The sequence below is a fragment of the Carcharodon carcharias genome, chromosome 18 (assembly GCF_017639515.1).
Source record: "Carcharodon carcharias isolate sCarCar2 chromosome 18, sCarCar2.pri, whole genome shotgun sequence".
Taxonomy (NCBI): domain Eukaryota; kingdom Metazoa; phylum Chordata; class Chondrichthyes; order Lamniformes; family Lamnidae; genus Carcharodon; species Carcharodon carcharias.
Window position 1 is genome coordinate 30722500 of NC_054484.1, and position 115947 is coordinate 30838446.

General features: G+C 42.6%; 1 protein-coding gene across 1 annotated transcript; it reads left to right on the forward strand.

The window, feature by feature from the left end:
* The first annotated feature begins 3525 nt into the window (after positions 1-3525).
* Positions 3526-72048, forward strand: hunk (hormonally up-regulated Neu-associated kinase). The gene is made up of 10 exons (XM_041210694.1): positions 3526-3971; positions 18590-18882; positions 25641-25696; positions 26734-26869; positions 27835-27962; positions 41654-41789; positions 50022-50190; positions 55484-55564; positions 65235-65373; positions 70521-72048. Exons 1-10 carry the CDS (start codon positions 3747-3749, stop codon positions 71186-71188), a joined length of 2031 nt encoding a protein of 676 aa, XP_041066628.1. The 5' UTR covers positions 3526-3746; the 3' UTR covers positions 71189-72048.
* Positions 72049-115947: the final 43899 nt, after the last annotated feature.

Sequence of the window (115947 nt, forward strand, 5' to 3'; positions counted from 1 at the left end):
ATCTCTCCGGATCATTCGTCTGGGCCTCCGTAGTACTAGTCCTGTTACATAACCAGTAACATGTTGTACCCCCAGAAAGAGACAGAAACTTTTCAAAGTGCTTCACATACAATTATTATCAATTATATGTTACTATGGAAAACGCATCTATTTTGCACACAAAATAATCTCACAGACAACAATAAAATGAATGAACAGTTCATCAGTTTTTAATACTTTCAGCTGAGGAAGGAATGTTCACCAGGACACTGGGGGAATTCCTTGTTGTTCCTCAAATTAGACCAGGAAACCTTAAACATTCACATGAAGAGCAAGGATGACACCTTCAACAATACAAGAGTCCCTTCATGATGGCACTAGAGAGCACTGAATGTGCAAAATGCTGACTCAGATGTGTTAGCAGCTGAGTCAAGTTGACTTTTCACAAACATTGTTTTTTATAAAGGAAGGTCAGGCTGATTGTTGCTTTGAATTAAAATCTTCCCATCACTTCACCATTTATCTTTGATGATTTCAGGCCATTTCGTATAATACATTCTACACCCTTTAAATGTGCCCAGAACAGCATATTTGTTTTAATTCATTCATGGCATGTTGGCTAAGCCAGAATTTATTGCACATCCTTAGTTCAGAGTGCATTTTTTTTAAGAGTCAGCCACATTGGTGTGGGTCTAGAGCCAGATCAGGTAAGGGCTGGTGGGCTTTTACAACAATCAGTATTAGACTTTTAATTCCAGATTTTTATTGAAATCAAATTTCACCATCTGCTGTGGTGGGGTTTGAACCCAGGTCCCCAAAACATTACCCTGGGTCTCTCGAATACTAGTCCAGTGACAATGCCACTATAGCATCACCTCCACATATATCATTCTGGAATCAGTAAAATACTAACAAAAAGTTACAAAGAATCACACTAAAAGGGGAAAATGTGGCCCTAGATGGTCAGAAGTTTTGAAAAGGATCCAGCAGTGCTAGAATTTTCTCAACTAATCAGGTGTTTCAGAAAAATCTCCCATTATGGTGAAATCTATTGCACTATTTTCCCCAATATTACATGATGTGGAGAAACTTCCACCCTGTCATAATAAAAACATAACTTTTCTGTGTGTCCACAAATAATAACATTACACGCCTTTAGAAAATATGAAAGAATAATTAGATGGCACCACTTACACAGATATTGACCAATTAAGTACACTTGATGTGTTACAGTCCAGTCAGGGAATCCAAGGTGGAATCTTCCTGGTGATGAGCTTGGAAGTGGGAAGGGCATTTAATTAGGCGGGATTGTGGTATACCAGAACCCCGCTACCTTCTCGTCTCCGCCAGGAATAAGCTCTGAGCGGGAAGGCCCATGGTCGACTTTCTTGCCCTGCCACCTATTGAGGCCTTTAAGTGACCAATTAATGACCTCCTCCCACCGTCGTTGGTATTAACCCAGTGGAGGGTGGGCCTGTCACCATGCTGCATGGATGTCAGCCAAAACCGCGCAGCTAGCTTGTCCCGTCCAGAGGGGGCAGTCCCTCAATCAAAGGCACTCAGTGCCTAATCAAGGGACTGAACATCGGGAAGGAGGGGGCCTGCTGAGACCCACCACCCTGCCTTTGCTGTCGACCCCCCCTTAGTCCCTCTCCCTCTGACCCCCACCCCATGAAACCCCGTTTAACTTACTTGTGGCCTGGGTCGTGCGATCCTAGGACTCCAGTGCCTGTCCTTCCAGCAGCAGCTTCAGTCTCCCCAGTGGCGTTGCAGAGCACAACAGCTGCCTGCCTCTGATTGGCCAGCAACTCTCGGTAGTGAGACTTCTGCCCCTGTGGTCTTGATTCCAGGGGAAGGTCCACCATTGGCCTTGCCCACTGCCTGATTGGCTTGTGGTCCAGTGGGCCATCTCAAAAAGATGCCGCACGGATCTCTCGCCGGCTCACCAGCCAGCAGGTGAGACTCCCAACAAAATTCTGCCTCAAGTTGCTGTGGCATAATGCACTTTTACATGCATGTAAAAGCTATGGATAGTGATGGTAGAGGCTCCAACATTCTGCCATGTGGCTGACTAGAAATCTCTCCTATTCTTACCTCCTGCGTTGGCGTGTGTCGGAAGGATTTGCAGGTTGATACTCGCTGTGCCACTGTACCTGGGGGCCAATTGTTTAATCAAACTGGAGGTAGAAATATCTCTTGATTAGCGTGACCTACTCATAGTGAGCATTGCAAAAGGTAAAACAGCCAGGAGCAAGTGTCAGCGGTAGGCAGAAAATAACATAATAGAAAGCGGCCAGCGTGAGATTTAGGAAAATTGTGGAGATTGAAGAAATAAAGTGGACGAAGGAAAATAGAGAGAGTGAGTGAGGGTAAGCAGCTTAAAATAAAAAAAGTAACAAATGGAGGGGGGGGGCAGGGAAAAGAAAAAGAGAAATTAAGAGTCAACAGAGTGAAAGCAATGGGGATAAAAAGAGGAACCCTACAAGGCCGAAAATCAGAGAAAGTGGAGACACAGAGACGGTAAACCAGTAGAGAGAACATGAGGGCGACAAACAGCAAAACATCAGCAGAAAGAGAAAACTTGGAGACACAAACTAAGCGTAAAAGATGGTGTTAGGGATGAAACGCGGGAAGAAAGGGAAAACTTGTTCACGATTCCCAGCAATTCAACCCCTCCACCCCCCAACCAAAAATAAAATTGGAGATAGAGCAGCCGAAAGGGAGAAACTAAAGGGGGCAAGGGGTTGGGTGCAATGAAAACACAAGGAAAGCAATTTACTGGATAACAAATAAAAAAAGCAGACGGATTTTCAAAGGAAGTAGATTAAAGGCTCTAGAAAGATGCAATTTATAAAAGGTAGAGGAAAGAACAAGCCGCAATCAAATTTGAGAGGAAACAGAAAGGGACGGTGGAGGGTGAAGTTAAATAAAAAAGAACATAACTCCAGAGGGACGAATCATTCCTCTCCTCGTTTACAAAAGGAAGAGGCCAGGGTCGCTCCCGCCTTCTAGAAATCTGAGAAGTTTGAAAGATTAAATCAGCAGTCGGTTTTCTTCCTGCAGCTCAGTGTGTGTGAGTGAGTGAGTGCAGAGAGAGAGAGAGAGCGAGAGCTCCAGTGACTGAAACTACCCAGAGATTTCTAAAGATGTTCCACCATGCAACGTCGCATGTGTTCCTGAAGGATCAGATGCTTTCACGGGGACTGGAGCTGAAAAAAAGGAAGTAACCGGGCCAGTAAATGAAATGAAAGGAGGGGCAAGCCCAGCTGGGGCAGATCTGGAGGGAAAGATGCAAGAGCTGCAGTCGTCGGAAAGTTCGCCGAGCTCACTCCTGAAGCCCCTGTGGGCACGGCAGTGTTGTCGGAATGAAGAGCCGCGTTTGACATGAGCTGTGAACCAGCCGCCTCAGATGTAAACATTGGAGCAACGTGGGGGCAGGCAGGCAGGCAGGCAGGGAGGGAGTGGGGGGGGGGGGGGGGGCAAAAAAAAAAGAGGCAACTTTTGTTTGGCGAAATAAAGCGTTTTATTTTTTTTTGGTCACTTCACTGAGGTGGAAAGTCACTGGAAACTTCCCAGGGGCGAGCGATTGCCTTTAGATCGCTTTTGTTGGCTGGCTCGTCCCGTCGAATGCTGCATCGCTGTTATTGTTACAGATACTGTGGGGAATCGGCGGGGATTTATTGATTTGTTCTGTCACTGCCGACTCCGCTTACCCCGCCCGCCGCCCGCTGGAAGAGGCAACGTCGAGAGATATCCCCAGCCCCAGGATGCCGGCGGCTGCCGGGGAAAGCTCGGACCATCCCGCCCTGGGAGACCTCCGCATTTCCAACTCCGGGATTTACCTCCCACTCTCCGTTTCCCACGTTTCTCGGGAATCGGTCCGGAACTTCCACCACAGCAAGCGGGTCGGCGGCTACCTGATCGGGAGGAAGTTGGGAGAGGGATCTTTCGCCAAAGTTAGAGAAGGATTACACGTCCTGACTGGTGAAAAGGTAACTCCGTCCCTCGCTTCTGTTTTTGAGTTTTGACGTTCACGTGGATCCTTGTTTGTCAATTGGCTCAAACGCCGGGAAAGCGTTTGGAAAAAAAGAAGTCTTTCACAGGTACAAGGAAACCCATTGCAAACGCCAGTGTTTTCCAAATTAGGGTCTACTGACCCGAAAGTTATAGCTCGTGAAATAATTTCCCCCTTTTCATATTTCCATCAAAATTCTGGGGATACACGGTAGACCAGCCAGCATCTGAATGAAGACAAGTTAACGTTTGGGCTGGATGCCACTGGTCAGAGGTCTGTTAATCCGTAATGGACACCCTTGACCAAAGTTATGTTAACTTGTGATGGATACTGGTGAGAGGTGTGTCCCCATGTGATGAACACCCATTCTTAGTTTGTCAACCTGTGATGAACAACCATTCTCAGTGTATCACCCTATGAGCAACACTTTTGGTCAGCAATGAATTAACCTGTGATGGAGACCCTTGGTCAGAGATATGTTAACTTGTGATGACTGCCCTTGGTGAGAGGTCTCTTGATCTATGAGGAATGTCACTGGGCAGGGGTCTGTTAACCTTTGAACAACCTCTTGGTCAGAGCTGTGTTAACTTATCCCTTTTGCTTTTAAGATAATGTTGGACCTGCTTTGTAGTTCCAGTGTTTTCATATTTTCAGCAGTAGTTTTTCTTTTTATCTCAACTCCTGATTCCCTGCTGTCCTCACAAATGTCTGGATCATGGATTTTGTCATATTTTCTGTAATTTCCAGTGCAAAGTTCTGAGATAATATACTTGACCATGTTATTTTAGCCTGAGAAAAGCTATTTCCTGACTCCCAAGTCTTCCGCCCACCATCACGGCTCAAAGCCATCAAGCCCTGTCCATCAGGATATCAATGTAATACTGAGTCTTCGCTCTAAGAAAGTTCTAGCTTTTGGCCTGCTTCCTGGTAGAGGGAAAATATTACTTGTGGGACTGTACTTTGGAATGCCCCATCTTAAGGGAAAAAGCAGACAAAAAAGAAAGGAAAGCACTGATGGAGAAACTAAAACAGAAAATGCTGGAATTACTCAGCAGGCAGCTAGCATCTGTGGAGAGAGAAACTGAGTTAATGTTTCAGGTCTTTGATCAGAGAAAGTTGACTCTGAACAAGTATTGATGCCAGTGTTGAAAGTCAGCATTAATTTTATCAGCCGTGCTCACCTCATTGCCATTATCCTATCTTTAGCACCAAGAGATCATTGAAATGCTCATAGATTGGATGAAAATAATTCAACTGAAAGGGTAGCTGACACTGTGTCAAGAAGTTTTAGATAGTCTTTTGCTGATGATCTGCTCTGAATAAAAGTCAAATGTGCTTTTTGGTAAATTTGTACTCCAGTGCATCCTTGCCACAATGGAGTACTCATTTTCCTTCATAATTTTGTTTTTGTTGTTAAACTAAAGAACACCAACTATCTTTTTTTCTTACAACTCCAGTTAATTCATTGCCATTTGATGTTGTTCCTTATTTGGGTATATATAGTCCTGTATATTTTTAGTCCAAGTCTAGACAGGCTTGAGTTGTAATAACAGTGTTCAGTTCAGAATATGCATTTTTTGCAAAATCCAAATACTTCTTCAACAACCAAACTAACAACTTCAACTCTGCTAACCAATTCTAAGAGATAAAAACAAAAAAACTGCGGATGCTGGCAATCCAAAACAAAAACAGAATTACCTGGAAAAACTCAGCAGGTCTGGCAGCATCGGCGGAGAAGAAAAGAGTTGACGTTTCGAGTCCTCATGACCCTTCGACAGAACTTGAGTTCGAGTCCAAGAAAGAGTTGAAATATAAGCTGGTTTAAGGTGTGTGGGGGGGGGCGGAGAGAGAGAGAGAGAGAGAGAAGTGGAGGGGGGGTGTAGTTGTAGGGACAAACAAGCAGTGATAGAAGCAGATCATCAAAAGATGTCAACAACAAAAGAACACATAGGTGTTAAAGTTGGTGATATTATCTAAACGAATACTCAGTCCTTGGCTTGCTGCATTGTTCCAGTGAAGCCCAACGCAAACTGGAGGAACACCTCATCTTCCGACTAGGCACTTTACAGCCTTCCGGACTGAATATTGAATTCAACAACTTTAGGTCATGAGCTCCCTCCCCCATCCCCACCCCCTTTCTGTTTCCCCCTTCCTTTTTTTTCCAATAAATTATATAGATTTTTCTTTTCCCACCTATTTCCATTATTTTTAAATATCTTAAAATCTTTTATGCTCTCCCCACCCCCACTAGAGCTATACCTTGAGTGCCCTACCATCCATTCTTAATTAGCACATTCGTTTAGATAATATCACCAACTTTAACACCTATGTGTTCTTTTGTTCTATTGTTGTTGACATCTTTTGATGATCTGCTTCTATCACTGCTTGTTTGTCCCTACAACCACACCACCACCCCCCCTCCACTTCTCTCTCTCTCCGCCCCCCCCACACACCTTAAACCAGCTTATATTTCAACTCTTTCTTGGACTCGAACTCAAGTTCTGTCGAAGGGCCATGAGGACTCGAAACGTCAACTCTTTTCTTCTCCGCCGATGCTGCCAGACCTGTTGAGTTTTTCCAGGTAATTCTGTTTTTGTTCTGCTAACCAATTCTCCTGATGAGCTTCACCAATTTTTTCAGTCACCTTGGTGGTGAAAGGGGAGAGGCAAACCAATTTGGGAAGGGTTCCTACAACATAAATACATGCCTCTGAAATAACAGCCCAGCGGAAGCATTCTTCTTAGTGCAAGATCACAAGGCTGCAAAATGATTTCATCTCACCCTTCTAATGGGGGAGGATAGCACAGGTTATAGTTGATCATGGTGGGGAACAGATATGGACATTTTTTCCATTGAAATAGAAAACATATGGCAGCCTTTGTCACAGTCTAAAGAGGACACAAGACATGTCAGGCTGGATCTTACCAGGGGCTTTGGGACCAATTGGGCTGCACAGCAGTGCAATAATGAACAAAACCTAGGCTGGCAGGTGTATAGGGATGGAGGAGAATCCTTCCCCTGGATCAGTTTTCGCTGCAGTTGTGACCTTTCATGCTAACCGTCCTACCACTGGGGCATGGAAAACCCGGTTCTGATGACCCACTGATCCCCATTAAGCTGGCGGCCTCCACATGTGGCAATGGGCAACTCCACCCATGGCAAAATCAGAATAGAGGTTTTAACAAACGTGATTAACTGCGTGGAGTGGCAGAAATACTTCAGGGAACTGTCCCCACATAGCTAACCTCATTTTTCTGGTTCCCTTGTCTCAAATCTTGCCATCGTGAGACTGGAAGAATTCAGTGCTCAGTATTTACTTAAAAAAATACCAGTTCCCAAGCAGTGACAATAACAACAGCTTGAATTATGCAGTTAAATGTCCCAAGGGGCTTCACAGGAGTGGTATCAAACAATACTTGATATTGAGCCATATATGAGGATGACCAAAAATGTAATCAACGTGATACTTTTTAAGGAGTATCTTGAAGGAGGAGAGAGACATAGAGAGGTGGAGTGGTTTAGGGAGGGAACTCTAGAGCTCAGGGCTAAGACAAATGAAGGCATGATGGATTGAGTAGAATCGGGGATGTCCAAGAAGTCAGAATTGGAGGAGCACAGAGATCTGGCAGGATTGTGGAGCTGGAGGAGATTTTAGAGCTACGAAGAGGTGTGCTCGTGGAGGAATTGGAAAATGAGTATGAGGATTTTAAAACCAGTGTGCTGCAGACTAGGAGTTAATAAAGTCCATGTGCACAGAGGTGATGAGTGAATGGGAATTGATGCGAGTTAGGATACAGGTAGCAGAGATTTGGATGAGCTCAAGTTTACAGAAGGTGCTAGGTGGGGCGCTGGTTAGGAGAGCATTGGGATAGTCATGGTGGAATATGGGATTGAAAGTTTCTGCCCATGGTTTCCCAAGTACAGAGTACTAACCTCAACCAAGCTACTATGTAATGGGGTTGCAAGGAAATCAGGCAGTTCAGTAGAGGAGTGAGGAATGAAGATTCTTGAAGACTTATCCACTGTATATTTCAGAGTAGCATTAACAGAAGCCTGGAACAGCATGCGCTGTCTTTGGACACAAATGATATACATAAATGTAGTTTGTAAAATTTCAAGTTTTGAAGGTTGAAAGATGATCTAATTGATATGGTTAAAAGATTAAAGAGATTCAATTGTATAGACATAGAGAAACCAGTTCCTCTCATGGAGAACCCTGAACAAGGGAGAAATAATCTTAAAATTAGGGCTAGGCCAATTAAGAGTGAAAATAGCCAGCATTTTTCACACAAAGAGCAGTGGAAATCTGGAGCTCTCTTACCCCAAAAAAGCTGTAGATGTTGGGACAATTGAGATTTACAGTGGTTTGTTACATAAGAGTAGGAAGGAATAGTCTAAAGAAGGTAGTTTTGCCATTCGCAGGCCAAACTGCAAAAGGACACATGTGCTGTCAAATCTACTTCTGTATTGTGTATGAGATTAAATATTAGTTTGGATGGTCTCATTCCAGTAGATGTGGCATACATCAAAAATAGATTGCACAACATGACACTAAAGTAGCGATCTCAATGGCCCTGCAGGATCTATGAATGTAGCACCAATGTAGCAGGAATTACTTTTCTAAGACTGTAATGTTTCACGTAGTAATGTTTTTGTAACTGTACACCTTCAACAGGCCATTGAGATACTTGAGGGAATTTTTACTTGCTGAGAGGAGAGGGTTTGAAAGTGTATGGGGGGGTGCGGGGGTATGGTGTTAAAAGCACTGAAACTGACAACATACACCGAAGCAGGCTCCAACCCCACCAACCTCAGCATTCAACTCTAGTACATTCATGAGGAGCGTTCTTGGAGAAGTGGGTTGTCAATTTCAGTGCGTTAATAGCTCATAAAGAGTGATATTAACATAGATTTTGGGATTTAATGGTGGCTGAACCAGTTTTCCAGGCTTCCTGGAACTTGTCAGTGAAAGCAAGGAGAGAACTTAGCAGCAATTGAGGGGGCTGAAGAAATAACAGGCAAAATATTCCAATAAATATTGAAGCCACACAGCTGCTTTGTTGTTTAATTGTGTGAAAGACTTTTGCTTGCAGTGGTTGTGCTGAGAGGTTAATTTCATTACTTTACAGGTGACTTTCACTACTTCCGAGGTTTGTATGCCTGATCTCCAGTTTGCTGCTGTGATCTGTCAGATCAGCATAGGTGCTGATTATTTCTGTTTTATTTTGGACCTCAGATGAGAATCACAATGACCAGTAGCATCAACAGCACTAGCAGTAAGCCAGGTGAGCACCAGCAGCAGGAGCACTGCCAGTAGCAACAGCAGGAGCAGCAAAAACCTGCTCCTCACAGAGCTGCCTCTCCACTGGGAAGAGGGGATGAGTAAAGAGATGTACCCTGCAGGAGGCCATCCCAGTTACACAGGGTCTACAGACCAGAGAATAAATTTCCTCAACATGTCCAAGACTGGTGTCTCAGGAGGTTCAGGGTCTTGTGTCAATGGTGGCAGACATTTGCAGCTTGCTGGAACAAGACCTGCTGCAGGTGGGTGGACCTGTTGGCTATGCTTTCCCAGTAACTGTCAAAATCACCACCATCGTCAACCTCTTTGCCTCCCACTCTTTCCAGGGCTTTGCTGGAGATGCTTGCAGGATCTTGCAGTTGATGGACCACAAATGCAGAAGACAGGAAACTGATGCCATGTTTACCAGGCAATTATGTACACTTTGCCGCCAATGATGCCAATTGGAACGAACAGGCACTCAGGCTTGCGGCTCTGATTGACTTTCTGTGGGTGTAGGGCATCATTGATGCACCCATGTGGCAATTAAGGCACCTCCAGATCATCCTGAAGTAACCATCAGCCACAAGGGGTGTGTAGCTGGGGCACAACAACAAAAAGATTGTTTATGAAATTAAAACAGAAAATGCTGGAAATGCTAAGCAGGTCTGGCAGCATCTGTGGAGGGAGGAACAGAATTAATATTTCGTGCAACCTTTCATCATCTGAATACTTCAGCACCTGCAGAATTTTGCTTTTATATGATGTTTTCGCAGGTGTATGCAAGACTCCCAGGCAGCTGCCATGATACTTTTGTCCTGGGTTAGTTCAACCTCCCTGACCTCTTTGCACCTCGGCTTGCCAACTGGCCACTTGGAGACCCATGTAATTGTGTCTGATGAACCATGAGCAACCCAACTAATGAGGCCCAGGAGTGAAAGGATGGAAGCCGTATGACAATCAGATGTTTCATTTTGCAATTCATCGACATGCTAAAGATGCACTTGAAGCACCTCAACAGATCTGGTGGTGCCCTTTAATATACAGTAGTCAAAGTCTCCAGAATAATTGTGACGTTGTGTGCTCTGTGCAACATTACACAACAGAAAGGCTTGCGTCTTCCCCCAACACAAAGCGGTCCTGCGAACAAACAGGCGTTGCTTTCACAGCCCCCTATTGTTCAATGTTGATACTTGTTTTAGCATAGTTCACTAGCGAAAAGACCACTTGCCAGACAGCAACCAAAATGGGCAACACAGGTAAACATATAATATTTATGTGGCTTTAAAATCAAACAGAAACATAATAATGTTCTTACAATGTGTAACATACCAATGTGCATATGCTTGTGGAGATACAAATCTTTGGTCTTCCTCTTCCTAGCACTTCATTATGAGGCAACCCCTCATAATGGTTTCTGCAGAGCTAGGGGCAGGCTGCTCAGATCTCGACACTGACCACAGATCCCCATTCTGACCCCTCAGACACTCTTGACCAAGATCCTATGGGTTTTGAAGTCCATGAAGACCCTTTCAAAGATTGCTCCGTTTGCATTTGTATAGAAGCAGACTGTGCCATCGGAACACATGGCAGCCTGGGACTACTGACTGAGAGGTGGGGTGGGTGGTGGGGGCAACAGGACAGAAGTGGAAGTGCTTTGAGTTGAGTCCACACTTCCATGTTCCCTTTCACCATCATTCTTCTTATGATCCACTTGCATTCATTGCTAGAAATAAGCTGGAGAATGCTTTGCTTCAAATCAGTGAAGGAATGAACTGCCAAGGCTAGGGTTTCATGAATACTATTTAAAGTGACTTTTTTTGAGTGAGCATGCTATTGGTGAATGCCGGCATACACTCATTTGATCGCCATGTTTGATCCTTCATGAAAGTGGTGACTCTTTCCATGGATGAAGACATCATTGCAAATGCCTGCATCATGTCACTCATGCTTGAGGTGGACTCTTCCAGTCTCTCTGAAAGCATGCACAGTAGGACTGGAAAGCCTGCCAGTACATTGCACATTCATTGCTGCTGCTCCAGAAGCTGCTCATTGTCAACGACCCTTGAGGTTCACAATCTACATCCAGCCGAGCAGAGGTCAGAACTGCCTACGGTCTCTGATGGAGACTCTCCACAGCTGACCCTGACTCCACCATCTACTCTTGTGCACTTGCGATGTGTGAATCACCTGGTGAGAACCCAACTATTTGTCTTACTGAATTTGTTTGCACTGAAGCGTGAATATTTGAGCTGTTGCATGGTCTGAATGAGTGCTGTGACAGTGCACCCTCAAAATATCTGAGGAGTAGATGTTTTCCTCCAGCACCACCTCCTGTCAGATACTTGAAGAGCCTATGAGAGATTAAAGACATGAATTAGATCTGTCAGGGTAAGAACGAAGGTGTTTAGTGATCATATTCCACTGCCTTCTGACATCAAGTCAACATTTAAAAAAATTCTTTCATGGGACATGGGTGTCACTGACCAGGCCAGCATTTTTATCATCCATCCCTAATTGTTCTTGAGAAGGTGGTGGTAAGCTGCATTTTTGAACCGTTGCAGTCCAGGTGGTGTAGGTACACCCACAGTGCTGTTAGGGAGGGAGTCCTGCGATTTTAACCAAGCAACAGTGAACGAATAGCAAAGCATTTCCAAGTCAGGATGGTTTGTGGCTTGGAGGAGAACTTGCAAGTGGTGATATTCCCATGTGTCTGCAGCCTTTGTCCTTCTAGGTGGTAGAGGTTGTGGGTTTGGAAGGTGCTGTCGAATGAGCCTTGGTGAGTTAGTGCTGTATGCCATGTGGCTGTGAGATATTTAATTCTGTCACCAGGTAGCTGAGAAACTCCATCTCCAATGGCCAAGGACACTGAGACTCCACTGATGTCCAGTGCCTCCTCTGAAGTTATCTGTTGTGTGATTGATATAGGACCACCTCTGGATCTCTGCCTCATCTGTGTGTTCTGTGCTCTATTCTCCAGCAAGGATGGAAAGAAGAGATGGAAAGAAGGCTCTGTCATTGGGAAAATGCTGAAATCCATTATTAAGGAAGTAGCAGCTGGACATTTAGAAAATCCTAATGAAATCAAACAGAGTCAACATAGTTTTATGAAAGGGAAATAGTGTTTAACAATTTTTTTTGAGTGCGTAACCATCAGGGTGTATAAAGGGTAACCAGTAGATGTGGTGTTTTTGGATTGCCAAAAGGCAATGGGAATCAGGTGGAAAACTCTCCGTTGGTTCGAGTCATATCTAGCACAAAGGAAGATGTTTGTGCTTGTTGGAGGTCAGTCATCTCAGTTCCAGGACATCACTGCAGGAGTTCCCCTCTAAGTCACTTACCATTCTGACTTGGAAATATATCACCGTTCCTTCACTATCGCTGGGTCAATATCCTGGAACTTCCTCCCTAACTGCACTGTGGGTGTACCTACACCACAAGGACCGCAGCGGTTCAACAAGGCAGCTCATCACCGCCTTCTCAAGGGCAATTGATGTTGGGCAATAAAGGCTGGCCTAGCCAGCAATGCCCACATCCCGGAGATGAATTTTTAAAAATTGATAAGGTGCGACAGAAAAGGTTACTGCACAAGATAAGAGCACTTGCTGTAAGGATTAGTATATTAGCAAGGATAGAGGATTGGCTAATTAACAGGAGTCAAAAAGTCAGGATAAATGTGCACCAAGAGGAATGGTTGTATCTGCAATGTAAGCAGGTGCAAGGAGTGATGTGCTGGAGTAGGCATGAGCAGGCAAAGTGATGGGGTCAGCACGATACACATATCAAGATTTAGTTGAATGTGCCAGTGTACTTGCCTTTTCTGCCCTGATTAATCATTAAACTGCTTTTGGCACTGAATCCTGTAGTGTGACAACATACTCCTGCTGCTGACCTAACGAGCTGCCTCCAGCCCACTTCTTGGTTTTGCTCACGAGTTTCAGTTACTCATCAATCACAAGCATTTCCCTAAGAGCACCAGCTTGTTTGATCAAAGAAGTCTGTTCAAACATGCAATTTACATTTTAAAATTATTCAAACTACTGCATTTCTAAAATTACTTGACTTACTGCACCTTTAAGATTTGCTCAGATTACAGCATTGTCAAAGCCAGAATACTTTTCTTAGAACAGTCCAACTGCAAATGAATCAGTAAAACAATTATTAGTAAATTAATTCTGATCACCTCTTGTCTATAGGAAATAGTATCTCCCTGTGGGTACTTTCAGCGAGGTGTAGAGTTGGAATGTTGGGACTTCATTCTGACAGTTCCTTCTTTTGTTCTCCCACCTTCAGAATCCATCAAGTGTCAACTTTGTAGTGTTCCTTTAAATTGGAGTTAAAATCGACTCATGTCGATGTCAAGAAGGCGAATGGAACGCTATCCTTTATTACCAGAGGGATTGAATATAAAAGTAAGGATGTTATACTTCAGTTACACAGGGTATTGGTGAGACCACACCTCGATTACTGTGTGCAGTTTTGGTCTCCTTGTTTAAGGAAGGGTGTAAATGCATTGGAGGCGGTTCAGAGGTGATTTACTAGATTGATACCTGGAATGAGCGGGTTGTCTTATGAGGAAAGATTGGACAGACTGGGCTTGTTTCCACTGGAGTTTAGAAGAGTGAGGGGTGATTTGATTGAAGTATACAAGATCCTGAATGGCCTTGACAAGGTGGATGTCAAAAGGATATTTCGTCTTGTGCGTGAATCCAGAACAAGAGGGCACTGTTTTAAAATTAGTGGTCACCCTTTTAGGACAGAGATGAGGAGAATTTTTTTTTCTCTCTCAGAGGGTTGTGCGACTTTGGAATTCTCTGCCTCAGAAGGTGGTGGAGGCAGGGTCATTGAATATTTTTAAGGCAGAGGTGGGTAGATTCTCTCAGTTCCTTCGCCTCAATTGCATCTGTTCTGATGATGCAACTTTCAAAAACAGTTCCTCTGACATGTCTTCCTTCTTCCTTAACCGAGGTTTTCCACCCATGGTGGTTGACAGGGCCCTCAACTGTGTCCGGCCCATCTCCCACGCATCCGCCCTCACGCCTTCTCCTCCCTCCCAGAAACATGATAGGATCCCCCTTGTCCTCACTTATCACCTCACCAGCCTCCGTATTCAAAGGATCATCCTCCACCACTTCTGCCAACTCCAGCATGATACCACCACCAAACACATCTTCCTTTCACCCCCCCGCTGGCATTCCGCAGGGATCGTTCCCTCTGGGACACCCTGGTCCACTCCTCCATCACCCCCTACACCTCAACCCCCTCCCACGGCACCTTCCCATGTAACCGCAGAAGGTGCAACACCTGCCCCTTTACTTTCCCTCTCCTCACCACCCAAGGGCCCAAACACTCCTTTCAAGTGAAGCTGCATTTCACTTGCACTTCCCTCAATTTAATCTACTGCATTCGTTGCACCCAATGCGGTTTCCTCTACATTGGAGAAACCAAACGCAGACTGGGCGACCGCTTTGCAGAACACCTTTGGTCTGTCCGCAAGCATGACCCAGACCTCCCTGTCGCTTTCCATTTCAACACTCCACCCTGCTCTCATGCCCACATGTCTGTCTTGGCCTGCTGCATTGTTCCAGTGAAGCTCAACACAAACTGGAGGAACAGCACCTCATCTTCCGACTAGGCACTTTACAGCCTTCCGGACTGGATATTGAGTTCAACAATTTTAGATCATGAGCTCTCTCCTCCATCCCCACCCCCTTTCCAATTCCCCCCTTTTTTTCCCAATAATTTATATCGATTTTTCTTTTCCCACCTATTTCCATTATTTTTAAATGTATTTCCATCCATTGTTTTATCTCTACCTTTTAGCCCATTTCGATTCTTTCACCCCACCCCCACTAGGGCTATCTGTACCTTACTTGTCCCGCTTTCTACCCTTAATTAGCACATTCCTTAGATAATATCACCACCTCAACACCTCTTTGTCCTTTTGTCTATGACATCTTTTGGCGCCCCCCCCCACCAACCTTCTCCAGCTCTACCCTCCTCCACCCCCCACCCCAAACCAGCTTATATTTCACCTCTTTTCTATCTTTACTTAGTTCTGTTGAAGAGTCATACGGACTTGAAACGTTAACTGTGTTCCTCTCCGCAGATGCTGCCAGATCTGCTGAGCTTTTCCAGGTATTTTTTGTTTTTGTGTAGGTAGATTCTTGTTGGGCAAGGCAATCAAAGGTTATCGGTGTTAGATGGGAATGTGGAAATCGAAACACAGGAAGTTCAGCCATGATCTTATTGAATGGCGGAACAGGCTCGAGGGCCAAATGGTCTACTCCAGTTCCTATTTGTTATGTTATGTGGATCATCATCACATCCGCTCAACATAAAATTGGTTGGGGAAGCAACAAAGACCGATGAAAATGCAATGGTTGGACTAAAATACCGCTGACAGACATGTAGCACTTATTTCCAAGTTTCCGACATGCTACCAGCAACTGCCCCACCCTTGCTTCAAGCATATTGGCGAGTCAAAACTCCCCCCACCCCCTTTATCCACTGGTAACACTTTGCATAGTTGACCATCAATACGTGTTAAATGTGCCTTCTTGCAATTAAATTTCAACTTATTTTCAAATTAAGACATGATTAGATAAATCAAAGTCAATTGATGGCAGCATCAAACACATTTAATTTCTTGGTGAGCTCAGAATTATACAAATACATGGACTTCCAGAAGGCATTTGATAACATCCCTCATAAGAGACAGATAGCTAAAGTTGAAATTCATGGAAATGAAGGCAAATTGGCTGAGTGGCAGGAGACAAAGATTAGGGATGATAGGAGGTACTCTAATTGGCAGGATGTGACTAGTGGTGTCCTGCACGGATCTGTGTTGGAGCCTCAACTACTCACTGTATTCATTAATGACTTAGATGAAGGATAGAATGTCATATAAACAAGTTTAACATAGATGGCATTGTAAGCAGTGTGGGTGGAAGCATAAAATTACAAAAAGGTATTAATAAATTAAAATGGGCAAAGCTATGGCAAATGGATACAGGCAAATGTGAGACCATCCACTTTGGACATAAAAAGGATAGAACAGGGTACTTTATAAATGGTAAAAAGCTAGAAACAGTGGAGGTTTAAAGATCTTTGAAGACCCTGTTACATAGGTCATTAAAATGTTATGAACAGGTACAGAAAATCATGCAAGCTAATGGAATCTCTAGTCTTTATATCTAGAGTGCTAGAATACAAGGGGATAGAAGTCATACTTCATCTATGCAAAGCCCTAGTTAGAGCACACCTGGAGCACTGTGAGCAGTCTGGGCACCACACCTTAGGGAGAATATATTGGTTTTGGAGTGCAGCATAGATTTACCAATATGATACCCTTAATTCCAATACTTAAATTTCAAGAAGAGATTACACAAACTAGGGTTGTATTTTCTGGAATTTAGTAGGTTAAGGGGTGATTTGATTGAAGATTTCAAGGTGAGAACAAGGTGAGTTTGGATCAAATGCAAAATGACCACCATTGACTTGATATAACTAGTTGGGATCACAGTCAAAAGTATTGCTGAAAAGAAGTGACATGCTGTTGCAGCTTTTCGTCTTACACTCAACAGGACAGACACAAAAGTACAAAACTTCAAAGGGAACAACAATTTATACTGCATGAGAAAAGGCATTCTGATTGGTTGGCAGTTTGTAAAAAAGGTGCAATATCTGGACATCTTCCTTTAGCCTGCTGAGGATAGGTCCTTACAAATGAATATATGTAGAATCTAGCACGTGTAAGTGAGCTATAATGTGAGCCCAGCTAAATTGTTAGTGTAATTTGTGGCAAACTAGGGATTGTTCAGCAAGTGTTGCTCAATTGTGGAATCACAGCTAATGTTAGACATTATGTTCTGAGTTTTGCAAGCACTGGTTGGCTGAGTAAGATCAGCACTCTGCCTATTGTAAACAGCTGAAGGGACATGCCGTTTGGTATGATCCATCAGTCATTGGGACACATGGCCTATGTACCTGACATCACAGCGGCACTGAAATTCATTAACCATGTTTCACATTTGTGTGGTAGGCAGTAAGTATAGCTTGCTGTATATCGCGCACATGAATGGGCCTAAGGCTGCTATTTTTGGACCTGAAAAGTTGCCAGTCTACCTCAAATTACCCTGGAAGGGTAAAATATCTCAAAGGTTTGAGCAACAGATGAAGCTAGCTGTTTCACACTGCTACTATGCAGTGGCAATACGAGTGGTGGTTTCACTAACAGGATGCTGCCATCAAGCCACACAAATGAGTGATGTGGTATATCAGTTTCAATGCCTGTGTGATGCCACGTACATAGGCCATACCTCCCAATGACTGGCAGATTGTATCAAACGGCTTGACCCTTCAGCTGTTTCCAACTGGCCGAGTGCTGACTATATTCAACCAAGCTTGCGAAACTCAGCATATAATGTCTAATTTTAGATGTGTTTCCGTGATTGGACAGCACTTGCTGATCAATCCTAAGTATGCTAAAAATTATACTAAGAACCAATTTAAGGTTATCAGTTGGGGTCACGATGTGGCTTACTTAGCTTGTTAGAAGCCACATATTTTCATATGCAGGTACCTGTCCTCCGCAGGCAAAAGAAATATGTCCAGGCATTGCACCTGTTTCTGAATAAACAAAAGGGGGAACAATAGCTCCCTGGTGCATTCACCATAGCAATGCCTTGCCTAATCAGAGCTGACTCGCCAACCTATCAGCGCTGTTTTTCTCACGCAGTTTAAATGGTTTTCCCTTTGAAAATTGGCATTCTTGCATGTGTCCTGTGGAGTGCTAGATGAAAAGCTTCAATAGCATGCCTTTTTTTTAGCAAACTCAATTACAATCACAAGTATCAGAATCTGTAAAACATGTTTTGAGAAATGGATGCATTCATTGTTGTTGCCAGAACTATTCAACATGATGGGTCTGAATTATTAAAGAAAATAATTACTGTAAGTCAATAATGCTTTAATGTTGTACATTGTACACCTTGTGTAATGCTCTTAATTCATTATGAAATTGTTACTGTCTCTCACAGATCCGTAATCATGAATACTTTACTTAGTGCTACAATATATAATTCTAAATGCACTCTCCAGACTGTATAATTGTACTGTTGGGTTTTTCCACAGTTCAAGTGGACATAGTCTGAACATTTCATATACTTATGAAATCTAAGTGACAGCATGGCATCCTTTTTTTATTATAAATTATTATCTTTCCAAATGGAATTAACTAGTCAGTTAGCTAAATACAGAGGCTGGAGTGGTCTCTATATTGAACATTAATCATAACTTCTGTAAATTGTTAGGTGGCTGTGAAAGTTATTGATAAGAAGAAAGCCAAGAAAGACTCCTATGTAACAAAGAACCTACGAAGAGAAGGGCAAATTCATCAAATGATCAGGCATCCGAATATTACACAGCTTTTGGACATATTAGAAACAGAGAATAGCTACTACTTGGTAATGGAGTTATGCATAGGAGGCAACTTGATGCACAAAATATATGACAGAAAAATACTGGAAGAAGCAGAGGCACGCCGATACATCAGGCAGCTCACTCTAGCAGTGGAGCATCTACACCGAGCTGGAGTGGTCCACAGGTATGTGTGTGTGTGTGTGCGTGTGTGCGTGTAACAGCTCTATGTTCTAATTGTGACCTTATAAAACAATCCAATAAGATGTTATCATCATCGAGCATTGCAACCATCACAATGCCTACCCTGAATGCACATTTGCTGAGGGGTTCTGTACTTAACATCAAAAAGACATGCCAATACTTGAAGGTATATCAGCAGAAATACCTTGAAACTGCAGGTGGGATGATGGAAGGGCTTTTAAGTCTATTTTCTGTCAATCCTATTAAAACTGTTCAAAGAAAGTGGAATATAAATGGAGACGTGATAAAGTAAATGTTGAATGCATAGCATAACAAACATCTTTATTCAAACAGTGATCATATTTGGAACAAGCTGCCAAATAAGATAATGGAAGTAAAAACATTTGGGCGTGTTAGATTCATGTTGATAGTGTGATGCTGGTATTGTGATGGGAAAATTTATGAGAGAGATGAGCTTCAATGGACTGATTAGCTTTGTCTTATGACATATTTTCTTCAATGATTTGGAAAATAATTGTGCAAAATGTACATACGAACACACAACTTAGGAGCAGGAGTAGGCCACTCAGCCCTTCAAGCCTGCTCTGCCATTCAATGAGATCATGGCTGATCTGATTGTAACCTCAACTCCACATTCTTCCGATAACTTTTCACCTCCTTGTTTATCAACAATCTATTTAGCTCTGCCTTAAAAATATTCAAAGACTCTGCTTCCACTGCCTTTTCAGGAAGAGAGTTCCAAAGACTCACAACACTCAGAGAAAAAAATGTCTCCTCATCTCTGTCCTAAATGGGCAACCACTTATTTTTAAATAGTGGCACTTCGTACTAGATTGTCCCACAAGAGGAAACATCCTCTGCACATTGATCTTGTCAAGATCCTTCAGGATCTTATATGTTTCAATCAAGTTGCTTCTTACTCTTTAAAACTCCAGCAGATACAAATCCAATCTGTCCAGCCTTTCCTCATAAGACAACCTGCCCAATCCAAGTATTAGTTTAGTAAATATTCTCTGAACTGCTTCGAGCGCACTTACATCCTTCCTTAAATTTGGAGACCAATACTGTACACAGTACTCCAGATGTGGTCTCACCAATATCCTGTATAACTGAAGGATAACCTCCCTATTTTTATATTCAATTACACTTGCAATAAATGATAGCATTCTATTAGCATTCATAGTTACTTGCTGTGCCTGCATACTAGCCTTTTGCAATTCATGCACTCGGACCCCTAGATCCCTCAGCATTTCGGGCCTGTGCAATCTCTCACCATTTAGATAATACATTTCTTTTTTATTTTTCCTGCCAAAATGGAGAATTTCACATTTTCCCAGATCATACTCCATTTTCCAGGTCTTTGCCCACTCATTTAACCTATGTATATCCCTTTATAGCCTTCTTATGTCCTCTTCGCCTCTTACTATCATACCTATATTTGTGTCATCAGCAAATTTAGCAACGATACCTTCAATCTCTTCATCCAAGTCATTCATATAAATTCCAAAAAGCTGAGGCCCCAGCATTGATCCCTAAGGCACACCATTCATTACATCTTGCCAACCAGAAAAAGACCCATTTATGTCTATGTTGCAAAAATAACTTGTCAGATGTTGAAACATGTATCTTTACTTTGTGCATATTTAAACAATTTTGTGTTTTGAGTTAATGATTTCCATTTCACAATTCACAACTTAAAACAGGTTGTAATTTCAGCTCTTTTCATGATTTTCACATTCTAGTGATTATTCAATGTGTCTGCCCTTTCTAAGGGATGTGCTGAAATTGTTTGATTTTTTTAGATGCATAGGGCCACATTTTTGCTAATGAGGTGGAAGCTTGAGTCAGAAAATCTCCCAACTCAACAGATCTATCTTTATATAAATGGCCCTGCCTGTACTATTTTCACTCCAGGGAGGTGGGGTGAGAGCAACAGAAACAGATAGCCAGATATCTGTTTTTCCAGATGGTCTCATTATGAATGCTTGGCTGATTTCCAAGATTCACTAATGGGGTCAGCTCAGCAAGAGTGTGTTTGCACAGGTTGAAGTGGAGTGTTAGCTTTGATTGATTGACATCTTTATGAGGTTGTAATAAGCTATTATTTCTTTAAACTTTTTTTTTCAATGTCCATGCGTTGATTTGGGCAAGATTAACAGGTACTAAGCGGTGTAAAGCTTCTGTTATTGAACCTATAAATGGCAGTGTCTGACTGACACTTTTACAAGGTTATAGAAGCAACAGATCTTTTAAAGCATATTTCCAAATGTTTTTTTTATGAGTATTTCAGGACTTACCATTGTTATTATATGGGTGCATTGGTTCCATACATAATGCATACTGGGTGAGTGGGCATGGAGGATGCAGGGGGCATGGAAGGTGCATAGAAGCATTGAAGGGGCATGGAGGGGGCATGGGGAATATGAAGTTGCATGGGTAAGAGCTTTCAAACTCACCTTTCAAAAGATTCCTGAATTCAGACAATTGTTCATGAATCCTCTGAGGAGCCAGGAACCACGAATACTCGACAAGCTGGTGGACTCCATGAAAATTGCGGGGTTGGGTGCAGGGGAGGGGGCGGTATGAGATGCCTACCCCCACAATGGAGCCAGCAAGATCAGGAGAGCAGGTTGCGAGCCACTACCTGCACCCTAATTCTGTGCTAGTGAAAATTGCTGGCTCCAGGAATGAGGGCGGGAATCCTGGAATTGGGTCCCACCATTTTTAAGGGCCTCTGTAGTCGGCCTAGCTCTGTGAAAATCTGTGCTATAGGGTTAATTGCCTGTTAAATATTTCAAGAAGGATTTGCCACTAAACTAAGCCTTTATGCTACAAAGATATAAATTATCTTTAATTACATTCTCTGAAACTTCATATGGCATTTATTTTAGAAATGTGTTCATAGCCTAGAAAAATGTTATATTTATTGCTTTTAAATCAAAGAAACACACAGAATGTATAAGACCAGGAAATAACACTTTAGTTTCCTTAATTATGGATTGCCTTAGAGGAGGTGTAACGAAGGTTCACTAGATTGATTCCTGGGATGAGGGGATTGTTTTGTGAGGAGGAATTGGACCCATATTCTCTAGAATTTAGAAGAATAAGAGAGGATTGTATTGAAACACATAAATTTCTTAAGGGGCTTGACAAGGTAGATGCTAGGAGGGTATTTCTCTGGCACAGGAATCTAGAACTAGAGGTAACAATTTCAGAATAAGGAGTCATCCATTTAGGACTGAAATGAGAACTTTCTTCATTCAAAGGGTTGTAAATCTTTAGAATTCTCAATTCCACAGGGCTGCAGATGCTTAGCCATTGGCCTGAATTTTTTGGATGGCAAGGTCTTGTTTCCCGCCATCCAAAGAGTCAGCGAGGTCCCCGCTAACTCTAAATGCCCCACAGCAAATTTATGTTTCAACGAGCATTAATTGACTGCTCCTCACTCGGGGGGAAGTCCTGCTTTAGATGGCCAACAGCGCTGCAGTGGACAGAAAAGGAAGTTCACAAAGACGTTGAAGACTAAATCCAGGAACCTGAGGCCCAGGTAAATTCAGGGTGTCCCAGGGTGGGGAGAGTAGGGAATGCCTGGTGGGGCAGGGACGGGGTGTGGGTGTGTGAGGAGGGCAATTGGGATCTCGGGGGATCGGCCTAGGTGAAGAAGGAGGAGGTCCAGAGGCTGTCGGACCTTAAGTTGGTGGGGGTACGTGTGGAGTGCGTGTCTGACTTCAATAGGGGCTTCTGTTGGAGATGCCCCCACCTCCCCCACACCGCACCTTCCCACCCTGGATGTATTTTTGGTGTATTCCGGGCTTCCCCCACGGGGGTTCAATTCTTCCGCCAGCCTGAAGATTCATGCTGGGCAGGAAGCGGCCGTTAAGTGGCCGTTAATTTGCTATTTGAGGGCCTTAATTGGGGCATGGGCGGGCTTCCCGTTTGAGGCCTTGCCCGCCCCAGCATAAAATCGTTGTGTGGGGTGGGAACCTGGAGGGAATCCTGTACCTTCAATTTCATGCTCTGCCCATGGTGGGGGAGCGTAAAATTCAAACCATTGAGTATAATCAGGGCTGAGATTGATAGATTTTTGAACACTAAGGGAATCAAGGGTTTTTTTAATTCATTCATGGGATGTGGACTTCGCTGGCTGGGCCAGCATTTATTTCCCATCCTTAGTTGCCCTTGAGAAGGTGGTGGTGTGCTGCCTTCTTGAACTGCTGCAGCCCATATAAGGACAACACAGAGAGGTGGAGTTAAAGTAGATGATCAGCCAGGACCTTACTGAATGGGAAAGCAGGTTCAAAGTGCCAAATGGCTGCTCCTGCTCCAATTTGTTATGTTCTGATGTTCTAGTATTTTGGTCGGTCTTGTCAATGTATAAATAATCACAGTGCGTGGCCATCACCTTGTTAAAGGCAATTGCTAGTTAAACAAGTGATGGGCATTGATTATCCCATCTGAACTGAATAAAAAGATACAGCTGGAACACTTTGTGTGGAAGCAACTTGGAAGTCAGTAGCACTGAGGAGTCGTCTTGAAAATAAACCAGCTTGAACAAAAGACCAGCCTGGATTAATTATTTCACTGCAACCTCTTATTGTGAATAACACATATGACTGGTTCCATAACTGAGGGATGAATTTTCTGGAGATGGCAGAAGTCTTGCCACAGGCGCCAAGAGCAGGAGGTGATCCTTATTTGGGACATGGGGAGGCATATTGCCAAATGAGAGTCTGTTGCCAAGATCATTGACCAATTAAGGATGGTGGCCCACCCCCACCAAAAATAGCTGGCCCAATCAGAAATTTGGACAATTGAAGCTCATTCTCCACAATGAATGTGCAAAAAAATTACATATAGTTTTGAACAAACCATCATCCTAATGAGCACCATACTGAAGGTTAAATTGAACCTACCAAATGACTATTATTATTGCACTTTCTTGCACAGATGATTCATCTCATTTTGGTCAATGAGAATCCATAACACTATACATACTTTTCTATGTAACTGATAACCTCATATACGGGACAAAAGAATGTCAAATTATTTCCAAGAATCTGATTCATGTTAGGACTTGAAATTACTATATTTAAATTTATTCTGGGATTCCAATCAGAACTTGGAAGTGACACTGGAAGAACCATTTATCACAGTCACAAACCGTACATACCTGCGTTGGTCTAAGGCTGAGGCGCTGCCACACCAGAAAGTTTGCTCTGTGCACTGATTAATTAACGTATTTGCATCAATTCTCTGTTTTCCCTTTTTTAACTAATTGATTAACTTCTTAGTTAAATAGCACACACAGAAATTTGAAGCATACAAATTTAACAGTATATTAAAACCAGCATTTTATTGGAATTTTAACCTAGATCTGCTGCAAACTCTCTGGACTTTCATGTGGTGCACTTAGCCATTAAAAGTACATCAATGATGATTTATTAATTGTTGCCATAAAATAATACGTCAGGGGAAGAGAAAGAAGCTATTTTTCATTTATTTTCAACCAGCAATGCCTAACTTACCAAAAACAAGTCTGACAGCTCCCCAGAGCAACACTCATGTTTAACAGACAATAAACACTTCACCCTGTATTCAACAGCTTCATTCACATTTTGTGAAAGTACTGACCTTGAGTAATTACATATTTTTAGAATAACTTCATTACTTTGACGACAACTCTCTTTAGGTTCCTGAAGTATGGTAATTTTTTTTCCAATAATTTTAGTTCAAAGTTCACAAAATTGTTACAATGCAGAAGGAAGCCATTCGCCCACTGTGTCTGCACCAGTTCTCCGAATGAACAGTTCACCTAGTGCCATTCTCCTGCCTTCTCCCTACAACCCTGTAAATTCTTCCTTTTCAGATAACACTAACTCCCTTTTAAATACTTCAATTAAACCTGCCTCCACCATTCTCTTACTATTCACTGAAAAAGTTTTTCTCCTATCGCTTTTGCTTCTTTTGCCAATTATTATAAACCTGTGCCCTCTTGTTCTTGATCCTTTCAGCAGTGGGAACAGTTTCTCCCTGTCTGCCCTGTCCAGACCCCTCATGATTTTGAATACCTCTATCAGATCTCCTCTCAGCCTTCTTGTCTCCAAGGAAAAGGGTCCCAACTTCTCCAATCTGCCTTCATAACTGAAGTTCCTCATCCCTGGAAACATTCTTGTGAGTCTTTTCTGCATTCTCTCCAAAGCCTTCATGTCCTTCCTTAAGTGTGATGCCCGGAATTGGATGCAATACTCCAGGTGAGGCTGAACTTGTGTACTATACAAGCTCAACATAACCTTCTTGCTCTTGTGCTCTATGCAGCTGTTAATAAAGCCTAGGATACTGTATGCTTTATTAACTGCCCTCTCAACTTGTCCTGCCACCTTCAATGAGTTATGCACATACACACCTAGGTCGCTTTGCTCCTGCATCCCCTTTAGAGTTGTACCCTTTATTTTATATTGTCTCTCCGTGTTCTTCCTACAGAAATGAATCACATCACATTTCTCCACATTGAACTTCATTGATCACCTGTTCCACCAGCTTGTCTATGTCTTTTGAAGTTCTAAATTATCCTCCTCAAAGTTCACAATACTTCCAAGTTTCGTATCACACACAAGCTTTGAATTTGTGCCCTGTACACCAAGGTGTAGGTCATTAATATTAGTATAAGATAATATAGCTATTTCCATGTTCCGCTGTAACAGGCTTTCTGAATGAGTTCTTGAGTTTCGTTTTGTTTTGCAGGGATCTGAAGATTGAAAACCTTTTACTGGATGAAAAGAACAATATAAAATTAATAGGTACACTGTCAACAAATGTTCCGAGCTGGGAGGGGATAGATCCTTTTTCAATTTGACGGGGTAGCTGTTTCACTTCAAAGGAAAGTTGGAAGGGAATACTGTCCTGTGAAGTTAGAAAGATTGAGAGGAGTTAAACAAAAATTAGAACATTGTTCTAGGAGAGGTTCAGTGGCGCAAGTTGAAATTGGAAAGCAACAATTGGGAAGAGTTGAGAGGGAAAACCTTAAATACTAGAAATATGAAATGAGATCAGAATACTAAAAACCTTGGCAGGTCAGTTAGTATTTGACAAAGAAGAGGTACATTAATGTTTTGGGTGGGACTGTTGTCTTGAAGAGAGGTTCACACCCAAAATGTTAACCTGAATTTTCTCTTTGAGATTTTGATCAACCTGCTGTGTATTTCAGCATTTTTGTTTTTCTAAATTTACATTGTGAAATTTGTTCAGGGAAAAAGACCAGAATTCTTGAGATTAATGAATGGTGAATTGGATACTAGCAATGAGAGGTGAACTATTGGTTCTGGATGCAATTTGTAACGACATAACAACATTAACAGTACTTCAAACGCCATTCATTCTGGGAAGCGTTTGAGAAGTTTTGACCTTAAGAAGTTATATAAGCGCATGTTTTACAATTAATTCTGAAAGAGAAATTTTACGAAAGAGTAATGTTAAATTTTAGCAATATGGTCTACTGCTGCTAATTCAAAGTACTTTGGAATTAATGCAATTGTTTTTTTCAAACTTATGAATTTTTTTCAAATTCAAAGTCATATTTCTGCAGGGGAACAACATCTTTAAATAAATACAAATAGATTATAGGATGAAACAGAAATCTTGTTGAACATAGAATTTGACTACTTAATTTTAGTAGGAAGTTTATAATGACTGATTCTTAATATAAGAGGCTATAAACTGGCAAGACTGAGAAAATGAAATTTTTTGCATTTGATCTGTGTATACTAAATCATAGTATTGTGAGACTGATTATACAAGCCCACCTTCATCTTGATCTCCCTTCCCTTCAATTCACCAGATTTCGGATTGAGTAACTGTGCTGGTATTTTGGGTTATTCTGATCCTTTCAGTACTCAGTGCGGGAGTCCGGCCTACGCAGCTCCAGAGCTTTTAGCGTGCAAGAAATATGGTCCCAAAGTGGATATTTGGTCAATGTAAGTGCTTTACTAATTTTGCAACTAGGTTTAAATAATATTCATTCAGTGAAAACAAACATCTGCAGCTTTATTGTCTTATCTTGCTCTTTAGAAATATTGTATCTCTATGCTGATTAAGGGTTTGAACGCTTATTTTGCATTCACAGTTTCACTGCATTAGTAGCAGGATCAGGAACATAAGAACATAGGACCAGGAGTAGGCCATGATATTTTTTCCAGACAGATACATTTGCTGTTATTTTTTGAAGCGCAATGTTTCCCATATCATGTTTTGCAGAGGGGATACAGTTAAAACTGTCCCAGCTCAATTTACATGGCATTCCTAATGATCAACTTCAGTTCCCAAAGATGGGGGATTTTTTTATTTCAAGGAACGGCGGAATTACACACAAGATCACTGGAGATAGGAGCAGGAGTAGACCATATGGCCCATTGAGCCTGCTCCTCCATTTATTACAATCATGGCAAATTTTAGGCTTCAACTTCACTTTCCTGCCCACTTCCCATACCCCTTAATTCCCTGAAAGACCAAAGATCTGTCTATCCAAGCCTTAAATATAGCCAACAACCCTCTGGGTAGAGAATCCCAATGATAACCCTAAGAGTGAAGAATTTTCTCCTCTTCTCAGTCCTAAATGATCAACCCCTTATCCTGAGACTGTGGCCCCGTGTTCAAGATTCCCGAGCATGTGGAATCAACCTCTCAGGATCTTGTATGTTTCAATGAGAGCACCTCTCATTCTTCTAAACTCCAGAGAATTAATAACGCCTGGGCTATGTTCATGTGCCTGGTTGTTGTAGTTCATCTGCAGATTTGCAACTAATGTGAGCTCTCAGTGCAGCATAGATCAGGGAAGGTGGTGGGACATGGGGTGGGGGCAGGGTAGGGCAGAGGGAAGGGAGTAAAAGATCTATCAGCTTGATAATGGCACATGTGCTAAAACTTTAATTTTGCTTTTTAGTGGTGTGAATACATATGCGATGCTGACTGGCACTTTACCATTCACGGTGGAGCCATTCAGCCTCAGAGCTTTGCATCAGAAAATGGTGGATAAAGACCTTAATCCCCTACCTGTCCATCTCTCATCAGGTAATAACAGATCAAGGATTTTATTACATAATAGCAGATTATGCAGCTCTTCGATATGCGTTACTAAGGGATTAGTCGCCTTAACATTTTTAAAGGGAAATCTCAGCTAGGAAGTCCAGTTGCCAATTTTAGTTTCATTTGTGTTCAATCTATATAAGTTTAATGTACATACCTGATCTCAGTGTATACGCAATATATTTGAAAAGTTTCTGTATTTGTCAGTATATGCTTTATCAGCATTTGTGTATGTATTTTTTGGACTTCAATTATAATTCTTCCAAGTGCCATTTTAATGCAAGTGCTTCTGGGAATGATTTATCCAGTTAGCAGTGGATAAATCCTGCTATCCAGGATTTATAAGGGGGTGAGCAGTCAGCTTGAAGCCAGGACTCCAGCAATGGGACTCTGGACTAATATGGAGAGGAGAGCGGAGGCTCGGCTGGAATGGCTTAAGGCAAATCTTGCAAAAAAATAAAAGGATCATCCAGAATAATGACAACATGTTCTTCATTTAAGTATTAGATGAAAAAATGCAACAATTTTCTCCTATCCTCTCCCCTCCTGTGTTGACGACATTGCCTTCTTGCTGGGATAAGATATGCAAACACCAGTATCTGCTTTCAGTGGTCATTAAGCCTTGAATTTGTGTTGACAATCAACTTAACTAGGGGTGAATTTCAACCAAGCTCAGTTTTGTCCTTACCTGGCGTTCACACACACATACTTTCAGAATGGGTCACTGGATAGTGACCATAAGCAGATACACTGACTAATTTACTTCTCCCTCATGCAAGGGGACTGAGGCCAATTGTAGAACTCCCACCTATTGCATGGCATAAGGTCAGGCAACTATTCACAGACTGGAGATGAACTAGTCACCTACCAAGCTTGAGTGGCTCAACTACTCACCAGATATACCCGTCGAACCATTAGGGGAGCAAATGTAGTATTTTTAATAGGAAATAGCCTAACTCACTGAGTCATGATTAAACTGCATTTCTTATATTTGTTCATGGGATATGCATATCACTGGCAAGGCCAGCATTTATTGCCAATCCTTAATTGCCCTTGAGAAAATGGTCACAGCATTTGAGATCAATCATGGACTAACCATCATAGTAGTTATGGTGTCAATTATGCAGCAGGCTAATGTGAATCAATTGAACAATTTGTGAAGAATAGGTAAGCTGACACTCTTTCATTGCTTGCTTGGAACATATTTTCTGAGGAATATAAATGTAGTGGATCAGAAGTTGAAACTCAGTTACATAAATTCAGTGATTTTCAGCACGTGGAACTCTCATATCAAGCATCTCACAATTTAAAATAATTTAATAACGTCTTAGGGCAATGTAAGAGCACCATTTCCAAGACAGATTGAATCCAGACACACGTAAACACCAGAAAAGAAACAGAACCCGGACAAATCCCAGGACCACTTTTTTTGCATGTTGCAGGGGATCTTGTTCTCCATCACTGTTCATTTTGACTTTGAACATGTTTTAGTCAAGGGTGGTCATTAGGCCATAAGATGTGAGAGCAGAAGTAGGCACTAACCTTTCAATGAGGCCCACAATCTGAGCAGTAACTTGCTTGAGAGCCATTTTCACAGATCGATTATAAACCACCTCTGCAGACCTATATTACTACAGTTTGATTTTTAAACACAATTTAGCCGATTTTAACTCTGTTTGAGTTGATAGGTTTATGTGGATGCGTTTTGAATGGATTAAAATCAGGCCAATTTCCAATATGCCAATGGCAGGCAGTGAAGAGCGGGAGAGATTCCTGGTCAGCCATGGGACAGAAAGAACCTTTTGCGTCACTATCCATAGTTCCAGGCTGCAACATGCATGTAAAAATAAAGTGCATATTGCCACAACAACTTGGACTCCCAGTATAAACTAATGCATCACCACCAACACGGATATAAGATCAGCCCTACTAACACATGAAGCAGCAGGCCTGCAGAAAGTCACAGATGAAGATATAGAATCATAGAGTAGTTATAGCACAGAAGGAGCCCATTCGGCCTGTCGTGTCCATGCTGTCTCTCTGTAAGAGCAACTTACTTAGTCTCACTCTCCTGCCTTTTCCCCATGGCCCTGCAATATTTTTCTTTTCAGATAATTACCCAATGCTCTTTTGAAGCCCTTAATTGAATCTGCTTTCACCAGACTCTCAGGCAGTGCATTCCAGATCCTAATGACTCGCTGCATTAAAAGGTTTTTCCTCATGTTTAGTTGCTTCTTTTGCCAAGCACCTTAAATCAGTATCCTCTAGTTCTCAATCCTTCTGTCAATGCAAACAGTTTCCACCCCTCTTCTTTCTATACCCTACATGATTGTGAATACGTCTATTAAGCCTCCTCTCAATCTTCTCTTCTCCAAAGAGAACAGTCTCAGCTTCTCCAATCTATCCACGTAAGTGAAGTTCCTCATCCTTGGAATCATTCTCATAAATCTTTTCTAGATCTCTTCTAATGCCTTCACATCTTTCCTAAAACGTAGTGCCTAGAGCTTGGTGCAATAGTCCAGTTGAGGCTGACCCAGTGGTTTATATGGGTTTATCATATCTCCCTTCCTTTTGTACTCTGTGCCTCCATTTATAAAGGCTAGGATCCCGTATGCTTTATTAACAACTCTCTCAACCTGCCCTTCCTCCTTCAATGATGTGTGCACATATACACCCAGCTCTCTTTGCTCCTACACCCTTTAGAATTGTACCTGGTAATCTGATGTGTCATATACCTTTAAGAAGAATGTTACAATGGAAGATCACATGACCTTAGTATCCAAGAGCAGAGTCGTGCAGTCTACCTCAGTTTGTAGTTGGAGTCTGTAATGTAGAGACAGGGTTTGAGTTATAAGCACACAAGTGTAGCTGTTGGGTTCCTTTGTAAATAAATAGAATGTGTTCTACCTAAGAACTGTCTGCTGATCTACTCTGTCTACGGTACCAACTTGGCCATCCCAAAACAAGCGTGCAACATGGGTCCATAAGTCCAACCAGACAAGTGACTAGGATTCAACATTAACCTTTATTTTATATTGTTCCTCTTTGTTGTCAATCCACTGCTTCAACACCTGGGGCAGAAATTTTTGCTTGGTGGGCGGGTGGGCGTGCGCCCAACCTGCTCGAGTGTGAAATGACGCGCGTTGACGTCGGCCGAGCACGCCAAAGCCAACGTGCAGTCACATGATAGTTTGGCCAGCGGGTGCGCACTGGAGCCAGCAGTGCACCCGCCGACAATTGAAAGGACTGTTAAGGCTGTTACGTAAACAATTAACCTAATGGTTGGCGGGCAGACGAAAAGACCAAGTGGCCTTTGCATTTTTTTTTGGAAACCTCATCACGGACAGAGTCACATAAGGGGACATGTTTTATTATATTTTTAGCTTTTTATATCTCGTCATCCCCCTGAGACATCTCTGTGCCTCACGGAGATTATGCAACGCTCACTCGCTCGCCAAGGGCAAAATTCTGCCCCTGTTATAGTAATGCAAAGTAATATTTTTCAATGATGGCTATTTTTCTTTCTATTCTTGCCAATAGAAAAATGAAGTGAAGTGAAAGTCACCTTAGTCCCAGAGGACCATAGGCTGCTTTCTCACTAGAGAGAGATGACTGGTGGTGAGTTTAACCTGAGGGCCACCACACCTCAAACGATCGGTGAGGTTGGGAAGGCGGGGCCTTCATGGATGACCTCAGCCGGTACAGAAATTGAACCCACACTGTTGGCATCACTCACTAGCCATCCAGCCAACTTAGCTAACTGACCCCCAACCTGATTTAATATTTCCCCACCTTTTCATTATCCATTTAAAAACATCTTTTGTCCCAGGGGTTGTGCAGCTCACTTTAATAACTCTGGTTTGGCCTCACCTGAGTATTGTGTCCAGCTCACGATAGTCCAGTGCTGCTGTTGTGTTGGCTATAAAAAAGCGCATGGCTATGAGGAGAGCTTTTCCTTATCTTAACATTAAAATACAGCCCAGAAGGAGGTCGTACATGTGTAGGATTGCCACCAGCTCTTTTGATTGGCTTGAGTGAAATTGTGTGGTCGCCATCGGGGGAGATTTCACCAATGAGCAAAGATTTCCCATATTTGTTCTTGCCACCAAAAATTGTAAAGACGTTTTTCTTATTACAATTTTGCTGGTCATGGTGAGCAAAGGATGTCTTTTCACTGTGTTTACAATTCACCAACACATAGTGATCAGAGAAAATGTGTGCGAAACCTTGGCTGCCAACCAAGGTTCTACCACTCTGACATAAATCATTAAAACCCATGTGCCCCACATCCATCGTTACCAGAACAATTCCAAAATTGAATGTTGAAATAGCGCAACAAAATTTCATCCAATGCTATGAAATTCATTCCAATTAGTTGGCCTCATTTTATGGTCGGTGAGATATGTCAGATGCTATCACTTTCAACAACTGATACACCGTGGAACCTACTGGAGCACTGTCGTAATGAGTCATGTCAAGCCTGACTATAAATAATATGATCCCACTATGTCTGGGGACTGTTTTAAATTTATGTCACTTTAGTTTCTCATTTTGTTAAACAAAGCAAAGTGGATCCAGACATAGAGTAATAGTCCTTGTCAAACTGTTATTTTTTTTAAAAGAGGCCATAATGTATGACATATGTTACAGATTTTTCCATTTTATCTTGTAGGGATTTTGCTATGTTTTAGAAATGTAACTGCGAACAAGGAACAAAGTACAAGTTGTCATAACAAATTTTGAAAGCTGATGTTTTTAATGTTTTACTTCAGCTGTGGCTGTAATTTTTTTAAGATGGCAGTCTGTTAGTACAACTAGTTTTTTTATTCTCTGCACTAGTAGACTCCCATGATACCCCAACTGAATTCAGCTATTTCCCAATACGTGTGTGGAATTTAAAGGCCCCCCCCCAAACCCAACTCAAGGCGGGTTTGGAGGTGGGGGAAGGGCATTTAATCGGGTGGGAGGGGACTGAGTGGGGACCCCGTCACCTTTCTGCCTCTGCTCCAATTGAATCCAGGCAGCAAAGCATGTGGACGGCCTTCCTACCTCGCCGCTAATTGAGGCCCTGAAGTGGGTAATTAATGGGTATTCAACCAGCAACAGGCAGGGCAGTCAGCATGCAGGAAGCCTGCTGCAGGCTCGCAGGATGGGACCCTTGTTGTCAGGCACTCAGTGCCTGATTGAAGGACCTAGCACTGGGAAGGGGTGGCTAGCTGAGAGCCATCACCATGACTTTGCTGCTACCCCAACTCCCCCATACCTTCCCAGCTCCTGTCACCCCCACCCCATGACCCCCATCCATCCCTCATTCACCTGTGACCTGGGTCCCTTACTGATCCTGGGACTCTGTTGCATTATTGGCAGCAACCAGTGGCGCTGCCTGCAATGAAGAGCTGCTGGTCTCTGATTGGCTGACATCCCTCAGGGGGCTGGATTTACACCCTGGATCCCGGGCACAATTAATGTGGCGGGTCTTCCCCAGAGGAGGCAATGTGAGGCTCTCACTGAGTCACCAGCCAGCAGCCGAGACCCCCATCACCTGGATTAAATTTCTGTCCATGAATTTTACGTATTCGAGGAGTCAGATACATATAGGACACTGCATAAGCCTCTCCTCTTCAACATCTCAGTGAAGAAAATGCCTTTCTGTTTTCGTAACCCAGGTTTCTCTTTGCCATCCCTAATCACCAAGTAAAAGGAAAATGGAGTGGAGGCAGAGAGAGAAACATGTGAAAGTATTTTCCCGTACAGTGAACTCCCCCTTTAACAAAGTGGTACTCTTAAGAGATTTTTTTTTTAATGCTACCAACAAAAAGATACTAAAATATTCTTCTTATAAATATGCTAAGGAAGCTGTGGCAGAGCAGAGCGCCTGGCATTCTGACAATGCCACTCTACCCATGCTATTAATTTCGTTATGGTTGAAGGCACTGTGGTGGCCCAGTGCGTTGGAGTACAGTGTGGCTTTGGCATCAGCAGAGTGGTGAGGTGCATATTTCCATCCCTGCCACATCAATTTCCTGAAGTTACTATGGGGGAGCTGGGTCTTACTGAGCAGGAGTTCATGTCATGCCCAGTGAAGGCATGTCCTACTCATAAGTTTAAATATGGACTCTGTGTTTGTACAGAAGTTTCTGAAACTGTCTTTTATTTAAAATGGATACTGATAAACTGTTAAGATGGCTGCCAAGAGTGAGGTGACCTTTGCAACTTCAACACAAAATATCTCAAGCTTCCGGAAAGTTCTGAATTGAATAACTGTGGGTGGGCGCCTCCCACTGGAATGGACGTATCTAGATATCAGCCCCCTGTGGAATCCATGCCTGCCATTGTTCAAAGCTTACTCAAAACACAATCAATGTACTCCAAGGCCTGAATTTTCACTTCTGAGTTGGGAGCACAGAGTCTGGACGATTTCCAACTACGCAAACCCAAACTGGGAATGAGTACCCCAGAGGTTCAGATTTTCGGTCTGTGGTCAGGGAGAGTGTGCTGGGGGGGAGGTGAAAATGGGAGACATGGCAATCCCAGAAAGAGTTCAGAGGCTGCTGGGTGCAGAGACTGGCGAAATGCTTTGTTGGAGGTATGAAGAAATGAATAAAACAAAAAAAAGCCCTCCAGCCCTCACCCGTCACACCCCTCACCTCCCCCACACCCTCCATGCCAACCCATGCCACCTCTTGGCCCTCACCCACCACCCATGGCCCCTCATACCCTCTGATGGTTTGATACAAAATATGCTCCCCCAATCACCCCAAAAGCCATTTATAGCCCCTATGCCAAATTATGCCCCTCTACCCCCCACCTCTGGCCCTTTATGTCTCCGATACCAATTTAGTGCCAACACATACCAACCCATGTTCCCCACCCACCGCCCTTTGCCCTTATACCTACCATGTTAATTCACCAAGTATCCACTGTGGGCAAACTTCAGGAGCCAGGCTGAGATTAAATGAAGTTCTTAAGTGGCGGAATTCTCCCATCTCACCCGCGGCGGGCTTCATGGTGGACGGGAGCGGAGAATTTAGCGAGAAGCCAAAAACTGGAAACCCACTAGCGTAAAACTAGTTTTCAGTTTTCCCAATGGCAGGTCAACGTCGGGTCGGGTATCCTGCTGAGCAGTGGCGTGAACGCCATTTGCATTCATTACGATCACATGAACGTTCATTAAGTTAGCTATTCGCCGGAATTACGTGCCACCTTTCAATCATGCCAGTCTGAATCCTGTTTGAAAAAGGTGGCATGCAGCAGTCAGACCTCACTTTGCTCACTTTGAGGTGAGTCCACCTTCCATTGCGCCCCGCCGGTCTTGTTGTGATGCCAGTGGAACACCACACTGCTGAGCTGCAGGGCGGGTCTGCTCCTGGTGGTTGCCTCTGTAGTCTCAACGACAGCACTGTGCAGCAGCACTCAGGCAGGTCTCAGCTTTCAGACAATGACCAGCACTGCGACCTGGGGTGGTGGTGGGTGTGTAAGGGTAGTCTGCTCAGACTACTCCTACGCACCCACCACCCCCACCCCAGCAGACCTGACCACTCTGCTGATGCCAAACACATGCTGCTACACCATTGCACTGGTCATGGAATAAAAGAGGCAGTAGCAATGTGGATACAAAATTGGCTCAAGGATAAGAAACAAAGAGTAATGGTTAATGGGTATTTTTCAGGCTGGAGGAAGTTTTGTAGTGGAGTTCCCCAGGGGTTAGTATTGGGACCCTTGCTTTTCCTGATATATATATAAATGATTAGACCTTGGTGTGCAGGGGACAATTTCAAAGTTTGTGGATGACACAAAATTTGGGAAAATTGTAATCTTTGAGGAGGACAGTGTAGAACTTCAAAAGGACATTGAGACATTGGTGGAGTGGACAAATAGGTGGCAGATGAAGTTCACTGCGGAGAAGTGAGATAATATACTTTGGAACAAAGAACATGGAGAGACAGCATAAAATAAAGAATACAATTCTAAAGGAGCAGAGAGACCTGGGTGTGTATGTACATACATTATTAAAGGTGGCAGGACAGGTAGAGAGAGCTGTTTCTAAAGCATACAGTATTCTAGGCTTCATTAATAGGGCCATAGGGTACCAAGAGCAGGGGGGTTATGATGAACTTATTTAAGACACTGGTTAGACCTTGGATGGCATATTAAGCACATTTCTGTGAACGCATTGTAGAGAGTGCAGAGGTTTACAAGAATGGTTCCAGAGATGAGACACTTCAGTTATGAGGAAAGGCTGGAGAAGATGGGACTTTTCCTTGGAGAGGAGAAGGCTAAGAGGAGACTTGATTGAAGTTTTCAAAATCATGAGGGGCCTGGACAGAGTAAATAGGAAGAAACTGTTCCTGTTCGTAAACAGATCAAGAACCAGAGAGCACAGTTTTAAAGTGTTTTGCAGAAGAAGCAAATGCAAGGTGAGAAAAAACTTTTTCACACAGTGAGTAGTTAGGATTTGGAATGCAATGCCTGGTAGTGTGGTGGAGGCAGATTCAACTGAGGCATTCAAGAGGACCTTGGATGATTTTTTAAAAAGAAACAATATGCAGGGTTATGGGGAAAAGGCAGCAAAATGGCACTAAGTTAAAATGTTCAGAGAGCCGGTGCAGACACGATGGGCCGAATAGTCTCCTTCTGCACTGTAACAATTCTGTGATTCTGTGAGTAGAGCAGACCATTGGGATTCTGAAGATGTGCTTGAGCTGTTTGGACCGCTCAGGTGGCACGCTACAATAGTCCTGATCGGGTTTCACGCATCATTGCAGTGGGTTGCGCCCTTCACAACCTCACACTGCAAAGAGGTGATCCCTAGCCAGAGGGTGAAATGGAGGGGGATGAGAGCTCTTCGAAGGATGAAGAGTATGAGGCCCAGGAGCCTCAAGAGAATGATGAGGGTCAGTTTGAAGGCAGTGATGCCATTGAGGAATCAAGGCGTGCCCATGACACTTTAATCACTGCCAGATTGCAGGAGGAGTAAAGTGAAGGCAGGGGGAGATGGTTATGGTTATATTCATTGATAGACAAATGTTGGCCAAGATATTTGAGAGAAACCACTATTTTTCTTCAAAATAGTGCCATGGGATCTTTTACAACCACCTGAGACAGTAGATAAGGCAGCAGTTCAACATCTCATCCAAAAGACAGCACCTCTGACAGTGCAGCATTCCTACAGTACTGCAATGCCAGCCTAGATTTTCTGCTCATGTCCCTGGAGTGGGCTTGAATTCACAACCTACTGATTCAGAGACATGAATGCTGAGCCACAACTGACACCTAAGGGAATGCCATCTGGCTGAATCCATAAGAAGAGAGTTCAGTAGGTACACCTAGTCCATGGCCTGTGTTATCCAACACATTGAAGGTGAATAAGTCATTGATTTGTGGAAAAGGGGAGCAGCACAGGTAAGTCAAATCTTGCCCATACCCAATGTCCACACAAGCATTTTTCCACAAAGGTCACTAGATGGAACTCTGATGGACTTTCCCCCATCTCTAGCAAATGACACCATGACCAATAGTCCCATTCATATTGTAACCCTAATCCGTTAACTCAGCACAAGCCCTAGATTGAATCAGCATCCCTTCAGGCCTATACTGGTTACCACCACAGCCATTATGGGAATTCATTAGGAATGTCAGCTTAAAAAGTACAACCTTAAAAGCTTATGACTTTTGCTATATGGTTGTTGGCATGCTTCCATCTGCTAAGATGATGGACATGCAGTAAATCAAATCCACAGGGGATGGGATAGGTTCATATGGTGCATTTTTTCTGATGACTGAAAAGGCCAATCTGTGAGAGGCACTTTTTGCCACATATGCTGCCTATGAAGTGGTTATCAGGTGTCGTTGTGAGTTGTTTATTTGGTGATAGTTGCCAAGCCACTGTAGCCACTGATGGTCATGGTAGCGCATGCTGGTCCAGAGGTGATGTCACCATTTTCCTCTGTTGTCTGTTATTTCTCCCAGACACGAGAATCGATGTGTAGGACCTTCATGTCACACTTGCAAGTATCTTTGAAGTGGAGCTTTGGATGTCCTACAGGTTGTCTGGCTCTAGCTACCTAGCCATAAAAAAAATCCTTAGGATTTTCTGTACAGTAGGATTCCAGTGAAGAGCATCTTGTAATATTTATAAAGACCGGAGAACATTTCCTGTGCACTCTATATAGCAAAAGTAAAAATACATTTATAAAGAATGTATTTACTGTTTCGGTATAGTTAGCATAGAGGAAATCCAGTCACAATTAGCAAACAGCTTGTGAGATCAAGCATAATTGTTAGGATATAAGGCTATTGCATAGAATAAATAAGTAAAGAAGGCACTCAATAGGGCACTTACCTCCACCATGCTGTGTTAACGCAATGTTATTACAGCCCCACAGCACTTCCTTGAGGCTTTTTCCTGCCACGTTGATACTCTAACTGCAGAAAGCTGAAAAAAGAAATATTTTTAATTAGAGCTTCCATCTCACTGAGGAGGCTTCAGGCCAATCCACATCTAACAACCTGCTCTGAGAACTCTGCTCATTTTTTGACAGCTGCGACAAATTCCAAAACAGCAGCTGAGACAATCCACCGCATTCTAAAACAATCAGCAACATTCTAAATAAAACAATCCACAACATTCTAAAAAAAAGTCAATTCACCCTATTTCGCAATGTAAATGGATCCTTTAAAAAAATTCCAGGATCTGATCCAGATTCGCACCTTCACCAAAAATTAATCAGATCTTCCTTGGGCCATACCCTTTCTATGTATCAAATTTCATTAAAATCAATTCATTAGTTTTTGAAATATATTGTTTACAGCCAAATGAGCTAAAACATTACCTTCAGAGGTGGAGCTAAATAAGCTTAGATATGCCTCCTTAATACACAGACTCCAAATTAATTTAGAATTTTTACTTCACTTCTTAATACTTTTAATTATTTGAATGCTTGATCAGAATGTGCTGCTACGTAACATGAGAAAGCCATAAAGATTGTGCCCTGGGATAAGGTTTAGAAAAATGTATGAATTGGTTTGCGTGAAAAGACAAATCCTTCATATTTAGTGCTGCAGAAACAAAAGTCACCAGCAATTGAAATGAGCCACAGCCATACATTTTAAAATAACATGGGATGGCTAGGATAGCACCAGTGTTTTATTTGGCAGACATGGCTGCACTGGCACTAACGTGTTGAAAATCAAGTTATATTTAACAACCGAAAAATGTAAGAAAGGATAGAGTCATTGAAGACTATTTGCTTATTTTAGCATTTAGGGCTCATTCAGCACTCCTGCTTATATTGCTTTAATTTCCTTTCTGTCCGAAGGCCAAAATCCCTTTATTTCCCATTGACTTCAGAATCACTTCAATTCTTTTCATTAAATGAGGAATATGCTTCTGTGCCACCTTTCCTTAATTTTTCAGGGGGGAGAATTTTCTCCCCATCGGACAGGCGGTTTGGGAGCAGACGCGGGCGGGCGCATGCAAAATTTGACCTGGTAAACTTGAAAAAAAGAATTAAAAAAATTATTCGGACATAACAGCTGGGACATGTCAATGAATTTTACTAAAAGATTTTATTACAGTTATAAACGCTTCATGAAACCTTATCCCACCTGTGGATGAGGTTCCATGAAAAATGCAAAGGCCGCCAGGGCTCTTCGCCTGCCCGCCAACCTTGGGTGTGCAGCCCTGTTAGTTATTTCAACTGGTTTTTAAATGGCCTTAATAGGTCTTTGGCAGTTTGGCAGGTGCAAAGCTGACTCCGGTGCGTGCCCGCCGAACTGAAGATTGGGATGACACGTGGCGATGTCTGGACGCACGCCCGATGTCACGGCACGTCAGTTTACGCGTCGGCGAGCAGAGCCTGCCCCCGCACTCCGACCAGAAGACTCAGGCCATAAGCTAGGTTTGACCATATAACCTGGGCTATGGGAGATTACCTGGGGGCTATTTGTTTCTTGCAGGGAAACAAGAGTGATCCAAAGGCATACACTTCCCAATATCTGACTCAGGACAGCGTTGATGGAGGCATGGGAATAGAATTCACCTGTCATAAATTACAGCAGCGTTTATTCAATGGCAGGGAAGGCAGGTGTAAAAAATAGGGGAGGAAATTTTACTCTTAAATAAAATTGTTTTGCTGCAAAACCCAGCTTTAATTCAAAATCTACTGAAAACAATTTTTGACAATGTTGTAATCTGGAAAAGGAAAGTAAGTATTTTTAAACTCCGGGTTAATAAAGTTCAAATCTGACAAATGAACTCTTGGATGATTCCTTTGTAAACTTAATACTGATAATATTTTTTGCTTGTTGTGTACATTCAGATGAAAATTGATAACTTATGTCAAGAAACTATAATATTTTTCCAAATGTTATTGTGGGATATTTTATTGCAGGCTTGTGTGTGCACGCATGTATGTGTGGTTCTGTGTGTGTGGCTAGAGACAGTTTGACTGCAGGGTTAACATTATTGAAGAAGTGAGATATAAAACAGACATTTGAAATGGAGGTGAGTAGAGCTAGGATGAGGTCAGCAGGTACAGTATGAATGAAATTTGCATTTTTAGATAAGTGGGAAAGGTGTTTGATTTTCAAAGGGACATGATAAAATTTTTACAACTGGCAAGAGAAATAAGGCAAGGTTATTACTTTGATTTTTCCCAAAAATACTGGCCATAATAACATGTAAGATTTTATATTCTGGGAAAAGTAATTTCTAAAGACAAGTGGAAACAATGGGATTTATAGATAAAAATGGGAGAAATGTATTTAAAGAAGGATGGAAGGCTATGCGAGGTGTGGCTGTATGAGATCTTGAAAGGTAACTGTGTGAAACAGACTTGGGGATAAAGCCTCTAGCCACGTTGCAGAAGTTTGCTGTTCTAGTAACCAAAGTTAAAAGCCTTTGGAGGTCCATTGTCCAGTGGGTGCTTGTGGTAAAATTGCTTTATAAATTTGGAATCTATTTGGAATGTTGCCTTAAAGGAGGTATGTAGTTGGGAGTCTGGTTAAGTAAAAATTTTGGGAACTGTTATAACTGTGTGACTGCAATCTTGTGTGTCTTTAAGTTTTTTTTCTTGTTAATAAGTGTTTTAATTTAATCTTTAAAATCTCTAATGGTGGTAGTAGATTCATTACTCCTGACTTCAGTGCACAAGCCTTCTCGTAATAAATACAAATTGCAAAATTGTTGTGATAGCGTGGCCAAGTTTTCCTTGTGAATTTGGTCAGCCTGGCAAATACCACCTTCCATATCATAACATTTATGTATTTAATATATTGTAAAAGTAGAAGCGTAATCAACTGATGTAATTTTATAGTCTTAAATGAAGTTTAATTTATATATTTTAGGCTGCAACACTGTTTAATCATAGACAGGGCTTGAAACAAGATAACATTCTGGTAACATTATATTAACATAGATTAGGTGGCCAAATTAAAATTCCCTGAAAACAAAAGGAGACATGAAGTCAAGTTTGCAATGGCCTAGCCAGCGACACCCACATCAATAAAAAAATGAAGCCTGTCACAAATTGAAAGAATTAGTTTAAAGATGTCAAATGTAGATTTTGATGTGATCTTTTTTTGTGTAAACCATATAATATCTAACCTTCCAGCATTTTTATCTGCATAAAGAGATCAATAATTACTGTCCAATAATTTGCATTATTTTTTTCTAGCTGCCGTTAACTTTCTGCGATCTTTGCTTGAACCTGACCCAATTAAACGGCCCAATGTCCAACAGGTACTGGCTGATCTCTGGCTGAACGACAACCACCCAGGGACACCTCCAGGCATCATTGTTTACCCAGATCGGTAAGGTGCATTGAGCCGCTGTTGCGTGGCTCTGTATGTTTCAATTGGCAGGTTTAGGCCTCCTGAACCACAGCAGTAGGCATTCTGTGATTATGAGGGTGATCCTGAAGAATCCCAGTGCACTCTTGGCTAGAGGGAAAAATGCAGATGGGACAAAAGAGAGAGACAGAGGAAAATGCCAGATCTGGATTCCTCTACTGATCTCCAGCTGAGACAGCAGACAGGCTATCTGCTGTCAATGATTTGCAGTTGTCACCCTTGAACCAGTCACTAGTCAATGCACAAGAGAAATCTGTGCTGTTTCACCTTATAATTTTCCTGCGGGGGACTGCAAAGCTACTGTTTGCTACTTCTGAAAGAGCGATGAAGGGGGATGGAGCTGATGGCAAGTGTCTGAGGCTGAGCCAGTCAGCTCACATCATTGGTGACATATTTGACCCTAAGATGAGCTGCTGAACACATCTGCCCAATCACGAAGGCCTCTTATTTCCACTTAGGTAAAATTGTTTGACTCTGCCCTGCTTCAGCTTACCTGTTGCTGAAACCCGCATCCGTGCCTTTCTTATCTCCAGACTTGACTATTCTAAAACACTCTTGGTAAGCCTTGCACAGTCATAAACTTGAGACCATACAAATTTCTGCTGCCCATGTCCTAGCTCGCACACAGTTCTGTTCATCCATCACCTTTTGCTTGTTGAAGTGGATTAGATCTGGCAAGCAACGCCTTAATTTTAAAATTTTCACCCTTGTTTTCAAATCCCTCCATAGCCTCGACCCACTCGATCTCTATGACCTCCTCCAGTCCCACACATCTTCGAGATATCTGCCCTTCCTTAATTCTGGCCTCTTTAGCATCCCCAATTTTAATTGCTTCACCAGTGGTGGTGGCGCCAGCTGCCTGGGCCCTAAGCTCTGGAATTCCTTCCCTACATCTCTCCATCTCTCGATCCTGCTTTCTTCCTTTACAACACTCCTTAAAACTTAGCTGTTTGACCAAGCTTTTAGTCATCTGACCTAATATTTTTTCCTTGTGCGTCTGTGTGTCTTTTTTGCTTCATAATGCTCCTGTGAAGCACCTAGGGACATTTTGCTACATTGAAAGTGTTAAATAAATACACGATGTTGCTGCTGACAAACATGCATGCCACTGGAGGGAACTCCCCTTCTCTGCAAAATAAAGTCCTGGAGTCTTTTATGTCAACTTCAAAGGGCAAACAGGGCCTCATTTTAACATCACCTCCAGTACTGCACTGGAGTGTCAGCCTAGATTTTGCACTCAAGTCTCAGGAGTGGGATTTAGACCCACAACCTGCTAACATTAGAGATGACAGCGTGACAACTGACCCACGGCTGGCACCCACTTGAGAGGACAGGCAGGAACACTACTCAGTTATTTCTATGTCAGGTACTCATCCATAGTTTGGTGTTCATTGTCCTTCTCCATTGTCAGCAGAAGGTCTGTAAGATCAATATTAAAAGATCCAACAGAAAAAACAGACCATCTGGAGGCATTGGTAGTGCCTCATTTATATTGAAGCACCACTGTCAGAGGCCATAATCCAAATGGAGCATCTGTTTGCGCTTAACATGTTTTAATTAAAAACAAATAGAAGAATTCAGGACAGACACCTATATGTAATTGAATTACAACCCCAACTCTGGTTCTCTTAAGAAATACAGCACAGAAGGTATGTGGGTGTTAGATCAGAGAATTCAAATCAAGCCACTCTGGAGGTGGGAGTATTCACTTTAAATTAAGATCAGAGAGGATTAACAGGAGACTGCCTGATGGAACAGTGTGCTAGACATCCAATACACTGTGGCAGGATACAGAGCCACAGGGAAAATTGGATTCTGAGTCATATTTGCACATGCCCCTGATGATTAACTCAAGAATGGATTTTGGCAGAGGTCAGGGAGCAGGTCATTGTTATCTCACTGTCCCCTCAGTCAAGGAATGCTGCACGGTGCAAAAAAAAAGTCCTAGAAGGGGAGGGGAAGCATAAAATTTGTAAAAATGGAAAAAAATATATAGACAATTTTCAGCCAAATGTTTAGAACCAACTCAAGTTTACCCCTATCAGATTATGTTGATGACAGAGAGTGACATCAGTCTGCCATCACCAATGGAAACATTGTGAACTCGGTCAGCGAGGCGCAAGAAACTACTGATATATAAAAACAACCTTTTACAAAATGCTTTGTATAGTAGAGACACAGCTAGATTATTTTCTATTTATAGAAGTGGACAGCAGTGAAATGTATTAGCCACATTTAAAGACATCAATCAGCTGTTTCAGGCAAAGGTTCCAACAGAGAATGTTGTAGGATATTTATCAAACAAAAAACTTTTCACGATAAAAATCTGGTATAATCAGTTCCTTTCAAAAATTCAGTATTATCTATTATTTCATATCCCTACAGTGTTGTATAACAACATAGTCTGTACCAGTCAAAGATCAAACAGTACAAATTGCTGTTGGCACTGCTTGTAGATGAATATTTAATGTGTTCTTTTGATGGTGGCCATATTAATCAATTTAGAACAACTGTATTAATGCTTCTGTTGCAATGTAGAGCCAACAATAAATTCTGACCTAATGAAACAAAGCATGATTGACGCACATTTTAACTTAGATCTCCAGTTTGCTGCTAATTAGTAGGGCAAGGCATTTCTAGTGACAAGTAATTTGCTATTGCTCAGATCTGGTTAGAATTTTTGCTGCCTCTGGAGCTTTTGATGCAAAATTTTAGTACCCAGGCAGCAACTATGTTACTGTTAAGTGCTTGCGAGATGTCATGCATGCTTTAATAATGAGCAATGTCTGCTGACAATCCCAATAATTGATCTGCTCACTGAAAGTTTGGGTCTAGAATACTTTGATGGCCGAATCCACTTGTGGCGTGGAATGGTTTTCATGCTTGCCATTGTTTACATGGTCAGTTTCAGGTTTCCACTGACATTTCTGGGACAGTTAACAAAGAGAGCAGATAGGAGATGGATCAAACCTCCCCGCTCTCATACATCACCCAGCACCCACCTCATGAGCACAAAGGGCAGGAATCTAAAGACACTCACCCACTCTCTCAGCTGGGGATTCATGGGAGAGAGTAACATCAAAAAGATTAGGGTATCAGTGAGAATGCTTTTTAAAAAGATGTGAAACATGCTAAAGACTTTCTCAAATGAAAATGATTCAGTTTGTTAATGGCTCCTCCATTTCAGTATTATTTGATTCTGGATGTTACACATCGATGTTTTTGAACGGAGATTCATTCTACCTGTCTGTGCGTACTTTCTGTTTCCAGAATCTTCAAAAGGCCATCATGTTTCTGCTGCACTTTTGTGTGAACTTTTCCATTATCCCATATCCATATTTATAATGAAAACTGCCAGCATAAGCTTGTGATGTGATAATTACTGTTAGGGAAATGGATGTTTTTACTTACACGTTTATATGTTATTCCATAATGTAATGAGGATCAAAGGCATTTAACGGATTTCATGGAAATTATGCATTCAAAGATAACTATTATCACTGACAATTGTGCAGAGACAATGATAATAATGATTACACATGTACTCAGGATCACAAGAAGATACCTGTGATACAGTTTGAACTCGAGGTTCAAACCTTTTGGAATTCTGAAATATCTATTCTAACGCCCCTTTTTTTTAGACCCATCATTCACCTCAGCTAAGTGAGAATTCACATGTTTGAAAGTCTTACCTCATTCAAGCTGCTGCCATAGCTCCAGTTTTTACAGAGATCAGTGCCATCACTCCATCTAGGTGTCCTTGGAGGAGTTAATCCCCAGGAGGGCAGCTGAAATATATCTCTATGAGACTGGGACAAAGAGAGCTTGTAGCTGAATTCTCAGTCTGGCAGCACTTACTTCCCGCTGAAGATTTCACTGGAAATGAAAATGATATTGATCGTTATCTAACAGATTTTAAAAGCAAAAGTTAACATAAAGAATTTAACCTTTGCTTTACAATCGCATTTTCTCAGCAGTGATAATGGTGCAGAGCTGAATTTTAAGTGGAGGAGGGGAGGCGGGATACTCGGCCCCTGACATAAAAGTCAGTGGCAAGTCCACCTGCACTTGGCTGGCTTGCATCGTAGCCATTTTACAACTGCTTGGGCATTAATTACTTCCTGCCCCCATCTGAGAGGGAGTCTGCCTCCCAGAGCTGCTGGCCAGTCAAATGGCCAGCAGCTCTCTTGCCCCAGCAATGCCACTGGATGTGATGGCCACTGCTAAGACTGTAGGCAGTGCCCGAAGCGGACACACTATGAACCTGGACTTACAGTTAAGTCCAGGGTCTCACCAGGGCCAGGCCGACAGGTACCAGAAAGTGGGGTTGGTGGCCAGGGATGACGGGCGGGGGCAGGGGAGGGGAAATTCAGGGAGGAGAAAGCTGTTGGAGAGGGGCCCCTGATGGGCACAGGTGCCATACCAGCAGGCACACTACTATCCCACTCTGGCCTCTCTCACCAAGGGAAAATCCCAACAGTGGCATGAGGAGACCCTTCATTGGATGGGCCAGCTGCGCTTCTCCCACCAAGGGTAAAATACCTATGGAGGCAATCGAGGAGGACATATGTCACTGCAGTCTTACACCCCCAGTTCTGTCTGCCACCCCAGCCTGAGGGGGCCATAAACATCAACGTAATGTGCTTCAGACTTGCATCTTTCAGCTACACGACAGTCCTGCAGAATAACCCCTCAGGCCAGATTTTCATGGAGGAGGTGGGGAGATTGAGTTGCAAAACTTCCCAACCTGGCAGACCCATCTCCTTTAAAAGGGTCCCGCCCTCCGTATTTTCACTTGAAGGAGATGGGGGCGGGTTGGAGTTAGGGCCCAAGACTATGGATGCAGGCCCCGGGTTGCAATGGAGTTGGGCGGACGGTGAGACCGGTGGGTTAGGATGCCCCCACCCCCCCCCCAACCATGTTTATCCCCTTGCCCTCTCCATGCTTACCCTGTATCTTCCAATTGCCAATCACTCAGTAGCCACTATGGGCAGACCTAGGAGCTATGTCTTTGAAATGGAGATAAAAAAAAACTTCTAACAGCCCAATCGAGCTCTCAGTCAAACATTCTTCATACAGAAAAAAACTCTCATTCATTAAACCCATTTAAAAAAAAATCCTTCAAGTGGTCCATCTGTTGTAAAAACAAATAAACATTTATTTCACTAACTGCATCAAACATTATCAAACAATAACTTCTTAAAATTAAGTTAAAATGTGATCACAACTCACTGCTCAGGTAAGTGTTTCATCCTGGAGTTTTTGAAACTCAGCCAGACATTCATAATGGGGCCAACTATAATAACAAAGCATTGTAGCTCTTGCAGATCACAAACAATGAAGCCTATTGAAATTGTAAAAACAAAATTCTCTAAACTATGCCAAATACCCTGTCAATCAATGCACTCCAGCAGTAAGTGTCTTGTTTTTTTTACTCTGGTGAAAGCTGCAGTCTTTTTTAAATGATTAAGGTCTGAAGTTTTAAATTACTCCAGATCATAACAGAAAGAGTTCCCAAGCCACATTTTCTTCAGTTTTGAATGTATAATATCACTTCCCTGATGGGAAAAAAAACTCTAATACAACTCAACACTCACACAACCCTTGTGAATGCACTGGTCAACTTACCATTGCAGGTCAGAGCCCTGTAATCAATCACTGCAGTAAAAACACATCTACTTTACAATACAGCAAACTGAAAGAACAGTTTATTTTTGTATTACAAAGCCTGTCAACAAAAGAATCCCAGGAGCAGGTGACTGGGGACCCTTATGTTCATGATTCCTTTGAGCTACTGTGAACCATGTATTCTAACAGAACACTAAAGTGGAATGGGTTGCAGTATTGTGGTGTTTTAAACTGCCCACACCTGCAATAGAGCCAGTAAGGGCAGGAGTTCTGCGTGCAGGAGGGCTATCTGCATCCTTAAGCCGCACCAGTGAAAATTGCCCTAAAACTCCCCATGGGGACAGGAATCCTAGAAGCAAGTTCCTCCCACCATTTCTAAAGTGTTCCCAGCCCTCTCAGCAAAAATCCAGGCCCTTCTCTCTGGAATCATAGATTAGCACAACACAAATGGAGACCTTTCGGCCCATCAAGCCTAAACCGGCTCGTTTGAAGAGCAATCCAGTTAGTTTCACTCCCCTGCTCTTTCCCTAAATCCCGGAAGTTTTCTCTTCTTCAAGTATTTAACCAATTCCATTATGAAAACTACTATTGAACCTGCCTACACCATCTTATCAGGTAGTGCATTCCAAATCCTAATCCCCACTATCAACATCCTGGGGGTTACCATTGATCAGAAACTGAACCAGACTAGCTATATAAACACAGTGGCTACAAGAGCAGGTCAAAAGCTAGGAATTCTGTGACGAGTAGCTCACCTCCCAACTCCCCAAAGGCTGTCCCCCATCTACAAGGCACAAGCCAGGAGTGTGATGGAATACTCCCCATCGCCTGGCTGAGTGCATCTCCCACAACACTCAAGAAGCTTGATACCGTCCAGGACAAAGCAGCCCGCTTGATTGGCACCACATTCTCGAACATTCACTCCCTCCACCACCGACGCACAGTAGCAGCAGTGTGTGCCATCTACAAGATGCACTGCAGGAATTCACCAAGGTTCCTTAGACAGCACCTTTTGAACCCATGACCACTATCACCTAGAAGGATAAGGGCCGCCGGCACACAGGAACACCACCATCTGGAAGTTCCCCTCCAAGTCACTCATCATCCTGACTTGGAAATATATTGCCATTCCTTCACTGTCACTGGATCAAAATCCTGGAACTCCATTGCGGGTGCACCTACACCACATGGACTGTAGCAATTCAAGAAGGCAGCTCAAGGGCAATTAGGGATGGACAATAAATGCTGGCCTAGACAGCAAATCCCACATCCTGTAAATGAATAATAAAAATAATCACCTCTTGTTCTTTTGCTAATCACCTTAGATCTGCGCCCTCTGGTTATAGAGTCCTCAGTCATTGGAAAAGCTTTTCTTCATTATTCTATCTAAACCCTTCATGATATCGAGCATCTCTTTCAAACCTCCTCTTAGCCATCTCTGCAATAAAGAGAATAACTCCAGTTTCTCCAGTCTCTTCAGATGATTGTAATCACAGCAAATCTCTTCAAAGTATTTATGCCCTTGCTGCTATACTTGACAAATTGCACTAAGTGTGGTATTTCTCACTATATAATAAAATTAAATCAAAGCATTATATAAAATTAATAACAGAACATATGATGTTAAAATGGGCACAGCATAGTTCAATTATCTTCCAACTGGAGACCACACTACACCTGAAGATCACACTGGGACTTCACATCTTGTGCACAATGCCATTGGAGATGAACTCCTATGTGTGTACATTTACAAGTTAGCACTTCCAACATCCAGCCTTGCTAGTGGGAGGGCAAATTTGACAATTGAATATAGCAGCTAGCATGCTCAATTTGTGGCTCTTAATTTTTTTGTACCTAACTCTCTGATCTCTGTACCTAACTCTCTGTTGCGAATGTTGTCTTGTAGAATTTGCCTGATAAATTTTGTTGCTTAGCCATAAGTCCAACACATTTTGTTGTAGATGCAAAACAATTTTCAAAAAAAAGAAAAATAGAATGTTATCTAGAACTACAACTTCCCTCTGAGCTCAGTAATTTATAAGTAACTACAGTTCCTGAATTTGCCTATTAATACAGCAATGTTCTTAAGGGAACAGACCAGGTGATCAGTTACATATCATAACTGGGATATGTGAGCAATGCCATGGGAGATCCGCTTTACGAAACTAAAAAAAAAGTTGAAACTACAAAGTTCAAAAAGTAAAATCATTTAAATCTGGAATTGCACTCAGAGTCGCAAACATTTGAGTTCAGAATCATAATCTAAAAATTAGACTCTGATCTTCTACTGTAATGAGCATTCCATACAATTCCATGACAATTAGCTAGCCTGGGAACATATTGTTGGCACAGCTTGCTGTTTACATTACCATGTAGGAATCTGTGGTAATGGTTCATTCTTAACTATTGATGTCTATTTAAATTTTGACCATTGTTTACCATTGCTGTGGATCATACATTGTTAATCAAAATAATTCAGCAATTAGTTCTAAAATATGTTTACTGTCCTCTTCTGATATGTATCGACAGTAGTTGGTAACCACCCAATGATCTCTACTTATCTAGGCTTCGTCCAGAGGACTTGAATCAGAGTGTGCTGCTCCACATGACTGAGAAGCTGGGATATAAACATACTGAGGTGGTAAACACTGTACTATCAAACCGAGCCTCCCACACCCTTTGCATTTACTTTCTGCTAAACAGGAAATTGGATCAGTATTTTAAAAGTATTCAGGTAAGCAATAATCTAAGCAGTGATTTTTTTAGAAAGAATATCTGAGGTAAGAAATATATATTGGTGAGAAAATATCTATTTTAGTGCAAGAACTAGTGTAGCCAGTCAAGACAACCATGGAGACCACAAAGGTCCCACTCTTCATCCCCATTCCATGTAGTGAACCCTCAGTTAATCTCAGATGGGGCATTGCATTTAGTCTCGACACTGCGGTGGGTAGTGTCTCTGGCCGGGATTTTCCAGCCCCGTCGCAGGCTGGACCCGCCGTGGGCGAGGCAGTGCCCCAGCCAGAAGTCCATTGACTTGCGGCAGGACCGGAAGATCACGGCAGCGGGAGGGTGCAGAAAATCCCACCATGTATCTCTGAGCCAGTAGCTCAGAAACAGCATGATTTCATGAAAGGGAAATCATGTTTAACCAATTTATTAGAGTTCTTTGAAGGAGTAACGTGTGTGGTGGATAGAGGGGAGCCTGTAGATGGACTGTACTTGGATTTCCAGAAAACATTTGATAAGGTGCCACATCAAAGGTTATTGCAAAAAATAAAAGCTCACAGTGTAGGCGTAACATATTAGCATGGATAGAAGATTGGCTGGCTGGCAGAAAGCAGAGAGTATGCATAAAGGGGTCTTTGTCTGATTGGCAGGAGATGACGAATGGAGTCCAGCAGGTGTCTGTGCTGGGGCCTCAATATTTTACAATTTACATCAATGACTTAGATGAAGGGAGCGAAGGAATGGTAGCTAAATTTTCAGATGACACAAAGATAGGTAGGAAAGTATGTTGTTAAGAAGGCATGAGGAGGTTGTAGACTGATATAGAAAAGTTGAGTGAGTGGGCAAAGATGTGGTAAATGGAGTAGAACTTGGGGAAATGTGAAGTTATTCGCTTTGACAGGACGAATAAAAAAGCAGAGTATTACTTAAACAGAGAACAACTGCAGAATTCCGAGGTGCAGAGGGATCTAAGTGTCCTCATACATGAGTCACAAAAGGTTAGTATACAGTGCAGCATGTAATCAAGAAAGCTAATGGAATGCTATCCTTTATTACAAGAGGAATTGAATATAAAAGTAAAGATGTTATGCTTCAGTTATACAGGGCATTGGTGAGACCACATCTTGAATATTGTGTGCAGTTTTGGTCTCCTTATTTAAGGAAAGGTGTAAATGCATTGGAGGCAGTTCAGAGGATGTTTACTAGATTGATACCTGGAATGAGTAGGTTGTCTTATGAGGAAATGTTGGACAGGCTGGGCTTGTTTCCATTGGAGTTTAGAAGAATGAGGGGTGACGTGATTGAAGCATATAAGATCCTGAATGGTCTTGACAAGGTGGACATTGAAAGGATGTTTCCTGTTGTGTGTGTCCAGAACTAGGGGGCACTGCTTTAAAATTAGTGGTCACCCTTACAGGACAGAGATGAGGAGAAATTCTTTCTCTCAGATGGTGTGCGACTTTGGAACTCTGCCTCAGGAGACAGTGGAGGCGGGGTCATTGAATATCTTTAAGGCAGAGGTGGATAAATTCTTGTTAGGCAAGGGAATCAAAGGTTATCGGGGTAGATGAGAATGTGGAACTCGAAATACAAACAGATCAGCCATGACCTTATTGAATGGTGGAGCAGGCTCGAGGGGCCAAATGACCTCCTTCTGCTCCTATTTGGTATGTTCGTATGAGTTCCACCCCAGTACTTGCTGGCTAAGGAAGGTGTGTTCATAATGCAGTCAAACAGTTTGACTATCAACCTGGAAACCCTTCCAACACATGCCAATGGTGGGCAATAAGCATGGGCAGGATTTTCCAGGCCTGTCCACTGTAGGACCGGAAATTCCCACCCAAGTGAATGGAAGTTTTGTTGATGAAGGGAAAATCAACCAGGATTTCTGCTCTTGTCAGTAATCTAGTGACCCCTACTGGAAGTGCAAGTGGTCAGCTGCTGGTTCGATAAGATTAAGGCATAACGCTTCAGCAATACTCACTGTCTAGACTCATGTGAAAATCATAAGAAAAACTTGCATTTTGCACAGCATCTATCATGACCTCAGTTTGTGTCCAAGCACTTTGCAGCCAGTGAAGTACTCTCAAGTGTAGCCACCATTGTAATGTAGGAAACATGTCAGCCAAATTGTGCACAGCAATGTCCCAGAAATAGCAGTGTGATTATTACCAGATATTGGCCTGGATTTGCCAGTCCTGCCTGTGGTGGGATCGTCGCAAACGGATCAGAAAATTTGACAAACTAGCCAAAGGTCCGTTGACGTCGGGCAAGATTTTTCCGGTCCTGTGGCGGACGGGACCCAAAAATCCCAGCCATTGTGTTTTAGCTTCTTCCTCGAACAGAGGCCCGAACAATCCCCATCCACCACTACTCTCCTCCGTCTGGCTGAACTTGTTCTCACGCTGAACAATTTCTCCTTCAACTCCTCTCACTTCCTCCAAATAAAAGGTGTGGCTATGGGTACCCGCATGGGCCCCAGCTATGCCAATCTCTTTATGGGGTATGTGGAACATTTCTTGTTCCAGTCCTACTCCGGCCCCCTTCCACAACTCTTTCTCCGGTACATCGATGATTACTTCGGTGCCGCTTCATGCTCTCGTCAGGACTTGGAAACATTTATTAATTTTGCTTCCAATCTCCACCCCTCCATCATTTTCACGTGGTCCATCTCTGACACTTCCCTTCCCTTCCTTGACCTCTCTGTCTCAATCTCTGGTGATAGACTGTCCACCAATACCCATTACAAACCCACCGACTCCCACAGCTATCTCGACTACAGCTCCTCACACCCTGCTTCCTGTAAGGACTCCATCCCATTCTCTCAGTTCCTTCGCCTCCGTCGCATCTGTTCCGATGATGCTACCTTCAAAAACAGTTCCTCTGACATGTCCTCCTTCTTCCTTAACTGAGGTTTTCCACCCACGGTCGTTGACAGGGCCCTCAACCGTGTCCGGCCCATCTTCCGCGCATCCGCCCTCACGCCTTCTCCTCCCTCCCAGAAACATGATAGAGTCCCCCTTGTCCTCACTTATCACCCCACCAGCCTCCGCATTCAAAGGATCATCCTCCATTTCCGCCAACTCCAGCATGATGCCACCACCAAACACATCTTCCCTTCACCCCCCCGTATCGGCATTCCGTAGGGATCGCTCCCTCCGGGACACCTTGGTCCACTCCTCCATCACCCCCTACTCCTCAACCCCCTCCTATGGTACCACCTCATGCCCACGCAAAAGATGCAACACCTGACCGTCCAAGGACCCAAACACTCCTTTCAAGTGAAGCAGCATTTCACTTGCATTTCCCCCAACTTAGTCTACTGCATTCGTTGCTCCCAATGTGGTCTCCTCTACATTGGAGAGACCAAACGTAAACTGGGCGACCGCTTTGCAGAACACCTGCGGTCTGTCCACAAGAATGACCCAAACCTCCCTGTCGCTTGCCATTTTAACACACCACCCTGCTCTCTTGTCCACATGTCTGTCCTTGGCTTGCTGCATTGTTCCAGTGAAGCCCAACGCAAACTGGAGGAACAACACCTCATCTTCCGACTAGGCACTTTACAGCCTTCCAGACTGAATATTGAATTCAACAACTTTAGGTCGTGAGCTCCCTCCCCCATCCCCACCCCCTTTCTGTTTCCCCCTTCCTTTTTTTTTCCAATAAATTATATAGATTTTCCTTTTCCCACTTATTTACATTATTTTTAAAAAAATTTTTTTTTAATCTTTTATGCTCTCCCCACCCCCACTAGAGCTATACCTTGAGTGCCCTGCCATCCATTCTTAATTAGCACATTCGTTTAGATAATATCACCAACTTTAACTTTAACACCTATGTGTTCTTTTGTTCTATTGTTGTTGACATCTTTTGATGATCTGCTTCTATCACTGCTTGTTTGTCCCTACAACCACACCCCCACTCCACTTCTCTCTCTCTCTCTCTCCGCCCCCCACACACACACCTTAAACCAGCTTATATTTCAACTCTTTCTTGGACTCGAACTCAAGTTCTGTCGAAGGGTCATGAGGACTCGAAACGTCAACTCTTTTCTTCTCCGCCGATGCTGCCAGACCTGCTGAGTTTTTCCAGGTAATTCTGTTTTTGTTTTTGTTTTGGATTTCCAGCATCCGCAGTTTTTTTTTTGTTTTTATCTCTGTGTTTTACCCATGTTGGTTGAGAGATAGAGAATCCTATACTTTGTGTTTACTCGGATAATCATTCTAGTGTGTGACATTTCTATTTGAATATTCTTCAAATTCACTCAACAAAAGGGGAAACTCTGGGGTTCAATATTGTACCATTTGCCATGTGATCTTTATCTTCTTCCCCGCCAGTTAAGTTTATGTTAAAATGATGACAATTTGACAGCTTCTCTGTGGAGTCCTGTTTATGTTTTGTTTGCTGAGTCATGCAGACATACTCTAATGAAGTCATCTGTTGAATCTTGTTCGTACTTTTCAATCTCCAATTATTAATATCAATATGTTCAGTCTGTCTTCAGACTGATTCTGACTGGCCTCTTTTTATAGTCATGTTTTTCCTCATAATAGGGTTTTGCAATACATTATACTTTGATGTTATTTTTAGTGAGCCTTTCGGAATGGTAAAATGTTAGTGACCATGTGACTGTGGCATAATTCTATCTAAATCTGTGTTCAAACAGCAAGCATTGAGCAGACCTTTGAGGGAATTGTTGGATGGATGTACTGACACACTTAGGTCAGAAGTTGACTTAACACACACACACTGTTGAAGCTCTAAAATTGCAGAGGTGTTCTGTGTCAATAATTGCATCCCTACTCACTGAGCTCAATGATTCTACCCTCAGCAGTTACTGTTAAAACCAAAAATCGACAGGACAGAATAAAGGAAACCTTTGAAATCATCTAAACTCTTTGCAACCTTTTTTAAACAGGAGACTGAGAGTGATGTTCACGATTTAATGGCACCCAATTACTATGTCAATCTTAAATACAGCAAATGCTTTAATACAAAAATGCCTGTGAAAATAATATTCAATGTAAAAGTTATTCACAGTCATTCATTAGAATGTATTTTCCTGGGTCTGGGCCCAGGCAATTAGTACATCCTGTCACAGGTCCAAGAAGATTACTTCTGTAATGTAAATTTTTAAGTAAACAGATAGTGGAGGAAGATTTCTTCTGCATGTTAAAAATGTGTTGGTGTGTTTTTATAAACATGTTCACCATTTGACCATTTCACTATGCCAAGCAAATGGAGGAAACCTTATCCCAAACTTTTACGTTAACTCTATTTTTCCTCTATTATAGAAACGAGACTTTGCAAATGGTATTTGCTACAAGAATCTACTGCATCAGCCTGATAAATACAGACTCAAGGAAATACAGGAGGTACAGTGACTACAGGTTTATATATTCTCTGCTGGTGTTTATTTGTACAGGTATTTACAGTCTATAACTACTGTTATATCTCTGAGACCATTATTTCTGACTAAAGGTGCCATTCTGGGCTAAGCCACTCTGAACAACAAACATCTAATTCTATTTCTATTTAAATTAATCTATTACCTGAACATCATTAAGTTGGGAATTCCTTACACAATTACATTCAGTTTTGGGAAGCTTGAAGCTTCATTTATTTTGGAATACCTCTTCTATTTGAAGTGGGTCTGTATCTGCTGAGGCTGCCAGTGCTCTGAAGTGCTACAGGGCAGATTCAGAGCACTGACAACAATGGAAAACAAACAACCCGTGTGGAATCAAATCAAATGGTGGTCTTCGTATCCAGGACTGATTGATTTGGGATGCCACCTGAGGCAAATCAATACTACAAATGAGGCATAGATAACAACTATAATTCTATCAAATGTGAAACGATTTTCCCCTAGAGACACATTACTGATCAACCACTTTTATGATCAAGTCAGTAAAAAGAAAATCGGTTTTATATACTTTTTGCAGATTTTGATTTATATTGCCCATTTTGAGGAAGGGTCTGACCAGTATATTGAGGAAATAGTAATGTCATGTGGTTATTTTTAAAAGATGGATAATGTAAAAAATGACATTACAACATGAAAAATAAATAAAGTGATAGTGAAAGATATAGGAAAAGTAACAGTAAGGGGCAAATAACAATAAAAATTATAGATTAGAATAGGATGGATCAGTCAGAACACTGCACCCACGTACACAATACTTAATGTAAACACAGATGAAATACAGGATTACTGCTCTAATAAACTAGTTTGATCATTGACAGTTGTTGAGCGTTTGCAATATGTACAGAATGCTACAGTGCACTGCACTTGAGTTAATCTAGCATGTCTGGTACATGTGGAGATTCGGCATAAGTGGTTTTGTTGTACTCAGTCACCACTTCTTCATGTTATGAGTATGACTATGGCCAACTAGCTGACTTGGTGAATGGGTTTTCCAACTAAACCAGATCTGATAAGAGCTGGTGTACAACTCTCCAATCTGACTTATAGGTTTGATTTCATTGAGTCCTATGTCTAGGACTCTTGCATTTTTCAGAACACAGGTGTTCAAAATGCACTTGTTTACCAACAGTTCTGCCACAGTTGTTTTCTTTTTTTTGCTTAATTTTCCTGACATGTTTTATGAGCTGCTCATTCGGCAGCTCGAGAACCTGGTAGCAATGAACTGAGCCTGCCCAATGTTGAGCTCTGACCATTGGGATCTCAAGATTGCATCAGGATCCTGTATACATCACAAGACTCTGATTAATATTTTACAGATAGGCTATTGTGAGGGTTGGTAAATCTGCTGGCAGTTTCACCACATGACCTGTAACCAGTCCACTCTCATATCTCGCTCTTGGTCAGCCAAGATGTCCATTATTGTAGCAGACCGCCTTCCCACACCAATTGAGAATTGAACAGGCTCTCCCTTACCTGACTGGATAATCCTTGACTGTCTGTCAAATAATCTTTTTCCCACCTCCAATATTTTTAGAACCAAGAAAAGGAAAAACACTTTTTTTTAATGCTCTTTTGATTTTTCTCCTGAGTTGCTCACAGTGCTGTCCCGGAGAGTAACCTTTAATTCTTAAAGATTCCTGGATGGCCCTGGATGGTTGGCAAAGCTAGTTGTGTCCTGCAACAGTTGGCACCTAGGTTGCCCATTGTGGAGGCATCAACCAGATTTGCAACGGGCAATGTATAGCTACAATTTTCAGGATATTAATGCATGGAGCAGCAAAAAGGGCTGACGACTTTACAAGATTTTTTTTTGAAAAGGAGTGTTGCATATCACATAATTAATGGGTATTTGTTGTTTTTGGAAACAATTCAACCCTTATTGTTTTGCAGTACTGATTGCTCCATCTGTTGAGAAGATAACTGTGCCCTCTATCAACTTACATAGAGCTCTGGGCACTTAGAGAAAGCTGTCTTTTACTTGCTTCACTGAGTAGACTGACCCCTTTGTCCAGTCACCATTAAGTTTGCCTGAAGCGGTTCGACAAACGATTGCAGCTGCCACACACCCTTTAGTCTGGATAATTTCTGTTTTTAAGCATTTGGCCTGAAGAGTCAACTCTTTCTTTTGCTCAGTCATCTCAAACATTTACGAGATTCCAATAAAGAGCAGCTGTACTTTAGCTTCAAGTTCCTGTGTTTTAAATCCCATCTTCAATTTTTTGAGACAAACCTCCTGATGAATGAACTGTTTCATCTCTCCAGCTGGATTGTCTGGAGCCACAAAAAGTAAACCAGGCTTTTCCCAACAGCCAGACCCATAGTACAATCAGACACAACTGGGAGTGTTGAGGCTGATATAATTGCTAACACATATGCTAATCTAGATAACTAGTACAAGCCGACCAACAGCTTTTAAAGGAAAGCTGACAGAGGCCCCTAAAAGCTGACAATTCAAGAATGGCCCTGATTACAAGCCTACATGACATTTCAAAACAAGTAGATAGATGGGTTTGTAACTTAACCCTGGGTGTGTCCAACATTCCTTCAGCTGTACAGGAGAAGATCAAAATAAATTAAATGAAGGCTTGAATGAAGATGGTGAAAGGGACATGCTCCTGAGGAAAGTATTGAACTTTGCATTCAAAATTATGCCTTCTAGTTAATTTTGTACTTTACAATTGATAGATTGTTGATCTTAAAAGAAAGAACTAACAAAATTATATTTGGACTTTCAGTGGAGAGCCAAACCAGCATTTCCCCAAAATTATACAGTATTCATTAACACATTAATGCCCAGCTCAGAGAGGCATTCTACTCCTCTGACCCGAGTTCACAGAGACACTGCACCCCATCCAACTCCCTCCCCTTCACTAAATCTCTCTCCTCTAGCTCTCCCAATTTATAATCATAGTCTTCTCTCTCATCTCCCACTCTCAATTCATCACAGTACTTGTCACCCTAAAATTACTAAAATGCTACATCTGGCCAACATTACTATATGGATGCGAAAGTTGGAATATGAGAAGATATGAAATGGAAGATAAATCAAAAGGTGAGCGAGATTCTGAAGCATATGATGGATGTTAGTTGTACAACATACACAACTAACGAGAAAGTTTTGAGGAAGACAAGCACACAAGAACTTTTGCAGATAGTCAACAATAGACAACTACAATTCTTTGGACATGTACTTAGGAGAGATAAACTAGAACACCTGGTAGTTACTGGTAACATTGAGGGAAGCAGAGATCAAGGGGGAGACAAAAAAGGAGATGCACCAACAGCTTACGAAGCATAACAGGTAAAAGATTTGAGAACAACAGCAAGATGTTGGCAAAATACTGCAGATGCTGGAAATCTGAAACAAAAACAAAAAATGCTGGAAAAACTCAGCAGGTCTGACAGCATCTGTGGAAAGACAGAGTTAATGTTTTGAGTCTGTATAACTCTGGAGAGATGGCTCTGAAGAAGAGTCATACGGACTCGAAACGTTAACTCTGTCTTTCTCTCCACAGATGCTGTCAGACCTGCTAAGTTTTTCCAGCGTTTTTATTTTTGATGAAGATGTTGGCTTATATCAAGAACCATGAAGGTTAGAGTGCTGTGATTGTCACTCTGTAAAACATGGCACCTCAAAGGAGAACTTTTCCCCCCCACCCTCCCAGCCTACAATCCATTTCAAGTTTGAGCTCCTTCGCTTAATGCTGGTGTTAGCCCCCAGCAGTTCATGTTGATCTCTCGCTATCCACACTCCTACGATCAGACATAACAAAGTATCACAATTCCCTGTTTGATGGCTGTTGAAGTTGGGGTGGTGTCGACCTTCTTGCAATTCTGGGATATTTTCCCCAAAATTCAGCAATGCAGCAAGCCTGGAAGGAGGTGGAGGCAGACTGCTGGCTATGGGTGAATATTGATGTTATTAATGGCAGCCCTGTGCTGCTTGTTGGTTGTAGCAATCTTTGGAGAAGATGGCAGAGCTCTGCATCTGGATCTCCAATCCAGGGTCTGTGAATTTAGATGACCACTGTTGAGCTGAATTTTACTGGCCTCCAGGAAGTGGAGAGGGATGTTACGGGGGGGCCAGTAAAATCTTGGGTAGCTGGATTGGAGGCTGCTTGACCATGCCCTGCCGTCAGAGAATTTTACCGACATTGGGATTGGAATTGGGCCGTCTGCCAACCCCAGGGAGGTGGGCAGCTAATTTACATATGTAAGGACTCTATTAAGGGTCATTTTAATGTGCTGTTGTCACTTTGCCAATGATGGATTGCAGCCCCCCCCCCCCCCCCCGACTCCCTGCCACTTGAGTTAAATGGTGGCAGCTTCCCAGCAGCAGCCCAGGGACAAAGATTTTTAAAGCAATAAGGGGGCCTTGGGCTGGGAAGGCCAACCCCCATCACCCAACCCCTCACCAACCCCCTGTGCTTTCCCTGGAGGGGATGTAATTACTTATTTGACTGCAGATATGCTTGGTGGTAGGCGTGGCCAATCAGGCTATGAAGGCTGTTGATTATCATAGAATGCCTTAGTTCATGCTGCACTAATTGCAGCACAAAGTACTGTGATTAGAGTACTTTTGAAGACCCATTCCATATTAAGGCTAAACAGGCCTTCATATTATCATGGCTGGGACTTTCTGGTGAAATTCATGCCCAAGGTCAATGGACGTTTGTTTCGCTGCCTTTCTGAATTTTCCAGCAATGGGTCCCTCCGTGGGCAGGACTGGCAAATTGGACCATTGGCTCTGTTTTAATAGCCTCCCTTGGGAATGGCAACTACTCACTATTCTTCTGACAAAACAAAGTCAAACCAAAATATGTGCACTTCTGTCCATAGATAATGGTACTCGTGGGTGAGCACAAAATGCCACTGGTACAGCCTGACCTGTGTGGTGTTCGTCTATTGGCCCTCATTTTCCTTCTCCAGACACCTCAGGTATAGGGGCATTCCCAATAGGAACAGCAATGTGGCAATAATGAGAATGTAGGGCTTTAGCACGAACTCTAATTGTTGGCGGAAAGAATAATCAGAATCTGCTGAAAGCTGCTTAATGAATCTTTTTATTGAGCTCTTTAAATTTACTTCAGTATACAGCTCAGCGAATGGCAACCTTACACCTCCAGTTTAGGTTGCCGTAAAGAGCGTGAATCAAGGTAACTGGTAAAGGAACCACAGGCAAGATGAGGATGTTTTTTTTTTACGCAGTGAGTCTTACTGCCAGAAAGGGTAGTGGAAGAAAATTCATATTAAATTTCTAAAAGGAGCTGGATAAATACTTGAAAGGGAAATATTGGCAGGACTATGAGAACAGGGCAGGGGAATGGGACTAATTGGATAGCTCTATTAAAAGAGCCAACACAGGTACAATGGGCTGAATGGCCACGTTCCATACTATATTATTCTCTGATTCTATGAATGAGGGATTAAATGGCATTGTCCTGCATAATGTTACTATTACAATCACACTCAGTTGTTTCAGGTGGGTGCCTCCCTCTCTGTTTGTTTTTGTGATAAAGACACAGGTTAATTGTAAAGTTACAGATATGCCACCAAATCTTCTGAATCAGTTTGCTTTTTCCAGTCTGTTGTCACAGTGTGTGGAATTCTTGGAAAAAGTGGCAATAACCAGGAATAACTAGTCAGGAATAACATTCATCCAAAACAACAACTTGTATTTATGTAATGCCTTTAACATAATAAAACATTCACGGGAGTATTACAAAACAAAATATGACACTGGGGAGATATTAGGGCAGATGACCAAAAGCTTGGTCAAAGAGGCAGGTTTTATGGAGCATTTTAAAAGAAGAAATCGAGCTGGTGAGGTGCAGAGGTTTTGGGAGGCTTTCCAGAGCTTAGGCCCCAGGCAGCTGAAGGCACAGTCACCAGTGGTGGAGCAATTAAGTTTGGGGATGCTCAGGATGCCAGAGTTAGGATCGCAGATATTTCAGAGGGCTTTGGGGCCCCAGGAGATTACAGATATAGGGAGGTACAAGGCTATGGAGGAATTTGAAGGATGGGCATTTTAAAATCAAGGCATTGCTTGACTGGGAATCAATGTGGGTTGGAGAGCACAGGGGTGACAAGTGAACAGGACTTGGTGTGGGTATGCAGAGTTTTGGATGACTCAAGTTTATTGAGGGTAGAATGTGGGAGGTTAGCCAGGACTGCATTAGGATAGCCAAGTCTAGTGTGACAAATCTTTGACAGAAGCAGTAACAGTAAGGAAAATTTGCAGGATGTGTAAGTGCTTTAAAAAAATTTTGAAAAGGACTTTTAAGAGTTTGCGCACTTGTAAAGGGATCATTTGCAAATTTTGGATAATAAGAAATACTAGTGCTTGTGACCTGGCGACACTTGACCTGGAAGCAGTACCACTAGGAAGGAAGTTAAAAGGCTGTGTGTGGCACAGACATAAGAGGAGCAGAAGAGCTGGAGAGTTGCTTGTTGATAGATCCACTGTACCACGACTGATGGGAGTTGAAGAGAGGAAAGGGTTCTGGGAAGAAGTGCGCCATATAGGGAATATTGCATGGGTGGAACCCTGTTTATGGGGAAGCTGCTGCCTGTGTGGAATTGACTAAATCTTTGAAGGCTGAAACTGGAATTTTGTTTGGAAGAACTGTGTGGATGGAACTGGGACCATCCAGGCATTCAGATCACCTGTAAGATTTGTGAGATGATCTTTATGGTGCCTGCCATGTATAATTTAGTAGAACCCCCCTCCCACCCTGGAAAGAAAGTCGGCCAGGGACTGACGTGCCCAGAAGAACCCTGCACCTTGGCCATAACAGACTGATGTGGTTGAGAGTGGGAATTACACCCCTCAATGGGAGGAATTCTGCCCTCCAACAGTCCCAGCAGCACCAGAGCACAGTAGTGGGCCCTACTGGAACTGGTAGAAGGAGCACAAAGGAGATGGATGGCTGCCGCAGGAAGTTAAGGCCTGGGGCTGAATTTTGCCGTCGGTGAGCAGGGGGCGGGGCCCGCTCGCCGACGCATAAAATAACGCGGGATGACATCGGGCGGAACCCCCGACGTCATCCCGCCCCATTTAAATTTTCAGGAAGGCGGGGGCGCAGCAAAATCAGCTGCGGGCCCGTCAACATGTCAATGGCCAATTGAGGCCATTGACAGGATCATTGAAATGATTAAAGGACCTGCCCGTCCAACCTTAGTGTTGGCGGGTTGGCCAGGAGCCCCGGCGGCAACTAGAGAAAACATCCCACTGGCGGGATGAGGTTTCATGCAGGGATTTTAAAAGTTTAATAAAGTTTTAGTGTAATTTATGAACATGTCCCATCTCATGTGACATTGTCACATGAGGGGGACATGTTAAGGATTTTTTTTCTGTTTTTAACATTTTTAAAACTGTCAGCGATCTCCCTGAGGCAGCACTTAGCCTCAGGGAGATGTGTGCTCTTTCATGCGCATACGCAAAAGAGCGCACTCTCGCTTTTAGGGAATCCCCCCCTGCTCGCACAGTAAGCGCATAGCACTGCCCGCCAGACGTCACGCTGGACGGGCCTTAATTGACCCACCCACGTAAAATGGCGGCGGGGCCCGCTTCTCCGGCGGGGATCGGCTCTCCGCCCACCGGACATTGGGTTGGGCCCACCCGCCCGACAGGCAGAAAATTCTGCTCCTGGGGTTTTAGGGCAGGGAGGGATCCTGGAGCCCAGGGATTATAAAGCAGGGGTTGGGGTGCCAAGTTCTGGAGGGGTAGACGGAAAGAGGGTGAGTGACATCTTGGGGGCCCCTTCCTTCCTGCCTTTTCTCATTCGGCCACAAAACACAGCCTGCCCGCTCCCATGCGCCTGCCCACGCCAGTCATGTTATGGCATGGGCAGCATATTATCCAGGTCAATAGGCTTGCTAATATTGCTAATAGATCATTCATTATCTATTTACTTATGGTAAGCATATTATCAGGGTCAGCTTGGGGATGGGCAGGAAGGTGGTGGGCTAGCCAAGCGACCTGTTTTACGTGCACCCCCACCCCTGCCAAAAAGACATCTGGTGAGGCATGTAAAATCCAACCTCTGGACCTTTTACCCTTCTCCCCGCTTTGATCCCTCTCTGATGTTGTACATGGCACAGACTGTTGCCTCCACTCCATCACCTCTGCACCATAATTGGTCCATCCTACACAATACATTCCTTTAACTTGTGTTCTCGCTTTTCTATATATTTTCCTCTATACAACCGTGCAACTATTAAATAAAATTGCTTCCATATATAATTTTAATTGTATTCATGATTTTTTAAAAATCAAATGTTATATTAGAATAATCACATTTGTGTCTCTTGTGTTGCTTTTTTTTTCTGTTTCTCTGCTACTTCTTTTATGGATCCCCGGGCAATTTTAGGGATTCCTTCGCAATTATAAAATTCAGGAATACCCCGAGGAAGAAGCAATGCCAGTGAAGTACAAGCATGGCTGCCATGTTGTTACATCCCAAAATCATGCTATCTTATTCTTTCACAGGATGTGGGCTTCACTGGCTAGGCCAGCATTTATTGCCCATCTCTAATTGCCCTTGAGAAGGCGGTGGTGAGCTGCCTTCTTGAACCGCTGCAGTCCCTGTGGTGTAGGCACACCCACAGTGCTGTTAGGGAGGGAGTTCTAGGATTTTAACCTAGTGACAGTGTAGGAACGGCGATAGAGTTCCAAATCAGGATGGTGTGTGACTTGGAGGGGAACTTGCAGGTGGTGGTGTTCCTATACGTCTGCTGCCCTTGCCCTTCTAGGCGATGGAGGCCCCAGGTTTGAAAGGTGCTGTCGAAGGAGCCTTGATGAGTTGCTGCAGTACATCTTGGATGGTACACACTGCTGCTACTGTGGGTCAGTGGTGGAAAAGTGAATGTTGAAGGTGGTGGATGGGGGCACCAATCAAGCAGGCTGTTTTGTCCTGGATTGTGTCAAGTTTCTTGAATATTGTTGGAGCTGCACTCATCCAGGCAAGTGGAGAGAATTCCATCACATTCCTGACTTATGTCACTAAACTGCTGCAGAGTCCTGAACAAAAGAAAATCTGTTGTGATCTTTAGAAACTCATGCTATTTGCACTATTCTGAGCCCTTGAAAAACTAAAAATCTTTGGCAATGAGAAATGAAGATGGTGCCTTTTACACAAACATTCACTCCCTTCACCACCAACACATATTAGCAGCAGCGTGTACCATCTACAAGATGCATTGTAGAAACTCACCAAAGCTCCTTAGACAGCATCTTCCAATCCAATGACAGCTACCACCTAGAAGGACGAGGGCAACAGGCACATGGCAATGCCACCACCTGCATGTTCCCCTCCAGGCCACTCACCGTCCTGACTTGAATGCCGTTCCTTCACTGTCACTGGGTCAAAATCCTGGGACTCCCTCCCTAACAGCATTGTGGGTGTACCTACACCACATGGACTGCAGCGGTTCAAGAAGGCAGCTCAAGGGCAATTACATATAATCACCACCACCTTCTCAAGGACAATTAGGGATGAGCAATAAATGCTGGTGTAGCCAGCGATGCCCACATTCAATGAATAAGTTTTTTAGAAATGTCTTTGTAAATTCCATTTTTATTTAAGGGATATTTTTTATAACTTTCACCTCCATAGGAAAAAAAGCCCAAGAATCCAGAGAAAGGAGTGGAGCATTTCCAGAAACCATCCATAAGGAAAACAGAGAAAGGCACTAAACCTTCAAACCCCAACAAAACTGTGCTGAAAGAGAGGAAGGTTCCCAATCCAGAGAGAGGTAAATCTGCAACAGATGTAGAAAAGCAAAAAACATTGGAAACACTTAGCAAGTCAGGCAGCTTCTGTGGAGAGAGAAACAGTTAATGTTTCAGGTCGATGACCTTTCATCAGAACATCAGTGCTGAAACATATTTAAACTTTGGCTACATTATTTAATCATTCTTCATGCATTTTTGAGATTTTTTGTTGAGTGAAAGTGTGCAATACAAATCAAGTCCTGCAGTATCTGCAAAATGAAAAGACAGTTTCATCTTTCTGGTGTAGATTTTTCAATCAAATTGATAAAGGCTTCATTCCTAAAACAGTAACCTATCTTCAAAGTTGCCTACAGACCTGCTGTGTAGTTCTAGCAGGGTGCTTCCCAAACATTTTCCTAGTGTGACCCCATTTTAATGCCACAGACTTTGTGTGACCCCCAAATTTGGGGGGCTATGAGAGTTATTGAGCGGGGCAAGGGGGAAGGCTTCAGTTGTTGAATGGGAGTGGGCGAGAACGATGGCGGGGGGTGAGGAGTTGGGCATGCCCCATTGTCCCCTATTTCAACCCCACCCACCCCGTGACCTTCATATCCTACCTTCCCTCCTTCACGCCCCCATCTCCCTCGTGGCAAGAATTGATGAACAGGCACGGGCCTTGCAGCTCTCCGAAATCAGTCCAAGGTTCACAGCAGCCATTACTGCCCCGGAGCTCACGGCCATAAAATCTCATCTTGCAACCCCACTGGGGGTCCCAACCCACTGTTTGGGATGCCCTGTTCTAGCATTTTCTGTTTTTATTTCAGACTTGCATTTGCACATTTTTTGTTTTGTCAATTTATTCATTTTGTTGCTTGTTTGTTCTCAGCTAAGCAGGCTAACTTTTTGCCCTAACAGTTGCAGTGATGAATTGATGACTGACTTTCCCTTAACCTGCTGAGTTGCATGCAATCACTTTGTACTTGTGTCCTGTAAATCCTAGTTATTCTACATCTTATGAATTATTTCACCATCAGAAATCAGTTTCTATTTTGAGTCATTGCGCTTTAATTCGAAGTTGGCCTTTGCAAAGATGGAGCGTTTGCTTGAAAATCATTGAAATTTTTTATATAATTTTAAAAACTACTCAGAATAACTAGGCACATGGCCATAAAGGAGAAAGGGAGGGCCAATTCCAGAACAGCCTGGATGACGAAGGAGTTGGAGAGTAGGATGAAGCAGCAGAAAGGGGCATCTGACAGGTGTTAGTTTGCTAATACAGGGCAGAATCATATATAAAGTAGGAAGGACAGGTGAAAAGGGTTGTAAGAGCCTTGGCCTTTATTGTATAGGGATTGGAGTACAAGAACAAAGAAGTCTTGCTATAGTTGCACAGGGCTTAGACCACACCCTGAGTACTGTGTGCGGTTTTGGTCTCCATGTTTAAGGAAGGATATACTTGCATTGGAGGTGGTACCATGAAGGTTTACTAGATTGTTCCCTGGAATGAAGGGGTTGTCCTGTGGTGAAAGAAAGGCTGACTAAATTGGGCTTATATTCTCTGGAGTTTAGAAGAATGAGAGGCAATCTCATTGAAACATACAAAATTCTGAAGGTGTATGATGGGGTGGACGCTGAGAGATTATTTCCGCCAATTGGGGGATCTAAAATATGGGGACACAGCCTCAGGATAAGGGGCCAATTATTTAGGACTGAGATGAGGAGAAATTACTTCACTCAAATGGCTGAGAATCTTTGGAATCCCCTAACTCAGAGGCTTGTTGCTGCTCCATTATTGAATATATTTAAGGCAGGGATAGACAGATTTTTGGTCTCGCAGAGAATTTGGGGATATGGGGAGCGGGCAGGAAAATGGAGTTGAAGCCCAAGATCAGCCATGATCATGTTGAGTGGCGGAGCAGGCTCAATGGGCCATATGATCTACTTCTGCTCCTAAGAGGAACAGTGAGAGAATACAAGGATAAATTGGCAGTTGATAGGTACATTAACAGTAAAAGATTTGTCAGAGGAGTGGTGAGGGAAATTAAGGTTCAAATTGGAGATCTACTGGTGAAGGCAGAAGGCATTGCTGAGTATAGCATACATGAGTATTTTGCATTTTTCAAGGAAAAGAACTCTGTAAAGGAAGTTGCTTGGCAACTGGAAATAGATAAAGAGGACGTACTCTGAATGCTGGCACAAAATAAAGTAGATTAGTCACCTGATCTGGATGGAATGCATCCTAGGTTTCTGAGGGAAATAAAGGCAGAAATTGCAGAAATTAAAGCAGAAAATGCTGGAAAAACTCAGCAGGTGTGGCAGCATCCGTGGAGAGAGAAACAGAGTTAACATTTCGAGTCTGAATGACTCATCTTCAGAGCTCTGCAGAAGAGTCCTACGGACTCGAAATGTTAACTCTGTTTCTCTCTCCACTGATGCCGCCACACCTGCTGAGTTTTTCCAGCATTTTCTGTTTCAGCTTCCCAGCATCTGCAGTGTTTTGCTTTTATTGCAGAAATTGCGGAGGTGCTGACCACAATTTTCCAACTCTCCTTGGGTACAAGAGTGCTGCCAAAGGACTGGAGGATTACAGATGTTACACACTTGTTCGAAATGGAGAGAAGGTTAAACCTGGCAATTACAGACCAGTCAGTTTAATGTCAGGGGTGCAGAAGCTTTTAGAAAACAATAATCTAAGTAAAAAAGTTGGACAAACATGGACTAATGAAGGGGAACCTGCGCAGATTTGTTAATAGCAAATCATGTTGACTAAGTGAATTAAGTTTTTTGATGAAGTAACAGAGTGTCTGGATGAATGCAGTGCAGTTGATGCTGTATGAAGAAGCTTCCAAAAGGTGTGTGACAAAGTGCCACATGTTAGACTTGTTAACAAAATTGAAGCCATGAAGCCCATGAAAGGGGGAACAGCAGAATGGATGCAAAATGTCTAAGGGCTAGAAAGCAGATAATTATGGTAAATGGTTGTTCTTCAGACTGGAGGGAGATATAGAGTGCAGATCCCCAAGGTTGAAAACAAGGATGACTGTTGTTTTCAATACACATTAATGACATGGACCTGCGATGACAGAACATGGTTTTGAAATTTGTACATGATACAAACACAGGCCTGAATTTTACAGATGACAGGTTCTCGCCTCCCACTATCTGAATAGTTGGCAGAGTGTTAAATGGTTGCGGGCGGGACTTCCGCCCCTCACTTGGGAGGAAGTCCCACTTTCGAGAGCTGCTGGCCAATCTGATTGATCCCTGCAGTAACAGCGCTACAGTGGGCAGAAGAAGAAATGCAGGAGGACACCTGAGGCTAGGTCCGGGCACATGAGGCCCAGGTAAGTTCAAGGTATCCACGGTATGGAGGGTAGGGAAGGCCTAGGCTGATGCAATGGGGGTAATCGGGGTCTTGGGGGAGGTCTGGAAGCCACCTTAAAGTGGGGGGGGGGGGGTGCCAGACTTCAGAAGGGAGCTTCTGATAGAGGTACCCTTGCCCCCCTGCCCCCCACCTCCCCCGCCGTGCCCTTCCCGTCTGAGATGTAACTCTGTTGATTTTTGGCCTTCCTCCTGCAACTTCAATCCTCCCACCAGCATAAAAGTTGAGGCTGGGTGGGAAAAGGCCCAAAAGAGGCCAATTATTGGCCAGTTAAGGGCCTCAAATGGGGCAAGGGTGGGCTTTGCGGTGTGGTCAGGGCAAATGGGAACCTGGAGGGAATCCTGTCCCTTCAATTTCACACTCAGCCCACCCCTCTGTGAGGAAGCATAAAATTCTGGACTTGGAAGTGCAGTAAACGGTGAAGGAGTTAGTAAGAGATTTCAAGAGAACATAGACAGGCTGGTGGAAAGGGCAGACACAGCCCCCACATGAAATTCAACACAAAAAACACGTGAGATAATCAATTTTGGTAGGAAGAATGAGAGATAATACATATTAAATAGTACAATTTTAAGAAGAGAGGCATTTGGGGATGCTCAATGGTGCAGAAATCTGTGAAGATGGCAGCACAGGTTAATAGAGCAGTTAACAATGTGTATGGAATCCTGGGCTTTATGAAAAAAGGCATTGAGTACAAAACCCAAGAAGTCATGTTAAACCTGTATAAAACACTAGTTTGACCTCAATTGGATTATCGTGTCTAATTCTGGGCACTACATCTTAGGAAGGACATAAAGGCTTTCGAGGGGATGCAGAGGAGATTTACTAGAATAGTTCCAGGGACATGGATTTACAGTCACATGGATAGAGAAGCAGGGAAAAGAGTGGGGTAGTGGGACCAACTGGATTGTTCTTCAAAAGCGTTAGCACAGGCTCAGTGGGCAAGTTGCCTCCTTAACTGCTGGCTAAGTGTTTGTTGTGACTCATTTGGTAGCTCTCCAGCCTCTGAGTCGGAAGGCTGTGACTTCAAATCCCACTTCAGAGATATGAGCACAAATATCTACACTCTAGTGCAGTGCTGGGGGAGTGCCCCTCACTGCTGGAGATATTGTCTTTCAGCTGAGATATTAAACCAAGACCCTGTTCTCTAATGCGAATGTAAAAGATCCCATGGTGCTATCTTGAAGAAGAGCAGAGGAGTTATCCCTGATGTCCTGGCTAATATTTATCCCTCAATCAACAAAACAAAGATAGGTTATCTGGTCATTATCGCATTACAGTTGTGGGAGCTTCCTGTGTATAAATTAGCCAATGCTTTTCCTATGTTACAACAGTGACTACACGTCAAAAGTACTTCACTGGCTGTAAAGCGCTTTGGGATGTCATGAAAGGCGTTATATAAATGCAAGTCCTTTTACAACTCTATAATTCTAGAATGTCCATAAAATATAACCTGGATATTACCTTGTGCAATTATTATCATACAAATCCTTAACCCCTTCATATCAATTTTTTGACTGCTTTTTTAATGTCGGCTTTAGCCACTTGAAACAAACTAGCTAATGTTTCGTTTAAAACAGTGGATGAATTTAATACAAAGATAGTAAACATTCATAGAATAATATCAAACATTCTAATCTCCATGCCTATATTTTTGAAATGGAGGACTGCTGTTGGCACTACAGAACAGATTTTGTTTTTGCTCTATGTTCGGTGGAGTTGCAAAGTTCCTGAGAGAAATAAATCATTTCAAAGTGTCCTTGTTGTCAGGAAATCTGAAACTCTGTTTTCATCTTCTGTCTACAGGGCTAATGCTGGAACCTTGCCTTCCTGTATCTATTCCAGCTGGTGAAGCTACAAACAGCAAGAATGGGTGTGTCAACTCTTGTTCCTTGGAGTATTTGGAAATGCATCGCCCTCTCCCTGGGACCCCTATGCCTGTCAGACAGTATGACTCTCAGCCACTCGACACTGTGGGCCCAAAACAAGGAGCAAAAGATAGTTTTCCCATTGTGAGCAGTGGGTATCCTTCTTGCACTGGGCAAGATCGAATTGAGCTAGTTCCTCAGCATAGGGGCACGGGACCTGCAGGAGTTTTCTCTTATGCATCAACTGAACAGAATGCAGCTTCAGCTCAGCAGTACGAGTGCATAAGATCCATGAAACCTCTGAGTCATCCTGCTCACACCCCTCCAATGCATGAAGAAAAGAAAGACCTTATGGGAGCCCAGATGGTATCACATATTCCGTCTGTTTCCGGTAATGCAAGATCCAATGAACTGGGCAATCCTTATCTGGTTAAAAGCAGGGGCAAGTTTCCAATGATGGGCATTGGACAGATGCTAAGAAAACGGAATCAAATGATACAATTAAGGCTGGACAAGCCTAAAGAAGCAAGTGGCCCTGAGTTACCCACGTCAGATATTATACACAAGATGCTGTGTACTGTTGGCAGTCTGCAACCCCGCTACTAATTTCACTCCTCATGCACAATTGGACGTCAATGTGATTTAGCTCAAGGGACAAATACCAAGTCTGTGAAATTGCTTACTATATTTTTTTTTCAATAGAATTTTTTCGTAAAGCCTCTCAGGAACATATATAGATAATATTTAACCTAATTTTAGAATGCTAAAGCTAACTTCGATCTTTATGTTGCAAGGCTAAGAATCTGGTCATATGTCAATGTAATTTAAAACAGCGCAAAGTTCAATTATCCTGTGTATAATTACCTTACAAAATCCACTCCAAAAGGATCCTTGCTTGTTGAACCATTTTCATTTGGGGATTGTGATTTTTTTTTTAAATTCATGCTACAGTAGTTGATATATCAGGCAGCTATCCACCAAAGGGCTGAAGGTTACATTGTACCTGAGAAGCAGTTCTGTTGTGTTTTTACCCATATTCATGGCATTCTCTTACTGAGGCCAAATTATCTGCATTCTTCTCAAGCAGTTGTGTGCATTTTAATTATTCTTTAGATGGATAGTGAGAGATTTAACAAAACTAAATGTCAAACACACTGAGAAACTGATATATACCATTTAACGCTAACACAATGATTGCAAATATTTTTAATATAAAGCTGTATGCTTGATTTAAAATAAATTGCACTCCGTACTTTTTTTCTAAATGTCCCCCTTAACAACAAATAGGGCAGAAAAATCAAGGAATCTCAATTTTTGTGTGTAGATTTACATAAGACACATTAAAACGTACAGCAGAAATTTTCACTCTGTGGGCAGGCGTTTGCCTGACCCGCTGGAGAGTGAAGTGACCCGCATTTAACGTCGGCCGAGCGTGCCAATGTCATCGCGCAGTAGTTCGGTCAGTGGCTGCGCATTCGAGTTGGCCGCAGGTCTGCCAACAATTAAGAGGCCTGTTAAGGCCATTAAATAATCAATTAAATCAAAATTTTCACTGCCAGCAGGCCAAGCGGCCTTTGCAATTTTTTGGAAAGCTCATCCACGGACGGGAGGAGGTTTCCAAAAGCAAATAATAATAAAATAAAAGTTTTAAAATTTAATTAATAACATGTCCCTGCTCATGTGACACAGCCACATGAGGGGGACATGTTTTATTACATTTTTATTTTCTTTTGTTTTATTTTTTGAAAACGCTTCATCCCCCTGAGGCAGCTCCGTGGCTCAGGGACATTATGCAGCGTACATTCGTGTGCACATGTGAAGTTCGTGCTTGACACGTGTGCCCTCCTTCCCCCACATGTACAGGCAGCGCTCAGCATTTCACACTGGGCCTTAATTGGCTCACCAGCGTGAAATCGCAGTCCGGTCCCGATCGCGGGCGGCAGTCGACTTCCTGGCCGAGCCCACCCACCTAGGGCAATATTCCTGTGCTAGGAAGAAGGTTTAGTGGGACACTCACCTCTGCTTTTTGCTGTTAATGGTGGGAGACTGCTGCCAGGTTCCAGCATGCTAGAACGTGGTTGTGGCACGCTGGCTGGGAGCTGCAGCATGTGCATGGTGGTTGAGGCTTCTTGGACTGTTGATCACTCTCTTGTATCACTTCCACTGGAGGCATCCTGGTTATCTCGTGGATGGTAGGCTGGTCTGACTACTGGGGGTTTTCTGAGACCTGCAGTGGGAATGGACCAACCTGCTCCACAAAGAGCTGAAATCCAAGTCTGAATACTCTTTAGTGTTTGAGTACTTGGGCTGTGCAGTTCTGGTTGGCTAATGATAGAGGGTTGGCTAATGATAGAGGGTTGGCTAATGATAGAGGGTTGGCTTGGCATCCTCAGCCACCTGGAGGAGATCCAAAGTTACGCAGGCATCCCTGCCCAGGAGAGAGAAAGGTTGGTTGCGGATGAAATACATCAGCTCATAGATCTGTTTGCTGCCATTCCTCAGTGGTTCCAGGATCATGCCACTGACTAGTAGTCAGACTCCCCCGCCCTGTAAAGTGGAGGGTCCGTCATTTGAAGCCTGAGGTCTTTGAGCCATGTACTTGTCCGACAGAACAGCACATGAATCTAATTTAAAATATTTTGGATGGCCATTGACAAAGATGTCTGCATTCCAGAATGCGAAACCACATTCCTTGAACTTACCCAAGAAGCATGGCAGTTCTGGGATTTCGCTCTTGACCTCGGAGATGACTTTTGGGCCTTCTGTGCATTTCTGGGGCTTTGATTTGCGCAGTTTGCCATAGTGTCCAATCCTGTTACAGTGGAAGCATTGAGCTATACTCACACGACACTGATCTCTCCTGTGAGGGTGCCTTGCACTGCAGTGCTAGCAAGATCGCTCTGCTGGGCAATTTGGCAATTGCTTTCCTGACTTGGATTGTCCCTGTGTCCTTGTGGCCTGATAAGCTGGTCTGAGGGCTGGCTTTTTCCCCACGTTTTATTCTCTGCCTTTAAGATTGCCTGTGCTGCTCATGGTGTTCGGATGTCTAACTATCTGGATTGCCTTGTCCAGGATTAGATCTTCTTTACCTGATAGGAGGTCAGTAGAGAAAGACTAGGGCCCATTAAGGACCATAGTGGTAATTTGTGTGTGAAGCCAGAAGATGTAGGTAGGTTTCTAAATGAATACTTTGTGTCTGTGTCCACAAGTGAGAGGGATGATATGGGTATGGAAATCAAGCAGAAGGACCGTGATATAATTAAAGAAATTAGCATAGAAAGGGAGGACGTCCTAAGTGGTCTGGCAGGCTCAAAAGTAGATAAATCTCCAGGCCCAGATGAAATGTATCCCAGGCTGTTGAGTGAGGCAAGGGAGGAGATAGCAGGGGCACTGGCAATAATTTTCAATACCTCTCTGGCCACTGGAGAGGCGCCAGAGGACAGGAGGACAGCCAATGTGGTACCATTATTCAAGAAGGGAGGAAGGGATAAACCAGGGAACTACAGACCAATCAGTCTAACCTCAGTGTGGGGAAACTATTGGAAGTAATTCTAAGGGACAGAATTAATCTACAGTTGGAGAGGCAGGGGTTAATCAAGGACAGTCAGCATGGTTTTGTTAATGGGAGGGCATGTCTGACCAATTTGATTGAATTTTTCAAAGAAGTGACCAGGTGTGTAGATGAGGGCAATGCATTTGACATAGTCTACTTGGACTTTAGCAAGGCTTTTGAAAAGGTCTCACATGGGAGACTGATGACGAAGGTAAGAGCCCATGGGATCCAAGGCAATTTGGCAAACTGTATCCAGAATTGGTTGAGTGGCAGGAATCAGAGGGTGATGGTTGAAGGCTGTTTTTGTGACCGGATGCCTGTGTCCAGGGGGTTCCACAGGGATCGGTGTTGGAGTCCTTGCTGTTTGTGGTATATATAAATGATTTAGACATGAATGTAGGAGGGTTGATCAGTAAGTTCGCAATTGACATGAAAATTGGTGGGGTGGTAAATAGTGAGGAGGCCTTAGAGTACAGGAGGATATAGACAGGCTGCTCAGATGGGCTGATCAGCAGCAAATGGAATTTTATCTGGATAAGTGTAAGGTGATGCATTTGGGCAGGACAAACAAGGCATGGGAATACACAATGAATGGTAGGATCTTGGGAAGTGCCGAGGATCAGAGGGACCTTGGTGTGCATGTCCACTGGTCCCTTAAGATAGCGGGACAGGTAGATAGGGTGGTTAAGAAGGCATATGGGATACTTGCCTTTATTAGTTGAGACATAGAATATAAGAGCAAGGATGTTATGCTGGAACTGTATAAAATGCTGGTTAGGCTACAGCAGTTCTGGAATCTGCATTATAGAAGGATGTGGTTGCACTAGAGAGAGTGCAGAGGAGATTTACCAGGATGTTGCCTGGGCTGGAGAGTTTTAGTTAAGAGGAGAGATTGGATAGACTGGGGTTATTTTCCCTGGAGCAGAGGAGATTGAGGGGTGACATAATTGAGGTGTATAAAATTATGAGGGGCATAGATTTAAGAGGGAAGACAGGAAGGAACTTTTCCCCTTGGAGAAGGGATCAATAACCAGGGGGCATAGATTTAAGGAAGGGGCAGGAGGTTTAGAGGGGATGTGAGGAAGAATTTTTTCACCAAGAGAGTGGTGGGAATCTGGAACTCACTGCTGGAAAAACGGATCAGAATAGTTAGAATAGTAACCAGTTTATATTTCATCTCTCTTCTATTTTTACTTAGTTCTGTTGAAGGGTCATTCGGACTCAAAACGTTAACTGTGTTCCTCTCCGCAGATGCTGCCAGACCTGCTGAGTTTTTCCAGGTATTTTTGTTTTTGTATTAGAATAGTTAGGTTCTGTTGAAGAGTCATACGGACTCGAAATGTTAACTGTGTACCTCTCCGCAGATGTTGTCAGACCTGCTGAGTTTTTCCAGGTATTTTTGTTTTTGTTTTGGATTTCCAACATCCGCAGTTTTTTTGCTTTTATCTTAGAATAGTTAGGTACTTGTTTGACCAGCGCAGACTCGATGGGCCGAAGGGCCTTTTCCTGTGCTGTAGGCCTCTATGACTCTAATGAGATCAGAGAGTGTACCGTCTGTTACACCCACCACTATTCTACCCCTGAGTTCAGACCTTAAATCCCTGTATTCACACCTCTCTGCCATTCTGTAGAGATCATTTATGAAGGAATGAAAAGCTTCCCTTGGCAATTGGACCCTCTTATTGAATTTAGCGCTCTCCAGTATTTTATTGCTTAGCAAGTTAAATTAAATGTCAAAAGATTTTCAAACATCCTCAAATTTGCTGGATGACTTATTTAGTACTTTGCAGATGACATCAATGTAAGACAAGTGGGCCTATAGAGGAAGACAACGTGTACACCAGCTCTTCTGACTTTTTATTTAAACCAGAAGCCATGCTATACTTAAACATCTTTTCCTCCAAAGACCCCAATTTTGTGACTGGTCTGGGCTTTGGGTTCGTCCAAATTGAGTTGGAAATGTTGCACTGCGATCCGCACTAAAAATTTTGAAAATGTATGTGCAGCTTCCGATCTGATTCACCGGAAGCATCAGCAGTCGTGTCAGCGCCAAGAGCTCATTAGTGGGCACTCCCAGGACTGCAGCTAGGAATAAGAAGGCTCCTGGATCCCAGAGTCACCTAAGTCTGGTTAGGGAAAATTTGAGCAATTTAGGGAGGGGGCTGAGGAGGTGGGGGTGATGTGTTTTATAGAGCAGGCCAGTAGAAAGAAAGGAGAGCTGCCACTGAAGATGGTTCAGTCCCTTTCTTCCCACCCTTTGAATAAGTTCTTTTTAAAAGTGGCCTGCCTACTCCTCCTCAACTGCCCTCGCCAACCATTTTATGTCTTGGATAGCATGTTATTAGGCTCAATTGGCTTGTGAACAAGCTCATTTGTCTCCTAATTATTTATTTAAATATGGCAGGGGAACTGCTGATTTCTGCACCCACCCATCATCCCCTCCCCACCACACACCCCTCGTGTTATGGGGGCGAGCTCAGGGGTGGGTGGGCAGGTAGTGATGTTGGCACCCACCCTATTGTACGTGCCCTCATGCTGAAAACACGCCCCGCCGGGGCATGCAAAATGTAGCCCCATGTGTTTCCTTTCACTGCCTGTGATCAGTATGTTTGTGTAAGACGATGTGTTTCTCTTTCCCTTGTACTGTGTCCCAATTAAATCATTCAGCAGCAAGCTTTTGTGAGTTTTAAAATAAAGAAGGTTATTTATTCTCACATACTTGAATTAAACACGAGGTCTCACACACACTCTCTTACATACAATTAGATACAGATGAAGGTAATATATTATTATAAATTATTATAATCTCAGTCTCTTAATTTACACTCCCACAAGGTAAGCCTATAGTATCTTAGATGGCCTTGATGCTTTGAAGTTGAAGTAAGAGATTGGTAAAGCAAAGGATTCTCCGTAGGCTGTGAGGTTTCTTGTTGGATTTCTAGGAGGTTGGTTCCCAGATGAACCTTAATTAGAAGAGGTTCCTTCTCTTGGGTAGGATCTCCCACTTTCAATGTATTGCTGTTTATTGCTTTGGCTGCTTGGATAATTTGCAGCTGGTTCAACTGCTTTCTGGTGGAACTTTCTGTCTGCAAGCAGCTTTTAGCTGATTTTAAAGGCAGACAACAAAATGGTTCCCTCATCATATGACTTCCACAAGTTCAAAGTCTTTTTCCCAAACAAAGGGTTGATTCCAATCCTGTTTTGTTGAGATTCACCCAGTCTAGTTTAGTTGAAGGAAATAATCATAATACAATGGAAGGTTGATAGGGTCCATTAACATTCACCTTACAAACACTGAAATTCGGTGTCCTCTTTTGTCCAGGGTGAAACTGAGAGTCTGGTTAGCTAGAATACTATAGACCCTGTGTGTGTGTTGAGCGATCCTTAAATAAAAGAATGTGTGAATTCCCCAGATGGCTGTGAATGTCCATATTTAATCAGGGATTCACTTGAGACTTAGGACTGTCTGAAGCCCAAAATACCAAAGGTCACATGATTCACAGCAGCCATTTTAAAAGTCTGTGTGTGTGTGTCCAGATTTTAAAAGTATTGACTGAAAGTTCATAATATACTGGGACATGGTACAATCTACTTTGTCCTATTCCTTCATAATTTTAAATATCTTTATCAAGACATCTCACAATTATCTATGTTCCAATGAAAACAGTCCCAATTTTCAATTCTTTCTTTGTATTTGTATTTTCTTATATAATGCAACAACCATCTCCATTGTCTCAGTACGATTCCTATGGTTAGAAGCCCAAAACTGAACACTGTACTAAAAATGGTCACTTCTTGCAAGGTCTCTGCTAATATTTCATCATAGACATCAAGAGATTCGCCAAAGGTTGGTGACACGATCTTAATTGCAGCAGATCCAAAGCTCCCTTCTGAGTTAAGACAAGGGCTACCCCAACAACCTTTACCTGTCATTCACTTTTTGGATGCTGATGGATCTGCTGTATGCTTCCAGAATGTTCTGCTTTTATTTCAAATTTCCAGTGTTTTTCTTTTTTCAAATGTCCTTCACGGTGTTATGTACAGTTCATGACATAATGCAGTACTGTCTACATTCAGCCTGGCAGGCACGCATTGTTTATCAATAGTATTTCAGTGAGGAGCCAGTCTATTTACTAGTCTAAAGATTTTATTAACAAGTGTCCTCAGCTGCAATCATTAACTAAAGCTTGGCTGGGGATGGAGGGTGGTGTTGGGGGCAGAGGGTGTGAACACTCTATTCTGAATCAAAAAATACTTTTCCCAATGGAGCCCAGAGTGAGTTTGTGGAGGATCCTGCCTCATATCCCATGGTTTGAACCAGTAATGCTCCCCTTGGGTGACACTTGTTAGAATTTGTTGATTGCTTTGTGACATTGAGGATCCCAATATCATTTTACTGATTCAGGCAAAGTAAGCTGTTTATACCGGGCATCACCGTTCATTGGCTGCAAGAAATCTCTCTGATCTAGACAAGAGGCTGGGATAAATCTTGACATTGTATGCTAGAGTAAGAGAGGTGATAGCAAGTCGGCATCAACCTTGAAGTCAATGGAAATAAAAATTGGGGTGGGGGTGATATGTAAAACAGTTTTGCAACTTGCTACTGCCTAATGCAGTAGATTAAGATCCACCCTAGTGTTGGGTCCCTGGGGGATGAAAAGAAATCCAGAATTTTATTCCTATTGCTAGCCGAGTCAGTGAGTCTGCCTAAACAATGGCTTCCTAACTCTAGACCCTCAACAACTAACAACTGGGACATTTTCAGAACTGAAATCAAAGCCAGTTCCAGACACTGGATAAACATTACTTTTGGAAGTCGTTATGGAGAAAGAAGGTCACATGAGTCTAGAGAACAGTTTGAAATCTCTATATTCTTTTTTGAAAACTGAGAAATCCTCAATCTGCTGTCTTAACATCCAACTGGTGAGCCACTAAGAAGAAGACCCCTCCAGGCAGGACAACGACCTGTACCTCGAAACCTGTCTCTGCTGGAAGATTGTGTGCCATCACTTACAGAACCAATCCAGTCTCTGTGTTAAAAACAAAAAAACTGCGGATGCTGGAAATCCAAAACAAAAACAGGATTACCTGGAAAAACTCAGCAGGTCTGGCAGCATCGGCGGAGAAGAAAAGAGTTGACGTTTCGAGTCCTCATGACCCTTCGACAGAACTCTGTGTATCTCTGTGTATCTGCTTCATCTTGCGGTCAGCACCAACTGAAAAGCTAATACTACAACACTGGTCTTCAGCCAGTGGGAAGTTGCAGACACTCCTCCCCCTGAGTTTTTGAATGTGAAATAAACTAACTTTCTGAGTTAATTATAACACGAATTTGCTGCAGATGATTGGTTACTTGGATCACACAAACTGAGGGCTTGGGAAAATATGCCACCACATACTTTAAAAGTAACTCAAAACACCTTCTGCTAATGGACAGGTGGTGAGAAGAAATCAGTTTACCTATCTCTCTCCTGTTCATAACACTAGGGATTGAGAGAGTATCAGTTAGATTTTGTGCCTTGTGCCTGGTTTTTATTTCTTATTTGCGGAAGAAAAAGAATACATTGAACTGAGCTAAGCAAACCCATGCAGAGTCTCCCTTCAGTGGTCACCTAGCCCCTCACAAGGGGTGCAGTAAAAATGTGCATAACCCATCAGCATTGCTTGCAACCTTCCTAATTTCTTTGGCATCTGCCTTTATAATTCATGACTATTTTGCTCCCAACAAAATACCTTGCTATTGAAGTTCCCTTCTCAAGGGACATAAGCCTTTCTTGCACAGCATATTTTCCAAGTGACATGTCAGAAAAATACAATAACATACTGTAGCAACTTGGAGTTATTCTGCTGTGTGCCCTGTAACAGCAGCCATATTACCATCTGAGCTTCACCTTTCCACTAGCTTCACCTTTGAGGAACCATGTCCCCTCAGCCTCCTGTTTGTCCCCTCAGTGGGTTCAGTGTTATACCCAGAGCACTGAAAATGAAAATATTTCTTCTTCTACAGAAGAGAAGGTTGCCTATTTCAATTCTTTTTGATAGCAAATTGCTTTCTGAAATAACATACAAGGGAAATTCTAATGGGCTAGTGACACTTACAGCGTTTACAGAGATGCAACATTAAAACTACACCACAGCAATTTAAAGCCTTCAGCATGATGCAGGTGGAAAGCCATTGAGCTGACTGTACATTGAATTTTGACAAGCAGTGTGGGACTCACTGTGAGGGGTTGATTAATGCCCCTTTGGTTTTGCACCAGTTGTAACATAATTGAACTGCTGTGAAGTAAATATAAAACATTCACTGTTAATTCTTCCTAACATTAGAAAAACAACCATTTTTAATCAGCTGCTCATTGACAGTAAAAAGTAAATTGTATGTTGACCTTAACTAACATTAAAAACAACATTAAGTAAGCCAACAACAACAATTTTCATTTATAAAATATTCTTTAATACTGTAAAATATCCCAAGTTGCTTTATAGTGGAGATTATCAAACAAAATTTGCAAACAAGTCACATAAGGACAGACAATCAAAGGAAATAGGTTTCAAGGAGTGTTTTTAAAGGAAGAAAGAGAGGTTTAGGGAGGGAATTCCAGAGCCTAGGCTGCTGAAAGCATAGACCTCAGTGGTAGAGCAATTAAAATCAAGGATGTACAAGACGCCAGAATTGTAGAAGTGCAGAGGGTTTTCAGGGCTAGAGATGATTACAGGGTTAGGTAAGGTGAGGCCTTGAAGGGATTTGAGAACAAAAATGTATTTACAACACATTAGTAGCCATACATACAATTTCACCTATGGTTTGGAAGTCATCAGATCAGTGAAGAAGTCACTAACAACAACAACTTATATTGCTCTGCAGAGTCATATGGAATCGTAATGTTAACTCTGTTTCTCTTTCCACAGATGCTGCCAGACCTGCTGAGTTTTTCCAGCATTTTCTGTTTTTATTTCAGATTTCCAGCATCCACAGTATTTTGCTTTTAACAACTTATATTTATACCTTTAATGTAATGTAAGACATTCCCAAAGTGATACACAGGGGTGTTAAAAAGCAAATTTAGCACTCAATCACACGATGCCCAAAACCTAGGTCAGAGAGGTAGGTTTTAAGGAGTGTCATATAGAAGGAAAGAAAGATAGAAAGGGCAGAGAGATTTAGGGAGAGAATTCCAGAGTTCAGGATAGGCAGTTGAAGGTGCGGCTGCCAATGGTGGAGCGATTAAAATTGGGATATCCTATAAGCCGCAATTGGAGAAACAGAGATTTAGAGGACTGTAAAGCTGGTGGAGGCACAGAGATAAAGAGAGCTGAGCCCATAGAGGAATTTGAAAATAAGGATGATAATTTTTAAATCATGCATTGCTTAACTGGGAGCCAACGTAATGAGCAACAGGAGAGATGGGTGAATGGGACTCGAGGTATGTTAAGACACGAGTAACAAAGCTTTGGATGACCTCAAATTTATGAAAGGTAGAAAATAGAAGGCAAGCCAGAACTGCATTGGAATAGTCAGATGTAGAGGTAACAAAGAATGGATGTAAGTTTCAGGAACAGAGGAGTTGAGGCAGGGCTGAGTCAGGCGATGTTACTGAGGTGGATGTCACATAAATACGCATGGTCAGAAGCTCAACTCAGGGTCAAATAGAACACTTAGTTAGTAGAAGAGGATATCCTGATGAATGTTGTCTACCTGGACTTTCCAACAGCTCATGAGAAGATACTTAACAAGGTAGAATTTTGTGGAACTAGTGGAAACTGGCTGAATGCTTGCAAGCAGAACAATTGATTTGGATTTTCATGGAGTTACCAGTGGAATCCCACAGAGATCAGTGTTTTGGAGCATTTGTTATTTATTATTTTCACTAACGATCCAGGTGTAAGGGTTGTGGGATTGATGTACACGTTTGTGAAAAAATACTTATGCAGGTGTGAGAGTTAGAGCTGTGACTTCCAGCAAAAAAATTGAAAGAAATCAAAGCGAGTGTTGCATTTATACAGTATCTTTCATACCTAAGGTCATCCCAAAGCACTTTACAGTCAATTAAATACTTTTAAAGTACAGTCATTGTTGTAATTTAGAAAACATGGTAGCCAATTCCATACAGCAAGCTCTCACAAATATCAGTGTGTTAACCACCAGATAAACTGTTTTTAGCACTGTTGGTTGAGGAATAAACATTGGCCTGGACACCAGGTAGAACTCTTCCGTCCTTCTTCAAACAGTGACATGGGGAAGAATTTTCCCGTCAGCGAGCAGGGCCGGGGCCCACTTGCCGACCCACAAAATGATGCACAGTGATGTCGGATAGGTGTCCCGATGTTACCACACGTCATTTAGATTTTCAGTTCGGCGGGCGCGCAGCCGAGTCAGCTGCGCGCCCACCAAACTGTCAAAGGCCTATTCAGGCCATTTAAAATCTAATTAATTCAGTTTAATGATGCCTACCCAACCTTAAGGTTGACGAGCAGGCAAAGAGCCCAGGCAGCCCTTGTGTTTTTCATGAAACCTCATCCACGGGCGGGATGAGGTTTCATGAAGTGTTTTAAAACCTGATAAAAATTTTTACTTTTATTCTTTGACATGCCCCAGCTCATGTGATAGTGTCACATGAGGGCACACATTTTAAAAGTGTTAAAAGCCTTCATTTAAAACTTTTGCACTGAAACAAATCTCCCTGAGGCACAGATCTCTGCACTCTTTCACATACATGCGCAAAAGAGCGCAGGGAACCTCTCAGGGAATCCCGCTTCCCCCATCACCCACACAGGGAGCATTCAGCGCTTCTGGGCGAGCGTCACACTGGGCAGGCCTTAATTGGCCCGCCCACGTAAAATGGCAGCGCATCCCCGATTGGCGGCGCCAATTGGGTTTGTGCCCGCCCCCACCTGTCCCTGCACAAACCTCAATGGGGGGAAATTTCTGGCCATGGGATCTGAAAAAGCAGATGGGGCCTCGGTTTAATGTCTGATCCAAAAGATGCCATGTCTGACAGTGTAACGCTCCCTTAGTACTGCACTGGAGTGCCAGACTAGATTTTGTGCACAAGTCTCTGAAGTGGGATTTGAGCCCGCAACATTTGACCCTGGAAAGTGTGTACTGAATCACGACTGACATTACAATGCGCTAGGGGATTGGGCCTATTTTTGGCAATTGACGTTTAGCTTGGAACTGTGTAATGCTCTGCAGATGGGCAGGTCAAATGCTAAGCATAGTTACGCCCCACAGGAAAAAGACTTAAAACCAGCAGTGAAAGAAAGTGTTTTAGTGCATCAGTCTTTCAAGATCCATCACCAATCCCATGAAGCCATAGCTAAAGCCAAAGTGTTCTCGGGGGAATTGAAAGTTCATTATAAAACAATTCCATTTTGTCTTTATACAAGACCTTGTTTAGGCCTCATTCATCAAATGTGGGCATCACTGGTAAGGTCAACATTTCTTGACCATATCTAATTGTCCTGGAGAATGTGGATAGACTCAATGAGTTAGGTCTGTGTCCTTAAGAGAAGCACAGACCTTGGGCTGATTTAATCGGGACTTATATAATAGAAGGCGGAATTGGCCGAGACCTCTGGTATCGGAAGTGTTCAGCGGACAATAGGGCAACAGGGCCAGAAATCGGTTTCACAACGTCATGAAACCAGTTTGCAATCGTCCGCTCAGCTTGTCAATGGTGGGCCATGTTTCCCACCATTGGATGTCGAGACCCTCATTGTAATATATCTGCATATCATTATAAGGGCAGCCCACTAGAATCATCCGCCACCGATCCCCCCTTCCCCGCACCCCCCCCACCATCCCGTCCCCAACCTTTGCTGGATCATCCGCCCATGTCAGCGTGATTGCACACCAACGTGTTTCAATACAGCGTATATAAGCGTGCACTTGGCAGGCGGCACTTTGATGGGAACTCAGAGGTGAGTGCACAGTAATGGTGAGTGCAGCACTTGCCCAGGTCACCTGTTGGGTTCAAGGCTGAGATACGTTAGGTGGTGGGGGGGCAAGGGCTATCGCGTGGTTGAAGTTAGTGCACAGGCACGTGCGGGATGCAGGGAAGGGAAGGGAAGTGGCCAAGCATTAGGGAAACCTTGTATAAAGTGACCATTCCTCTACAGCTGGGACAGTTCAGATGCAGCCACATTGCCATGCATGGAGTCAGGCCTCTGGCTTATCCGCCCACCCAAGTAACGCAGATACAGCATCAGAAGCCGCCATTGTGGCCAGCTGTTAAAACGTCCTTTTCCCCGCCCGCTACCACACTTAGTGCAAATCTGGGGTGATTCCGCCCAGTGAGTAGACTAGACTGTCCTCATGTGGGTTAATTATTTCAACAAAATAGGGAGAACGAGAAGTCACACTTACAACTTAAGTAAGGGCAGAAACACCAGGTTGGGTGTTAAGCGGCTCTTGCATGAGAATAGCGGATTTGTGGAGCAATTTGCTGATTCATCTGTTAATTTGCTATGCTATTAAGTATAAACTCATATGTGAGCCACTACCTCTGATAACCCAAACAGTTGCTCTGTAAGAAAGTATTTATGATTTGCAAACAATATTTCTGAACGATCAGGCCCCTCAATTCCAGCTGTACTCAAATCCCTGATCACATCTCATCCTGAACATTGTGTCAAATTCCTTTAGGAATTCCCAGCAGACTCATCATCATCTGTAAAGAGAGAAGGCAGGTTATAGTCTCATGTGTGGAGTCAGACCAGATTCGAACGTTTATGGCTTTTTATTTAATTTATCTTGTAAGCTGGTGTCTTATGTAAAACAACAAAAACAACTTGCTTTTATCTACACTCTTAATATAATAAAGCATTCCGAGGCACATCACAGGAGCATTATGAAGGAAACTTTGACACCGAGCCATGTATGGAGATGTTAGGGCAGATGACAAAAACTTAATCCAAGAGATAGGTTTTGAGGAGCATCCCAAGGGAGGAAAAAGAGACTTGAAGAGGTTCAGGGAGAGAATTCTAGACAGCTGAAGGCATGTCCATCAATGGTGGAGGAATTAAAATCAGAGACGCTCAAGAGGCCAGAATTACATAAGCACAGATATCTTGAAGAGTTGTGGTGCTGGAGGAAATTACAGGGATAGGGAAGAGCAAGACCATGGAAGGATTTGAAAACAAGGATGAGAATTTAAAAATTGCACTGCTCGAGTAGGAGCCAATGTCAGTCAATGAGCTCAGGAGTGTCAGGTGAACAGTTCCCAAAAATCAATTGACCCCCGTCTTGGACATACTCAAAGATGGAGCATCCAAAGCTCCCTGGAGTAGAGAAATCCAAAGATTCACAGCACTTTGAGTGAAAAAAAATCCTCCCCATCTCAGTGTTAAACCACCTGCTGTTTATTGTAAGATTTTGACTAATGATGCAGGTAGCTCGAGTCTGGACGTTCCCTGACTCGCTGGACCTGCCTCCATAAAAAGTATCTTGATACCCACAAGTTTTGCTCTGGAGGGTGGGTGCAGGATGAAGTTGGACCTGCCAATCCCAGAAGCAAAGTGTAGGTGGCCATTGGGGTGGATAAGTGTCAAGGAAGGCTGGTTAGAAGGCCCACCTCAGTTCTCTGGGGCTTCATCCCAGGTGTTTCTGAAGCTGCTTGGCCCTCTAAGCCTCACCTCTCACAGCCCTCACCCTGTCCCCTTATCCCCATAGCCCCTCATATCCTCCATGCCAACTCATGTCCTCACCCGAACCCCCATGCCTTCTCATAGCCCCCATGCCACCTCCCTAGCCACACACCCAGCATCCATGATGGACAGACCTCAGGAGCCATGTGGAGATGAAAAAAATAACTTCTAACTTCTAATAATCTCCTAAAAAACTTCTAAGTCAGCTCACACTCAAACACACTTGAGAGTGAAAAAAACTCCCATTCATAAAATCCAAAGTTTTAAAATCTTCTCAACTGGTTAATGTCTTATAAAAGACAAACAAACTTCTGTTCAAACACCACATCAAAGGCAACTAATCTTTCAATAGCATATTTAAACTGTCAACTCAGAACCCCCTGCTGAGGTAATTTGAACTTTTGAAACTCAGCCAAATATTCATAATGACATAATAATAACCCTTGCAGAAATGCCCACAAAGAGCTCTACTGAAACTGCACAACCAGATGCTGCTTTTTTCTAACCTACCTATGAATCAAAGCAGCCCAGCAAAGGATTTTTAACTCTCACTGACAGTTGCAGTCTGTTCCGTTTTTAAAATATAAAGAGCGGGGCATTTAAAAAGCTTCAGATCATGACAGTTATATGGACCTTATCTGCCTTTCAAGAGCATTTACATCTACTCCATATATTCAGACTCTCACACTATGGGTTAAGGCCCTTGTAACAGCCAAAATGGATCTTTTTGAACTCAGCACAAAATTCAGTTGGCCCTTCCGAGTTCGGGTTTCCTTGCTGTGTGATTCAGCCCCAACCACATTCCCTATTCAGCAAAAATTGGATCTGTCAGAAATGGGGACAGGATTTCCACACACCGGTCCCACCTGCCATTTTTAATGGTCCATAGAGTCTTCCTGACTCCGTGAAAATCTGGCCCTGTTCCTCATATTCTGGATTCTCCAGCCAGGGGAAACATTTTCGCAGTATCTATCTGTCAAACTCCATTGTACATGTTTCAATTTGATGATGTCTCATTCTTTCAAACTTCAGGCAATATAGACCCAGTCTCCTCAATCTCTCCTCAAAGGACAATTACCTCATCCCAGGAACCAGTCTGCTGAACTTTTATTGCACTCCCTCTCCTTTTGTTAGGTAAAAAGAGATGAAAACTCCACACAGTAGTCCAGGTGTGGCCTCACCAGTGCCTTGTATAATTGTAGTAAAATAAAGAACAACATGCAGAATCAGCCTTACTACTGTCTATTGAGTTTTCTTCCAAAGCTCCAAGTGAATTTCTGTAAAGCACTGATACTCGTGTTTCAATTATATCCAGTTAGAGTAAAGGGTTAACTCTATTGATAGCTACTGAGCATGTGCACAAGGAGCTATGTCACAGTGATGTCACTGAGAGAAGATGACTGAGAAGCATATTAGAGAGTAGATCCAACCATGTTAAAAAGCAAAAATACTGTGGATGATGGAAATCTGAAAAAAACCCAGAAAATGCTGGAAAAACTCAGCAGGTCTGACAGCATCTGCAGAGAGAGAAACAGAGTTAACGTTTCGAGTCTGTATGACTCTTCTTCAGAGCTCCAGTTATGTCTTGGCCTTACTTAACCAGCAAGACCTCTGCCAGAATAAGAAGCTAGTGAATCCTGAGATAAAACGATAACAGAAATGGCAGCCGACTCTTTAATTATTTCTGAGTTACGGGTGCATTATACTGAATATAGATTTTTCAAATTTTTTAAAGGACTTAGGTTCATGTGGCTCCTTCCCTGAACCTGAGGAGTTAGGACTTTTATCTAATTGTTTCTCTTATTTTTGTATGTCTAGCAAAGCCTGAAAGGAATGCACCTGTAAAGTTCAGCAGATCTGTTTATTTTCCCTGCAGTACAGATAGTATCTTCAAGGAAAGTTCAGGCAACTGATTGCGAGCCCACATCTGTGGGTTATTAGTCAAACCTGTCTTCTCATCTGCTTTCTTCTTAACAGTTACAACAGCTTTCAAATCTTACCTTTGGTCCTATCCAAACTCACAATCAGCATTAAAGCATGAGAAATGACAACGCACTGAGCTCTGCTATTCCAAAAGAAAATAAAAGGTGTTTTTAGTACACTACATCAGTTTTTTTTTATGATGCTCTGTCTACAGTGCCCTCCAGTAAACATCCATACACTTCTGGGGGCCTCAGCTGAACTTTCAGGAGGTATGCTGTATGTATCGTTTTGAATGTAGAAATGTTTAATCGAAGTTAAAAACACTAGGATGAATGCTGCAGCTGCCCATGATTTCTGAATTCACAAAGCTACTAAATATTTTTTTTAAGAACTGGACAACTGGCAAACAGTTTTAAAAACCTGTTATCAGTAAGTAAGAGTACAAAACACGGTTCCAATCCAGAATGCTTTTCTCTTCAAATTTTAAAACTTCTTTTCCTTTCAATTGCAGAAGAGATAAAAATAAAAACAATCCCTGTTTTTGACAGATTGATCAGGATGCACTCTGCTCATTGGGCCCACAGGGCTTCTGTCCCCTGTCTGCAGTTGCAGGATGAGCTGAGCTGCCCTCCAGGGGAAAGTGTACAGTTGCATACACTGGTCTACGTCAATGACCGCATCCATCTGTTTACTGAACTGAAAGCATTTATTGAAGGCAGCGGACAATCGAGAGTAAATTAAAGGGCTACAATGAAGCTTCAGATAATGGTGTAAGAGTAAGTTAGCACTGAAATTTGATCACATCTTTGAGCTCATTTCCATTTTAATAACGTTTTTGGATAATTCACTGTGTTACGCACTGTGGGGCTGATGATCAACTTTTGCTAGCTGACTAGCAGAGTTTGCCAGCTGCCTATCCATCAAGTTGGCATAGAGGCTCAAGCCATTTTGAGCTCAGGACTCACTTTGTAAATCCCAGCAGCAAGTGGATGCCTCAAACAGTCTGCAGTTGCTGCTTGCTGACTCCAGGCCAGCACAGTACCTGTGGCTGCATTATTGACGAGGCAGAATGGGACGATATGGCACAAAAAGCTGCCATTGTAGCCGGCAGGTAGGCTCAAGTGGACGGAAAATTGTGGTTACTGCAGTTGGAAATTTTCCAAAATTTCCCCTGAAGTATGTGAGGCCTGGCTGATAGTGTGTGTGTTGGGTGGGGGGGCAGCAGAGTGGGGGTGGGGGGAGGGGGCAGTGGCACAAGAGGGAACAGGAGGAGTGGGGGGGAGAAAAGAGAGAGTTGGAAGAGGAGAGAGGGAGGGATAGAAGGAGAGAGTGGGGAGGTCTTTCTCTGTAACCTTCTCCAACCCTACAACTCCCCCAAATCTGTTTGCCTGCAATCCTGGTCTTTTATGTATCCCTGATTTTTTAATCACTCCACCATTGGTGACCATGTCTTCAGTTGTCTAAGTCCTAAGCTCTGGACTTCTGGCCTAAGTCTGTCCATTATACCTCTCTCTCCTGCCTCTCTCTCATATCAGTAGTGGCTCATTTGGTAACACTCTCATTAAAGCAAACATGCCAGTGCAATACGGAGGAAGTCTTGTACTGGCGGGATTTTGCACCATATTGTCCCAGTCCACAACATTAATTATGCAGCCACAGGAAACACACTGCCTCACTGGAGGGCAGCCTCCAATTTCCCTGCCATGCTGTTACCTTGCTGCTTCCTCACACAGTGAGTTATATTTAAACTGCACACTTCTAAATGCTTGCAGCCCAGGAGGACACCGGTGAAGACATGGCCCTAAAAGCCAAGAAGAGTCCAGCCCCCCGATTCAGTAACGCATCCTTGGGATGCCTTCTGGATGCTGTGGAGGCCCGCTGTGATGCCCTCTACCCCTGGTCTGGTTGCAGGAGGCCCATCAGTCCCACCACTTCAGCTTGGGAGAGCTGGTCACTGCCAATGCTGCACATAAGAAGTTGGGCATCCATTGCAGAAAACGGATGAATGATCTCATCTGTGCCACCAGGGTAAGACAACCATCTCATCACTCTAAACTGACAACTCACAAAACCATCATACATTCACTGGCATCTCACTCACTGCCAGCTCAAAGGACATCACCACTCACTCTCTCACACAAACCTTTACATCTCCACCTGGACTCATCTCCTCTGGAGACTGCCTCCTCAGCCCTCACCCTCTTGAGGCCACTAGCACAGATCAACATGTGCCCCCCCACACACTCTGGGATACTCCCCTTTCCCAGTACAGCCCTCGCCCTGCAGCCTCTTCCCTCCACGAGGCCACTTCTCATCCTTCTCTAAGGAAGCCCTAGCCCTGCAGCTGTTGAAAAGCCACTGCTGCCTTATGGCTGGCCTGGAAGGCACTGACCTGCCCTTTAGCCCCTCCAAAAGTGACGTGGTGCTGCCTGTGAAGCCTGGCACTAATGACAGTGAGTGCTGCCCGAAGCAAGGTAGGCAAACAAACCTCAAAGTCCCGAGTGAAGCGCAGCTCACCAGGGGCACATCGCTTACGGTCAGTTGTGAAACCCGCATGCTGATGTGCTCGGGTGATCCAGTGTGCTGTAATGATTCCGGCGAGCGGGGCTGAAATGCAGATATATTAAAATGAAGTTCACAATGTGCGGCGGGGGGAAAGGTGGCCTTTGACAGGCGGAGCAGACATTTGCAAATTAGTTTCATGATGGCGTGAAACCAATTTTTGGACTTCCTGCTATGTTGTCTGCTCACGCCCACCATGCTGCCTGACGCCAATGGGGACAGAAAATTCTGACCATTATCTCCTGCTGTGTGGAGCTACCCTCCCAGTGGATCTAGTAGAATAAGTAAACAATGTGTTGGGTTTTGTTGTTTCTTCTCTTATATTTTCTCTAATCTCTGTTTCCTAATCACACTTGGAAGTATAAAAGAGAAACTTGCGTTTATATAGCACCTTTCATGACCCCAGGATGTGCCAAAGTGCTTCAGCTAATGAGTACCTTTTAAATGTAGCCCCTGTTGTAATGTGATAAAGCTGGCAAAAGTTATGAGGTGGCATTTAAATCAAATGGTTGAACATGAATTATCCTTATATATAATATTAAGTGAGCTGTGTACTGAATGCTAATCCTTTCCTTCAAAGTACTTTGTAAAAATCTTGATATTCAAAGTATTTAAGGAAAAAGAAACACATATTGAAGGACTTTTAGGTGTTTTCAGATTTTAATAGGTGTTATATGTTAACATGAAAATGTACATGAATGGCCCAACATTATCACATTCACATTTGTGACTTGCAGGCATCCTCAGACAAGGTGATAGTTCTGTAGCTTGCCTGAGACAGGCCTACAAAGCTACAGCAGTTTATATAATATCAAATAATGTAGGCAGTTCAGTAAGGAAGTCAGTGTAATAACTACAGATCACCATCTGGCATCCTTTATTATTCTGTTGCTGGAAGCATGTGGAGATGATCAGAAAGCCACTCTAGTGTGAGATTGGCTCCATATTTATACTTCAGCCAGACTGTTATCACACAGATTGAAACATAGGATCTGAGGGGTAAGAGTTCATGTTATCCATAAAAGATGAGGTTTTCCTTGACAGATTTTCCTGACCTTGGAGTTGAATGTAGATGCGCAAAACAGAAAACAAAATATATGGGCAGAATTTCATCGCCCTGTCACAGTGGAAGCAGGGTCGTAAAATGTGGTGAGCTATTCAAAAGTCCATTGACTTCGGCGGGACAGTAAAATCCCACCGGCGTAAAGTTCCTCCCTCTTTGAAACATTTACTTTTAATTTTGATGTTTTTTTCCTTGCGTCTGGGAAAAATCTACCATATAAATATGTACAGCTCTTGCGATTTTAAGTTGGAGTGGAAACCAAATCCTTCATTTTTAAGTATTTAAGAGTGTAAATGAGTAGCATGAAAATTTATCTGTACCAGCAGAACAGATCTTGATCCCTCAGAGTCAAATTATCTTTTAAAAATCAGGTTCAGGACTTTGAGTCGTTAGAAGTGCTTCCTTGGGACGTAATCACACCGAAATGTGGAGGGGGTTAGTGCAGGGTTACAACAGGTATGAGGTACTTGCTCCCTGTGTGGATGAGGAACAGGGCTGTAGGGAGGATGAGCCAGCTGACCATTCAAGAGGGGGAAGCAAAAAGACAAGCGGTAGTTGTAAGGGATTCTATAATTAGGGGAATTGATAGCACCCTTTGTAAGCAGGATCGAGAGTCCCGCATGGTATGTTGTCTGCCCGGTGCCAGGGTGAGGGACATCTCTGACCGACTTGAAAGGATATTGGAGAGGGAGGGGGAGGATCCAGTTGTTGTGGTCCATGCCGGGACAAATAACATAGGTAAGACTAGGAAAGAGGATCTGTTTGGGGATTATCAGGAATTAGGAACTAAATTAAAGAACAGGTCCTCAAGGGTTATAATCTCCGGATTACTACCCGAGTCATGTGCAAATTGGCATAGGGACGCCAGAATAAGGGAAGTAAACACGTGGCTAAAGGAGTGGTGCGGGAAAGAGGGGTTCCATTTCATGGGGCACTGGCATCAGTATTAGAACAGGAGGGATCTGTACAGTTGGGACAGTCTCCACCTGAACCGATCTGGGACCAATGTTCTAGCGAAAAGGGTAAATAAGGTGGTCAACAGGACTTTAAACTAGAAAGTGTGGGGGTGGGGGGGACGGTAAAACTCCAAGAAGTATAACTAATGGGAAACAAAACAGCAGGTTAGAGTGGGAGTCGGGTGGGGGGGGGGGGGGGGGGGGGGTGGGGTTGGATTCAACTTCATGGAAAATTATGAAAATACTAAAAAGAAAGGAGAGCCCAGGAGAGGCTATTAAAGTCTCCAGAACACAAAATAGGACAGTGTTTGGAAAGGGCTAGGAATCTAACTTCAAGCACATCAGATAAAGGGACAACAATGAGAATGGGACGGGAAATACAGGACTGAAGGTGTTGTATCTGAATGCATGCAGTATACTAAATAAGGTAAATGAGCTTGTGGCGCAGATTGAAATTGGCAGGTATGATGTGGTGGGCATCACGGAGACATGGCTGCAAAGGGATCAGGACTGGGAGCTAAATATCCAAGGATATACATCCTATTGAAAAGATAGGCAGAGGGGGTGGGGTTGCTTTGTTAGTAAGAAATTAAATTAAATTGATAGCAAGAACGACGTAGGGTCAGATGATGTAGAATCTGTGTGGGTAGAGTTGAGGAAAAAAAACCATAATGTGAGTTATGTACAGGCCTCTGAACAGTAGTCAGGATGTGGGGCACAAGATACATCAGGAGATAGAAAAAGCATGTAAGAAAGGCAAGGTTACAGTAATCATGGGGGATTTCAATATGCAGGTAGACTGGAAAAATCAGGTTGGTAGTGGATCCCAAGAAAAGTAATTTGTGGAATGTCTACAAGATGGTTTTTTGGAGCAACTTGTGGTGGAGCCCCCTAGGGAACAGGCAATTCTAGATTTATTGATGTGTAATCAGGTAGATTTGATAAGGGAGCTTAAGGTGAAGGAAGCCTTAGGAGGAAGTGACCATAATATGATAGAATTTACCCTGCAATTTGAGAGGAAAAAGCTGGAACCAGATGTAACGGTATTACGGTTGAGTAAAGGCAACTACAGAGGCATGAGGGAGGAGCTGGCCAGAATTGATTGGGAGATGAGCCTAGCAGGAAAGACAGTAAAACAGCAATGGCAGGAGTTTCTAGGAGTAATTTGGGAGACACAGCAAAAATTCATCCCTAGGAAGAAGAAGCATACTAAAGGGAGAACGAGGCAGCCATGGCTGACAAGGGAAGTCAGGGACAGCATAAAAGCTAAAGAGAAAGCATACAATGCAGCTAAGAGCAGTGGGAAACCAGGGGATTGGGAAGCCTACAGAGAACAACAGAGGACAACTAAAAAAGAAATAAGGAGGGAGAAGATTAAATATGAGGGTAAACTAGCCAGTAATATAAAAGAAGATTGCAAGAGTTTTTTAGATATATAAAGGGTAAGAGAGAAGCAAAAGTAGACATTGGGCCACTGGAAAATGATGCTGGAGAAGTAGTAGTGGGGAACAATGAAGTGGCAGAGGAACTGAATAGGTACTTTGCATCAGTCTTCACGGTGGAAGACACGAATAATATCTCCAAAGTTCAAGAGAGTCAGGAGGGCAGAGGTGAGTATGGTAACTATTACCAAGGAGAAGGTGCTAAGAAAACTGAAAGCTCTGACGGTGGATAAATCGCCTGGACCAGATGGATTACATCCCAGAGTTCTGAAGGAGATAGCTGAAGAGATAGTGGAGGCTTTAGTGATGATCTTTCAGGAATCACTGGAGTCAGGGAGGGTCTCAGAGGACTGGAAAATTGCTAATGTAACCCCCCTGTTTAAGAAGGGAGTGAGGCAAAAGATGGGAAATTACAGGCCGATTAGCCTGACCTCGGTTGTTGGTAAGATTTTAGAGTCCATTATTAAGGATGAGATTTCAGAATACTTGGAAGTGCATGGTAAAATCGGGCAAAGTCAGCATGGTTTCATCAAGGGGAGGTCATGCCTGACAAATCTGTTAGAATTCTTTGAGGAGGTAACGAGTAGGTTAGACAAAGGAGAGCCAATGGATGTTAACTACTTGGACTTCCAGAAGGCCTTTGACAAGGTGCCACACAGGAGGCTGCTCAGTAAGATAAGAGCCCATGGTGTTAGAGGCAAGGTACTAGCATGGATAGAAGATTGGCTGTCTGGCAGGAGGCAGAGAGTGGGGATAAGGGGGTCCTTCTCAGGATGGCGGCCGGTGACTAGTGGAGTTCCGCAGGGATCTGTGTTGGGACCACAAATTTTCACTTGTACATTAATGATCTAGATGAAGGAACTGAGGGCATTCTGGCTAAATTTGCAGATGATACAAAGATAGGTGGAGGGACAGGTAGTATTGAGGAGGCGGGGAGGCTGCAGAAGGATTTGGACAGGTTAGGAGAATGGGCAAAGAAGTGGCAGATGGAATACAACGTGGGGAAGTGTGAGGTCATGCACTTTGATGGGAAGAACAGAGTCATAGACTATTTTCTAAATGGGGAGAGAATTCAGAAATCTGGAGTGCAAAGGGATTTGGGGGTCCTAGTTCAGGACCTAGTTCACTTGCAGGTTGAGTCGGTAGTTAGGAAGGCAAATGCAATGTTGACATTTATTTCGAGAGGACTAGAATATAAAAGCAGGGATGTGCTGCTGAGGCTTTATAAGGCTCTGATCAGATCACATTTAGAATATTGTGAGCAATTTTGGGCCCCGTATCTCAGGAAGGATGTGCTACCCTGGAGAGGGTCCAGAGGAGGTTCACAAGAACGATCCCAGGAATGAAAGGCTTAACATATGAGGAACATTTGAGGACTCTCGGTCTATACTTGATGGAGTTTAGAAGAATGAGGGGGGATCTGATTGAAACTTACAGAATACTGAAAGGCCTGGATAGAGTGGATGTAGGCAAGATGTTTCCATTAGTAGGAGAGACTAGGACCCGAGGGCACAGCCTCAGAATAAAGGGAAGACCTTTTGGAACAGAGATGAGGAGAAACTTCTTTAGCCAGAGAGTGGTGAATCTATGGAATTCATTGCCACAGAAGGCTGTGGAGGCCAGGTCATTGAGTGTATTTAAGACCGAGATAGATAGGTTCTTGATTGGTAAGGGGATCAAAAGTTACGGGGAGAAGGCGAGAGAATGGGGTTGAGAAACTTATCAGCCATGATTGAATGGTGGAGCAGACTCGATGGGCCAAGTGGCCTAATTTCAGCTCCTATGTCCTATGGTCTTATGGTCTTCCTGACCTTCTAATGTGCAGAGCCGACCTCCTGTACCCAAGTGGAACGAGTGGGTTAACAAGCCATATTGTTGAGCTTTGTTTGTTTGTTTTTCTCATTTTCTCTCAAATCTCTCATGTGATCACAGAGGTGCACACAAGGAAGTAAAGGCAGTGATATACAAGACAGTAAATCAATCAAGTGATTGCTGATATAGAAACACAGAACAAGAGCTCAGTTTGTTTTTCAGTGTCATCCAATCTCAGGATCGAACCTTGATCTACGTTACCTATTTTCAACCAGCTTCTCTCTGATAACACAGATTCTAACTATTTCATGCACTTCTGTTTAGCTTCTGAATTTAAACAAAAAAGATATTTTTGATCTGTTTTTCAGGTACCCAGCAGTAGCATGACAGCAAATATTGCTTACTTTCTGTCCTCTTTCCATCTCTTTTGACCCATGCACATGCGACGTGCTATTAGTTGAGATGTAAAATACTCTGGGTGGACTTGTCCCTAGATTTGCACTAAGTGCGGTAGTGGGCGGGCAAAGCAACCTTTTACCCGTTGGCCACGATGGCAGATTTTCACACTGTATCATTACAAACCCACCACATTACTTATGCATTCCCAGGAAACATGCTGTTTCCATGATGGGCGGGCTCTCATTCCCCCACCACGCTATCACCTCAATGCTTCATCACGCTGGGTGTTATATTTAAAGTCCAGCCACACGCACACATCTCAGTGCTTCCAGCCCACAACTACTGCAGGGAAGATGTCCATGAAAGGCAAAAAGACTGCAGCACCCCAGGTTTAGTGACATGTCACTAAAAAGCCATTTGGACACCGTGGAGGCCCGCTGTGATGTCCTCTACCCCCACTCTAGCCGCAGGATGGGCAGCGGCATCACCAATCCAGCATGGCAGGCGGCGGCAGCAGTGGTCAGTGCCAGTGCTGCACAGAAGATGTTGGCCATCCAATGCAGATAGAGGATGAATGATCTCATCTGTGCAGCCAGGATATGGCAACCATTTCATTGCTCTAAACTCACACAATCGAGCCCATCACACATTCACTGGCATCTCACTCACTGCAGCTCAAAGGACATCACCATCCATTCTCGCATGCAACCTCAAGTGTCCATCTGGCCTCCTCTCCTCTGAAGGCTTCCTCTTCAGCCCTCAGCATCTTGAGGCCACTTGCACAGACCAACATGTGCCCCCATACAGTCCCTGGAATACCTCCTTCCCCAGTATAGCTCTTGTCCTACAGCCTCCCTTGCCTGAGGCCACTTATCCCCCTTCCCCAAGCAAGACCTTGCCCTGCAGCCATTGAAACGCCTCCCAGATATGGCTGATTCCTAATATAAAGAAATATACAAGATCCTAAACGGCCTTGACAAGGTGGACGACAGAAGGATATTTCCTCTTGTGGGTGAGTCCAGAACTAGGAGGCACTGTTTTAAAATTAGGGGTCGCCCTTTTAGGAAAGAGATGAGAAAATTTTTTTTCTCTCAGAGGGTTGTGCAACTTTGGAACTCTGCCTCAGATGGGGGTGGAGGTGGGGTCATTGAATATTTTTAAGGCAGAGGTAGATAGATTCTTATTAGGCAAGGGAATCAAAGGTTATCGGGGTTAGATGGGAATGTAGAAATTGAAACACAAGAAGATCAGCCATGATCCTATTGAATGGCGGAGCAGGCTCAAAGGGTGAATGGTCTACTCCTGTTCCTATTTCTTATGTTCTTATAATCGGGTAGGTAGACACCTACCCATAAGCGCCCGCCCCCAAGTAATGCAAAACTGCCTGATGACCGCGAGTGTTGCCCGAAGCAAGGTAGACAAACAAACCTTGAAGCCCTGAGCAAAGTGCAGCTCGCCAGGTGCATGTTGCTATTATGCTATCCTGCTGATATGGGTGGGTGATCCAGCAGGGCGAGGATGAGTCTGGCAGGCTGGCCTAATAATGATATTGGTCTAATGGGCTTATATGCTGATGTATTAGAATGAGGTTCCCAACATCCGATGGTGGGAAACGTGACCCTCCATCAGTGGGCTGTGCAGACGATTGCAAACTGGTTGGGTGCCATTGTGAAACTAATTATGCCATATTGTCCACTCATGCCACCGAACATGTCTGACGCCAATGGGCATGGAAAATCCTCTGTCGCTGAAATGACAATGACCAATGTGTTATTTTTCTGAAACATTTTTTTTGCTTTTATATTATTTTTCTGATGTTGATTGAGGAAGACCAGGATACTTGGAGAGCTCAACACTCCTTTTCAAGTAATGCCATAGGATTGATCACATCTACCTGTACTAGCAGGTGTGATTTTAGTTTAATATCTCACCCAAGGATGATAATGTCGTTCTCCATCCATGCTGCATTGGAGTGTCATTATAGATTTTGCACTCAGGTCCGGTTATGGAATCTGAGCCCACAACTCACTGCTCCAGAGGTAAAGTGTGCTATCAATGCAACCAAGCTGACACACTGTATCATTACAATTGAGAGCAGCTCATCGCTCAGTGGCTGAATGACCATGTAATATGGTACTGTCTCAGACATACCAAAATTGTCTCACATTGAACTTCCAATCAGTGTTAAGTTAGCAGATAAGAGAAATAGAAAGATATGCATTATATAGTCCCTTTCATAATCCCACTAAATCCCAAAGCGCTTTACAGCCAATGAAGTACTTTTGAGTGGAGTCACTATTGTAAGGTAGGAAATGCAGCTGCCAATTTGTGTGCAACAAATTCCCAGCATTGTGATAATGACCAAATAATCTGTTTTTGCTGAATTGATTATGGGATAAACCAGGACACCAGGTATAACTTTTACAGTTGGTTCCAACATTCTGGGGCTAACTAGGAAGAAAAGTTGGCTATGATTCCTACTCCTTATTGTAATCAAGTGAGCCTTTGCTGGAAAATGCCTGTGAAAGGTGGACCCAGCTTGGCTATGATGTTTCACAATCAAATAGCTTGTTGACACAATCGTCAAGATTAACATATGAAGAAACGTCCCTTAGATAAGGTGCCCAAGGACTGTTAATACCAAGAAATTAGAAAATAAAATGTGCAATTGATATCAATATAATGGGTTTCCGATTTGCTTAGAGCTGCAGTTTGATTGGATTGTCTCGAAGGCCATTTCGCCCATCGAACCTGCTCCACCGTTCAATCTGATCATGGCTGATCATCCACTTCAATGCCTTTTCCCCAGTGGTGCTGTGGCAAATGTTGAAGTGCAGGAGCTCTAAGAAAATGTGTTGTCTATATCATTTCTAAATCTACTACTACATTGTCTTCTTATGTATTAATCATTTGAGCCCCCAAAAGTCAGTTTGAAGTGAAAAATATTAATTCCATTAGGCATTTTATCTTGAACCATGTAGCGTTTAGAATCATTAGTCTTTAGAATAGCTAGAATTTCATTATGGAATAGTTTAATTATTTAATTCAAGACTATTAAAACATGAACTACAGAAAAGTTGAGTTACTTCTGTTGGGGGATGGTATATAGAGTGACCATTGCTTTTCTTGATTTATATTGATAACCTAGACCTGAGAGTACAGAGCACAATTTCAACATTTGCGGATGATGCAAGACTTGGAAGTATTGTGAACTGTGACGAGGATAGTGATAGGCCTCAAGAGGATATAGACAGGCTGATGGAATGGGCAGACACGTGGCAGATGAAATTTAATGTAGGGAAGTGTGAAGTGATAAATTTTGGTCAGAAAAATGAGGAGAGATGACATAAAATAAAGGGTAAAATTCTAAAGGGATTGCGGGAGCAAAGGAACCTGGGTGTATATGTGAATAAATCATTGAAGCTGACAGGGCAGGTTGATTAAGCAGTTAATAAATTATACTGAATCCTGGGGAAAAATATCCCCCCCCCCCTTCGGAGAGTGGGTGCAGACACGCCTCCGAATGGCGCCCCCAATTGGGGTGCGTGCTGCCATTTTTAGTGGGCGGGTCAATTAAGGCCCGCCCAGCGTGATGTCCGCCAGGAAGCACTAAGCCTCAGGGAGATCAGCTCTGATTTAAAACTTTTAATAAACATGTTTAAAAATTTTCCCTGCCATGTCACATGAGTTGGGACACGTCCATAAGTTTTATTGAAACCTTTCTTAAAACTTTAAATACCATCATGAAACCTCACCGCCACCCATGGATGAGATTCCATGCTTTTTCCAAAGCCCACCAGAGCTCCCGGCCTGCCTGCCAACCCTAAGGTTGGACGGGCAGGTCCATTAACGACCTTAATTAGTTTTTCAATGGCCTCAATAGGCCGTTGACAGGTCGGCAGGCATGCAGCTGACTCGGCTGTGCCCCTGGCCAACCTGAAAATAGAAGTGACGTAGGGTGACGTCGGGAGTTCCACCCAATGTCATCCCGCATCATTTTACGCGTCACTGACCAGAAGATCCTGCCCTGAGTTTTATAATAGGGACATAGAGTATGAAAGCAAGTAAGTTATGAACCTTCATAAAACACTGGTTCAGCCTCAATGGGGAGGATATGAAAGTTTTAAAAAAGGTGCAGAAAAGATGTATGAGAATGCATCCAATGATGACTTCAGTTACGTGGATAGATTGGCGAAGCTGGAGCTGTTCTCTTTGGAGAAAAGAAGGTTGAGAGGAGATTTGTCAGATGTGTTCAAAATCATGAGGGGTCTGGATAGAATAAATGGGGAGTAACTGTTCCCAACAGTAGAAGGCTGAAACCTGAAGGTGATTAACAAATGAACCAGAGGTGACATGAGGAAAAACTTTATGCAACAACTGGTTTGGGTCTGGAATGCACTGCCTATGAGTGTGGTGGAGACAAATTCAGTTGTGGTTTTCAGAAGGGAACTGGATAATTATCTGACGAGAAGATTTTACTGGGCTACATGGAAAAGGCGGAGGAGTGGGACTAGCTGAGTTGTTGATGTAGAGAACTGACACAGAGACAATGTGCTGAATGGCCTCCTTCTGTGCTGTAACCATTCTATGATCCTAGTATAGATGCATTCAAGGAATTTGATAAACATAGGAGGAAGAAAGAAGCTGAAGGTTATCCTGATAGTGTGATCAAGAAGGAGGCTAGTGTGGAAAATAAGCTCTAAAATAGATGGGGTGGGCCAAATGGCCTGTCTCTGTGCAGTAAATTCCATGTAAAGCTGCCAGCAGGAAAGACAAACACTACCACTTTACACATCCTCAGGCCATCACAACCAAGAAATTAATGTGAAACACCCTCCCTCCCCTCCCCCACCCCCACACTGTCTCTTTCTCCCTCTCTATTTCTCTCTCCTCCCCACCTCCTCACACTCTCTCTCTCCTTCCCACCACTTCACACTGTCGCTCTCTCCCCCAACTCCTCACACCCACTCTCTATTTCTCCCCCTGCTTCCTCACTCTCTCTCCCCGCTTCCTCATACTCTCTCTCTCCCCCATCTCCTTAGTCTCTCTCTCCCTCCCCCCACCTCACTTTATCTCTTTCTCCCCACCTCCTCACACACTCTCTCCCCCATCTCCTCTCTCTCTCCAACGCCCCACCTCCTCACTCTCTTTCCACATCCCATCTCCTCACCCACATACACTATCTCTCTCTCTCTCTTTCCCCCACCCCGCTCCTCATAATCACTCTCTTCTACCTCCTCACACTCTCTCTTTATCCCCCATCTCTTCATCCTCTCAGGCTCACCTGGGTCACTCTCGGGCTCACCTGGGCCTTGCTCAGTCTGCTTTGCGCCTCACTCTGGCCGCCTTGCGCTCTGCTCGGGCTCACCTGGGCTCCGCTCCAGCTGCCTCGCATTCCGGGCCCTGGAACTTACCTTTAAAGCTTACCTTCCCACTCTTTGTTGCTTGTCCAATCACAGGCTGGTGCCCCCCTGCATTTCCTACTAGTGAGCCTATCAGCAGCAAATGCAGAGAGAAACTAGCCCATGGTTGGATGAGCAGCTTTACAGCATTTTTCAAATATATCAGTTGAATGTCCAGCAAGTTTGGCAGGCTGCATTGAGTTAAACAGAAGGTGCTGGAGTGATGCTCCAGTGCACTCCAGCAGCATTACACCACACCGCTTTTTTCCCCTACACTATCTCCATATCCCTTTACATTATTGATATTTAGATGCTTCATTTACCAGCATAAAAATTAATGTGTGGTTTGCACTGTCTGGAATAATATAAAAACTTTACTGTATCCTAAAGAATTTTAAAGTAGTCTCAACATCTTGCGGAAAAGGGTCTTACAAGACAGAAACTGATGTTCAGCTTGGCTTGGGGTTTACATAATATTCAGAATTGTTTGTGTGTGGAGGGCTTTAAAGTCTGGATCTAATGTTTATAAGAATTCAGAAACTTGAAGCAGACTCTGGAAATGTGTGTCTTGAAAAATATTTTTCTAATTCTAATTCTAATTCTACAACACAGTATAACAAATTAGTTTAATTAGGTGAAGTGATGTGCAGCTTTTGTTGAGGCAATTATAAGGTCTAATTACTCAGAATGATTAAAGGGGCGATCCTTCCTGGTTTTGCAAAAAGCTACAAAAATGGATTCAAATGGCATGAATCCTTAAGCAATGACTGAACAATTGGGTGTGTAAGAGTAATTTAAAAGAAAAATGAAGGACACATTTATATAGTAGCTAATTACATTCCTCAGAAAAGTCTCAGAGCAATTCATGAACTGTAATTTGCTTTGAAGTGAATAATTTTTGCTATGAAGGCAAATGCAGCAACTATTTTCATGCAGCAAGTTTGTATAAATAGCAAGAAATTAACAATTTTTGGTGATGGTGGTGATTGGCCATAATGAATGTTGGCCATGATACCAGAGCCCCCTGCTCTATGTTAAGTAGGCCCATGGAATTTTTAATGTGCTCCCGAACAAGATGAAGGACTGCAGGGCCTTGGTCTTTCACAATGCAGCTCTCTCTCAGCAATGCAGTATAATGTCAGGCTAGATTATGTGTTCAAGTCATATGGCACAGAAAGAAGCCATTTGGCTCGTTGGGCCTGCACTGGGATGGGGTGTAAAATGAGGGATGCAAAAATGAAACACTGATTTTTCTGGGATCTAAAAATACATTTATGATGTAGAGATGGAAAACTGAAATATATGTGGCCCTATATTTGACAGCAGCGAGGGAGGGATGTGGAGGAACAATGATTTTTGAACATCTAATTAACATATTGCTCGACGCATAACTTGCAAGTTAGTTTTTTTTCCTTTTTGGGGGTTCATTTATATTACAATCAAAGTGGAAAAAACAATCAAAATGATATGTTTTTATGCATGCCTGGGCTTCATCTCAAAGTTTAAGTTACTTTGAATATCTGAAAGATGGTAGTTCTGCAGCAAAGTTTGCCTATCATTAGTCTTCAGACTGCTGCTTGATAATACCAATGTAGATGGTAAGACATGAAACAGCCATCTGGTCTAATGGCTAGCCTTCTGCTTTACTTTTCAGCTGTAAATGGCAGCTAATGAAGAGGCAAGCTTATCTGTATCACTGACATTTCAGTAACATGTTTACTTTGCACATTGGTCATTAACTTCCCTGCGGTCATCTGTCCAATTTGCAAACATGAGTGGACTTCCCCACTTTTGAGTGTTCCTGGTTATACTAGTAAAATCAATCTAAGCAAAGGGCATTAGTACAGCACTGGAAAGAGGAAAAGGATTTTAGCAGAGAGACCCATGTGATGTCTGGTAGGCTAATCACACACAGGCACTATTCATTGATGTCAAATAAAAAAAGATTTGGACAGAAAATGCTAGAAATACATCAGGCCAGCATCTGTAGAGAGAAAAGACTAGTCAGAATTTTAATTGATGTCCTTATGTTATTTGTACAAAATTTATTATATACATTGATGACATCTACTGAAAATAATGCCTTCCTAATTTATTAACTGAAAATAAACAGATGCTTGCAAAGTCTGATGCCGTCAGGAATGATTTGCCTGCAGGGAACAAGTTCCTGATAAACAGATGACCCCAACAGCTTTAGATGCTCTTGGAAATTTTCAATTCAATATCATCATTTTCTCTCCTGCCTTCCTAACATGCATTAGATATTAATATAGCTCTCCTTCCTCCAACAAATGAGAGCCATGGTTCTCACATCCTCTATGAAAGACGTTTCCTGATTTCGTGTAATGGCGAGAAAGGCTGAGATGAATGTCTCTATTGACAAAGATTGGAAGGTAAGATTTACTGTGCTACTGTTGCCTGTTAAGGTCTTACTAATTAGCTTTTACTGAGTTTTCCACTTAGCAACATTAAAATGTCCAGGTAGCAATTAGCTCACCACGTGTTTGGACTGTTGCCACCACCCACCCTCCCCCCCACCCGCCCCACTGCCCCGCTTCCCCGCTTCCGTCCATGACTTTGTCGAAAGAATGACCTGTGCTTTGTGCTAAATTAGCTGAAATCAGCCAAGGCAATGATGGGACTGCACTGCTGGGCACAGATTGAGCAGCACCAACAGCACTATGAAGTTTAATAACTGCCCTTCCAAGAAGCATATTAGAAAGCAGAACTTTAAACTTTGACACGTGTATGTTGTAAAACTGGAGGTATTGGATCAGCTGTATGTTATACAGACTGCCCGATTTTCCAGTCGGAATTTTCGGTAAACATATAGGTCCAGTTAGGATGCGTGAAAATTATTCTGGGGGAGTATCATTGAAAAAATATGTTTTATGAAAGAATGCAACGGAATCATACAGAAGGCGTTTGTTTCATGCTGGTACCAAATCATTTACTCAATGACAATCACAAATGTACCATTTGAAGGCAAAAGTAAAGATTTTCTTTTTAAAGTGTACAGTATGAAATCTTATCTTGTGAGGCTTGTGCTACCTTGTAATTGCGGAGATTAGCGTGCCGGACAGCTGTGCTTATTTCCTCAGCTCACAGGCAGACCTGTCCCTTTGTCCGTTGGGAGTTGGGACAACTGAGAAGGTGCAGAGCTGTTCCGCAGGGCAACAGATATCAGCGTGGAGGGGTTATCTCTGATGACCCCAATCTCAGATATTGCCAATGGTGTTAGCAGCAGAGATTCAGGAATTCCGTGCATTTGGAAGAATGGTAACACAGAGCTCTCTCAATACAAGGAGGATACATAAAAAAGATTAAGATGAGAGAAATAAAGCACATAGTGGAAACAACTATTGAAGAACAAAATGAAAAGAGCAGATCAATAATTTGTAAATAAATGCAGCGCGGAACCTAAAACTTCTGTATTGGACCCAGTTTAACTGAAATTCGTGCAATAGTAAACAGACTGCTAAGGTCACTTGTATGGTATGTATTTAATTTTTCTGAATTGTAAATATTTTCCTCAGAAGCTGGAACAACACTGTTCTATAAAATACTTTACAATGCTCTTGACAAAAATGGTAAGTTAACATCATTGAATATAGAGAATATTGCATATATTGTTTATATTTGCAACTTTTTGAAAACATGTGTTTTTTCTCCAGCACTGTCTTTGGGCCTCTGTCTTTACTGCTCTGAGTGCAGACATTAGGGATGGACTCAACATCATCTGCGAGGGGTTGAAACTCTTATTCAATGTGTACATTAAAGATAAGAAGCATTCTAAAAGAGACTTGTGCAAATCGAAGGCTAGTTTCCAAGTTCATTCTACTGGCAGGAAACGCTGGCCGCATGCTTGGAAACTGTAGGTGTGTTGCTCATACATACACCCACAGGGTGTGGATCCCTCCCCATGGCATGAACTCAGATAATTCATCCTTTGGTGTTACAGTAAAATAACAAAAACTGAAAACAGCTGTCTTTACCACAGTCAATAAAAAGACCATGGCTTTGGTCAGTTAAGTGAGCTGTTTTATCATGTGTAACAAAGAACTAGGTTGATTTTACTCAGCATTTTTCACACAGGATCCTCTCAGCCATTCAGAAAGAATCCTTCAACTCCATTGGTCCAGGTTACACCTCAATCCAGATATTCCATCCCCAAACCAGTAAAATTATTTGTTTTAATTTAAAATTTATGTAATTTCTATAAATATCAGTAAGATTATATTTTGCCATTTTTGTGGAGAGGGAGTAGGGATAAATGTGTGTGTAGGGGAACCTATCTCTATCACTGAATTGTGTTGACAATCAAGTATTGAAAATCTGATGTAAAGTGATGGAGTATATCTATCATATGTTGGAACTGAGCCATCCCATATTATGTGAATGCAACCCTCTCAAGTACACCAGTTTCCTTATGCCGGTAATGTCAGGAAATAAAATATATAAAATAACTAACAGTAAGAATACACCATCTGTTGTAATATCACTTTATGCTAGCACAAACTCTGCCAAAACTAGCATCACCGAGGGAATCAAGGAGCGACTAAACAAATTTAATGTACAGTCTTTAGTTTCAAAAAAATATAATTTGTATATAGAGACCACCATTCAAATAAAAATATTTTATTAATTTGACATTTAATTTTGGTAATTATGTTGTTGAAAATTGCCTAAAACCAACAAAGAATTATTTTTGAATACAACGATGCTTTTACTTTTCTAAATTAAAAATACAATTACATAATATATTATCCAAGCCAGTGAACATTAATGCCAACCATCATGGCATTTTATTACCTTATGCTCCACTGAACAAAAGATGGCAACATAAAACCCCACTGAACAAAATTCAAAATAAATTCAGTTAACAGGAACCTTGGTAATTGAACAGTCATTTAGAAGGACCATTGACTCAGGAAATTTAATAAGTGAATTCCTTAAGCAACCTAGCGGAAAAAGTACTAGTTTATGACGACAATTTACACTGAGTTTATTGCTTTAAAGGGCATGACTCTTGGCTAACATGGCAATGAATCTTTATTGGGTTAGTAGATCTAAGTACTTTAAACAAAATACATCTGTAGTTTGTTAGCTGGTTGCTGTGTCCCTTTGCAGTTTCACTTATTTCAGTAGATGGCAAAATATCTAATAAGATCCTCTAGTTCCAACAACAAGTGAGTAAATTCAAAGCACAGTGCTGCTAAAACCATTCCAGACCAGGAAGATCCTCATCTTTGGTAAGTTAAATATTCACAGCCAGGGTGGTAGTAAGGAAAATCTCTGCCATTTCGGGTCACCGTTCACTTTGTGGGGACAACGTTGGACTCGGTCATAATGCAACCCCTGAAATAGCAATGCCCACTACCTAGCTTCACACAGAAAGGAATGATCACTTGGCACAGATGAAACTGTACTGGAGAGTGAAGGAGAAAATTGGAGGTACGTAGAAAGTCTCCAGTGTTATTACAATGTTCTGGAGACAGTCCTAAGAAACTCAGTTTTATAATCAAGTGTAACAGATAGACTGATCTGTGTATATCTTCAGCAGTAGCCCATTGGAATCAATGCAGGCGCTTTGCATTGGTGCCTATTTAACAGCGGACTGGATAATGGGAGAATTTTCCGTACCACAGTGCTGTTCTTATTTCGAAGTTCCTGCTCATATTTGCTAATACTTTGAGCACTGGATTGATTGTGTGCTTTAAAGTATGCTTTTTTATTATGTAACATTTTTAAAGTATATTTGCAAGGTAATCAAGTCATTTATTTCAAAAGTTCTAAAATGTTTCTTTAACTTAAAAATAAACTAAATTTACAGAGGCTAAATATTCAAAGTTAAAGGAAGAGATTTTTGCTCTTTAATAGTGGCAATACAATAGCTTTTTCTCTTCACCATCACTATCTTCCTCCAAGGCTATCTATTTAACTATAAGCTTATCATCTTCTCCACTTCTGTTTAAAGCACCTTTGCATGTTTTATGAAAGGGATGAATGCACAAGAAATGTGCAATAAATTCATTCAGATAAACTGCATTTGATTAACTGGTTGCTCCCCATTTATTCAAGTTTTGGCATGCTTTCACTACTTATGCAACCATTTTGTAGAAAGAATCTCGAAAGCAGTAGAACTCCATGTGAACCCATGCCTCATCATCGCAAAGAAAAAGACGAAATACTGTACCAGTAAACTTGCTGTCTGAATCAACACACGGGCTCATCCTGCTCCACCTTCCCAGAGTGTTGCTTTCATTCCACGTTGCAATTAAATAATTATTTCCATCTGTTGGTTAGCCTAGTTAATTCATTCCAAATGAGTGGGTTTTTCTTCTGGTTTGTTGACAATACCAGCTGCCACCATCAGCAGGTACTTCTCTTCAATGAAATTGCTAGCTTCTTTTAGCACTCAGTGAGGCCCTTCATCAGCACCAATATGTATTAAATTGCTCTTAGATTAGATGTACTTAAATTGCAGTAATACTGAAGTTGTCAACAATGTTACTGTACAATGTCTAGTAGGGGTTTTGATAACCATATAATTTTTGTGACTTAAACTACAATAATTATACATATTTTGCCAAAATGTCCCAATAGTCTAGCAATTCCAGTGCTCAATTCCAGAAGAAACACCCTCTCAACTTTTAACTTTAATTACCAACATTTTACTCTCTCATCTGTAATTATTTCAGCATTAAATTTCAGGATATGAGGAAGGAAGAGACCTTTATAGGGTAAATTTAGTGATCCTGCACTCATGGTGGAGAACCATGCTCAAAGGGAGATGAGCTCCACCCTGAAATCTGGCCTTGACAGACAGAAATTTGTCTAATTAATATGTTCACTTGTACTATATGTACAATTATTATTTACACTCTTTCCAATTACTTGAAACCTCGGCCTAATTGATTAAGGTAGTAGAAAATTTGGGAGAATGAAATTAGCATTGTCTCACAAATATCGTTAATCTCGAGGAAAATGTTATTAAGTACTTGCATATCAGCTGAGTTAATTGTAAGATTGATAGTTGGTACAAATATCAGGGCTACTGCACTACCCAAGGTTGGATTCCATTGTCAACAAAAGGTAGATTCCATATTAGCTAAATTATTGGAAATTAAAGGGCTGATAAGTTTAATATCAGTTATAGAGAAGATCTTCAAAACAATGTTGAGGGATCTGATGATGAACATTGCATAATAATAATTTGTTAAAGAACTGATTCAGCAAGTGGAACTCAGGCGTGTCTAACCAGTTGAAGTTTTTCAAAGATGTTGCTGAGGTAGCAAAGGGTTGATATAGGAAACATAGGACATAGGAGCAGGAGTAGGCCATTCAGCCCTTCGAGCCTGCTCTGCCATTCAATATGTTCATGGCTGATCCTCTAACTCAATGCCGTACTCCTGCTCTCTCCCCATACCCCTTGACACCTTTAGAGTTTCGAAATCTATCTACTTCCTTCTTAAATATATTCAGTAACTTGGCCTCCACAGCCTCTGTGGTAGAGAATTCCACGGGTTCACCACCCTCTGAGTGAAGACGTTTCTCTACATCTCAGTCCTAAATGGTCTACCCCATATCCTGAGACTGTGAACCCTTGTCCTAGACCTCCCCCAGAGGAAATAGCATCCTGAATCCAGTCTGTCCATCCCTGTCAGAATTTTATATGTTTCAATGAGATACCCTCTCGTTCTTCTAAACTCCAGTGAATACAGGCCTAGTCAGCCCAATCTCTCCTCATACGACAATCCTGCCATCCCCAGGGATCAGTCTGGTGAACCTTTGTTGCACTCCCTCTATGGCAAGTATATCCTTTCTTAGGTAAGACCACCAAAACTGTACGCAATACTCCTGCAGTTGAGATTACATATTTGGATTTTCAGAAAGGTTTTGGCAAGACACCACATCAACATTTTATGGATAATGTAAGGACTGTCTGAATAGGAGGTAAAATGTGACATTAAATGAATAACTGGCTTCAAAACAGGGAACAGAGGACAACTATAATTGGGAAAATTTCATGTTGAAAGAGGTTATCAACTTATGAGCTGGGGTCAGTCCTGTGATGAAAGCTACATATATCTTCAAAACTTTATGTATCTGTAATTTTTTTCTATGTGATTATCTGTAGTGTCCATATTTTTTCTGATATCTCATTAGTTATTTCTGTTTTTTAATTGGCTCAAATTCCACAAAAAGACCAAATACATGCCAAAGAAGAATTTCCTTTTCTGAAATTCCTGATTCACTGATCATCTTTTTGAAAAGCTAACAAAAGTCAGTCACATGCAGCAAAGTATGAGATATAACCATCACGATAATTGGCTGGCTGCATGAGTAAACACCAGTCCCAGCTTCACACTCAAAGAGGAACACAGCTTTCATAACACCACCTCAAACCAGGCATTATTACAGGACTAAGCACTGGCCACCAAGTGTAATTGTGCAGAGAACCATACAAAATACATACAAACTCCATGTAAGATCCACTAGTATATATATATGAATTACTTGGATGAGAGTATTGCATACACGACCTCCAAGACTACAAAGGATCCCAAAATAGGGGTGCAAATAAAAAAGGACACTAGTATAGATTCTTTTAGGCAACTGGAGCAGAAAGTAATGAAGGCAGTTCAGTGTGGAGAAGGGTAAAATAATTGGTAAAAGGTGCAAGTATTGTGAAGTATTAGGAATTGTGGGGAGGGTATTGGTAGACTTTAAGAGTCAATAGGCTGGTGGAATGCAAAGACATGCGGCAGATGAAATTTAATGCAGAGAATTGTGAACTGATGCATTTTGATAAGAAGAAATGAGGAATGGTAATATAAAATAAAGGGGACAATTTTACAGGGGGTATAGGAGTTTTAAAAAATTCTTTCATGGCAACTCGGCGTTGCTGCCAAGGCCAACATTTGTTGCTCACCCCTAATTGACCCTGAGAAGGTGGTGCTGAGCCACTTCCTTGAACTGCTGAAGTCCATCTGGTACAGGTAAACCCACAGGGCTGTTAGGAAGGCAGTTCCAGGACTTGATCCTGTTACAGTGAAGGGACAGCAATATAGTTCCATGTCTGCATGGTGTGTGGTTTGGAGGGGAACTTGCAGATGGTGGTGTCTGCTGCCCTTGTCCTTCTAGGCAGTAGAGGTCGTGGGTGTGGATGATGCTGTCGAAGAAAACTTGGTGAGCAGTGCATTTTGTAGATGGTGCACACTGCTGCTGCTGTGCATCAGTGGTGGAGGGAGTGAATATTTAAGTTGGTGGATGGGGTGCCTTAGCAGGCTACTTTGTTCTGGATGGTGTCAAACTTCTTGAGTGTTGTTGGAACCGCACTTATTTAGGCAAGTGGAGAGTATTCCATCATACTCCTGACTTGTGCCTTGTTGATGGTGGACAGGCTTTGGGGAGTAAAGGGATGAGTTTTTGCATCAGAATTTCTCGCCTCTGACCTGCTCTTGTAGCCACAGTATATATATGGCTGGTCCAGTTCAATTCCTGGTCAATGGTAAGCCCCAGAATGTTGATGCTTGGGGATTCAGCGATGGTAATGCCGTTGAATGTCAAAGTGAGATGGTTAGATCCTCTCTTACATACATATGAACATATGAAATAGAAGTAGACCATGTGGCCTCTCAAGCCTGCTCTACCATTCAAAAAGATCATGGCTGATCTTTTCGTGTGTCAAGTTCTACATTCCCATCTATCCCAGATAATTGGAGATGGCCATTGCCTAGCACTTGTGTGGCATGATTGTCATTTGCCACTTATCAACCCAAATGTAAATGCTCTCAGGCCTTGGTGCATATGGACAAAGACTGCTCCAGTATCTGAGGGGTTGCAAATGGTGTTGAAGATTGCACAATCATCAGTGAACATCCCCACTTCTGACTGTATGATGGAAGTACAGTCATTGATGAAACAGCTGGAAATGGCTGGACCCAGGATCCTACCCTGAGAAACTCCTGCAGAATGTCTTGGACTGAGATGACTGGCTTCCAACAACCACAACTTTCATATTTTGTGTTAGGTATGACTCCAACCAGCATATGTTTTTCCCCTGGTTCCCATTGTCTTCAATTTTGCCAGAGCTCCTTGATGCTACACTTAGTCAAATGTGGCTTTGATGTCAAGTGCAGTCACTCTCACCTCCCCTATAAGCTCAGCTCTTTTATCTATGTTTGGACCAAGGCTGTAATGAGGTCAGGAGCACAATCTTCAGTACTATTGCTAGGATGTTATCAGACCCCATAGCCTTTGTGGTATCCTGTACCTTCAGCCATTTCTTAATATCTTAATATTGAATTGGCTCGAAACTGGCATCTGTGATCCTGGGGACCTCAGGAGGTTAATGTGAACAGTTTAATGAGGGAATTTGTTCAAATACAAGTTGCACAAGTCCAAATTATAAAGTTAAGCTGTAAGGGGTTAGATGTATGGTCTTTTTACACAAAATGTAGTAAATACACAGAAAACAGTAGCTAGACAAGGCCAGTGAAAGTCAACAGTTCCAAGAAGCAAATATTTGTATCTTTAGGGGCAGTTGCATAAGACAAATCACCAAAAACAAACCAATTTGTTGCCAAATAGCATCTTCAGGACTCTAAATGTTTCCATTTTATGCTCTTACAAAAGTTATGAATAAACAGCTAAATTTATCTGGTGGACCGCTCTTAATCATCCAAACTTCATAATGCTCAGTACTGTGCACCTTCACCTGCACTACCACTACCATGGAAACTCACAGCACCAAAGAAAGCATTACCCTGTGATGCTTTTCCAGAAGAATCCAAACCTAATTCCACTGTATTGCCATCTTCTCATATTTCCCTTTGTTTCAAATGGCACCCACTTCTAAATTATACAAAGTCTTTGAGTATATTGCTAAAGCATTCTATTCTCCAGCAACCCTTACATATTTATCTAATCTCTTTCCCCAATGACAAATTTAAATTGTTGACCCTCTTAGTACTGATTCCCTATCAAAGGAAACAGCCTTTCTTTATTTACCATAGCAAAGCTTTCAAAATTTTAAAAGCTCCATTTAGCTGTTTCTGCCACTGTGGAAATAGTCCCATTATTTCAAGTCTATTGTCCCCAGGATATATTTTAAGTTCATAAGTAATTTAAAAATTTAACTATTGTAACATTCAACTAAAGAGGTAGATTGAACCCCAAGAGATCATTTTTGATGCAAAATCAGAATTTGACTTTCTACAAATCAGGAAGGCAGCAACTTTATTTTTGCAGTGTTACCATTATTTTCAATGTGAATTGAATGTTGACATTAAAGCTGCCCAACAGTCGAATACACAACTATTGTGTCACTACTCCACTGATAACAGAATTAAGTTGGAGTGTGTGATGTGGATTAGGATTGACATTTTCTGTGATCTAGCAGCCAAAAGGCATGTCAGTAGCGCTGCCAAGTTTCAAATGTTAGTACTCCAGACGGTTGCCAGGTCTTACCATGTTGGAATGAATGTTTGTAATTACATGGAATCAATACTTGCAAATATTTGGAAAATAAGAATTTAAACCGGATAGAGGAGCAAAGGGATCTTGGAGTACAATTCACTAAAAGTAGTGGTGCAGGTTAACAAGGCCATTAAAAATAAGCAAACCAAGCATTAGGGTTTATTTCTGGGGGGATGGCATTATATGTAGAGAACATAGGACTTAGGAGCAGGAGTAGGCCATTTAGCCCTTTGAGCTTTTCTGCCATTCAATAAAATCATGGCTGATCTGGTTGTGGGCTCAACTCCACTTTCCTTTCTGCCCCCAATAACCTTTGACTCCTTTGTCTATCAAAAATCTAACTCAGCCTTGAATAAATGCAATAACCCAGCCTCCACTGCTCTCTGGGGAAGAGAATTCAAAGTTATGCTAAACTTGAATTGAATCTTGGTTAGACCACACTGTAGTACTGTGTACAATTCTGGTTAACATATTCTTCCTCCTCTTTCACATGGTAGTAGAGAAAAAAATCAAATCAAATATCAATATCTAAGCTATCTATCCAGACTAACACTTCCAGTGTGACAATGCAGGTATCTTGTAGTTGCCTGTGAATTTTCTCAGAACAGTGTTTGATGATGTGCTCCACAGTCACATGAAGGGGAACTTTAATCTTCCATCTTCACAGAAGGTGGCAGCACCTACTATGACTGGTTCTTGAGACAGTTGATGTCTGTCTGTGAGGAAAGTTTGATCCTTTAGGTTCTAGTGTTGGGTTTTCTATAATAAATCCTTTGGTATGTCACAGTTCTTCCAAGCATTGCACATTGGTCATCAAGACTGAGGGGGGGTGGGGGGGGGGGCGGGATTCCTGAAGGGCTTTGAAGATGGTCTAAATTGATCTTCTAGATTTGAATCTGGTTGGCTGTAGGTTGAACAAGTTAGCCTGGATTAGCATGTCTTTGCTGATGTAGCAGTTGTATTCTCTGGAGATACAGATTCGCAGTGTAAGTGTGGCAGTGCAATATTTGTAAGGAAAGGCAGCCAGGGAGTTGGTGCCCATAAAAGTATACCACTGATAATTCTCATAGTAGAGTTCAGCTGGACATCAACAGACTTGACATGTGGACTTGATAGCCATGCTAGAGATCAGTACTCCACTGTAGAGTACACCAGGGCAAGTATGGCTGTACAGAGGGCTTGACTGTCTGCTCCCCATGTGGATTTGCAAGTTTCTCAATCATATTAATCCTACTCTTTAGCTTCTTCCCAAGGTTCTAGAGATGCGATCAAGTGTGACTCCTAATTGGGAGGGGTTCTTGGCATGGTTTAGCTCCATTCCATAAAAGGAGAATTTCAGAGCTCAGTTCATTTAATAGATGTTGGGGTGGAAGGTTGATTTGATGGTTTTTGGTGGGTTTGGCCGAAGTCCCATTTGGCAGAATTAGGCCTCCACCCCTGTACATCAGTTGTGATCAGATTCTTGTTTTACTTGGCTAAGGCAAAGTCATTAGCAAATAGTTTATAAAGGTGTGGGACTTCTGTTGCAGGCAGACCACTGGTGCAAATGTTGAATAACAAGGGGACCAGGACATAATCCTGTGGTCATCCATTGTTTAGTGTGCTATATATCCTTTTCTGATTGCCAGTGCAGACGCTTCAGTTGCTAAGCATGAAGATCATTGTTCTGCAAATTAAAACGGTAGAGAGCTTGAAAAACAGTCTATGCTTTCCTACAGTGTTTTACATCATCATATTGTAAAAAGGATATAGAGTCACTGGAATGATGAAAAATGATTAATGAGGGTGCGATAATAATGATAGGTATAACCTATCAGGAAAGGACCAACAAGCTGGGCCTCTCTTTCTTTGAAAAGAGAGGGCTGAGAGATGACATTATAGAGATCTTAAAAATGTGAAAGGTTTTGATAGAATAGATACAAGGAATGTGTTTTCACTCGTGGAAAAGAGCAAAACTAGAGGCCATCAATATAGTCACCAATAAATCAAGTAGGGAGTCAGAAGAAATTTTTTTTACCCAGAATGGTGAGAATGTGGAACTTGCTACCACAGGAAGTAGTTGAGGCAAAAAGTTTGATGTATTTAAAGGGAAGCTATTTAAGTGTATGAGGGAGATTAAGTTGTGGGAGGAGGCTCAAGTGGAACATACCCACTGTTATGGACTTTTTGGACAGCATGGCCAGTTTCTGTGTCATGCATTCTATGCAAAAATGCCAAAATTTAATTTGTTCGCAAGATATGGCCAGAGCCCCCTTTCACATGAACAACTGCTGACCTATCACTGCTGTTCCAACCAAGCTCCACATGGAGGTACGCATTCATGGCCTTGTTCAACCCTTTTATTAAAGTTTCCTCAACCTGTGTCAGCTGTGCCTCTGACAGTGAATTACTGTTTGATCCTCATTTCTTTTGCTCCACCATTTGAGTCTCATATTTCCCATCATACCTGCCCCTACAGAACTCTCTACCAAAATCATACCTTGTTACCGTTCTTCCCACTGCCCTCTTTCTAAGCTTCTTATTCATCATGTCAATTTTGTTTACTATCATTGAGATTATTCCAGCTCCCTAAAAAATAGTTGCAGGGATTCATCTACATGAAGATTCCTATATGAATATAGACTATTGAATAGGTCAAGGTTTGGGAATTCTGTGGTGTGTAACTCACCTCCTGACTCCCGAAACCTGGCCACCACAAGGCACAAGTCAGGAGTGTGGTGGAATACTCTCCACTTGCCTGGATGAATGCTGTCCAACAACACTCAAGAAGCTTACGAACATATAAATAAGGAGGAGTAGGCCACTTGGTTCCTCGAGTCTGCTCCGCCATTCAATAAGATCATGGCTAATCTGATTTTAACCTCAGCTCCACATTCTCACCTATCCCTGATAACCTTTCACCCCCTTTTCAAGAATCTATTTAGCTCTAACTTAAAAATATTCAGAGATTCTATTCCTCAAAAGGCAGTGGAAGCAGAGCTCCAAAGACTCGTGACCCTCAGAGAAAAGAATTCTCCTCATCTTTGTCTTAAATGGGTGACCCCTTATTTTTAAACAGCGACTCCTAGTTCTAGATTCTCCCACAAGTGGAAACATTCTTTCCACATTCACCCTGTCAAGTCC

Coding starts and splice junctions, on each gene's coding strand:
- hunk (XM_041210694.1), top strand. CDS start 3,747: ATGCCGGCGGCTGCCGGGGAAAGCTCGGACCATCCCGCCCTGGGAGAC. Junction 25,697..26,733: donor GAACAATATAAAATTAATAG/GTACACTGTCAA, acceptor TCAATTCACCAG/ATTTCGGATTGAGTAACTGT. Junction 65,374..70,520: donor GGTTCCCAATCCAGAGAGAG/GTAAATCTGCAA, acceptor TTCTGTCTACAG/GGCTAATGCTGGAACCTTGC.